Source organism: Dendrobates tinctorius, unplaced genomic scaffold (assembly GCF_039654945.1).
Source record: "Dendrobates tinctorius isolate UK_male_01 unplaced genomic scaffold, ASM3965494v1 ptg000016l, whole genome shotgun sequence".
Lineage (NCBI taxonomy): Eukaryota > Metazoa > Chordata > Amphibia > Anura > Dendrobatidae > Dendrobates > Dendrobates tinctorius.
The window spans coordinates 46,062,501-46,193,458 of record NW_027361684.1 but is presented as its reverse complement, the minus strand read 5'-3'; the positions used below and the strand labels follow the sequence as shown (position 1 = coordinate 46,193,458).

The following is a 130,958-nucleotide window of genomic DNA, read 5'->3' as shown; positions in this document are numbered from 1 at the left end:
GGGTTCTAACTTGTTTTGGGGGAGTTGATCAAGTACGAGTACCCGATCCTCAGCTTGAAAGTCAATGGGTGGGGGCAGTGCTCCCCCTTGGTGTTCTAGATCCTGGAGCTTCGTATGGACGATACGGTGGAGGGTCTGCAGCTGATGTCGGTGGTTTCGGACCCACGAGGATACCCTGGTCCAGGGTTGTGGTTCCTCCGGGTTCAATTCCACCTCCGTAATTCCTTTGCCTTCTCGTCCGAACAGCAATGAGTAGGGGGTGTAACCAGTCACTCGTTGCACCCGATTGTTATATACCCACACTAGCTCGGGGACATATACAGGCCAGCGGGCCTTGTGGTCGCTCTCCAGGGTGCGCAGCATTTGGATTAGTGTACGACTGAATCGCTCGCAGGCTCCATTTCCCTGCGGGTGGTATGGGGTAGTCCGCGATTTATCGATACCGTAAAGATGGTGTAGCTCTTCCATGACTTTTCCTAGGAAGCACGCTCCTTGGTCCGAATGTATTCGTTGTGGACAGCCGTACACTTGAATAAAGTTCTTTCAAATCGCATAAGCGGCCGACTCCGCTGTTTGGTCTCCGGTGGGGGTGACCACGGGGAACTTGAGGAAATGGTCCACCATAACGAGACAATGTTCATACCCCTGATAGGCAGGACCTAAGGTCAGATAATCCACCGTAAGAAGCTGCAGAGGGGCTGATGTTACAATCGTTTGCACCGGGGTTCGCTGCGCAGGGGGTTTATCGAGCTCGCACGGGCGCAGGTTCGACAAGCTTCTTCTACGGCAGCATGCAAGCGTGGGTGGTACAATATCTGCTGCAACCATTGTAAAATCTTTTGAGCACCAAAGTGAGTCCCTTTTTCATGGGCTTCCCGGGCCAGTTGGTTGAGATGTGCTCCTGGCACGATCACCTGCCATATCGTACCTGACGTGGTTCGTGACATGGCCTTTCGATATAAAAGTCCCTTTTTGATGACTAGTTTTTCCCACTGGTGCAGCATCAGCAACATATCTTGGGTCAAAGTCTGTCTCTGCGAGCCCGTGGGCAATTTAACGGGGGCCACCCATCGGCGCAGGAGTCCAATTTCTGTATCTTCTTGTTGCTGCTGGATCCAGTTGTCATGGGGTTGTCCTAGCATCTCTCCTAGGAGTCCCGGATGAGGCACTTCTTGAGTGTTGACTGTAAGCGCGGTGGGTGAGGGCAAACGTCGTCTCATCTGCTTCTAATTCGTCGTCTCGGTTCCTCCCTGGGGTGGTGTATCGGATTCTGGAGAGCGCGTCGGCGTGCACGTTTTCAGCTTCCCGTTTGTAGATGATGTTATATTTGAATTTGGCCATCCGAGCCACCCATCGCTGCTCGAGGGCCCCCAGTTTGGCATTCTCCAAATGGGCTAATGGGTTGTTATCGGTCCACACTACTGCTTCGGAGCCCGCCAGATACTCTGCAAATCGCTCCGTCATTGCCCACACTACCGCGAGGAGCTCAAGCTTAAAGGAGCTGCAATTGTCCGGGTTGCGTTCTGAGTCGTGCAGCGACCGGCTACCATAGGCGACCACCTTCTCCCGGCCATCCTGCACCTGTGACAACACGGCTACTAGTCCCTGGAGGCTCCCGTCGGTATGCAGGATGAACGGTTGCAAAAAATCCGCATATGCCAGTACCGGGGCGTCCGAGAGAGCAGCTTTGAGGTCTTGAAACGCATCCTCTTGCGGTTGCTGCCACTGGATCTTCCGTCCATTCACCCCGGTGGGAGCCCCCTTCAGCAGGTCTTGCAGGGCTCTGAGTGCAAAATTCTTTATGAACCGACGGTAGTAGCCGGCCAACCCGAAGGCCCGCACGTCCTTCACCGTCTCGGGGGTAGGCCACCCCTGGATGGCTGCGACCTTTTCCAGGGATGGTCGAACGCCCTCTGCCGAGACGGTATGCCCCAGGTACTCGATCTGGGTGCCGAACAGGTGGCATTTCTGGGGCTTTACCTTTAACCCGTACTTCTGCAGCAGGCCGAGCACCTGCCCCAACCGCTTCAGGTGGTCCTCGAACATGGCGGAATAGATAATGATATTGTCCAGGTATATCAACGTGGCTTCAAAGTTGATGTCTCCCAGACACCGCTCCATCAACCGCTGAAAAGTTCCGGGGGCGTTGGCCAGCCTAAACGGCATCCGATTGAACTCAAACAGTCCCATGGGAAGGATGAATGCCGTCTTGGCTTTGTCTTCCTCCGACTTCGGCACTTGCCAGTACCCGCTGGCCAGGTCAAGGGTCGAAAAGTACGTTGCGTTCCCCAGGGCGGACAGAGACTCTTCTATGCGGGGCAGTGGATACGAATCCTTGATGGTGCAGGCGTTCAACTTCCGGTAATCCACGTAAAAACGTAGAGTGCCATCTTTCTTCCGAACCAGGACAATAGGGGCCTTGGCTTTCTCGTATGACCCCCTTCCAGAGCATTTGGGCTAATAGAGTTTTCGCTTCCTGATAAAGCTGCGGTGGTATTTGCTCCCGGATGGGGGCTGCTCCTGCCGTGGGGATCCCATGCGTGATGACCGTGGTACATCCGAAGTCGTCCTCGTGGCTGGCGAAGACACTGTAATATTACCCAAGGAGTGTCTCTACTTGGAGAAACTGGGCTGGCGCTAGGCCAGAAAGTTCAGCCCGCATTCTCTCCAGAATGACTCGACCTTTTTCTTGGGCCACGGACGTGGCAGCCTGTTGGGTTCGTACCGTTACTGCCCAGGGATCTTTGGGTTGCACCCGCAACGACTGCGGGGTCCGGCAGCAGCTCCTTCAATGGCATTACTAGTTTGGCCATTTTGGCCCGGGGCTTCAGGATGATATCCTGATCTTCCAGGTTGACACAACGTACCAAGACGGTCCCCTCCCGCACTGTGGCCAGGGAGCGGGCCACCAGGATTCCAGGGTGCAGGCGCTCTGAGTAACATGGTTCCACCTGCACCTCAACGCCCTCCAGTGGTATCGGGGAGTGGATCGGCAGAGCCACTACCATCTGCCCCGGAGGAAGCACGAGCGGGGGGGGCCGCCGGCGCGAAGACCTTGCTCAGCGCCTCACCCTCCTGGAGCATTCGTGCCTCCCGCACCAACCGTTGGAAGACCTGCCCATGGGCCGTGCGAGAACCCCACTGACTTAGGGTCTCGTGCGTGGAATCGTTGAGTAGACTGCTGAACTCCAGCAGTACATTCATACCCAAGATGATCGGATGATTGTCGTTAGTCTCTCCTTGAGTCAGGACCACTCCCCGGCGACCGAGAGATTTACCACACAATGTCATCTGAAGCCACACCACCCCGGCGACAGGTACCGGCAATTGGTTTGCGGCCACTAGTCATATCATGGGTCCACACTGGGGCCTTGCTGCTTCCGGGAAATGCCGGAAGTACGTTGCTGGCATGGACGTCACCTGCGACCCCGTATCCACTAGGCAACGCACAGCACGACCCCCAACTTCGGCCCATACTATTGGGCACTTAGTGACCAGTTCTTCGGGACTTCCACCACCCCTCGTTGTGGCTTCTGGCTCCGAGCGGCGTCCCCCATGCCCGGAGCCCTCTAGTTTAATGCCCGCCGGGGTGGGTATCTCCCACGCTGCGGACACTCCTGTGCGAAGTGGCCCAGTTCTCCACACTCATAGCACCGGGGCGGTGAGGCTCAGCCTCCCCGGGTATTGCGAGGCCCCCAGGGCCCGGAATTGTAGCCAAGTTGGCTGGGCGCGGGCTCCGTTCTTTTCTTCACTTCGGCCAGCTCGCCCCGGATACTCTTCAATTCTTGTCTCATTTCCTCAATCCATTGAGGTTCTTCGACAACGCTTACAGAGGGCTCCATGCTCCGGGCCTTTCCCACAGGAGCTGTCATCCCCTGCTCTTGTTCTCGCACCCGGGCCTGACTCCCCACTTCGGAAAAGGCTAAACGTGGGTTCACTCGGACCTGTTCCCGCAACGCCTGCTTGATTAGCAGGTCCCGGAGTCCAGTCACTAGCAGGTCACGCAGGGTAATGTCGATGGGCCCTACCCCTATTCCGTCCTTTTCTATGGCGGTGTGTAGCTCCTGGAGGGCGTTCATATATTGGGTGATGGTCTCCCCCTCCCCCTGCATCCGACTGAACAACCGGGTCCTCAACTCTCCCACGTCTGTTGGATCCCCGTGGGTCTCTTCCAGGATCTGTAGGACCCTGGCGAAGGTGTTACGACGCCCCGGGGGTCTCAACATTATTGACTTCCGGGCCTTCCCATCTAGCTCCATAAGTGCCACCTCAGTCTCTAAATCGGGGGTCATGGGGTGCATGCGGAAAAGGCCTCGTACACGTTCTGTCCAGCTCCACAACAGCGTATCGGAGCCAGAAAACCGGGGCAGGTTACTCAGCATAGCCCCCAGGGAGATGCTGGAGCGGGGACCCCTGTCATCCACCCTGCTCGCAGCCCCACTCTGATCAGGCGCACCGTCGTCTGCGCTCGGAGACTGCATCCTGCCGACTACGCCAAATGTATTTGCAGGTACGCAGGATGCAGTGACGAGTCGCGAGACAATTTGGTGCTTTCTAAAATAACGTTTATAAGACTAGAGGGAACTTTCCTCAGTCACGGCCTGATCACCAACAGGGGTAACACGGGTTGCCCTCGCAGGGGCTCTAGACAAGCAAACACAAATAGGTAGAACACGACTACTTCCGGCAATAGCCGGTCACTATAGGGCCGCGGTATGGCCGACTACGGGTCCTTAATTGTAAAGTCAACTTAGCTGTCCAGACGTCCCTCGCCTTTTGGGTTGGAGGTCTTTCGGCGTAGTAGTTGCTGGGCCCAGTTGCTGAGGCGTTGATGGAGTCTTCGCGCCCTCCGGCGCGCTGGTGACACTGGAGCCCCACAGGCCCCGGCGGAGTCCTTGGACGGGTGGGTCGCAGGCCCCGGACTGGGGCAAGCGGTAGCAATGGGTGGTGGCGAATGACAAGCCACCTACGCAGCTACCGGCTGTGACGGGGAGTCCTCGGTCAGCAGAGGCCCGGCCCCTGCTGCGGACAGGGGCGGGACAGTGGTGGCCGCCGACGGCACGGTACTTGCCGCGGCCACGGGCGAGAGTGGGGCGGCTGTGGGTGGCGGGAAACAGGCCGCAGGCTGAGGGGAGGCGGCCGCGGGTAGGCTACAGCCACAGGCTGAGAAGAAGCGGCCGCAGGCTGGAGCGGGGCAGCAAGTCTCGGCCGGTCGCCTTGGCACCGTCCCTCTGGAGTCCTTGGTGAGCGTCCTCTCTGGCCCTGGTGGGTCGCTCTAGCTTCCAGTCGCTCCCATGCTCTCCTGCAGTCTCTGTCCCGGTCTGCTCACTCATCGTCCGGGGAATTCCCCGCCTCCTTTATACTGGTCCCTCCCCCAGCCCATCTGTCTGTCAGAACGGTCCATCCCCGAAATCTGTGCCCCGGGGACAATTTCCCCTGGAACCCAGATGACGACTCCTTTGGTTGCGGCCCGGACACTCGACGGGGCCGTTCCTTCCACATATGTACTACCGAAGGTGAAGCCCAGAGGCAATTAGCATTCTTATGATCATGTGCCAACCAATTTCTCTTTTGATTCACTCAATACTCCAAAGCGGAAGAGAAACTAGTAAACCAGTGGTCACGTGATGACTGTCAGGTAAGTGAAACAACTGGAATCCTAAGAGGTTTTATTACACACTGCTAGGATCTCCAAAGTTAACTCCCTGCTAGTGATGAGTGAGTATGCTCATGTCCTAATTGAGTATTTTCAGCGTGCTAATTTACTATTAAAAAATTTTTTTTGCTGAACTGTTCAGTGAACAGTGCATAGAATTGCACAAAATGTCTATATACACTTCGGGTTATTCTCTCCTATTACCTATTGCATTGTTAAAATGCAGTGATTTCAGGTGAAGCGACCTCAGTGCATAGCAGCATGGATCTCTGCAAGCGTGGAGGTGTAGGGATCACTTTCATATCAGTTTTCTTGATTTTCTCATTTTACGCCCCTGGATATTTAGAATAACGACAAGTGTCACCACACATAGTTGTCTATTTTTCTTCATCAGTCACACAACCTGTGTTATGCCTCTTGCACAACAAACCACGTATAAGGTTTTCTGCTGTAATAGGAAGGTCTGGAAATTGACCAGCAAGAGTGAAAAAGCCTGCATGTACATACAGTGGGTACGGAAAGTTTTCAGAGCCCTAAACATTTTTCATTCTTTGTTTCATTTCAGCCATTTGGTAAATTCTAAAAAGTTCATTTTTTCCCATTAATGTACACTCTGCACCCCATTTTGACTGAAGAAACACAAGCCTTTATGTTCTATCAAGAGGGTCACCAGACCTGCATGTATGATGAAGCTGCATGGCACCACAAAGTCTCCACAGGCAAAAAGCAGCACACCTACCTGGTGACTGATGATCAGACGGATCCTGTGCCACCACAGATATGAGGTCAGTTTCTCTGAATGCAAGATTCAACCTATTCACTTATTGAGCGTCCTGCCAACAAATATAGTGTTTTAGCTGCACATGTGATGCTGTTCTGATGATTGACGGATCCAAAGCAGAGAATTCAAGGGAAAATGTATAAAAATATAATAGAACGTACATTATCGTGCAAAAGTTTTAGGCAGGTATGGAAAAAAAATTCTTTCAAAAACCTTAATTGCAATTTCCTATTTGCTAAAAAATAAACAAAGTGAATGAATAAAAGAAAAATATAAAATAAATATCTGGTGTGACTATCCTTTGCCTTCAAAACAACATCAGTTCCTCCAGATAACACTTGCAAACAGTTTAGAAAAGAACTCAGCAGTAAGACACTAGACCTTAAGCAGCTTGGATTGTCTGTCCACTCTTCCTACAGATTCTGGGACCATGATTTTTGAGGTCTAGTGTGAAGTTTCCACAATCAGTGATGGTTTGGGGAGCCATGTCATCTGCTGGTGTAGGTCCACTATGTTTTATCAAGACCAAAATCAAGCGCAGTTATCTACCAGGAAATTTTAGAGCACTTCAGCTTTTGGAGATGGAAATTTCATTCCCCAGCAGGACTTGGCACCTGTCCACACTGCCAAAAGTAACAATACCTGGTGTAAAAACAACAGTATCACTGTGCTTGATTGTCCAGAAAACGAACCTGACTTTAACCCCATAGAGAATCTATGGGGTATTGTCAAGAGGAAGCTGAGAGACACCAGACCCAACAATGCAGACGAGCTGAAGGCTGCAATCAAAGCAACCTGGGCTTCCATAACACCTCAGCAGTGCCACAGGCTGATCGCCTCCATGCCACGCCGCACTGATGCACTAATTGATGCCAAAAGAGCCCCGACCAAGTATTGAGTGCATTTACTGAACATACATTTCAGTAGGCCAACAATTCAGATTTTAAAATCATTTTTTCAAGCTGATGTTATAAAGTATTCTAATTTAGAGATAATGACTTTTGGGTTTTCATTGGCTGTAAGCCATAATCATCAACATTAACAGAAATAAACACGTGAAATAGATCACTCTGTGTGTAATGAATCTATATACGAGTTTCACATTTTGTATTGAAGAACTGAAATAAATTAACTTTTTGATGATATTCTAACTTTGTGAGATGCACCTGTGTGAGGTATCAGTGAAATCTTATAGAAATTGCACAACAAATTGTACATCCGTTTTCTCATGTTACCCATGTGAAAATGAAATATTTGGGGCTAAAGGAACATCGTTGTGAGAAAATTTTTTTTTATTATCATGGCTCAACGTTATAAAATTTTATTTTCATAAATACACTAACAAAGTACAATGTGTGATCAAAAAACAATTTCAGAATCACTGGGATATGTTGTAAGTGTACTGCATAAAGTGACTGTTCAGAAATAAAAATAAATGAAAAAAATTGGCCTTCTGAAGGTGAAAGACTTCGGGATGAAGGGGTTACAGACTGAATATATGGGGTGATTTTTATACTTGAAGTAAATCAAATGCCTCCCAGATGGTATTGCGTGATGGAGAAGTATGAGCCTGCATTGCTCAGCATTGACACCACCATTAAATCTGACCAGATCCCCAACTCCAATTAGCCACAAGCCTTCAAAGAAGCTTCACCATGCAGTGCCATGGCCTTCACCAACGTAACATCAGACTGTTCCTACTTTCGGGATAAGGTGTGGGGTGGCATAATGTATGGTAGCTAGTCCCCTCTAGTCTTCATTTCAGGTACACTAACCAGACAAGTGTCTCAGGAGCAGTCTTTCAGCACAATTAAAAGGCATATGTTGTGGGTGCTACTATGAGAAATCTGCATGGCCTAAATCTGCTACCATGGCCTGCAGATCCTTCAGACTGGGAGATCATTGGTTGGAAGTTGCAAAGGAAACTGCCAGAGGTTGAGGATTTGCCCGCCCAAGTGCATTCATCCTCAACCATTACTAACCTCATTACATAGCATGCCAAGGCGTGCAAGTATCTCTGCTGACTTCATACTGATTAAAGAGGTTTTGAAAATGTTTCCATTTCATCATAATTTGCATATCATTAACAAGTCTAACGATCCTTTGACTCTCGTAGTGCCGTGACTTCTTGGTGATGCAATTTCAATGTTGAGTATGTCTTGCAGGAGGTAAAGTGATAATACGTCTTTATCAAATTGAATAAAAATAAAATGCAGGAATACACTCAAAAGTTTGTGGGTTTTTATAAGTGGCGTGGGAATTCACATTATGTCCCACTTTCTGCCGGTCGGGTTGTTGTACCTTAACATTTATTAGAGTGATGTCTCTCTGCTTTGCTCTGGTGAAGACTACATTTCCCACGAGCCTTCATGTCCCTCAGGGAGAGTCGGTAACAGCAGAGGAAGCTTCTCAAGACTTGTTATGGGAAAGATGCAAATAATCAGAATGCAAAATGACAGTTTGGCAAGAATTGTATCTGGATTACAGCACAGCAAAAAAATATCTTCCCGATACAAATCCTATTAGTACATGACATTTATTGATCATTGACTGGCTTTTAATATTAAGTTCAGACCATCCCTTTCAAATTTTAGGTGCAAAACGAGTTCTTAAAAAGGATTAGTCTTTCTTACTTAAATGCTTGTAATTGGGGCTAAAAGTCATTTTTCCAGTTGTGTTTAATTAAAAATGTTGCACCATTTTCCTCCTATAGCCGCTGTGTGACCCTGTTTATTTCTGGCTGCAGAATAAGGAAATGGGTCGGCCATATTATCTTTATTTTACCAGATGTGTTGCGGACATGATTTTGTGCATACTTAAGGGCCTTTTACACATAGCAATATCGGTAGCGAGCTCGCTATATGTGACACTCCCCTCCGACCCTCTCTCCCCCCCCCTTGCTGGATATCGCTGATCGCGCGAGATCGTCCTGGTACATTTCTCATCGTCGGCTTCCTGCTGGCACCGATGAGCGATGCATGGATGCGGGCAGAAGTCGTCATCATCACTGCGTGTGACAGGTGACAACCGCCGCGCATTGCTGGTGAGATCTGCCTGTGTGGCAGCTCACTAGCGACCATCTAGAGATGCACCAGCGATCCTGACCGGGTCGTATCGTTGTCAGGATCGCTGGTGCTTCGCTAAATGTAACGGGACCTTTAGGCTATGTTCACACGTTGTGGTTTTCTTTATGCAAATTCTCAGCTGCGTTTCACAGTATCAGCAATGTCAAGGACGTTTCAGAAATTTCAAGGACACACCTTGTTTTTTTTTTCCCCCTCTTTTGTGATAAAACCTTGGTTTTTGCAAAATGCCACTTGTTTCAGCGTTTTTCACCCACTGAAATTAGCGAGTAGTGCAAAAACGCTGCAAAGAAAGCAGACAGCAGGTTTTGCTGCATTTTTGGTGCCAAAACCTGATGGTGTTGAATCAGAAAGTTTAGTGCATAAAAAAAAATAAAAATCAGCATGCACAAGAGACTAGTGTACCTGACAAAAACGCAGCAATAAAAACGCAGCAAAACCTGCTTTTTGTAGGCAGCTTAAACATATATATTTATTAATAAACAAAAAAATGCAGCAAAAATACATGTGAACATCGCAATTCCTGTTATATGACCAATACTTCTCCTGCGTTTGTTAGTACAGCTTTCCGAACAGGCTGCACGGCTCTCCAAGGTTTTGTCTGTTTAGTGGCCAGTGTAAACATGCATGTACATGCTGCATGCATGCCAACTTATATTCCAGTTCATCTCTTTAGGTTTTTCGCATGCTGTGCAAATAAGGGTGTGGTCTTAGTTTTCCTTGAGCTGGACATTACATTCATGCAGTTCCCCATGACTGGGTGTCCTTTTCATCCCTTATATGGTAAGGTTTAATATTAGAGGATAGGACCATCTCGAATAGGGTCACCTTGATGTAGTGGGATGGCTTGCACTTTTTTTTATAATCAAAACGGTGTTAAATAAAGTACCCCTTCTTATTTTCATTCACTATTGCCATTTATTTACTGCAGGGTATTTGCTTATTTTGTTTTCATCTTCAGTTTTGCACAACTCTCCAGTCTGTAGCATAGATATAATAGTAAGTGTACACAAAATTATATCCTAAAACCATCTGTTAAAGTAAGGATAAAGTGGCCATCCCTTATGATATATTAGGGTTTTTTTTTTTATTTTAGAATATGAACCCACAATATATCTATATCAAATGACCAAGAAAGTTATCAGTTACACTAAAGTTATCTCTTACACTAGGGATGGTCCAAACAATAAAAGCAATTGTTACCATATACCTTTCGTGTCTACATCTTTCCTCATAGACTGTAAGCTTGTGAGCAGGGCCCTCATTCCTCTTGATATCTGTTTTCATCTGTGTTGATTGTTATGCTGTAATATCTATTGTTTGTAGAAGTCCCCTCTATAATGTAAAGTGCTGCAGAATATGTTGGCATTATAGAAATAAAATTATTATATCAGTTTTATCATAGTTGGAGAAGTCTGGTCACATTATGATTGACCAGAAAAATGTATTGAATGTTAAATATGTCACAGGATTAGGATGAAGAAATGCAAGAACAAGTCAATAACAATCCACTGTCAATAATAGAAGTAGATGACACCCTCTCAGTTAATTGTTGTAACTCTCCCCTTGTGGAAGGACTTTCTGCCTTATAGGAGGATCCCAGTCTTGAGGTAGAATTGTCCATGTCCTCTCTGGTTGGGATTGCTCTTAAGCGTATTCTTGACTCTTTCCACATTCTTTCCTGCTGTAATGGCGATTCATGTGGATCCCTTTCTATGTATCTGGGAGCGGGAGGGTATAAATCTGAATAAGGAGATCCCCCACTATTAAAAGTAATGGATGGAACAGACTCCTTGCATATTGCTGACATGAAGGAAGGAGACCGGTATCTGGGCTAAAAGAACAGGAGAATGTCCTGTTCCTGAATGATGCGCACCTGTGTTGGGGCACCATTTTGAGAGCATGTGGCCCCCCGTGCAGAGTAGGGCAAGTACTCTCCGGGAGCTAAGTCCCGGTATCAGGGATCTCAGACTCTGTGGTAGCAACACCCTCTATGTGATTGATGAGGAAGGCAGTAAGAACCCGGGGACGCTCACCTCAGTGCAAGAGCGCAGGGATGCCGCACTTCAGGTGCTGATGCCATCTTGGAGGCTTCTGGCACTGATTATGAAGGGGCTGCACTTCTAAGGAAACAAGTAATTCTCACTGGAGAGGCCGAAGCGAGGCGAGTATACACTGGCGGGGTGTTGCTCTTCTTCATTGACGGCAGTGAGAGGTATCAAAGGAGGGTTAAGAGCTGTGGTTTGTGCGACTTCACCCCTTCATGACCAGGCCACGCTTCTCCATCATCGATAATACTGATTGTGCAGGTAGGAGAAGGAGGCGAGCTGTAACTGATACATATTCTTTTTCTCTTGGAGGATATAACCTGGGCAGAGATGATTGTCCCTGTTTAGTTTTAATTAGAAAAAACATATTGGAGAATAGGAGAGGTTAAAATAAAAAATTAAAAAAAGGCCCACATTTGTCACACAGATTAGCACAATGAGCCAGTCATTTTCTCAGTTTGAGAACCTAAGATTAGAACCCGGCCACCTAAGCTAGACTTTAAGCAGATTCCCAACATTCAGTGTTTGCAGTAGATTTTCAGTCAGAACACAAAATACGAATAAGCCCATCACCTGTATAATTATTTTATTTGAAGTGTCTTATTGTCACAGCACATATCAGGTTGAACACATATCTTACAGAGATATAGTCAGTATTAACATGTTATTTGCATTACCCATCAGTTTACATTGTTCTAATTCTGGTGCATTCCTGTTGAACTTCTTCCCTTCCCAAACGCTCTGTGTTGTGGGACAGGGGAGACATACATAATGCAGTTTTTTCCGCAGTACACAGATATGGAATATTTTTCCATGAACATTTCCACATCACAATAAAAGATCCTCCTGGGAAGGGAACATGACACGCTCTGAAATGAGGCGGCAAGAACGGAAACTTTTTCATCACATCTTGCATTATTTTGTTTGCAAATGAAAATGGATTTTGTGGCTGCGAAATTAAATCAAGTCTCAAGCCTAAAAGGTGATCCTAGAAGTATAAGGCTGTGTGCACACGCTGCGGAAAAGGTGCGGATTCATCCGCGCGGATTTTGTACAATCCGCAGGTGAAACCGCAGGTCAAAAGACCTGCAGTTTTACCTGCGGATTGCTCTGCGGTTTTTCATCTCCTCAATGGAGGAGATGGCAAACCGCAGGAGAATCCGCAGAAAGAATTGACATGTCAATTCTTTCTGCGGATTGAAAACCGCAGATAATCCGCGCGGAAAATTCCGCACCGTCTGCACTGCGGTTTTTGATTCCCATAGGGAATCATTGTACTGTACACCGCAGCAGAAACTGCTGCGGGTCCGCAGCGGCCAAAACCGCTGCGGAACCGCAGCAAAATCCGCAGCGTGTGCACACAGCCTAAGTGTTTCTTTAGAAGTACCACTCCAGAATTTCTATTTTTTTTTTAATTGTCCCCTCCGTTAGCCATCAGTATTATTTGTACAGTGCCGCTAAGAACTTGTCAATTACAGTGTTCTGCCTTCTCCTACATCATTCTGGCAACATGCGACTGTAGTTGTGACCAGCGTCTTCTGTGTGGACCAGAAGTCACTTTCTCTATGCAAGTCTGTGACTCAGACAGACTCTCATAGGCTGGTTTCACATTAGCGTTTGTGCGCAGCGCATCGTGCGCATGCGTACCTGTTTAACATGGCGTACGCATGGTCTTGCGTTTGCATACGTTCATCCGCATTTTTTTCGAGATGTGCGACTAGACGCGCCGGACGCAACATGTTGCATTTTTGGGTCAGTCCAAAGTCGGCAAAAAAATGCATGTGTACGGTTGCGCACGGCATGCGTTAAAACAACGCATTACAGTCTATGGGAACGCAGGCGTGCGCATGGACATGCGTGCGCACGCGTTTTAAGAGTAAACATGTCTAGACACTGGTTTAAACCATCCCCTTTCCATGACACACGCCCACTGGTGTCCCATTGGTGGAGTCTGTTTTTCAAGGATTTTCCTCCTGTGAAATGTGACACCTAGAGAACGCATGCGCATAAAAAAGCTAACGCATGCAAAAACGCATGTATGTTTTTGCATGCGTTTTTACTTGCGCACGATGCGCTGCGCACAAAGATGCAAATGTGAAACTAGCCATAGACTAATAGTCTATTGTGTGACGTGTCAAGAGAAAGCCATTTTCACATGGTGCATAAGGGGAAATGAGAGGTGTTGGGAGAGGCAGAAGACCGTGATCAGTATACAATGCATGCACTGTATACACATTACTAATGCATAACAAAAGGGGGCAAATTTTTTTTTTTTTTTTTTTTTTTTTAAACAAAAAGTTCAAAGAAACTAATTTGTCACAGTTTGCATTTGCCTTAGTGTTCTGGTAACGCTCCTGTGCATGCCTTAAACAAATCCACAGGCACTATATAAATCCTTAAGCCCTATTCACTGGCCACTATGTGTTCGATAGTTAGATGTGTATTTTCTTTGCTATATGTATAGTGCAGACTGCACTATTATATATTGAGACATCAATAAAAAAATGTATACTATGCGGTATACGCCTTTACATATGGGAGCCTATGAGTGACTGACGCCACTTCGTGGCATCAGTTAAACTTTCGATCCAAAAAACCTTGTATGTGTATGTATTGCCCCAGCAGTGCGCAGTGTGAAAGACGCTGGGGCAATGAAGCCTTTGAATGATGGTGGTTGGTGAGTTCCTAACAAACTGATCCTATAATCTACTGACTGCCATTTAGAGAGTGAATAATATTAGTAAGCGGTGTCAAGCTTGTGACTTCACGTGGTAGGAATGGTTCAGAATTTACACCGTGCCCCTCATGAGGATGCCGGCTGTGCTACATGCCTACACTTTACTGCATGTATGATAAAACTACACAATTTCTTATATGAAAATAAGAATGTAAAATCTATGTATCTATTCATAGTAAGGCTACATGGATCTAAGTGGATTAAATCCAGGTTAAAGGGAACACTACAGCTGATACATGGTGCCCAATCCGTGTGCAGCATGTATCTGTCACCAGCTGTATTATCACAGCAGGTATGCTTTACCCTGAAATGCTACGGCTTTTCAGAGAAACATATACATACTTATAAAGCCGCCAAGGACTGGGCCGTGCTATAAACTAGTCAGTCAGACAGGCGGGTCTCTGGATGCAGCCCCTCTTCGCTGACCTGGATTGACAAGTCTCTGCTTATACACTCAAGTAGGCAGTGACCTGTCAATCAGGGGCATTGGGTGGAGAGATGCCACCAGGGACCGACTGTCCAATAAGTCTACAAGGCCGCTGTGTTTCAGAGTCAAACATATCAGGCTGAGATCATGCACCAGTGTCGGATTCATGTTGGCCATTGAATGTGCAGCATGTATCAGTTGTCAGGTTTTCGAAGGAAGCTTGTCACGTTGAACATCCTGTCCGATTTAGGAATAGTAGGTTTAAGAGCAGAAGGAGAGTACATTGATGTATTGTTTTGTGGGAAACAAGTAGAACCTGTCAGATTTTTTCCCAATTTAATTCTAACTCATTTTGGGCTCTGGAGTCCAGTGGGAGGTCTCATCAGAGACTAACTTCCTTTAGCTACATTCAAAAGGCCATGTACAGAGTGGCTGTGGGTCTTCTAACCCGAAACGCCTGATATGAGGCTGTTGAGAAAATTGCCATCATCTTGCATGGACCTTGATTTCAAAACCAAACATGTGACTGCAGCCTTACTTGTGAATACAGAGATTGCACTTCATCTTTAGTTAAGATGACCATTTTCTCGTTTCCGCAAAAACCCGTGGACCACATGTTCAACGTGACCAGTTGCCTATAAAAATGGAATACCTCTTTCAATACGTGATCATAGCAACATTCATCGCTCTCCTCCCAGGAAGCAGACATGCAAGTCGGGTGAGACAATATTGTCTAACAAGTTTTCTACTACACTGAACCATAGTGTACCAAGGTTGTAAAGCAGATTGGTAAAATAGGCGCTGCATAGAAATTATTGTACAAGTTGATTCTGGAACAACCTCATGACTGGTGTCACCAAAAGACAGCAAAGTGCATTGTTCATATCTAAACTACTTTCATAAAAAAAAAAAAGGACTCCAAAGCCAGCAAATCTTTCTGCTACATCTTTGTCTGGCTTTTTCAAAAGTGGAGAATGGTTTCAAACCTTGACCAAGCCCACGACATCAAAAGTGGCAATGGCTTTTTACGACTGCTGGGGAAAAAAAAATAAAAAAAATCCCAAAAGCTCGCAAGAACCAAGTATCTACACGACAACGCTGAAGCAACATGACACCTCATGGCTGATTTATGTAACAAAGTGGCACTTCACAGATTAATAGAACAAAGAAAATATCGATAATATCCATTTCTGTCATCACAAAGCCTTTTGGTATCAGTTCATCCCTTGTCTGGGTTACATTGGTTAAGTGCACAAAAACTCAAATAGCAGCATTTAACGTGAAGCCCCTCGAACGGAAAACCAGAGAACAGCCAAGACTTAAAGGAGACGCTTCAACCACTCAGGAATCAAGTTTTTAAGGAGTCTAACAAAAGGTAGAGTTAATTTGAGACAAAGACAAGAAAGACAAAAGTAAAGGTCTACAGACACAGATGAAAATACAAGTATAGGATATAAGTGCCATGAAGCTGATACATACAAGTGGAGAAACTCCAATTAAACCCTTAGCAGCAAGAGGCAAACTACCATTTGCAGCAAACCATTTGCACCAAGAAAAGGGTTAATATTCACAGTTTTGAGCACTCGGAACCTAGTATTTACATGTAAACCCTGCATAAAATGATCCAGATCATTCTAACCAGGTTTTAGTTTCCGCCAGATTTAAAGGCAGCAGGGGCAAATCTCCACTGGACAATACGGCACACACAGACCTTAAAATAATAAAATAAAAAGTAAAAAAATAAAAACAAATATACAGAAAAATGCAGCTTGAATTCTTGTCACTTTCTCTTTTTTATACCTCTGAGCTCTTCGCAGCCAGATTGTCTATCCACATTCCCAAAAGAATTCCTCAACAAAATGAGTTTCCCCAGAACCATGCCAAGAGTAATCGGATACCAGAATCTTCTAACTGAGAACCCGAAAAGACCATCACAAATCCTACACTTTTACAAGGGAAACAACCCTGGTCTGGTGCAGAAGTGTAATGCTAAGGTAGGCCGGTGTGTTGCTTACAACCGAAGGAGGTGTTCACCGGCATGCTGACATATCACGCCGTTCTCTTAAATCTTCATCTTGGCTGCAAGGAGCTATAGAAGGATCTTAAAGCCAGACACTCAGCTTGATGCTGCGGTGAGCGGTTTCTTTAGCTGCTGGGACATAAGTTCCCTAGCCCGACTGACTTGGATGTGGTCGTAACAAGTATTGCAAACTAAAACCGGATCATAGAGCTGTTGGTCAGGAATTGGAAGCTTCAAGTGACAGCAGCCAGCGCAAAAAACATTCCCGCAGTTCCTAGAGAAATCAAAAAGAATTATTTGTCCACAGTGTGGAAAAAAAGCTTGGGCTTTAAAATATACAATATTGATTATTAAATTTTAATAGTACATTTATTTTTTGTTTTTAATGTAAAGATTCATTGAAAAATCCTGAAATATTGCAGTAACCACTGAGGCACATAATTTCAGGTGTTTTGCTGTACAGATTGGGACAGAATGAGCAAAGTCATTCTTGGGGGCAATTTAATGGCAACAGCTAAAAGCTTGGTACACATCTCTTTTGCAACTGCCTGGTTTCTACGGGAGAGGACTGCCGCAATGCACGCAAAAATCACAATGGCATGGTTTAGTAGATGACAGCACATTTTCCTGCAATCATTTGCAATCCATGCCGCTGCTCAGCACTTCTGCGTGTTTTTTTATTTTTTTGCCAGCATAGCAGGTGGACCTAGCCTAAAACTATGAGCAGTACTTAAAGGGGATTTCTGAGACTACTTTATTCTTTTTTTTACTATGGGCCTAAGAACTACCAGGCAGGTTGCTACTAAGAACCTGCCTGTTCTAGCTGGCGCCAGCTTCGAGCAGTCAATGACCGCTTCTACTGGCGAATCACGTCAACAGAGCAGCTCTTACTCTTCTGGGCTGCTCGTCATCGGGGCTGTGACGGCCAACATCATGCTGATTGACAGCCGGCTTCCCGCAGTTAGGCAACATAGAGGCGGCAGTAAGTCAGCATGACATCAGCAGTTATGCCCTGGCAACAGAGCAGAAGAGAATCAGATTGTCTGCCGACGCGACGTCTGTGGCAGAATCGCGGGCAGGAGCGGTCTGTGACTGTTCTGAGCCAGCAGAGATGGGCAGAATAAGCAGGTAGCAAATACCTGCCCGTTAGTTCTTAAGCGCATAGTAAAATAAAATCGTCCTGAATTGCCCCCTTTAAAGACCAAAGATGACAGATTGCTGTAAATAATGCTAGGGATTATAAATGGCTCCAGAGGGGAGATCAGAGCCTTATATAGTTCTTTCTTTTCTCAGGTCAGATGATTTTATGTCTCAGGCAGAGATCAGTCTAAATTAATTTGTTGCGTACAGAGATTCAATAAAATATGCATTTTTTTTTTTTTAAATCAAGAATGGTTGAAAGAATGGTCTTCTGTAAAGATCAGACTTCTCTACATGCAATGAATAACTGTGCTTTGGGAGATAGATGAATAAATTGACAGAAGATATATTACTAAGTTCCTCCTATCGGAGTCTGGCATTCAGAGCAGATTAAGTAGGGATTGGAGATGAGCAGATCACTTTGGTTCAATCCAGGCCCATTCTTCAGGTCAGTGCTCTTTGGCCGTGGACAGTATGAGTTTCCTGAACTTTCCAGCACAGTGTGGGATTTGCCGGCTTGGTGTGACGTTCTCTGTACAGCGAGAGACGAACAGGTGACATATCTCCAGCCTGGGTAATCATAAGTTGAGAGGATATGGTAGTTCATGCAGCTCCCCTCTACGGCCAGAGAGCTCCGACGAGAGCCATGGACCTGGCGTGTACAAGGCAACACACTCATCTCTATGATTTATGCTTTCAGCCTCCGTGGATCAGCAAATATGGATAGAACGCCATGTGGGCACAACAATTTACCTGCAGTGATGTCTCCGTTTGGCCAACCAGAATTCAGTGTCACAGTTGAAACAATGTGAAGCCATATGATCAGGGACCCACCTTGTGACCTTTTAGTGAAAAGAAAAAACACCCAGATTGTTAAAGCTAGTTCAACTGAAAGGTATCCATATACATGAGCTGTTGGCCGAAGAAGCGTTCAGCCAACAGCTCGTTTTTCCATACACAAATGCTTGTCTCGGCTGAGTTTTCATATGTTTGTTATGGAGAAAGGGGAAAAAGCAGCAGCTTTCCTCCACAGAGAACCAAAGGACGAAGCGTTTAAATTCAAAATGGCCGCTGTATCTCTCCAAAGAGTGAGGAGACCCCCATACACACCAGATGACTCGCCAGACTAGTGGGCTTTGATCTCTTCCTCATTGGCAATTTTTAGTTTTTCGTCTTTCTTAACAGACCCATGACCTTTTTTTTCTTCTCTCTATTGACATAGCCGCTTCTTTTATTTTGGAGGGATGAGTTTAGTTTCACTTCACTTTACCATACAGTGTACTGATAAATAGGAAAAAAAATTCTGCTTTGTTGAGTTTCATTTCTACATCATTGTGAAGTAAAAAAAAGGAGATTTTTGTGTACTCACCGTAAAATCTCTTTCTCTTAGCCTTTAATTGGGGGACACAGAACCGTGGGTGTTATGCTGCTGTCCACTAGGAGGCGACACTATGCATAATCTGAAAAAGATTAACTTTGGCTCCTCCTCTGCAGTATACACCCCTGGATGGCGTCAGCCTTCTCCAGTTTTGTGCAAAAGCATTAGGAGGAATATACCAAAAACATAACCATGCCTGTAAAAAAAAGGCTACTATAAACAGGCTCAAACAACAATATGAGAACCCAACCGTAACAACGGCCCGCAAGGGCAACAGGGTGGGAGCTGTGTCCCCCAATTAAAGGCTAAGAGAAAGAGATTTTACGGTGAGTACACAAAAATCTCCTTTACTCTGTCGCCTTATTGGGGGACACAGAACCGTGGGACGTCCCAAAGCAGTCCCTGGGTGGGAAGCAGTGGACGAATATTGTGCCGACAGTCCCCTAGACTTGGGGTACTGCCACCTGCAGGACCCGTCTACCCAGACTCGCATCCGCTGAGGACTGGGTATGCACTCTGTAGTGTTTTGTAAATGTGTGCAGGCTAGTCCAAGTGGCTGCCTTACACACTTGATGTGTCGAGGCTTGATGCCGAATGGCCCAAGAGGCCCCTTCCGCCCGCGTAGAGTGTGCCGTGATACCGGCCGGAAGGGGAGAACTGTTGAGGCGGTAAGCCTCTTGAATGGTGGACTTGATCCACCAAGCAAGGGTGGCTTTGGAAGCCGGTAGGCCCTTGCGAACGCCTTCTGGAAGAAGGAAAAGTGAATCAGACTTCCGGAAGGGAGCAGTCCTAGACACTTAAATACGCAATGCCCTGACAAGGTCAAGCGTATGCAGAGCCTTCTCTACCCTATGAACGGGAGCCGGGCAAAGAGACGGTAGTGATATTTCCTCATTGAGGTGGAAGCTGGACACGACCTTCGGAAGGAAGGATGGTACTGTATGGAGAACCACCTTGTCCTGATGAAAAACCAGGAAGGGTTGTCTGCAGGACAGAGCTGAAAGTTCAGACACCCTGCGTAGCGAGGTGATTGCCACCAGGAAAACCACTTTCTGTGATAGAAAGCGGAGTGAGACCTCCATAAGGGGTTCAAAAGGAGGTGACTGTAGTGCTGTCAAGACCAGGTTGAGGTCCCACGTCTCCAACGGACGTTTGTAGGGGGGAACCAATCGGGAAACCCCTTGGAAAAAAGTCTTCACTTGCGGCTTGTTAGCAATAAGCCTCTGAAAGAGCACTGAAAGTGCCGACACCTGGCTCTTCAGCGAGCCCAGGGATAGCCCGGCGTCCAGGCCTGACTGAAGGAAACCGAGGACCTTTGGAAGAGAATAGGGAAGTGGAATCTGCCCACGAAAGTCGCACCATGTGAAGAAAACCTTCCAGGTACGATAGTAAATCCTGGCTGAAGTTGGCTTTCGAGCCCTGATCATGGTTTTAACAACGTCCGGTGAAAAACCTGCTTGGGTCAAAACCCAGGTCTCAATGGCCACGCCGTCGAATTGAGAGCCCCCGAGTTCTGGTGGAAGAATGGGCCTTGTGACAGGAGGTCGGGACGTGTGGGGAGACGCCAGGGAGCGTCTGCTGTGAGTTGCACGTCGGCGTACCATGTACGCCTGGGCCAGTCTGGAGCGATCAGAATGGTGGGAACACCCTCTTGTTTGATCTTCCTCAGGACTCTGGAGATCAGGGGGAGGGGTGGAAAAATGTACAGAAGCTGGAACTGGGTCCAGTCCTGAACCAGGGCATCTGCTCCGAGCGACCGCGGATCGCGCGTCCTGGCCATGAAATTGGGAACCTTGGCATTGAGATGGGATGCCATCAGATCCACGTCCGGGGTCCCCCAACGATGACAGATCTGACAGGAGACTTCGGGATGGAGAGACCATTCCCCTGAGTCCATTCCTTGTCGGCTGAGATAGTCGGCTTCCCAGTTGTCCACACCCGGAATGTGGACCGCGGAGAGTACAGACCTTGAAGCCTCCGCCCATTGTAGGATACGGGTTACTTCGGTCATCGCCTGGATGCTGCGGGTGCCGCCTTGATGGTTCACGTATGCCACTGCCGTGGCACTGTCAGACTGTACTCTGATATGAGAGTCTGCCAGCAAGTGATGGAAGGCTTTCAACGCCAGGAAGATGGCCCGAATTTCCAGGATGTTGATGGGCATGGTCGATTCCCTTGGTGACCACCTGCCTTGCGCTCTGTGATGTAGGTGCACCGCGCCCTAAACCATAAGGCTTGCGTCGGTGGTCAAAACCTTCCATTGACTGGAGAGAAAGGATTTTCCCCTTGCAAGCGAGGTTGGCTTGAGCCACCAGTGCAGGGACCTCCTGGTGTTTGCTGATAACTGGAACTCCCTGTTGAGGGAGAACGGATTCCTGTCCCAGGACTTGAGGATGGCCAGTTGAAGGGGTCTGAGGTGAAACTGGGCAAATGGTACCGCCTCCATTGCTGCTGCCATCCTGCCACGTACTCTCATGGCATACCGGAGAGATCTGGGGGACTTGCGGAGGAGTGTGTGAACTCCCAGACGGAGAGCCAGTGCCTTGTCCCTGGGGAGGATCACCAGACCCTTGGAGGTGTCAAATAGCATCCCCAGGAAGGTCAGAGACTGACTCGGGGTAGTCGAGGACTTCTGTAAATTGACTAACCATCCCAGGCGCGTCAGAGTGTCGATCGTGATCGAGATGTTGACCTCGCAGTCCTTGAGGGTGGGGGCCTTGATGAGAAGGTCGTCCAGGTATGGAACAACTACTATGCCTCTGGAGTGCAGAACGTCCATGATAGCTGCCATGACCTTTGTAAATGTTCTGATGGGCAGGAGCAATCGGTATATGCAGGTATGCGTCCTGTATGTCTATGGAGGCAAGATATTCTCCTTTTTCCATAGACGCAACGATTGACCGGAGGGATTCCATGCGGAAGTGACGAACTCGAACGTACTTGTTGAGTTGCTTGAGGTCTAGTATGGGTCGGACGCTGCCTCCCTTCTTGGGCACCACGAACAGGTTGGAATAGAACCCTTGGAAGCGCTCTTCTGCTGAGACTGGCACTATGACTCCTGCTCGCAGGAGGGAAGAAACCGCTTGACGGAAGGCCTGAGCTTGGAGCGTGGATTTTGGAGGGACAGAGGGAAAGAACCTGTGCGGTGGGCTGGTAGTAAACTCGATTTTGTATCCTGAAGACACTATTTCCTTGACCCACTTGTCTTCTGTAATAGGCAGCCAGACCTGCTGAAAGAGTAGCAGTCGTCCGCCTACAAGTGGGGTGTCTTCCAGAGGGCATGAGTCAGGATGAGGGAAAAGTCTGAGGTTTTCCTCCTTTAGGTTTTGCCTGGCTTGCCTTTGATTGCCAGTTCCTGTCCGGCCTCTGTGCCGCACGTGTGTTGTCCCTGCGGGGGGAACGATTACGGTTTTGTGCTGGGCGTGAGACGGACCAGCCTGAAGAATTCTGAAAGGATTGGAAACGAGATTGATTACGCCTTTTAAATGTGTGTTTTGGTCTTAGTTGAGGGAGGGAAGTACTTTTGCCCCCGGTAGCATTGGATATCATTGTATCCAGCTTTTCACCGAAAAGACGGCCACTGAAGTACGGGAGATTTGTTAGGGACTTTGAGGCCGCATCCGATTTCCATTCTCTTAGCCAGAGAATACGCCGGATTGTGATGGCGTTTGATGCTATTCCCGCTATTCCTCTTGCAGAGTCCAACGCTGCATGGACCATGTAATCTGCCACCACTGCAATTTGCACCGCCTGGTCTGCCAGCTGAGGATTTGAAGCTTGAAGGCCCTTTTGCAATAGATCAGCCCAAGCCATGATGGCCTTGGCTGCCCAAACTGAAGCAAATGCAGGAGCCAAAGAGGCACCTGCCGCTTCAAAGATTGAACGAGCCATGCGTTCGACTTGTCTGTCTGCTGTGTCCTTGAGGGTTGAACTGTCCGGCAGCGAGAGGAGCGTTTGTGCCGCCAGCCTAGAGACTGGAGGGTCCACTTCAGGCGGATCTGTCCAATCCTTGGTGTCTTTCTGTGGAAAGGGGTATTTTGCTTCCAAATACTTGCGATTCGCAAATTTTTTCTCAGGCTGCGAAAAATGCTTAGAAAGGATTTTTTGAAATTCCGGGTGATTAGGGAAGACCTTCGATGGTTTCTGAACACTTTCAAAGGAAATCTTGTGTTCTGGTGCTTCCGGGGTTGGATCTGAAATGTCCAGCACCCGAAGGATGGAAGAGACGATATCCTCAACTATCGCAGTATTGCTAGGGGGACAAGGGAGCAAAGCGTTCTCTGTTTCGTTATCTGAATTGGAGTCACATATGCCCTCTGAGTCCTGCGCATCGCTAAGGAGCTCCCTAGCGGGCGAACTAGAGCGGAGGTTTCCCGTGGTCTGGGATCGTTGTGGAGATCCGCATTGTCCTTCTCTATCAGGGGACGGCCTCGGTGACCTGAGGCCACTATGTCTTTCCCTGGAGGGGGAAGGCCTATTGCTATGTGAGGACGCAGATGAACGCGACCTGTGGGTCCGCTTACGCCTTGAACTGTCGGAAGCGCCCTGATCATGAGACCGGACGTCCCTTTGCTGGGTAACGTTCATAGCCGAGACATGACCCTGCAGAGCCTGCAGTAATGTGGAGGTCAGGTTATCTATAGACTGTCATAGACTGCGACATCTGAGTCGCCCATTCCGGCGCAGTAGCGGTCGCAGAAGCGTTGGTAGGGACTTCTTGAGGTTCTGATCCTGTTTTTGGGTACAATCCCGGCAGTGCGGGTACGTGCTGCCGCTGTGGAGAGTGGCCTTGCAGGCTGTGCAGACTGCATAAAAGCAGTCTTGCCTGGTTCTTTTCCTTGAGCCCGACATAGTACCTAGGCTGATTACTGGAGGCCCTACAGGGGTATCTACGCAGAGGAAAGGAGTAGGAGAGCGCTATATGGTATAGGAATTCACAGCTGAGTACCAAGGACTCAGCTGTGATCTTACCCCACCGGTGCTCCCCCTTAGGTCCAGCGCTGATAAGTCCCACGTCCTGTGCCCCCCGGAGACTCTGTGCTGCCTTCCTCCAGGTGCAACAAGATGGCCACCGGATTCTGAGGTGGAGAGGGAAGGGGGCGGAGAGCTGGAAAAGGGCGCGCTGGGCCATGTAAAAGCGCGCCCCTCCTGCCTCGATCCGCCCCTTCTATGACACTGCAGTGTCATTTTCATCATCCGGGGGGCGGGAATGGGGCGGCAACTTTGGCTAGGCCGAAGCCGCGGCCTAAGTTTGAGGTCTCCTGCCCAGCAGGGCTCCAGGACGGCGCGGTCGTCCGAGGGGGGGGGGGGGGCGGATTTAAACCAGACCCCCCCCAGAATGAAAGGAGGGCTGGCGGTGGGGCCATATATGTGACTGGGGCCCTGTGGAGGGTCCCTTGGGGCGCCACTGCTGCAGAGACCGGGGCGCAGGGAGCCCGGTCTCTGATAAGTGCCGTGCCTCGCTGCACCTCCCCTGGTCCCAAAAGGAGCCCACAGGTGGACTGGGGTCCCTGGTGCCTGGTACAGGCCCTACCTGCGGTGTCTCAACCTAATACCCCCAGAGGGGGATTAGGGAGGGTGCTGCTATCACCGTCAGGGGGCTTTCTTCGTCGCCTCAACCTCGACCCAGAGCCGGACGGAACTGAGGAAGGAGGGGGGTCTCGACCTCGAACCAGTACCCGAGGGACTGGTGAGGGAGCGACATGGGGAATAGCCACCTCGACCTCAACCGGGTACCCCTAATAGGGGACCGAGGAGGGAGCCATGCCGGGAGTCTCGCTGGAGACCCTCTTTTCTTCATCTGTAGTCCTTTGGGAAAAAAATCCAGGAAAAAAGATGGAGTAAAAAAAAAAAATCTTAGGTGTGCCTCCTGCGACACTAAGCAAAAACTGGAGAAGGCTGACGCCGTCCAGGGGTGTGTACTGCAGAGGAGGAACCAAAGTTAATCTTTTTCAGATTATGCATAGTGTCGCCTCCTAGTGGACAGCAGCATAACACCCACGGTTCTGTGTCCCCCAATAAGGCGACAGAGTAATAAAAATAATGGTGTGGCAACACGATTCTCGAGGTCTGTATAATTACAGCAGTGCCAAACTTGTAATTTCTTATTACAACAGTTAAAAAACAAAAGAACAAAAAACTTTTACTTTATTTTTCATTCCCACAGGGAACTTAAACTTGTAATCGTTTGATCCACACACTGCAAGAACTCTGCATTTTCGTAGTTATACTGCAATGCTATCTATAAAATCTAGCACGGACAAGCTTCAAGGAAATACAAAAAAGGTGCTGGGGGGGGCCATCGGTATGCTTCCGGCTGGCCATGGCTCCTGAGCTCACTTCATGCACCGGCAACCTTACATATGTAAGTCACAGAGGAGTTGAAATCCGCATAAGCGTTTTGATGGAGTTGAAGCCTAATTGCAGATTTGATTGAACTTTTGCTCCCCCCCAGCAGTGATGACAGGCAGAGTTAAAAGGTATTGCCAATACCAAGATCCTATCCAAATATCTAGTAGGTTTAATAACATTAAGAAATACCTCCAATTAGAAATGTAGAAAAGTTATTCTGATTCACTATGTCGCTTATCCCATGTGCAGGGCATTGCATTAGCCTTAGGTATTCATGGTTATGCCCACTCATACAAAGAAAGTTAGTCGTTAGTGGACGTAACTGTGAATACCCAAGCTGCTTCAATGACCTGAATATTGGGTAAGTGACACTGAATCAGAAGAACTATCTACATTACTAATCGGAAGTATTTGTCTTGCATCCACTACATATTGGGATAGGATCTTGGAGATGGAAATACCCCAGTGTTTATGGGGGTATATTAGTTTTCATACTAAATTTTATTGTGTACACATCGTTAATAACACAAAACCGTTACCTCAGTATCTTTCTTATCTACTGGTTCCCAACTGGTCTCCGATAGTCGGTCTTCACTTTTATCAGAATACAGGTCATCCATGTCGCTGCTGTCTGATTCTTTCACGCAAGTCTGTTACCAAAAACGTTTATAGTTAAAGGATATATAACAAAGTCATGGAAATGTAGGAAAGGAAATCTTGGCTAAAAACGGTACACAGAGTCATAAGATTTTCTCCACATCCCACCTTCCCCTCAATGAATGATTATGTTTTTTGGTAGATATATTTTTAAAGTGGATTGCACTCAGGAGATGGGAAATAGGACCCATTAAGCTAAATTCTGCACAAATATTTCAGACATAGAACACAAAAACCACCGGGTGAAAAAGGACATTGGCTGTGTAGAATTTACATGGCATTTACATAAATCCACAATTTACACAACTCTGCGCCCATCAAGCAACATCCTGATTTTGCTGCAGAAATACTGTGAATCTGCAGATACAAATAAAAAATCTAAGTGTGAACTTGGCATATCTACACCAGAAAGTACTTACAAAATCATCTTCATAATCGGCCTCAGGCTCCGGAGGTGGAGCACAATACTGTCGTATTTCCAGCTGGAGCTGCAATTCCCACACCTGCCTCCGCAGCAGCTCAACCTCCTGCTTATAGCTGGCTTCCATCTGTCTCAGGCGCTGCTGCACAACATCACTGGGAATTGGTAAACCATCATCATCTTGGTATATAAGAGGTGCGGGAGAAGGACACACCAAAGGAAAGAATCGAGGCCTGTTATGAGACGCTATGGACCCTCTAAAGCTTCTCATTGAGGGGCCAGAACAGTGCATTGAGGCAGGGAAGTTGTATGGGATCTTTGCTGCGTCTCTAGATCCAGCCGGATGTCTTCCATGCTTGCTATGAAGGCTTCTTGTAGAGTACTCGTATGACAAATGACGGCGGAGTCCACTTTCTCCAACAGGTACAGATTTCATCATTCCTTGTAAGCTCTCCCAGTTAGACGCAAGAAAAGAAATCTCATTTCTGGGTAATTGTGGGACGGCTCTCCTATCAGTCCTACAGGTTTCCTTTACCATCTTGATAGATTTAGTCAAGTCTCTATATGAGGTATTCACATACAGGTCACCCGCTAAGTTTGGACACGGAGGTTTTGTCAAGGTAGGACCCTCCTGTTGATCCTGGTCAGAGATAGATATCGTAACAGTCTGCTCTTGGATATCTATACCATTCTCCAAATCAGGATTTTCACCATCATATTTCAAGTCTGGAGAGTCAGTAACTGAAGAATTACCATGAAGCATCACATTATTGTCATTGGCTTCAGTGACTTCGGGCATATTTCCTTTGACACCTCCGTCGATATTTTGATCATCAGGTGCCTCCTGTTGCTTGATGTCTGCGGCTTGCTGCAGAGGACCCTGACAATCGGAATCACTACCCTCATCATTGCTGCATCGCGGGTCCAAGCTAACTTGATGATTATTTAAGTTAGGATCACTAGACGTGCGTGTCAGCATTCCCCCATTATCACAAGCAGTGATAAGATTGTCCATCGAGCGCGTTTTGGGTAACCTATTGAGAAAAAAAAAATTCTATAAGTGCTTCAGAGACCTAAACAACAAAAAAAGGCCCATATAATTATTATAACAGATCTGTTACTTGCTAGTGCTTCCCAAACTACACAAGTGACCACAGCAGCCAAGCCCTGGCCTCAGGGGGTCTCATGCTGTATGGCCGGGGGGGGGGGTGGGGGACCAAGAATAAATCTAAAGGCCCCGTCACACTAAGCGACTTACCAGCGATCCCGACGATAACAACATGTCAGGATCGCTGGTGAATCGCTATGTGATCGCTGGTGAGCTGTCAGACAGCTTCACCAGCGATTAGCACAGCGACGCCACGCGTGCGGCATCGCTGTGTTCAGCGCTGATTCATGTCAAAAATAGAATTAAGATGTTATTCTCACCTTCCGACGTCCCGCGCAGCATCCCCGCCTCTCTCCACGCTCCGGTCCCAGTAATCCTTTGCGAGAATTACCGCGATAACGTCCGTTCTCGCTGGATCGCGAAGTCTCGCGGTCATTCTTGCAAAGGATTACTGGGACCGGAGCGTGGAGAGAGGGAGGAATGCTGCGCGGGACGTCGGAAGGTGAGAATAGTAATATTTTTTATTTTTTTTTTATTATTTTATCACTGATCGCTGGTCTCCCGCCTGTCACACACAGCGATGCGTGCTGGCCAGCGGGAGATCAGCGACGAAAGAAATGTCTAGAGGTTTCCAAGAGCGATCAGCGATACCGGCAGGGGGGCCCGGTCGCTGATCGCTGTCACTGTGACTCAGCAGCGATCTCGCTAGCGAGATCGCTATGTGTGACGGGGCCTTTACAGTTTTGAGTATACAGTTCCTGTGGGGTAAAAATTCTGTGATTACAAGATTTTTCTCTGCTATATGCCCTCTCTGCAATTTAGTGGGTAGCACAGGTGGTGTGTAACAGAGAAGGCTTAAATAGCAATTTAAAACACATTTTATTTTTTTTTTTAATTGAAAGCAAAGGGAAGTAGTAAAATCTTAACAGTTTATACCTATCTAGAGACCGAGAATTAAAGTCTTGTCCTTGAGAAGCCGGAGAAAGGTAGAGCTCCATTCCATCATCAATAGGCATACAAGGTGAAGATGCAGGAATGTATAGCGCTGTCCAGAGCTGAAGAGCCCGGACATGACAAACTGGGTGTAGAACCTACGGAACAAGAAGGTTTAAAATTTGGGTCATATCCAAACTGCCTTTGGAAATGTTCATTACATCAAGACACCTAACAAGGCCACAATCCAATAGCCGACAGTGCTGGAAAAGTAGTTAGCACTCCTCCATGGTAATGCATTTAATTTTGGGGAAAAAAAACCCACAGAAGTGAAATGAGAGTGTGAACTCAGCCATATTTGTTCAACAAGAAAAAATGGTTTGTTAGGCAGTGAAGACATGAAAACAGAGGTGTAGAATTATCTATATATTTCTCCTTCGCTTCTGAATGTCAATAGTTTTGTAAAGTTAAAGCCGACTTCTTTGATCCACACTCAACGTCCAACCCACCCAAGAGCTTTGGAACAGGACTTTAGAATGAAAGTCTGGTTTGGCTATAATATAGACCATTAGGCCAGGATCACACATGCGAGGGATACGGCCGAGTCTTGCATGTTAATACCCGGTACTGCTGCCGGCAGGCACTCAGGAGCGGAGCGTGCGGCTCCATGTATTGCTAAGCAGCCGCACGCTCCAATCCAAGTGCCGGCGGCAGTGCGGGGTATTAACGTGAGCCACAGCTGGATTCCTGGCATGTGTGATCCCAGCCTTAGTCATGTTTTAAGCCTCTTATGGGGCAGATACTGACTTACAGGACACACAAATAATTTTCCTTCTGGAGGAGAGCCAATCTGCAGTCCATTAAACTGTTGTAGTTTTGTGAGTCAAGTCATTTTCTACCCTAGAATTCTTTTTTTGAGGGGGAAAGAAAAAAAAAGAAATAAAAAGATGTTAGTCATCTGCATAGCAGATGATGTCCACACAAATGGAATGCACATTGCTGATCTACTGGGTAAAGCCGTGGCCAGGTAGTAGACCCAAAAGATCCTAGCGCTCCCTTCAATACAGTGGGCGCGGTGACGTAGTTAGTGCACACCGCGCCCTCTGCCTGAACAGTCACTGACAGGGAACCTGGAAGACAGAGAAGCACGGCGGTGGACCGGGGACAGGTGAATATCTGAGGTGCCGGGGCCCTGAGCCAGCGGTGATACCGTCACCTGTCTCCGCCTGCTCAGGACACCAGCACCTGGCCCCCAGCGACGAGAGGTATGTCTTTTTTCTTTTTTTATTTGCAGCAGCAGCATATGGGGCATAATCTATGGAGCATCTTATGGGGCCATTATTAACCTTTGTGCAGCATTATATGGGGTGTATTTTGCATGGAGCATCTTATGGGGCCCATCATGAACTGTATGGAACATTATATGGGGCTCCTGATTCAATATGGATATTCAAAAACATTTAACCTACTGATGTCTCAATTAATTTTACTTTTATTGGTATCTATTTTTATTTTTTCAATTTACCACTAGCGGCTGCATTTTCCACCCTAGGCTTATATGCGAGTCAATAAGTTTTCCCAGTTTTTTGTGGCAAAATTAGGGGGGGGTCGGCTTATACTCGGGTCGGCTTACACACGAGTATATACGGTACTTTTGGGGTAATCATACCAGTCCAGGCCAGGGAAACAAAGGCAGGACGGGTGCATGGCAACACCCACACATTTAATTCCTGACCAGACATGGCGTACCTTACATCAGAAAACTTAGACCAGTTCTTGACTAATAAGATGCACCCGATTCATTAAATGGTGTGAGTTTCTTAATGAATCAGGCATCTTACTCCACAATTAAAACTCAAGAACATCGCCAGTCTTAATGAATCGGGTTTCTTCTGAAAACCATTTTTGGACAGAACTTCTAACCAAAGCACCGAGTATGGGTGCCTAGACTTACATAACCGGATAACTAGTACTGTCTAAATTATTAAAAGCTATTATAACTAATATCAGTGTACGACTTATGCGACTATAGAACTGCATCAGCATTGTGTGAAACATGAACGGCTTAGCTACACAAGCGTTATAGGATCACGTGCAAAAAGGCTACAATACATCAGACAGACTGCACAGAACCACGTATGACACACTTAGGTACACCAGCTAAGCTGCAGAGTATCACACAGGTTAGACTTGGATACACCTGGCTAAACGGAAAAATAGCATTATTTAAATCATAGCATTAGATACATCGGCAAAGCCATAAGAGACCAAGCCGTGACGCCGCTTGTGATCCCAGATTCTGGGGAACTTCTGTAACTTTTGAATAAAATGTATTTTTTTTTTTATTTCAGCATGTGTACCTGCAAGTAGACTTACCATCTCACCGCCAGGCATGTAAAGTAGATTGTGAAAGTTCTTGTTGCCAGTTCTCAACAGGGACCAAACGGAGCAGGTTCTTTTGTAAATGTTCCGCGTCTCTCGCTCACATGGATTGTTGGAGAGGAAAGTTCCGTAGAGACATGAGTAAGTGTGCTGCACCAACTTCACCTGGGATCAGATAAGATATTTCTCAAGAATTTACCTAAACATTTTAAATTGACCTAAAATGCACCTACTGCAAATCACAACATTCTATAGTACTTTTTTCTTCAGTTTACTTACTGAACACTATAAAAAAAAAAAAAAAAAAAAAAAAAGCTAATTACAGAAAAGAAAAATGAATGCAAACTTATTACCAAGAAGGTATGGTTGAATTCAAAGTGACAAGGAAACTGGTGGAGAAGCTGGTGGACGCAGTCTAGCCACTGTAAGAAGACTGGACATTGCTCGTTCTGATCTTCAGCATTTTCCTGATGGCCGCAACGATCCCCAAACTTATGGCCATAATCTAGCCAGTCTGTTTCAACCAAAACCTGGAATCCCTAAAACCAAAAAAAACAGGCAAAAAAATATGATTAACGCTGCAAAATGCAGACGAATATTTTACTGTTGGCAAAACTGTTCACCTCCAATGTTCGGTAATATGGATCCAGTAGAAGCTTTGCCAAGGATACAATCTGTGGGGTTCTGTCCCAGCCATCGGAGCAGTGAACCAACACCGGACGCTCTTCTCGATCCACTGCGTTGGCCACAACAGTGGCAGCTTTCAGCATGACAGAGAGGTGCTGCAGCCACTTTGTGCTTTCCAATGCCGATAGCCAGCTACAAAACACACAGTTTCTCAATCAGACAGGTAAGTGGCATCTTAAGACGTAAAGCTCATGACGGTGGCATTATTTGATAGAAATGAAGAAATGATCAGTCCAAGGATCATAACGGAAAAAAAATTCCAAATGTAGGTTAAAGTCTGATTTAAAGAGGTTGTCCTATACTTTTAAATTGATTACCTATCCTTAGGTGATCAATATCTGGTAGGTGGGGGTGTGACACCCGGCACCCCTGTAGTTTAGCTGTTCTCAGTGCCAGCTGGAAGTGCCTTGGTACAGAGCTGCTCTGCCTACTGATAGTGCTGCCACAGTTGGGTACTGCACATTTGCCACCTAATCAAATCAATGGGGGGCATAATGTGTAGTACCTGGCTGCGGCCGCTATCAGTAGATGGAGCACCTCTGTAACTGAGCACTTCTGGTCGCCGTCGGTGACCAGAACAGCTGATCGGTGGGGTTGCCGGGTGTCACCCCCCCCCACCAATCAGACATTGAAGATCTATCCTAAGGTTAGGATATAAATGTTCAAGTGGTGGACAACTTAATTTAACCCCTTTACCCCCAAGGGTGGTTTGCACGTTCATGACCGGGCCAATTTTTACAGTTCTGACCACTGTCCCTTTATGAGGTAATAACTCTGGAACGCTTCCATGGATCCCACTGATTTTGACATTGTTTTCTTGTGACATATTGTACTTCATGTTAGTGGTAAAATTTCATTCAAATAATTAGCGTTTATTTGTGAAAAAACGGAAATTTGGCAAAAATTTTGAAAATTTCGCAATTTTCCAACTTTGAATTTTTATGCCCTTAAATCACAGAGATATGGAACATAAAAAACCTAATAAATAACATTTCACACATGTTTACTTTACATCAGCACCATTTTGGAACCAAAATTTTTTTTTGTTAAGTTATAAGTGTTAAAAGTTGACCAGCGATTTCTCATTTTTGCAACACCATTTTATTTTTACAGACCACATCACATTTGAAGTCACTTTGAGGGGTCTACATGATAGAAAATACCCAAAATGACACCATTCTAAAAACTGCACCCCTCAAGGTGCTCAAAACCATATTCAAGAAGTGTATTAACCCTTCAGGTGCTTCACAGGAATTGTTTTAATGTTTAAAAAAATGAACATTTAACTTTTCTTTCACAAAAAAATTAATTCAGGTCCAATTTTTTTTTATTTTACCAAGGGTAACAGGAGAAATTGGACTGCAAAAGCTATTGTGCCATTTCTCCTGAGTACGCTGATACCTGATATGTAGGGGGGGGGGGGGGGGAACCACTATTTCGGCGCATGGCAGAGCTAAGAAGGGAAGGAGTGACTTTTTCAATGCAAAATTGGCTGGAATTCAGTTTGGACGCCATGTCACGTTTGGAGAGCCCCTGATGTACCTAACCAGTGGAAACCCCCCACAAATGACCCCATTCTGGAAACTAGACCCACCAAGGAACTTATCTAGATATGTAGTGAGAACTTTGAACCCACAAGGGTTTCACAGAAGTTTATAACGTACAGCCGTACAATTAAAAAATCATTTTTTCCATAAAAATGATCTTTTCACCCCCAATTTTTATTTTCCCAAGGGTAACAGGACCCTAAAAGTTATTGTGTAATTTGTACTGAGTACGCTGATAGCCCACATGTGGGGGTAAATGACTATTTGGGCACATGGCAGAGCTCAAAAGGGAAGCAGCGCCATTTGACTTTTTTGGCTGGAATTGGGATTGGACGTCATGCCGTGTTTGGAAAGCCCCTGATGTACCTAAACTGTTGAAACTCCCCACAATTGACACCATTTTGGAAACTAGACCCCCCACGGAACTTATCTAGATATGTGGTGAGCACTTTGAATCCCCAAGTGCTTCACAGAAGTTTATAACGCCCGGGCGTGAAAATAGAAAAAAATCTTTTTTTCCACAAAAATGATAATTTTGCCCCCAATTTTTTATTTTCTAAGGGTAACAGGAGAAATTGGACCCCAAAAGTTGTTTTGCAATTTGTCCTGAGTAGGCTGATATCCCATATGTGGGGGTAAAACACTGTTTGGGCGCATGGCAGAGCTTGGAAGAGAAGGAGCAACATTTGACTTTTTCAAAGCAGAATTGGCTGGAATTGAGATCAGACGCCATGTTGCGTTTGGAGAGCTCCTGATGTGCCCAAACAGTGGAAACCCCGCAATTCTAACTCCAACCCTAACCCCAACACACTCCTAACCCTAATCTCAGCCCTAACCCTAGCCCTAACCCTAACGGGAAAATGGAAATGAATACTTTTAATTTTATTATTTTTCCCTAACTGAGGGGGTGATAAAGGGGGGTTTGATGTACTATTTATGGCGGTTTTTATATTTGGCAGCTGTCATACGCTAAAAGACGCTTTTTATAGTAAAAATAGTTTTTGCATCACCACATATTGAGAGCTATAATTTTTCCATATTTTGACCCACCGAGTTATGTGTGGTCTTATTTTTTGCGGGACGAGTTGACTTTTTTATTGGTACCATTTTCGGGCACGTGACTATCGCTTTTTATTCCAATTTTTGGGACGCAGAATGAACAAAAACCAGTATTTCAAGAATTTCTTTTGGGGGGGCCGTTTACACTGTTCCGCGTGCGGTAAAATTGATAAGGCGGTTTTAGTCTTCGGGTCAGTACGGTTACAGCGATACCTCATTTAATGTCATTTTTTAATGTTTTGGCGCTTTTATGCAATGAAAACAATTTTATATAAAAAAAATAATTGTAGTTACTTACCAATAACGGTATTTCTCTGATCCCATGACGGCATCACGGAGAGAGAGGGATCCGCCATCAGGGACAGGAAACCTACAGATAAAAAAGGCGGTACCTCTCTCCCACATCATTTGGTTTACAGAGCATTACACAGAACTCTCAGCTGCAACTCAAACGGTTATAAAAAATCCAACATTAATCAAATTAAGCTTAACAAAGGCACCGCGTGGCTAAGTACTAAAGCTAACTAACTCGCTCTTATGTGCACATGTGTGTGTGAAAGGGGGATGTACGGGTGCCGTCATGGGATCAGAGAAATACTGTTATCAGTAAGTAACTACGATTTTCTCTTTCCCCATGACGGCACCACGGAGAGAATTACAAAGATTGTACATCTAGGGAGGGACCACCGCCTCCAGAACCCTTTTCCCAAAGGTGATATCTGAAGAGGAGGTCAAGACTAGACGGTAATGTTTGAAAAAATGTAGAGGGGGAAAACCAAGTGGCAGCTCTACATATCTTATCTATTGAAGCGCTGGCTTTCTCTGCCCAGGATGATGCCACTGCCCTGGTTGAGTGGGCCCTTACGTCCTCCGATATGGCCGCCCCGCAAGAGGAGTAGGATAGGGTGATGGCTTCTCTTATCCACCTCGCCAGTGTGGCCTTCGATGCTTTTCGACCCTTCAAGCAAGCAGAGCCCTATCCTTCCTAAACTCCCTCGTAGTTGTTAAATATTGGACCAGGCATCTTTTTACATCTAAAGTGTGCAACACTTCTTCTGTTTTGTTTTTGGGATTGGGGCAGAAAGAGGGTAGGGAGATTTCCCGGGTCTTATCCAGATTTTGCGTGAAGGGTGCGTGGGCAGACAGAGCTTGCATGTCACTAATGCGGCGGGCAGAAGTTAAGGCTAGGAGGAGGGAAGTCTTAAGTGACAATATTTTTAAGGGAGCCTCCGCTAGGGGTTCAAAGGGAGATTTGGTTAGTGCGTTTAGCACTAGGTTTAGATCCCAGGGGGAGGGTGATGGGTAGAGAGATCGGCCTGGACCTACTTGAGGCTCTAATGAATCTCATAAACCATCTATTTTTGGCTAGGTCATGGTTATACAGAGCTCCCAAGGTCGCCACCTGTACTTTTAAGGTGCTGGTAGCCAACCCCTTTTCCAACCCCCTCTGTAGGAGTTCCAGAATCTTGGCTACAGGGATTTCGCCCGTTGGGTAAGAGCCTGACACTGACATGAACTTCTTCCACACTTTGCCATATGCTTTAGTGGTTACTGGCTTTCTACTTTGTAGTAGTGTGGATACCAAGTTTGACGAGAAGCCCTTGTTACTTAGGAGTTCCCTCTCAAAAGCCAAGCTGTCATGTGTAGGTTTTTTATGTGGGGGTGATACACTGGTCCCTGGGATAGCAGGTCAGGAGTTTCTGGTAGAACCTAGGGATCCATTACGGACATTCTTCTCAGCCAGGAGAACCATATTCTCTGTGGCCAGAAGGGCGCTATTACCACTACCGTTGCCTTGTCTTCCCGTATTTTCCTCAATACTAAGGGGATGAGAGATATTGGTGGGAAGGCGTAGGCCAGATGATAACCCCAGGGTATCGTGAAAGCGTCTAGCGCTACTGGCCCCCCCCCCCCCCCCCGGGATCGATCGAGCAGAAGGTTTCCATCTTCCGGTTCTGACTGTTCGCAAATAAGTATTTGTGGCCGGCCCCAGAGTTTTACGATCTGGTTGAAGATTAATTGGCTTAGTTCCCACTCCCCCTGTTTTAGACGTGTCCTGCTTAAAAAGTCCGCCATTCGATTTTCTGCACCTTTTATGTGAAGGGCTGTCAGGGTTTCTAGATTGTGCTCTGCCAGGTGGAAGATGGATTTTGTTACCTCCATCAGTGGTCGAGATCTGGTGCCCCCCTGGTGGTTTAGGTATGCCACCACTACCTGGTTGTCTGAGAAGACCCTTGTGTGATGGGAACGAAGGGAGTCCAGAAAATGATTGAGAGCTAGTTTTACTGCCAGCAGCTCCCTCATATTTGAGGAAGCGGACTTTATTCCCTGGTCCCAGGCCCCCTGTGCCATTTGGTTGTCTAGATGTGCACCCCACCCCCAGGGGCTTGCGTCTGTAGTTAGGATCTTTGTCGCAGGCAATGTCCAAGGAACCCCCTTGACTAGGTTGGCTGGAATTGTCCACCACGTTAAGGAATGTTTTGTTTCTGGTGAGATGTTTAACTGCATGTCTAAATTCCCGTGTAGGGAAGTGTTTGCATCTAATATTTCCCATTGTAAGTCTCGAGTATGGCTCTGAGCCCACTGAACTGCTGGCATGCAGGCTGTCATGGATCCTAACAGTGACATCGCTTTTCTAAGGGTAGTGTTTGGGGAGGCTATCATTTGTGATGCCATTTGTGTCATTTTTTGAACCTTTGCCTGCGGCAGACATTTCTGTTCGATTGAATCCAGTGTTCTCCCCAAATACTCCTGCACCTGACTTGGTACGAGTTTGGACTTGGGCAAGTTCAGCATCCACCCTAGACTCAGTAGGGACCTCATGACTATGTCCAATTGTTGTTTGCAGTGGTGAGAGGTGACGCCTATTAAGAGATCGCCCAGGTATGGGACTATCAGAATGTTTTGCTCTCTTATGTGGGCCATTACCTCTGACATTACCTTTGTAAATACCCTTGGAGCAATGGCTAGCCCGAAGGGGAGGGCTCTAAACTGATAATGCTTTAACTCCCCCTGAATCGTCACCGCCACTCTGAGGTATTTCCTGTGGTCTCTGTGGATAGGCACATGATAATATGCGTCTCTCAAGTCTAATACGGCCATGAAGGAAGCTGGGGAAGCATTTTTATACAAGATTTTATCGTCTCCATTTTGAAGTGCTGAATTTCTAGAAATTTGTTCAGCCTTTTCAGATTTATGATCACCCTGTACGAACCGTCTGGTTTCTTGCGAAGGAAAAAGAGGGGAGTAGAAGCCTTTGCCCCTGTCTTGGTAGGGGACTTCTTGTAATACATTTTTCTCCCTTAGGTTCGCTATTTCTTGTTGTAGAGCCAGCTGCTCTTGTGATGTCCTTTGAGGGGTTATCACGAAAGAGTTGTTTGGGAGGGAAATAAATTTTAGCCTCAAACCTTCCTTTATTATGTCCAGTATCCAAGAACTCGCAGATATTTTCTCCCAGGCCTGGAGAAAGTATGATAATCTTCCCCCGACCCGGGGAATTACCTTCATTGTGGTTTCTTGTTGTCGGGGTTTTTGTTAAACATAAAGCCTTGACTCTTGTTCCTTCTGTACTCCCAACCTTCTTTGTTCCCTTTTGGGGGCTTCCGCCGCATAAACCTTCTGTTCCGAAAGGGTCGTTTGTATGACTGGCTGGGGAACCCGGGAAAGGATTTCTTCTTGTCCCCGGCCTTGTCTAAGATGTCGTCCAGTATTGGGCCAAACAAGAATTCCCCCTCGCTTGGGATTACGCACAATTTGGCTTTTGTCTGCAATTCTCCCGGCCAGCATTTCAGCCATAAGGCGCGTCTTGCGCCATTTGAACAGGCCGCTGTCCTGGCTGCCAGTCTGGTTGAGTCTACCGACGCATCCGCCAGAAACGCTGCTGCTCCCTTCATTTCGGAAACTGACCTCTGTATCGTTTCCCTCGGGACCTTCTTTATTTGAGAATCTAAATGGTCCAGCCATACCATCAGGGCCCGTGCCGTACATGTGGCTGCTATGGCTGGCTTTAGCCCCCTCCTGCTGCTTCCCAAGCAATTTTTAAAAAAGTTTCAGCTTTCTTATCCATTGGTTCCTTCAGGGTGCCCATGTCTTCGAAGGGCAGGGCAAACTTTTTAGAGGCTTTTGCGACCGCTACATCTAATTTAGGAGCTTTGCTCCAAAAGGAGCAGGCCGGGTCGTCAAAGAGGTATTTCCTCTTTGGTGTTAGGAGAACTTTTTTGTCTGTCTTTTTCCACTGTTGCTTGATGAGGGAGTGGATTTTCTCATTAATCGGGAAAGCCCTCAGTTTCTTTTGCTCTAGCCCTCTGAACATTATATCTTGGGTCGTTTTCTTGGGGCGTTAGTCTACCAGCCCCATAGTTGTCCTCACAGCCTTTACCAGGGCGTCCGTCTCCTCAATGGGAAAGCAGCTGCGTCCCCCTTCTGATGATGATTGGGAGGATGATGAATCACATGAGTCGGATAGTTCGCTTCCCGACTCACTGATGCTTAACTCTAGGGATCTATGCCTGGACCGGCGTTTCTTCTTTGAGGTCCTGGCGCCCTCAAGGGCGTCTTCGATCTGAGTTTTTATTAACGTTTTGAGGTCTAAGGCAAACCCCGGGGATTCCTCTTGTATTGTCTGCCCTATGCAAGCCGCACAGAGCTTTTTCTCCCATCCTACCCATGGGGGTAGTTCCTCCGTGCATATAGCACATACCATGTGTTTAGATTTGGTAGTGCATTTACGCCCCTGAAAAAGAAAAATTAATAGTCTCAAATTAGCAGACAGGCATTCACGGAGATCACTCACCCTCCAGTGGAACGAACGATACCGTCTCGGGCGTAGGGATTATCTCCACTGCTGAATCCACTTCTGGCTGTGCCGCCATGGTGGAGCTTTGGCTGCGACGCGATCTCGTGTGACCGCTGCGGCTGCTGGGAAGAGTCGCGTTGGCGCTGTTCCTGCGTTTGCTGTGGTCCCTGCTTCGGGGACCGCCGTCATGTCTCCTTCTCCGGTTTCCCACTCATGGTGACCACTTTCTTTTTCTCCTTTGCTCTTTTTAAACTTTCCAACTTTTTGCCTTTTTTTTTTTTTTTTTTTAATTTGAATTTCCCGCCGCCGCCCCCTTCCCAGGGATCCCTGCGCCCAGCCGGAAGTACCGCGGCCCGCCGGAAGTCTCGCGCATGCGTACCACGAGATCATCCAGCGGGTGCACCGCGCCTCCCTTTCCCTTAAGGGAGCGGACATGACACACGCGCCCCCATCCTCCGGTGTACCGCGCATCCGGCACCGGTTTCCTGCGGCCTCCCGGCGCTGCACACCTGGCTCCGGTGGCCGCCGCCACCCCCGCTGGGCGCTTGCAGAGGCCTGCCCGCTTCCCGGCTCTCGGTGGCCCCACCTCCGTCCCAGGTATGGCAGGCTCTGCTGTATGGCCCTTGGTGACTGCCGCAACCTGCCCTTCCCCTTATCAGATCGGCTGGGCTCTCCTGTAGTGACCGCCGCCACTATACTGCAGGAGGCCCCTTTTTTTTTCCCCCCTTTTTTCCTGGGATCGGCAGACTTCCTCGATTCTTCACTGCCTCTCCCCACTCACCCTCAAGGCCCGCCGACCCCGATGGTGGTGCTTCGGGGGGGGGGGGGGGGGGGGGGGGGGGGGAGGAGCCTGTTCAAGGCCTTGACCCAGCCGAGGCAGTGAGCCCCGCTGCCTATTGCGCCGGTCTGGATCGGTCCCCGGAATCCTGCGACGACTTCCAGGTACGTGCTGTAGGTTCCCAGTCAGGGACAGGAAACCAACTGATGTGGGAGAGAGGTACCGCCTTTATCTGTAGGTTTCCTGTCCCTGAGGGCGGATCCCTCTCTCTCCATGGTGCTGTCATGGGGGAAAGAGAAAATTATTTTGCATCGCTTTATTCTGCAAGCTATAACTATTTTTTCGCTGATGACGGCTCGTATTTTTTGCGGGACAAGATGACGTTTTCAGCGGTACCATGGTTATTTATATCCGTCTTTTTGTTCGCACGTTATTGCACTTTTTGTTCGGCGGTATGATAATAAAGCATTAATTTTTGTTTTTTATTTTTATTTTTTAAAGGGGTTCGCTAAAGGGGTTAACTAATGGGACAGTTTTATAAGGTGGGTCGTTACGGATGCGGCGATACTAAATGTGTACTTTTATTGTTTTTTTTTTTGTTGTTTTTTTTTAATTTCCAAAAAATGAATTAGGGAATTTTTTTTTAATTTAGCGATTTTTTATGAATTATTTTTACACTTTTTTTTTTAAACTTTATTATACTGTCCCAGGGGACAGCGATCTGTCACAGGCACTTTACAAGGCTTCCTCATGCCTGCGCTTTGCAGGCAGTGAGGAAGCTGGCTCCCTGCAGGCCCCCGCCGCCATATTAGATTTGGGGACCTGCAGGGAAGGAGGCCCTTCACATTGCGCTGCTGTGGGGGTCTCCGGGAAGCACAGAGGGAGCCCCCTCCCTTCCTATGCTTCCCTAAACCACCGGTACAATGCGATCGTGTTTGATCGCAGTGTGCCAGGGGTTAACGTGCCGGGGGAGGTTCGTGACCGCCCCTGACACAGTGCCGGGTGTCAGCTGTGATAATCAGCTGACACCCGGCCGCGATCAGCGGCGCTCCCCACAGGGGGCCCTCTGATCGCTATGAGGTACTATCACGTCCCCGGTCATAAGGGCCCGGGCACCGTGGACGGGATAGTACGGCAAATGTCGGGAAGGGGTTAAGGCTTAAATTTACACTTTTTGCACACCAGCTATATTTTCTTATCACATTTACTGTCACATGTCCTGGCCCGACCATAGATCTTTCAACATAAGCCAACAACCTTATAGACTAACTTAGGTCAAGAGATCTGGTCACCACTAGAGGCCCAGAAGAAAGAAAAGAAGTCAGTATGCAATCATGTCCATTAGCCTTGGTTACATTTTACTGTCTGAATAGAAATAAGACTTCATATTATGTCCATCCTCTGCATGCATTTTGTCATGATGTTTCCCCCTAAAAACTGCATCTGCCTTTGCCGATCAGTTGAAGGAACTGTTGATTTGAGCCAAATGGAGCCTTTTTACAAAGAGGATTAGGAAATGATTCACAAAGATTAAGGTCTTAAATTTAATGACTACTGGGTAACATGTAGTCGAAAAAAGTGGCCATAGTCCTCACATACAGTAAAAGATTAATGTAATCGTATACGTTTACCCCAACAAAGCAGAAGACCCTTATGCATTTATACTGGATGATTATTGTGAATGAGCGTTATTAGGATTGCTGGATTCCTGATCATCAGCCCGTCAGTCACCCAATGAACAAGCAGTATACTTGTTCCCTGGGTAAAAACGATTTTTATGATTGCAATTAACCACAGCTGCTACAACAATGACAGTGTGTGCACACAAAATGATCTACTGCTGATCTGATGTACAAGGGAAGTGCAGACGCCTGTCTAAACAGGCAATTAAACCCACCAACTATTAGCGCCACCTTTGCCAATCAGTGATCATTTACCAGCCGACCTATCGACTAGAGTGAAAAAAAAAAATAGAAAACAAACAGTTCTACTAATATTACAACCAAATTCCAATTAAAAAAAAAAAAAAAACTTACTTTCCTGGATCAGGCACTTGGTTACACACTGCTCGTAAATACTGAAAGCTATTCCGGATGGAGTGAATATTTGCCATTCCCATAAATGCAACTTCACAATTAGGATAGTACTCTACATGCAAAAGAACAAGACAATAAATTATTTTAATTCACTTTCAATTATGTAAAAATGCAGAAAATTTCAAAAATAAAAGATCTTTAAGGCATTATCCAGTGTCTTTCACGTCTTCATTGGCAGTCAGCAGTGCCAAGACTGTTATAACCCAACACGGTTGACCCCCATTCTTGACATTTCCTGAGAATATGTCACTCATGTCTGAATATCCACTTTATCACAACACATCCCAGTTCTAATAGGGGTTTCAGCTGCATCCAATTTGTTGGACATTAACCTGTATTGTTCCTTCAATACTGGTATAATATAATAAGATTACATTAGCTAATCAGACTAGTGTTGTACGGAGAGTTTACCCATCATGGAGCTTTAAAGAATATGTGCACCTCTGATAGGCTGGTTTCACATTAGCATACTGGGGCTCTGCGGACGGCTGCGTAGTTCCTCCCTGAAGCTCCGCCCAGTTCTGCACTTGTTTAGGTCCGCCTACTTCTGCATGCGTCCTGCGTACCCATCTTTAACATTTGGTACGCAGGACATGCAGATGTATGCGGATGTGTCGTTTTGACGCGCCACCCATCTGCACAAAACGTAACTTTACATTTCTCTGTCTGAAATCCTGCAGGGAGCACCTGGTCATGGCCGGTTTATGGTGACAATGCTCTTTCCACTTCTGGATTATGGCCCCCAACAGTGCTCACCGGAACCTTCAGTAGTTGAGATTTTCCTCTGTAACCAATGCCATCAGTATGCTTTGCAAAAATAAGGTTGCAAGGGTCTTGAGACACTTCACCGCTTTTATTCATCATGAGTTGTTTCTTGTGTGGTACCTTTGTAATGAGAGACCTTTTTGTAGCTGTTAAACCAGCTATTTTTACGCCAGGTGGCAGGATTGCTGTCTAATTACTGAGATTTCAAATGGTATGACTTTCCCAGGCTTTTTGCACCTTTTACTCCATGTGTTCAATACTTTTTCCCTGTGTCATTTCTCATTATTACACAAAACTTAAATTTATGGACATCTATAGTTTGACTTCTTTGCCTGTGCGGATTGGATGGGTTTTTACAGACATATGGCGAGAATTTCACGTCAATAGTATGCTTAGAAATAAATTTACTTCAAAAATTGGTGACGTGTTTAATACTTATTTCAACTGCTGCATATAAAATGTGTATGGGTGTGCAATCCAGATTCAACACATTTTCCTCTACTTCTCTCTCTTGAGAAAATATATATATATATATATACATATATATATATATATATATATATATATATATATATATATATATATATATATATATATATATACACACACACACACATACATACATATACACATATATACACATACATTCTCTCACATAACTGCATGTGAAACCTTAAGCTCTGTGCTCAGTGAGTGTTCCCTGTGTAGCATGGCATTTCCCTCCCTTCTCTGAGCTTAGGCTAGTTTCACATTAGCGTTTACGGCTGCAGCGTCGGGCTGCGCACGGCTGCCGCTAAGCCCCGCCCCCTGCCGCGCCTCCACCGGTAGCTCCGCCTACGGGCGCATGACGCTGCATGCGTCCCCTATCTTTAGCACTGGGGACGCAGGCATGCGTTTGGCGGCGCATGCGTCCTTTTGACGCGGCGCCGACCGCACCAAATTGCTACAGGTTGCGTTTGGCGCTGGTCGGCGCAGCGTCAAAAGGACGCATGCGCCGCCAAAAGCATACCTGCACTCGGCCTGCGTCCCCAGTGCTAAATATAGGGTACGCAGGACGCATGCAGCGTCATGCGCCCGTAGACGGAGCTACCGGCGGAGGCACGGCAGGGGGCGGGGCTTAGCGGCGGCCGTGCGCAGCCCGACGCTGCGGCCATTAACGCTAATGTGAAACTAGCCTTAGAAGTCTTCTCCTGCTGTTGCGGTGTCTGAATGACACCATGGAGAGTGACTGTACATGGCCACTTGTCTGCAAGGAATGGATGCCAGACACCAAGCTCGCAATCAGAAATGGCTCCAATAAGTCAACCTTTGTTACGGCTTGTTTAGACAGACCTATTAGAGTACTATGTGCAAAGAACCATTATTACTTAGATCGTTCTATGTGCATAGAATATCCTCGTTATCGGCAGTATATAGACAGCACACTGTGCTGCTAGGAAAGTTTATTTCATTGCTGGCAAGAATGATCCAAATCAACGAAGAACAAGCATTTTCTTTGTCGGACGTTTGCTTCCACGATTACACAAGCAGATAATCTAACGTTCTAGCGAATGCTCATACCTAATTATCATCTCTTCAATGAGAAGCCTTTACACATCCATCTAAACCTATCCAGTGCGGAGATTTATTTCAGGCTAAACCTTCAGTTACCTTCACATTCGCAGCCTCCACCCTTGGCTCTGTTCGCAACAGCAGCAGTGTAAGATCTTGCATCAAGGATTAAGAGTTTCTGAGGTGCTCCGCTCCCTTCAATACCAGGACAGGCAGTAAGAGAAGAGTCTGTAAGGAGCAATCAAAATGGTCAACCACTAGCAAAAAAAAAAAACCACAGAAGAATTAAATGTTAATGTATAACTTAATTCAGTTTCTTACCAAAGTCTGTGTCTCCATTTTCATTCCCATCATTGCTACTGTTGCTGAAATTTGCAGTAGCAGCACGTCCTCCTGGATTTAGGGCACAGGCCTTTGCTATGGAAGTCACCAGATACTCGTCATCAGCATTGCGCCAGCCCCACCAGCTGATCTCTGGTTGACTACACCGTGCAATCACTGCACCTGTCCTTATATGTCTACAAGACAAAGAAACAACGTATGAAGAATAGATCTGGTCAAACACTTATAAAGGACATTCCCTTCACTCACATGACATAGTAGAGAAATAAGGTGAAAAGGTCTGAAGGGAGCTTTCATAGCAAATTGGCTAAATATTACAGGTTTGGCTACGAAGGCGACCACCCAAGAGCCAGTTTTGTTAGGGAAAGTCATGGCCAACTAGACATTTAAGTCTCTAGAACTGGAGAAACCAGGTAGCAACTTGAGCATCTACCTACTTTAAATAGGTCTCTCTTTGCTTGTAAGCCAAATAGTAAGACACACGTCATTACATAATCAACATTTACACAATGACTGTTAGATAGAGCACTGCAGAAAATAGAACAGTAAAGAAAAGATGACGAAGCCTTTGGTTTTTACCTGTATACCACGACAGGAATCCTTTTCCACGATCTGAAAGAAGAAACATTCTCAAGCTCCTTGTCGGTGATCCATACGGGAACCAGCAGTTTCTGCGGATAACTTGGACACAGTCTAAAGAACAAGCAATACAAATGTATCACTATTAGTCCCAGTTATATACACTACAGACAAAACAATGCTATTCTGCACTACATTGACACGTCACAAAAGAGGGAAAATTCTAAGGGGACATCTAACCAATTCTGAGGGTTTCATTGAAAGCATCTATAACAGCAGGCGGCCATGATCACATGGAGAGTACATTGCATTTTTTTCTGCGGGTGTCCACACCAAAATACATAATCTTCTGATTGCTATTTTGAGATGCATTTTCCACTTTATTTCATGCGTTCAGATTTGAAGCATCGTTTTTTAATACTGAAAAGCTTTCAGCCCTTAATGACTGGAGCTTTTTTCGGTATTGCGTTTTCGTTTTTCGCTCCCCTTCTTCTCAGAGTCATAGCTTTTTTATTATTCCGTCAATATGGCCATGTGAGGGCTTATTTTTTGCAGGGCGAGTTGTACTTTTGAACGACATCATTGGTTTTAGCAAATTCCAAATGCGGTGAAATTGCAAAAAAAGTGCAATCTCACACTAGTTTTTTGTTTGGCTTTTTTGATAGCTTCACTAAACGCTAAAACTGACCTGCCATTATGATTCTCCAGGTCATTACGAGTTCATAGACACCAAACATGTCTAGGTTCTTTTTAATGTAAGTGGTGAAAAAAAAAATTCCAAATTTTGCTACAAAAAAAAAAAAAAAAGTTTGCGCCATTTTCCGATACCCGTAGCGTCTCCATTTTTCATGATCTGGGGTTAGGTGGGAGCTTATTTTTTGTGTGTCGTACTGACGTTTTTCAAGATACCATTTATGTGCAAATACGATCCTTTGATCGCCTGTTATTGCATTTTAATGCAATGTCGTGGCGACAAAAAAACGTAATTCTGGCATTTCGATTTTTTTTCCGGCTACACAGTTTAGCGATCAGGTTAATCCTTTTTTTTTTTTTTTTTATTGATAGAGCGGGCGATTCTGAACTCGGTGATACCCAATATGTATGTGTGAATTTTTTTATTTTATTTTGAATGGGGCGAAACAGGGATTTTTGTGTGTACTCACAGTCAAATCCTTTTCTCCGAGCTAATCATTGGGGGACACAGGACCATGGGACATCCTAAAGCATTCCCTGGGTGGGAAACAGCGTAACAGCTGAAACCCTTGTGTAGCAAACGATTATATCTGGCCTACAGATGAGATACTGCCGATTGCAGAATCCTTCTGCGAAGGGCCACGTCTGAAGAGGCTTGAGAATGAATGTTGTAATGCTTAACAAACGTGTGGAGGCTGAACCAAGTAGCAGCCTTGCAAACTTGCTGTGCTGACGCCTGGTGCCGAATGGCCCAGGAAGCTCCCACTGACCGAGAGGAGTGTGCCTTGATCCCCGCCAGGATAGGCTGACCTCTGACACGGTAAGCTTCTTGGATCGCCGAGCGAATCCATCTGGCTATTGTAGCTTTAGAAGCAGGTAGACCCCTTCTGTGTCCCTCCGGAAGCACGAAAGTATGGGGAGCTTTGTCAGTGCGATGGACTGGAGCTAGGCAGAATGAGGGCAAAATTATGCACTCATTCAAATGAAAAGAAGAAACGACCTTAGGCAAGAAGGACGGAGGCGTCCTTAACACCACCTTGTCCTGGTGAAAGACCAGAAATGGAGGTTTGCAAGACAAAGCCGCCAATTCCGAGACCCGCCTGATGGATGTTACTGCCACAAGAAAGGCAACCTTCCAAGAAATAAGGGCGAGTGATGCATCCTACAGGGGTTCGAAGGGGGCCTCCTGCAAGGCACCTGGACCAAATTAAGGTCCCAAGGTTCCAGTGGCATCTTGCAGGGAGGGACAAGATGCGACACTCCCTGTATGAAGGTCTTGACCTGCGATATTGAAGCTAACCTTCGCTGGAACAGGACGGATAGGGCAGAGATTTGGCGTTTGAGAGAAGACAGTGCCAGGCCTGAGTCTAATCTTGCTTGGAGAAACTCCAAAATGGAAGGGATAGGAAACACAAGTGGGGAACATCCACAGGTTTTACACCAAGAGAAAAAGGCTTTCCAGATACAATGGTAAATGTGCATGGAAGTAGGTTTCCGGGCGTTGATCATGGTGGACCACTACTTGTTTTGAGAAACCGGCCTGGGCTAGAACCCAGGATTCAATGGCCAGGCCGTTAAACTCCGCACTCTCGAAATCTGGTGGTAAATGGGCCCCTGAGAGAGACGGTCTGGGTGGTCCGGTAACCGCCAGGGGATGTCAGCGACTAGTTGTACCAGTTCCACATACCACGCTTGGCGTGGCCAGTCTGGTGTGATGAGAATCACTGGGATACCCTCCGCCTTGATCTTTCAGATAACTCTTGGGATCAGCAGGAGCAGCGGAGAAAATGTAAGGAAGATGAAATTGATGCCACAGAAGCACCAGGGCATCCGACCCAATGGCTAATGGATTGCGGGACCGCGCATCGAATGCTGGAACTTTAGCATTTAGCCTGGAGGCCATGAGGTCCACATCTGGAGTTCCCCAGCGCTGACAAATCTGTTGAAAAACGTCTGGGTGGAGGGACCACGCTCCCGAGGCCAGACCCTGACAGCTGAGAAAATCTGCCGCCCAATTCTCTACTCCCGGAATATGAACTGCCGAGATGACTGAATGGTTTGTCTCGTCCCATTGTAGAATGCGGCGTGCTACATCAAGCATCGCTGTTCTGCTCCATGTGATCCCTTGACAATTGATTACGCCACTGCCGTCGCATTGTCCGACTGGATCCGAATGGGATGGCCGGCCAAGAGATGATGGAATCGAAGGGCTAGCCCAATTTCCTAAATCTTGAGGATATTGATCGGGAAGCGCGATTCCAGCGTGGACCAGCGTCCCTGAGCTGTGTGGTGGCGGAAGACAGCTCCCCAACCTAGAAGACTGGCATCTGTGGTCACCACCAGCCAGTGAACTGGAAGAAAGGACCTTCCTTGACCCAAAGAGGACGCTGACGTCCACTCCACAACCGAGAGACCGCCTTATCCTGGCGGACAGGCGGAAATGGCGGTCCAGGGAGGCCGGATTTTTGTCCAAAGCTGACAGCAATGCTTGTTGCAGAGGACGGAGATGAAACTTGGCAAACTGTACCGCCTCGATTGACGCTACCATTTTCCCCAGGACCTGCATGCTGAACCGCAGGGAGTGAGGATGGGCAAGAGAAAGCTTCCGGACTCCCCGGATCAGCGCTGCAATCTTTTCTGGAGGGAGAATTACCAACCCTCGGGAAGTGTCCATGATCATCCCCAAAAAGGAAATTTGCTGGGATGGGGCTGGAGAGGACTTATCTAGGGTCACCAGTCAACCTAAACAAGAAAGTGTCCACAGTGATGCTGACTGCACAGGCCTGCATTGACGATCCCTTGATGAGGTCGTCCAGGTATGGCAGAATCACCATGCCCCGAGAGTGTAGAATAGACATGATGGCTGACATGACCTTGGTGAATACTCTGGGGGCAGTGGCGAGACCGAAAGGTAAGGCTGTGAACTGAAAGTGCTCGTCTCCGATGGCAAAGCACAGAAATCTTTGGTGACCTGAGAAGATTGGAATGTGAAGATATGCATCCTTGATGTCGACAGACGCGAGGTATTCCTTTTTTCTGGCGAGGTGATAAGGGAACGGAGAGATTCCATTCTGAAGTGACGGCTGCAAGTGCGGCACAGTTAACCACATCTAAGGAGGCATGTACCACGTAATCCCCGGCCAGGGCAATTTGGTAAGCGAGACTGACCGTCTCGGGAGATAGGTTACCGTCTCGACCAGACTTAACTAGGGCCTCTACCCAGGCCACCCAGGTGGCGGCGAAAGAAGGGAAGAGTGCTGCTCCGGCAGCTTCAAAGACTGACTGAGCAAGATTGTCAATCTGTCCATCAGTGGGGTTTTTAATGGACGAGCCATCAGACAGGGACAGGAGAGTTTTGGAAGCGAGCCGTGATATGGGTGGATCTACTGAAGGGGACTCAGTCCACTCTTTCCTTAAAGTAGATGCAAAAGGGTACCGTGCTTCCAGCGGCTTTTGTCCTGTAAATTGCTTGTCCGGGCGAGTTCTATGCCTCTGAACAATGTCCGTAAACTCAGGGTGGTTAGCAAAGACCCTGTGAGGACGTTTGGTCCTTTTGAAGGACACAGTGTGATCCGGACTACTCCCGGGTTCTTCATCTACTCTCAGAGCTTTATTAACCGCTTTGATGAGGGAATCTAGAGACTCCTGGTACTCTAGCGAGTCCAGGTCCACGGCGACATCCGACTCGTATCCTCAGTCGTGTTCGCTGCCAACCTCTGGTGAGGGGGAGCAGGAAGCAGAGCTTGCGGACGCCGAGGCCCCGGAGTGTCTGGGGGACGAGTCATGGGGACGCTTTCTAGAAGAGTGTATATTTTCTGCCGCAGTTCGGCCCCTGTCTGAGGAAGACTCTCGTGTAGCTGATGAAGGGTCTTCTAAAGGGGGTAAAGAGATGCCCTTGCTTGAGGAGGGATCACGGAAGGATTCTATAGCTTTAGCCAGGGATGCCATGGACTGAGCCAAGGATATGGCCCACTCGGGGGGGGACCAGGTCCACTAGGGTCGGCATTGGCAGGGGGCTCCTGTGCGCAGAAGGGGGGGGGGGGGTCGCAGACTGCACAGATTGCAGTACGGTGTATGCGTGGTAGTGGGGCATTACATGAGGTACATGAAGCATACACCACCCTGTGCATCTTATCAGCCTTCTTGGATGCCTTTGATTGAGACATATTGCATAAAAAACTGCTGCACAGAGGCTGCGGCAGGGAAGGGGTTAAGAGGTGTACTACCTTAACCAGGTCCTGTGTCCGTGCCCCCAGAGAGGAAGTGAACACTGCGGTTAAAATGCCAGAAGTCACACCAGGGTGAGATGGCGTCCCTCAGTCTGAATATTTAATGTGCTACACATGCACCAGGAAAAAGAGCCCGAAAAACACGTCGGCGCTTCTCGTGGGGAACGAGACGTGCCAGAGAAAATGGGCAGAGTCAGTGGCAGAGCGCTGGGATGCCACTGCAGTGCTTCTAGCTCAGCGAGAGAAGCACCAGAGAAGTGGGCGGAGTCGGTTGGGTGCGCAGAGCTGGGCCTCTCTCGGCCAGAAGACGGGGGCTAAATTTGTGGAGGCCGGCGGCGGAGACGGCGTGGCAGCGACAGTACGAGACTCAGAGGACCGCCTATCCCCCTGGGGGCCCGGACACTACACAGGACTACGAAAAGGGAGTTCCTCCTCCTGCCGGCCAGAAACGCTGCCATACTCCCAGTGCAGGTGAGGCAGTTTTGGTGCGCTGGGCCACAGATGGAGAGTTTTTGGCCGCACTATTCATCCTCAATCCACCATCCCTTTGATAGGGAGGCGGAGAGGGGCCGTTTGCCTCCTGACACCAGCCGCATTCAGACTGGGGGTGCAGCGGGGCCACACGGACGCCGCATGGGGTTCTCTGCCAGGGTACCTTGGATAACTTGAGGAAGGCAAGGTAAGTGTCCGTCTGCAGGCCTGGCTCTGGAAGGGGGTACTTGAGGGTGACACCCCATGTTCCCTTTCGTAGTTGGTGTGGGGAGAGCAGGCCCGTTGTTGGTGTGGGGAGAGCAGGCCCATTGAAGGGATCCGTCTCCCCTAAGGTGAGCCCAGGCATGGCATGAAGATGGTGCAGGAGAGGGTACGGGGAGACGAGACTCCGCGTTCTTGCCTGTTGGTGATTTTGGGAGATCGAGACCTTGAAAGGCCCCGTCGCCCCTTCAATCCATAGAACAAAAAGTAAAAATGTAAAAAATTAAAAGTAAAAATAAAATAACGTTGGGGTCTGAAGCCAGACCCTAGTGCCTCCTACAGACACTAAGCAAGAACTGGTTCAGGGTAGAGCCAGCAGAGGGTGTATACTACAGAGGACAAGTTAATTTCTTTATGTATTTGCTTAGTGTTCTCCTAGTGGCAGCAACATAACACCCAAGGTCCTGTGTCCCCCCAACGAGGCGAAGGAGAAAGGGGGGCGATTTACATTTTTTTTTTTTTTTTTTTTTTTCATATTATTTAAAAACTTTTTTTTAATTTTGGCATGCTTCAATACCTCCATGGGAGGCTAGAAGCATCCACAACTCGATCGGCTCTGCTACATATAGGCGATGAGCAGATCGCCTATATGTAGCTGAATTACAGGATTGCTATGAGCGCCGACCACCAGGTGGCGCTCATAGCAATGCCTCAACAACCATAGAGGTCTCAAGGAGACCTCTGGTTGTGATGGCAACGCATCGCTGAACCCCGATCACGTGACTGGGGTCGACGATGCACGTATTTCCGGCCCGGCGGCCGGAAGCACTGGTTAAATCCTGCCGTCAGCGTTTGACAGCAACATTTAACTAGTTAATAGGCACGGACGGATCGCGATTCACCTGCGCCTATTGTGGGCACATGTTAGCTGTTGAAAACAGCTGACATGTCCCGGCTTTGATGCAGGCTCACCGCCGGAGCCCTCATCAAAGTGGGGGTACTGCCATTGGACGTACTATTCCGTCCAATAGCAGTAAGGGGTTAATTATGCACTTAAAAAACAAATTGCGTTTATTATGCTTTTTTTGTTCATTAGGGCTCCCCATAGAAGCCTATACTATAGAAAAAAAACAAAACAAAAACGCTGTTTAACACAGTCTTTAGATGCACAGTAGGTAGGAGTTGTCAGGAAATCACATTATTATTATTTATTTATTTATTTATATAGCACCATTGATTCCATGGTGCTGTACATGAGAAGGGGGTTACATACAAATACATCCACTTTGCTTGAACAGTTAAACACTTTAGACTTTCTTCACACACAAAAAACAAACAAACCTGCAGCCTTTAGGGTATGTGCACATGTTCAGTACTTGCAGCAGATATTTCAGTTGCAAAAAAAATAACAGTGTATTGGCAGGAAAACCACTGAGTACAAAAAACATGCATTTTTTTTTTCCCCCTATGCATTTGCATGGGTGAAAAATGCTGCTGAAAGACGTGACCTGCTGCAGCTTTGAAAAAAAAAAAAAAAAGGCTATGGGCCCACGTTGCGTTTTAAAACGCACACTAAAAACCGGATTCCTTCCCAGAAATCGCGCGATTTCACCTCGATTTTACCGCAAGCATCGCTTGGAAAGTGATTGACAGGTTGGTCACACTCAAACATAGTGTTTGACAAGTGTGAGCAGCTTTTTACTATTGAGGCCGCCTATGCGGCATCAATAGTAAAAGATAAAATGTTAAAAATGATAAAAAAATAAAAAAAATCGGGGTATATTTACCTTCCGACGTCCCGCGCTGCCATCCGGGCCACAGCGTTCCCAGTAATGCCTTGCGAGACCTGTGATGACGTTGGTCTCGCGTTACTATAGCGATCTCGCGAGACCGCTAGAGTCACACGAGACTAAGTCATCACAGGACCGTGCCGCAAGGCATTACTGGGAACGCTTAGGCCGGGAATGCAGCGCGTGACGCCGGAAGGTAAATATACCCCGATTTTTTAGTCTTTTTTTTTTTACAGGGGTATGGTACCCAGGATATGGGGGAAGAAAAACCGGCAAGGTGGCAGGTGAAAATAAATAAAATATATGCAACAAAGTGTGGTTATAATTAAAATACCCTTTATTAAAATATGGGTATACACATAAAACAATTAAAAGAAAGACATACCAGGCATGTACACGGTGTCATAATATAATATGTTGTAGCATGAGGCTTGATATATAACCATGTAAAAATATAGAAACAAGCTCAATAATAAACAGGTAATAGTTGTATATTTTTATATGGACCCCAAAGATAAAATGGTGAAAAAAATGCAAAGAAAAAATATATATAGTGAAGTATAAAATATATATGAATGTTGTGTAAATAATAATATACAAATGAAGTGACACAACAATAGTCAATATAAAATAAAAATGGTGAAGACGCACATAATCTAACGAAGGTAATTCATTCCGAAACGCGCGTTGGGGCGCGTCACCAGGCACATTATACAGCTCACCAGGTAGTTGTTCATCCCCTGATTTTTATTTTGTGGTTTCCACACATTCAGTGTGGTTTCTTCTGCACACTTTTGGTTAGATTATGTGCGTCTTCACCATTTTTATTTTATATTGACTATTGTTGTGTCACTTCATTTGTATATTATTATTTACACAACATTCATATATATTTTATACTTCACTATATATATTTTTTCTTTGCATTTTTTTCACCATTTTATCTTTGGGGTCCATATAAAAATATACAACTATTACCTGTTTATTATTGAGCTTGTTTCTATATTTTTACATGGTTATATATCAAGCCTCATGCTACAACATATTATATTATGACACCGTGTACATGCCTGGTATGTCTTTCTTTTAATTGTTTTATGTGTATACCCATATTTTAATAAAGGGTATTTTAATTATAACCACACTTTGTTGCATATATTTTATTTATTTTCACCTGCCACCTTGCCGGTTTTTCTTCCCCCATATTCAGTGTGTATAGTCACTCTCTACCAGATGGTCTGCCATCCATAGTTTCTGAGGGGTGTTCCAACTCGGATTTTATTTTATTATATTTCATTATAGTGCTCTATTAAGTATTGAATTTATTAAGTTTATCACCCTTTTTGTTTTAATGTATGGTACCCAGGGCCTGGAGGACAGTCTCCTCTCCTCCACACCGTGGGTACCAACCGCACATGAGACGCTTAACTTCCCGCATGGTGGGCATAGCCACTTGCGGGAAGTAAGCGATTCTCATGCATTCCTATGGGTGCGGAATCGCGGCAATTCTTTGCGATTCCGCACAAAAGAATGAGCATGCTGCGCTTTTTTTTCCCGCGATGCGTTTCAGCCGCGGAAAAAAGCACAGCATGTGCGGAATGCCATAGGAATGCATGGGGGGCGTTTTGTACACGATTTTTAAACGTTTTCGCTGCGTTTTCGTGCCGAAAATCGCGGCAAAAACGCTTAAAAATCGCATCGTGGGCACATAGCCTGATGGGTCAAATAGGCAAAAAAAAGCAGCATGTGCTTGAGGTTTCAGAAATCTCATCCACTATGCTGGTACTGTAAAACTTTTTTTTTTCGTGGCAAAAATGATGCAATGTGTGATTATTCCAAAGACATACTGGATGCAGGGATTATAATATCTGTAAAGCGCAGTGGAATATGATGGCGCTATATAAGCAAAGCATAATAAATTAAGCCCTTATGCTGTGTGGTAATATGGCTGCACAATTCACCAATTTCTTGAAGGTATGTGGGGGTCTGTAGATTACATGATGTATATAGCATGTCTGTCTATTAGTGTGGAGGACACAAATATATAAGCTTCCAATGTAAACAAACTGTAGGGAAAAATCAGCAACAATCAGATTCTGATTTTTATACAGACGTTTAAATGAAATGTCACACTGCAAATTGATCTTTTGCCAAAATCCACAGCATTTCTTTTCCTCCTAAATGTCCTCTTTATGTGCGAGTCTGAGCCTGCAGCACATTCCTTCCCCTCAGTGGTGCCAATGATAATTACAAGGGGTTAGCACGCTAAATGAAATTGGTGTAACGTGTGCCAAAACAGAGGGAGAAAAAAAAAGTGTTAACATTTAACTAAGCATGATGTATGGGTTTAATTCCTCACTTGTAGTTGTGGTTGATGTCAGACACTCGCCAGGCATTCTGCATATCAAAACCCATCCGCAACAGCTCCATCTGGAAGCGATCCTTCACATGGTCACCTGAAAATAAGCCAATCACAAAATTGCACATGAGGGACTCCCCAGACAGATAATGGACCCTACACAGTGGTAGCGATTTCAGATTTTATTGTGACTCCAACCACTACAGCAGATGTGATAAAAGAATGAAATCTAGTGCTCTCTTCTCTCCCCTGTCATCCAGTGAAAAAGCTGCAGCAATCACTGGTTTTACTTTACAAGTAGCTGGCACTTGACCACTACAACTTGCCAGAGGCTTTAGTAGTCATGTGCCATATAACTGGCACGATGGCTCCCACTGCCAAGCAGTGATGCTGGGAATATAGTACGTAACTTGTAAAGTCACAGATTAGCTTCAGCCTTCACGTGCCAGCAGCTTGTAAACAAAACCGGTAGCCCCGCAGCTAGACCGCCGAGGAAGATAGGAAAGCAGGTTGTTTGTTTTGTATTTTTTTGCTACATCATCATAACATGCAGTTTTTTTTCCATAAAGCAGGACAACCACTATAATGAATTCTATGACCAGGAAAGATCCTTGCCTGAATGCCGTGAACTGGGGCACTAAATTCTTGAGCGTTTTACAGGGGTGCTAACTACAGCAATGTCCCCTAACTTGTAATAGCAGAGATGCAGCTCACCTGGACGACAGAGGTGGACATGGTGGTCTTCATCATCGGTGCAGATCCCCTGACACCAGGCATGGTACGCAAATGCAAACAGATCTTCTTGTTTGGTTGGCCGAGCCGAGGCTCTGCTCAGTCTCTTCAGCCACTCCTGACATTGCTTGAAGGTGGAAAAGTGACATCTAAAAACATGAGAAAATCTTCGTTATTGTAACTGTTGCTGAATGATGTAGAATGGATGGGAATAGGGAGAGGAGTTCTACGGAGGGGTGGCCAAGCATGTGCATGGCGGGCCCACACAGTTCTAAAGGCGGTAATGACACAGGCAAGAGAAAAGTTGCTGATGAAGGATGATGGATGGAAGGCCCCTTTAAAGGGAATCCGTCACCCTATTTCTCGAGTATCAGCTGCCGGCACCGACATCAGGGGCTTATCTACAGCATTCTGTAATGCTGTAGATAAGGCCCCGATGTAACCTGAAAGATAAGAAAAATGAGTTAGATTATACTCACCCAGGGGCGGTCCGGTCTTGGTCCGATGGGTGTTGCGGTCCGGCGCCTCCCATCTTCCAACGGTGACGTCCTCCTCTTTGCTGCCTGTCGTGGCTCCAGCGCAGGCACACTGCTCTGCCCTGTTGAGGGCAGTGCAGAATACTGCAGTGCGCAGGCGCCAGACCTCTCCCGGCGCCTGCGCACTGCAGGACTTAGCTCTGCCCTCAACAGAGCAGAGCAGTGCACCTGCGCAGGAGCCACGACAGGCAGCAAAGAAGAGGACATCACCGTTAGAAGATGGGAGGTGCCAGACGGGACGGCGACACCCATCGGACCGGACCGAACGCCAGGGTGAGTATAATCTAACTCATTTTTCTTATCTCTCAGGTTACATCTGGGGCTTATCTACAGCATTACAGAATGCTGTAGATAAGCCCCTGATGGCGGTGCCGGCAGCTGATAGGCGACAAATAGGTGACAGATTCCCTTTAAATTAGGATATCAGTTCGGCTGCCTGCAGAAATCAGTGGGTGGATATTGACTGCTGAAGATGCATGTACTGAATTCCACATAAATGGGTTTGCACTATTAAAAGGTGGGGCAATCTTCATGGTAAGGAAAGCTAGTTGTCAGCATAAAACTTCACTGATTTGTTGGAAGCAGGAGAACGCCGCTAAAAATATCCGCAAGCTCAACATCTGAACATGCAGGACAATAAACCATGAGTGTCTAGACGTAAAGAAGCAGATAAGAGCAGAAGTGTAGACTTCACGCAGTTCCAAAGGCTAGAGAATACATACCGTATACAAGCCGAGATTTTCAGCCCATTTTTTGTGCAGCAGAATATGGGGGTTATTTATGGAGCATCTTATAGGGCAGCATTAACCCTTGGGCAGCAGCATATTAAGGGGGGCATTTATGGAGCATCTTATGGGGCAGCATTAACCCTTGTGCAACAGCATATGGGGGGTATTTATGGAGCATCTTCTTGGGCCAGCATTAACCCTTGTGCAGCAGTATCTGGGGTTTTTTTTTTTTATCTATGGAGCATCTTCTTGGACCACCATTAACCCTAGGCTTATACGTGAGTCAATAAGTTTTCCCACTTTTTTGTGGCAACATTAGGGGGGGGGCGGGGGGGTCGGCTTATACATGGGTCGGCGTATACACGGTAACTACTAGCCTTACCTGACGACTTTAGAGTCCTTGCATATAATCTGCAGCTGGAACATATCACGACTCTCCACAGTCTCAATCATCCTTAAAGGCACCTGAAAAAAAAAATATAATCAGAAATGGAATATTGTGTCATATATATGGTCTATCCTGATCAACAGTGTTTCCAAGACTCCAGTCCTCACAGTCCCCAACAGATCACGGTTTTAGGATTTCCTAAGGTGACCGAACCTCTGGCAATTCCTGATGCCTAGATAATTCCATCACAGGGGCAATACTACGGAAATTCTGAACATGTGATCTGTTGGGGGCTGTGAGGATACCTGATCCTGTATAGCAGCCCACCCTCCACTTATTGTCAGCTTCCCCTTTATTTACTGTGTATGAGCAGACCACCGAGCCTTGTATATAGCAATACAAAGCTAGAGAGACTGGTACAAAGAAGGAACTACATAGATAGCTTGGTTTTATACAAGATACACTCCAAATAAAGTCGCAGAAGATTAAACCCCGTTCATAATGGATCTAATCACAACTGGGAGGCCAGCCAAGTATTTTCCCTGCAGCGCCCCCTACTGAGGAAATGTAGCGTTATATGGACATCTGAATAGTTATCAAGTCACCATTGATCAGCTTTCAATTCTGACTCATTAAGGAGGGTGTCCTGAGTAGAGACCTCCCTTTATGAGGTCTATAGGACTTTTCAAGTGCACTGGGGTCTTCATAAGAAAAACACCTTAATTAAAGGGTCAAGACAAGTATACTAAAATCAGTGAAAGCTACGTCCTTATATTGTGGCTGCAGAAAAACACAAGCAGCCCTTTTTCAGAGGCAACGGAAAAAACCCTTACCATATAATATTTAGTCATTAGAGGGGTGGTCTAAAACATATACCACCTATCCACAAGATAGACAACCGCATGATTGCTGGGAGTACAAACTTTGGGATTCCCAAAGTCCCCTGTGTGAACAGACCAGTGCTGAGCATGTATGACCACCACACCTATAGACAGTAAATGTAGCAGTGGTCGCACATGCTCACTACTGCTCCATTCATACACAGCACTTCGGAAACTGATCTCGTGATCGGTGGGAAAGGGAGGCGACGGTGGGTGAGGGGTGGAATGTATAATCCTTTGGAAAGTTGATATTTGTTGTTCTTGGGATTACCTCATTAAATATTCATTAATCCAGATGTCAAGCAAGGGTCAGAACAAAACTATGGCACCGATTTACAAAGGATTTTGAGAAACAAGATTCCATAGAAAATATCTGAATCAAAGAGCACTTACAGAATAGTCTGAGAACCTTTTGTTGCAAAGTCCACTTTACTTGGACTATTACATTCAAGAGCAGCAGATTTGCTGCAGAAGTGTCAGCGATTGTCCTATAAATCAATATGAGGGCTGCAGAAATCTAGAAATTTTGGCCACAAATTGGAAGCATCTGAACTAACCCTTATAGGCATTCTTTGCCCAGACAATAACTTACATTGATGACAGAGTCCTTGAACTTGATGTGCAGCCTGTAGTTGGAGACAGCTATGACCGCATCGTTCGCGCTTCCTAAATACTCCACGCTCTCGCCCGGCAGCACTTGGAAAGGTACCTGGGTGGTGGAAGACAAAAAAAAAAAAATGTTGGATGACAAAGACAGATTTTCTCTAAAGGAACCATAATTACATGCAAAAGAGAAATGATTTGAGCTGATTAATAATGTACTGCCGCGCTCTGCACAGGCCATCTTTAATTCAAGCTGCTCCTGTTTCATGGCGTTCTTATTTGCATGAACCATATACCATCCTGATGTTTTGCTCAGACGACACATCCAGTAACTGCAGCGGATTTATTTTCATCTCTGACAAAGAGCTTTATTCAGAACTAGCCTTAATCATAACGGGAGTAGATTGCTACCAATTTCTGTCTTGCGTTGCAATAAATTTGGTGGCCTCAGTAACCATTAACATTTCTCTAGACACTTTCCAAAGGAAAAGTAAAATGCTGCAATATATTGTTTGGTCACTTACTTTTGGGCGGGGCTAGGCGGATGGATTCTCATTATAACGTACTTAACAGGACTGCTTTATTGCTGAATTTTTGTATAGCTGTATAAATCCTACCACGAAAATAAATCCTACCTTGTCTTATTAGTACAACGTGTCGCACTATGTCTTAATGAAAATTAGGTGTGGGAATGCATGGAGAGTACAAACCACACCCCTAATGCACTTTCAAGCTAATTTGCATATTTCTCCAAAGCGGTAATTTCTCAGCGCTTTAATCTCAGATCAAACTACTACAAAACAGGTATTATTCTTTTTGCTGTACTAGGACTGATCACTAGTTTCCCTATGAGGAGACCAGTCAGGTATGGAGTATTAATAATGCGCAATGGGGAAAACATGCAGATTAGCACTTGCCAGAAGAAAAACTCTCATAAGATCTACTACTGTTTACCCCATGCCTTCCCTACCCAATCTATGTCTGAATAAGACTCCATAATCCAAGGTTCCCTTTAAAGTGGATATCCACAACTTAGATATTGATGACAGTATCAGGGGGTTGAAAACCTCCGCCAATCAGCTTTCTGCAGTGGCTGTGATGGCCTGATGATTGGCTGCAGCGGTCACGTGACCGCTGAGGCCAAACAATACATTTTTCTTTTAGTTATGCAGCACAGTGGAACAATGAATGAATGGTTGTGCAGTACTAGAGAACCCATCTGTCCAAACATTATCAAACACTATACTGTTGAGAAATCTCAACCAGCGGAGAACCCTGACCACTGGGATGGGATAGATCACTAGATAAATATGGGAACGTTCTAAAGGTTCAATATCACTGTGGAAGTCTTGGGACTTCTGTGACCCAACTGAGTCAGTCCTGGCAAAGAAAAAGGTCATTGCCAATGGACGGTGAGGGGCAAGGAAGGAATAATTCACACAACTAAATGTCTTCCCTGCGATTATGATGGGATCTAGCCTTCTTGCAGGAAGCTGTACGCAAAATGCGTCTCGGGGGGGGGGGGGGGGGGTGTTCTTTGCGGCGGCTACACAGGTTTATTCTGCCTTATAGTACTCTATTCTTTTGGCATATTAATATTTACCCCTTGTCTTTAATCTTTCATGTACTAGGATCAACTTCATGCATCATTTTGGCTGTATCCTCCCATAATCATGGGCATGACCACTTATTAATCCTGGGTTATTTTGGCTATTTTATGTCAATTGAAAGGACATTGTTCCACCATTCTTACTCCTTGTCTATGAATATAGAATTTTTTAAGATTTAAGTAGCACATTTTTGCACTTTATAGGACTTTGTTCCATTGTGTTTTTGTATGATACTGGGAAAATACGATCTCTCTTTGATGTACCAATGAATTATGAACTCTTGATCATGAAGGAAGGGTCTACCTGCTGTGGCTTGCTTATGTCTGATACTCATAGAAAATTTAATTTGTCTGATAACTGTTTAATAAAGATAATTTTATAATTTGGCTTGTACTCCTGTATGTCTATATGATTTTGTAGTTGAATTCTTGGGCTAGCCTTTACTATTGATGGTTAGTTTGGTAACTTATTGACTAACACATACGTAAAACCATAATATACATGATACAGATGATCCAGTGACAATCCAGCGCTGCATCCTCTTAGATTTCCTTGTACTGCACGGATAATGCACCAACTTCAAAAAGTGTTGCCCAATACCTGGCTCCCTCTATGATGGCGCTGCAGTCTGGGGTCGGGAGGGAGTAAATTCAGCACTCTTGCTGTCAGATTCGTGCACAAAACGTCAGCTAATCACTAAGGGTCCCAGAGGGCTATTCTTACTATCTAGGGACTGTCCAAAGTAGAAGACTCCCCCCTTCAGTTTGGTTTCTTTCACCCACTGTTCATGTGCCCAATTTCCATACCACAGAAAGCTGTGACGGTGTCAGCGAGAATCTTTATGTTGGTAATTACTCCATAAATGTACGGGCACAGCAGAAAACATTTGTGTTAATGAATAATTAACAATATAAACCGGCCTGGAATAAAAATACACTGTAGAAAATTGGATCAGGATGTCGAGCATAACGGCGTAAAGGGCCAGTAACCCTGAAAGTCCAAATAAATAAGATATTGCACACAGGAGAGCATTTTTTTTAATTAAAGGGGCTGTCCAAAGACCTAATGTCACTCGTCCACCTACTCTTACACATAGTATACTCTGTCAGCACAAAAACAATTTTGTGTGTCATGTGTGACTTTCCAGACCCCATTACAACACTAGAACCCCTCTTTTATGCTTTCAGGGATGAGGGAAAACTTGCAGTTTCAACACTAACAAGCAAACTGTCTCTTCAGAGAGGAAGAGGACTAGAAATCTAGCGCCACCTATAGGAAGTAGCAATCTTGAAAGCCAATGTCGACCCTTTAAGGAGGCTTGTCACATGACTTAGGATAAAAGTCCAAACCAGAATCTCAATTTGCAGACACTTTCAGGGTACTGCCCCTCATCAGTACCAAGTGTGAGAGGCGTCTGACTGGGATCCACCCCTTAGATCCCAACACACTAACAACAAAGTCTGCTCATACCCTCACCTCCCCGTACCCACCTCCTGCACCCCTCACTCATCACTCTCATGAGGTCTGTGGCCAAGCACACCAGGAAATGCAATCAATGGAAAGCTGCAGTGCCACCCCCATAGCAGTCGCATACTTGGATGACAAGCCAACAATGCAAGCCACGTGGGTCAGTATCATTAAGTAAACAAAAACAGACTTCCAGAGACATGCACCAGTCCCAAAAACAGGGAATCTGCATCCTATTGGACCAACATATACATGTAGAGGTCACACTATTTTATTTAAAAAGATCATTGGCATATAATTAAAATTTTCCTGAATAAGCCTTTTAAGAAATACTGGCATAAAAGCACACAAATACCTCACTGCTTCAATGCCATTTTCTCCATCACATTGTTATAAGCCATTCCAATATTCAGTCTACTACATTAATTTACTACACTTTAACATAAAATGCCACAGCACCTCTCTACTCAATGAGCATCCTTGCTACCCAGCATCCTGAATTTTCAAGGGAACCTGTCACCACATTTTATGCATATAAGCTGCAGCCACCGCCATCAGGGGCTTATATACAGCATTCTTTAATGCTGTAGGTAAACCCCCAATGTAACCTGAAAGAAAAGAAAAACAAGTTAGATTATACTCACTGGGGGGTGGTCCGATGGGTGTCGCGGTCGAGGGTCTGGCGCCTCCCATCTTCATGCAATGACGTGCTCATCCTTGCTTCTATCGTGGCTCCTGCGCAGGCGCACTGATTTGCCCTGTTAAGGGCAGAGTAAAGCACTGCAGTGCGCAGGCGCTGGGAGAGGGAGAGGTCCGGCGCCTGCGCACTGCAGTGCTTTATTCTGCCCTTAACAGGGCAAATCAGTGCGCCTGCGCAGGAGCCACAATAGAAGCAAGGATGAGCACGTCATCACATGAAGATGGGAGGCGCCAGACCCTCGACCGCGACACCCATCGGACCGCAGTATAATCTAACTTGGTTTTCTTATCTTTTAGGTTACATCGGTGGCTTAGCTACAGCATTACAGAATGCTGTATATAAGCCCCTAATGGGGGTGGCCGCAAATTATATGCGAAAAATGAGGTGACAGGTTCCCTAAAAGCATTCATTTTTCTAAAACCCTCAAGTTTTGCTCTCTACAGGCAGTTAGTGGTACTGCAGATCAGCTTCACAAGCGAATACTGCACTGGTTAAGAGGTGACTTATGAAATGCAAGATGCCAGTCTCAATTCTTAAAAAGGTGATTTCTAAAACTAAGAAAAAAAAAAAAAACAGTAAGGCTTCCCGATCTTAGAGACAATAGAATCAGCAAGCCAAGTTTAGAAGTCAATGGGACGGAGCTTCCAACATAAGGCCAAGCTCAGATGCTGGCACGGCCGATTCTGGCTGCTGGCACGAGAGTGCAACTGCAGCACATGTTGCAGCAGCGCAAGCATTGACCGCCAGGCAGACAGGATGAGCTCAGAGATGACAAGCTGAGCAAGTGGTTACACTATAGAAGTATATGGCGGTATACATGTGGGAGAGAGACCATAAACTGCTCTTATGTGTTGCCCGTCCATTTCTTGCCACCTATAATTAGCAATAGTTATGCCAATCTAGGATAGCGCAACGCACAGTTTTTTTGCAGTCGTCCCGTCTATAGGGAGAGGTGCAGTCTGCAGGACATTACTATTTTGTTAAAGAGATCTGTACGCCATAAAAGGGAAGGTGAAAAGGACACTTCAGGTGGCTCTGGATGGGTGAATGGAGGATCAAACAGAACGCTGTGTGCACAGAGCCTTACCTTGCCATAAGTTAACCGATTTGAAAACTGTCTATAAAGATGGAGCACAGACCTCTCCATCCAGGTTATAGCTATGAAATCCAGTCAAATTCTAACAGGCAACAACAAAAATAGAATTTTCTTTCTTTATTGACAAAATAATAACTGCAACATCCTATTGGTGTATAAGCGCAGCATTTCTTTTCTTGCCTCGTTCCTCTGTGCTGTGCATGTGTAGAGACAGGAGAAGTGCAAACCCTGCTCGTCTCTAGCTGGGAAGCAGGTGCTGCAGCATAAGTCTCCCACTATCCTGTCTGCCAAGGAGATATGAGCCACCTCACTTATCATCTGAAGAAGTGGATGACAAAGGGGAAATTAAACCCAGATTCCTGCAGATCGTCATCCTGGAATCAGAGGTGTTTCTCATTCCCTCTAATTTGCAGACACGTGTAGCCAGAAATGACCAGATCCAGTAAGAGAAATAACACTAGAAAAAAAAATGCACAGAACGTGTATGTGTGATAAAGTGCGGCATAACATAATAAAGGCGTACGACTAGGTGTGTATATGGCAATACAGAGCAATCGAGCTTCCCGTGTGGGCACTTTGGCCAGGCTGCAGTGACAGCGGCCCTGACAATGCTGGGCATCTGCAACGTACAGTTAGGAGGCAACAGGCTTCTTGGTGCTTACAGCGGTCAGTGTGATATGTTGGGGGACTAAGATCCTAAAATCTCACCTGTAACTTATCCTCCTCTTTCACTAGTTCCCTGGGTGGGAACAGATCCTTGGCTTGGATATATTCCAGACTGGGGGGTTCTTCACCCTGAAAAAAGCAAGGTAAGAAAAGTGATTTATGTAGGGCACCAATTCTATCATACGCTTCTAGGTTTCGTGTTCCTCTTAGAGTCAATGGGAGATAAACTGTTGAAGAGTGACTCGCAGTCTATAGGATTTAATATAAAGTTTTGGAACAGTTTAGAAATCCTGCATAAAAAAAATAAAAACATTTCTGTCCCCTACTTTCTGCTGGGGAAAGGCAGAGTACATGAAGCCTATGGTGCATTTGGATTTGTAGATACTCAATCAAGTGATCACCTGACAAGTGATCAAAGTGTAACATTTTAAATTGACAGCACCTCACCACAGGTAAGCAGGCAATGTGCTGCCGAGAACACGGTGACCCTGTAAGCAACTGTATTGCTCCCATTATTGCTCGACCTTTCTAAACAAGCAGGTAAACGAGTGCCGAGCGCTTCATAGGCCACGTTCATACGTTCAGGATTTTACATCAGTATTTGTAAGACAATATCAGGAGAGAACAAAGCATTGAATAAGCTGCAATGTAACCTGTCCAACAGTCTTTATCCTGGTATCTGCCATCAGAGGAGTCAGAACCCAATTATGCATCAGCTGGACCCGTAACATTTATCTAATGCGTATGAGCACTACACCGGGAGCAGATGGAACCAGGACATATGGCACAGCTGCATGGACAAGTCAAAGAGGGAGTCATAATTTTCCAAGTTAAAATTGCAATGAGAGAAATAGAGCAAAAGGGCGAGATATAGGCTTGGATTTATAATTTCCTTTTGAGTGAAGGGGGTGGGGGGTGTTTCAGTAAGGTTTATGTTCCTTTAAGACCAATATTAGCTTGTAATGTTACAGAAATTATATATAAATACACACATCTACATACAATGCGAAAAACAAGTATTTGATACACTGCTGATTTTGAACGTTTACAAAGAGTCGAGAGGTCTGTAATTTTTATCATAGGTACAGTACACTTCAACTGTGAGAGACGGAATCTGAACATAAAAAAAACAGAAAAATCACATTTTATGATTAATTAAAATTGCATTTTGTTGCATTAAATAAGTATTTGATCACCTAACAACCAGCAAGAATTTTGGTTCTCACAGACCTTTCAGTTTTTCCTCCTACTCTGCACTCACTATCTGTATAAGGCCGGGGTCACACTTGCAACTGAATTGCAAGAAACTCGCGCGAGACTCTCGTATCAATACTTGGGACCGAGAAATACAAGCAGCCGCACACTCCGGTCCTGAGTGCTGGCGGCAGTTCCAGGAGGTATTGATGCATTCGATTCTCGCATTGCAGTTGCAAGTGTGACCCCGGCCTTACAGTTGTGCTCAAAAGTTTACATACCCTGGGGCAGAATTTTTGCTTTCTTGGCCTTTTTTCAGAGAGTATGTAAGATAACACCAAAACTTTTTCTCCACTCATGGTTATTGGTTGGGTGAAGCCATTTATTGTCTAACTACTGTGTTTTCTCTTTTTAGATTATGACAACCCAAAACATCTGGATCCCAGAAACTCTCAGCTTTTATGCACACACTGATTACAAGCAAACAGGTCACAGGTGAGGATGTTACCTTTAGTAGCTATTCCAACCCATTTGTGTCAACCTCTGTGCATGTTATCAGGCCAAAATCACCAGGGTATGTGAACTTTTGATCAGGGTCATAGGATGTTTTGGGTTGTTATTATGATTTAAAAAGAGAAAACACAGTAGTATGACAATAAATTGCTTCATCCAATCACTAGCCATGAGCGGAGAAAAAGTTTTGTTGTCATCATTCATATTCTCTGAAAAAAGGCCAAGATAGCAAAAATTTTGCCGGGGTATGTAAACTTTTGAGCACAACTGTAATTGCCCGTTTGACCTCGTTACCTGTATAAAAGACATCTGTCCACACACAATCACAATCCATCCTCTCCACAATGGCCAAGACCAAAGAGCTGATTAAAGAACACCAGGGACAAAATTGTAGACCTGCACAAGGCTAGGATGGGTTACAGAACAATAGGCAAGCAGTTTGGGGAGAAGGCAACAACTGTTAGCACAATTATTAGAAAATGGAAGAAGCACAAGATGACCGCCAATCTTCCTCATTCTGGGGCTCCACGCAAGATCTCGCCTTGTTGGGTAAGTATGATTCTGAGAAAGGTCAGGAATTAGTCCAGAACTACACGGGAGGACCTAGTCAATGACCTGAAGAGAGCTGGAACCACCGTCTCAAACATTACCGTTAGTAGCACTACGCCATCGTGGATTAAAATCCTGCAGGGCACACAAGGTCCCCCTGCTCAGGCCAGCATATGTCCAAGCCTGTTTGAAGTTCACCATCGGTGATCTGGATAACCCAGAGGAGACATGGGAGAAGGTCATGTAGTCAGATGAGACCAAAATTTCACTCGCCGTGAGTGGAGGAAGAAGGATGAGTACAACCCCAAAACATAGTCCCAACCGTGAAGCATGGTGGGAGGGAAACATCATACTTTGGAGGGGTACTGTTCTGCAAAAGAAACAGGATGACGGCAAATTTTTGAAGGGAGGGATGGAAGGGTCTTGTATCGTAAGATTTTGGCCAACAACCTACTTTCTTCAGCAAGAGCATTGAAGATCGGTCGTGGCTGGGCCTTTCAGCATGACAATGACCCAAAACACAGCCAGGACAACTAAGGAATGGCTCCATAAGAAGCATTTCAAGATCCTGGAGTGACATAGCCAGTCTTCAGATGTGAACACAATAGAAAATCTTTGGAAGGAGCTGAAACTCAATGTTGCCCAGCAACAGCCCCGAAACCAGAAATATCTGAAGATATGTATGGTGGAGTGGGCCATAATCCCTGCTGCAGTGTGTGCAAACTTGGTCAAGTAACATCTGACCTCTGAAAATGTAAACAAAGGAAGACAAAAGAAGAAAAAAAAAAAAAAAAAAAAAGACAGGGTTGGACTTCTTGCACCTTGTTTGTCACAGTACCCTAAAGGTTGAAATTCAAGGCTATTCACGTATCTTATTGCACTGCGACGCAACAGCGGCACTGAGCAAACTTGGTTGTGCAACAGGAGTAGCGGCCAAAGTCACAGCGTTACCCCAGCAAGAATACTTCACCAACAGGTCTCATGTCTATTACAGTTCAAGATATCTACAGAGAATAGGTCATCAAGACGATGCGGCATGAGAGAATGTGTCAGTCAATTCATGGTGCCCAAATCACAGGCAGCATGAATCCGATCCTGGCTGTATAATTGCAGACAAGTATATTTTAGGCAGAGAGGAGATGGGTCTGATGTGGTCCCGAACTTGACGCTCCTCATACCTCTCCAGGTGATTGACAGGTCTCTCCTTATGGACATGCAAGAAAGACCTGTCAATCATTTAAAGCGGGGCGAGAGAGAATCTGTCAAGGACCACATTACTCTCCCCCAATGGTCCCAGACTGGCGTCAAAGTACGAGGGGCGCCTGAAACTTCGAGGCCCACCCATTTTTTTTGTTTCCGTTACAGCATATTAAAGTTGGGTCGCAAGGCTGAAATATGGAAATGGAGAAGTTGGCAAAGTTCACACAACGGCTGTTGCAATGGCTGCAATTCCATCTTCTACCAAGGTACTTTTTCATCTGTGGGAATAGGTGATAGTATGAGGAAGCCAAATCAGGGGAATAGGGTGGGTGCTGAAGCAGTTGGAAACCACAGGAGTGAATTGCAAGCAGCCGATGTGTGAACTTTGCCAACTTCTCCATTTCCATATTTCAGCCTTGCGACCCAACTTTAAAATGCTGTAACGGAAACAAAAAAAAAAAAAAATCAAAATAAATCCAGATTGCTAATGAGACCATTCAACTTACTAAATAACATATTGCATTGCAAAACAAGACCATGCAAAAAAGATTTCATGGGTGGGCCTCGAAGTTTTCAGGCGCCCCTCGTAAAACCTACCTGTCTGCAATCGTGCAGCCAGACTGATTCATGCTGACCACAGTTTGGGGAGCATGAATACAGTCGCTAGTTCCCTTTAACAAGTAAAAACTATCTGTTCAGTCATATGTGAAACACAATATGGTTAGGTTATATCTAATGCACAAGTGCTGCCGCTTCCCTTTTCATCTATGAATAATACCAACAGGTCAGAAGGAATAAATCCCAGATCCGCAGAGAAGATCTATGCAAACCACAAATCACACTAAGAGGGCTTTTCCTTTCATCGACTTTCAATCAATAGCAACGTACATAAATTCAATGGGAAGAAATCCCAGGAGTCCCTTTTCCATTCCTCTACGCTCTGGTGTCATACCCATTTTATTTAAAAAATTGTGATGGAAGAAGCAATGGGGGAAAAGGACATTGCTTGGGTGCCATAACTACTCATGAAATGAATAACGTGATCATAGACGAGTTTACCAAGTAAAAAAATATTTTGATATGCTTGATAATTTTGGCATTTCATCATCCTGCACTACCCCCTAGTATTCACTTTATTAATATATTAAGGCAGGTTTAGGATATTCACAGCATTTACATGGCTATGGCAATAGATTCCCAATAAGCAGACTTGCAGAATTAGGCGAGAAAGGATGGAAACCGGTTCCATCGGCTCTTAAGAACGTGAGCGTAATGAAGTTTTCCTGATGTTTATTAGCCTCCTCACTACAACAAAGCAGGACATTTCTCCGTATACCACGGAAGGTTAAATATCCTGGTGAATTAGTGGGAATGTGACGGGTTTGCAGAGCAATCATTTCCATCCGGACCACGTCCAAACAGCACGACCTGCCAAGTGACGATGTAGTTGGCTGACAGATGGTTTGCTGTCACTGGGCCTAGACAGGTAGGACCTCTGCACCACAAACGATACGTACTTTCTCCAGCTCAATCATGAACACGCAGAACACAATATGCCTGGGAATAGATGCGAGAGGCGAATAAGATATTTACCTACATGAAAGCCTCCATTGTCACACACGCCACGGTGCCCACCAGTGACTATGGACAATCACATCTACACACCCTTTTACTGGGCATGATGGGGATCCCCAGCGCATACAATAGCAGGCACACAAACAAAGGGCACGTCTAAAAGCAGGGTTTTTCCCTGGAAGGGAGTGGTTAAAACTATTCACTACAGAACGCAGCGGAGGCCTGGTCGCTATGAGATGCCAAGTCTAAGGGATCTTTGTGGGTGTGTGCAAGCAGAAAATGCCATGTCCCAGTGTCAGCTCAGGTGTATAGGAGTCCAGAAGCACCCTACCAACCCCTCTCCCAGAACATTGCCACCATGTAGCAGCATAGCAGACTCACAAAGCAGCTGAGCACCGAACAGTGGGGACGCAGAGAAGGCTCAGTCATGCTGGCAGGGGCTGCACGGTCCGGCCGCAGCTCGCACACAAGGGCTGGGCCGGTGTAACCATCGCGTCTCCTCTTCTGCTTCTGCACCCACAGCCAGCTCACTGCAGCCTCTCCATCGCACAGAAAAAGGGAGGAGGTGGAGGGAGGAGCAGGTGCTTCAGCTGTCTGTGCTGCCCAATGCCTCCTCCTCTGGCATGGAGTCAGGGACACACACCCCCTCCCATCTGCCGGGGAACCAGGCCTGAACACTGACAACTACAGACGGTAACACAGAGCGAAGATGTAGACGGTGGTGTTCAGGAATACTGGAAATGCTTGCTCATTTTACCTAAACCCAGAGGTTTATAATTGGAGGCCAGCAAATACTGCACTGTACCATACCATCTGCCACCTCCACAAGGTGAACACATACATGGCATGGGGAAGGTCCAAGCCTACAGAGACATGGTGACCACAGATCCAGGAGTACCCCACAGAGACATGGTGACCACAGATCCAGGAGTACCCCACACAGACATGGTGACCACAGATCCAGGAGTACCCCACACAGACATGGTGACCACAGATCCAGGAGTACCCCACAGAGACATGGTGACCACAGATCCAGGAGTACCCCACAGAGACATGGTGACCACAGATCCAGGAGTACCCCACAGAGACATGGTGACCACAGATCCAGCAGTACCCCACAGAGACATGGTGACCACAGATCCAGCAGTACCCCACAGAGACATGGTGACCACAGATCCAGGAGTACCCCACAGAGACATGGTGACCACAGATCCAGGAGTACCCCACAGAGACATGGTGACCACAGATCCAGGAGTACCCCACAGAGACATGGTGACCACAGATCCAGCAGTACCCCACAGAGACATGGTGACCACAGATCCAGCAGTACCCCACAGAGACATGGTGACCACAGATCCAGGAGTACCCCACAGAGACATGGTGACCACAGATCCAGGAGTACCCCACAGAGACATGGTGACCACAGATCCAGGAGTACCCCACAGAGACATGGTGACCACAGATCCAGGAGTACCCCACAGAGACATGGTGACCACAGATCCAGCAGTACCCCACAGAGACATGGTGACCACAGATCCAGGAGTACCCCACAGAGACATGGTGACCACAGATCCAGCAGTACCCCACAGAGACATGGTGACCACAGATCCAGCAGTACCCCACAGAGACATGGTGACCACAGATCCAGGAGTACCCCACAGAGACATGGTGACCACAGATCCAGGAGTACCCCACAGAGACATGGTGACCACAGATCCAGCAGTACCCCACAGAGACATGGTGACCACAGATCCAGCAGTACCCCACAGAGACATGGTGACCACAGATCCAGGTGTACCCCACAACACTACTCTACAGGTCCACTAAGCCAATGATGAGTCACCTTCCACAATCGCGCGGATTTCCCAACCTCCATGCAGCAGATAAATTTTGCCTCTTTTTTCAGGTTATAATACAATTCAGTTTGATACATTTTATTTGATGTAACCGCACCACGGTCAGTGAACACAAATCTCAATACATAGAAACAACTTTCATTTGGGTGTCGCAATTTCAACGTTGAGGAGTGTATGTGAGATATATCACACATCACTCCTCGACATTGAAATTGCAACACGAAGAAAAAAAGCTGTGGTGTTCTAAAAAAAAAAAAAAAATTACAGAATCAACAGAAATTCTAATATGCAAAAGACAAAAAAAAAAATTTTATTTTGTCAAAACATCTTGATATATTCATAATCAAATATATGAGATCCACACACTGAAATCCCTGCACTTACACGCTTTGACTGACATCAGTGAGGTCATTAATGGTTGTCTGATGAATGTTCAACCCCGATAAATGCAATAAGGCAAATCATTAACATCCACTGCTGGCAGCTTCCTTTACAATTGCCAAACAGGTGCTTAATTGGAGACAAGTCCGGAGATGCTGCTGGCTCTGGTAGCATATTCAGGCCACATAGGCTGTTCACAGTAGCACAAGCAACAGGCAGCCTAGTGTTGTTGTGCTGAAGAAAAGGCTGAATCACTGGTTCCACACCCAACTCAATTTAACACCGATCTGATATGTGCATCTTCAATAAAAAAATAAAAATAGAGGAATCTAGCCACTGTACATAATGCCACTCCCATAACATAACCCCAGGAGTAGAACCAGTATGATGTTCCCTTGTTAAGGACTCCTCATGAAATTGCCCACGTAGTCTAATCAGAATTGATGAATGGCAGCCCTCATGGCATAAAGCATCTCTAGACTAGTCTGCCATGGAGCACATCTTGGAAGTCTTTGGTCAGCAAAGGCGCTGCCAACTGCGGATCTTGATTTGCCAAGTGCATGTTGCGTGGCAGAACATTCCTCAGACAACCATTAATAAAATCTGACAGTATGCCAAAACGTGCAAGTGCGTATGTGTGTGGTGCTAATATTCTATACTAATATAAAAATAATGTTGATGTTTTGAAAATGTTGTTTCATTTTTTTTTTTATTATTTGCATATCTTTAACATGTCTATCAATCCTGTGATTACCATAATTCCACAACTTTCCTTCAAGATAGTCTATATAATATATTCTATAAACAACTTTTCATGTATGTGGTATAGAATTTACTTACCATAAATGGCACAGTATAGGTGACTAGTGAGTCGTACTGCATACATTTCCATTTTGTGTGATATTTTACAGTATTTTTATTGCTTTATTACTGCAGCCGAGCTGCCTACAAAAAGATGTAAATTAACTGTAAAGAGAACCCCTGGCATTCAGAAATAACACGAGAGAGAGACGGAGAGAATATATAATATATACAGTACAGAGCAAAAGTTTGGACACACCTTCTCAAAGAGTTTTCTTTATTTTCATGACTATGAAAATTGTAGATTCACTCTGAAGGCATCAAAACTATGAATTAACACATGTGGAATTATAAAATTAACAAAAAAAAGTGTGAAACAACTGAAAATATGTCTTATATTCTAGGTTCTTCAAAGTAGCCACCTTTTGCTTTGATTACTGCTTTGCACACTCTTGGCATTCTCTTGATGAGCTTCAAGAGGTAGTCACCAGAAATAGTCTTTCAACAGTCTTGAAGGAGTTCCCAGAGATGCTTAGCACTTGTGGGCCCTTTTGCCTTCACTCTGCGGTCCAGCTCACCCCAAACCATCTCGATTGGGTTCAGGTCTGGTGACAGTGGAGGCCAGGTCATCTGGCGTAGCACCCCATTACTCTCCTTCTTGGTCAAATAGCCCTTACACAGCCTGGAGTTGTGTTTGGGGTCATTGTCCTGTTGAAAAATAAATGATGGTCCAACTAAACGCAAACCGGATGGAATAGCATTCCGCTACAAGATGCTGTGGTAGCCATGCTGGTTCAGTACGCCTTCAATTTTGAATAAATCCCCAACAGTGTCATCAGCAAAGCACCCCCACACCATCACACCTCCTCCATGCTTCACGGTGGGAACCAGGCATATAGAGTCCATCCGTTCACCTTTTCTGCGAAGCACAAAGACACGGTGGTTGGAACCAAAGATCTCAAATTTGGACTCATCAGACCAAAGCACAGATTTCCACTGGTCTAATGTCCATTCCTTGTGTTCTTTAGCCCAAACAAGTCTCTTCTGCTTGTTGCCTGTCCTTAGCAGTGGTTTCCTAGCAGCTATTTTACCATGAAGGCCTGCTGCACAAAGTCTCCTCTTAACAGTGGTTGTAGAGATGTGTCTGCTGCTAGAACTCTGTGTGGCATTGACCTGGTCTCTAATCTGAGCTGCTGTTGACCTGCGATTTCTGAGGCTGGTGACTCGGATGAACTTATCCTCCGCAGCAGAGGTGACTCTTGGTCTTCCTTTCCTGGGGCGGTCCTCATGTGAGCCAGTTTCTTTGTAGCACTTGGTGGTTTTATGCCACTGCACTTGGGGACACTTTCAAAGTTTTCCAAATTTTTCAGACTGACTGACCTTCATTTCTTCAAGTAATGAGGGCCACTTGTTTTTCTTTACTTAGAATTTGTATTATGGCAAGAAAAAAGCAGCTAACAGTCTATTCAGTAGGACTACCAGCTGTGTATCCACCAGACTTCTGCACAACACAACTCATGGTCCCAACCCCATTTATAAGGCAAGAAATCCCACTTATTAAACCTGACAGGGCACACCTGTGAAGTGAAAACCATTTCCGGTGACTACCTCTTGAAGCTCATCAAGAGAATGCCAAGAGTGTGCAAAGCAGTAATCAAAGTAAAAGGTGGCTACTTTGAAGAACCTAGAATATAAGACATATTTTCAGTTGTTTCACACTTTTTTGTTAATTATATAATTCCACATGTGTTAATTCATAGTTTTGATGCCTTCAGAGTGAATCTACAATTTTCATAGTCATGAAAATAAAGAAAACTCTTTGAATAAGAAGATGTGTCCAAACTTTTGGTCTGTACTGTATACAGACTAACGGCCAAAACAGAACAGCAGAACAGTCCTTTAGCTTAATGGTCTTCTGGTAGATTAAATACTGTATATATTGGATGTAAATGGCACTGAGTGATCGTTTACTTTGGTCTGTCTGTACCGGTAGCTAAATGGCATCTGATAGGTAGAAATTTACAGATCTGTGGTCATATCGTGCAGCTGGTCAGTTGATGTAGACACTCCCTTATAAGCAACCAAAACCAGCTTATCCAGTTACTTTATTAAAAAAAAAAAAAAAAATCTCTACAATAAAGTTTAAAAGAGTCAAACCTCAGTCATTGTACGGTCTCCCTGCTTGAAATCAAACATGTTAAAAGGAAGTTACCCATTATACGTCTGAAACGTACAAGCAATGATATGTACTACGCAGCGTTAACCCATTAAAGTTAACACCATTAATAATCTTTGGAGTCAGAGTGGCACACAAGACCCTCCAAAACGCGTCTGACAGCAAGCTCCAAGATTCTTTATCTGTGCACCAAGTTATCTTCTTGATTCTACCTGCATGACAGCGAGCTGATCTCACACCTGGTGTGGTTCATTTCTCTATAGGAGTTTGACAAACTGTTATAGGTTCTATAACACTGAAAAGGTACTGCTTATAAGATGCCCCAAACCATTAACACTATATCAAGCTACCACACAGAACCTGGGTGGAATGATATTCCCTCTGGTTAGATCTCTGGAATAGAGTACATTGGTTCAGAATAACTATATTAACTGCTAGGTTAAAATAGGAAGAATTAAAGGACCACATTTATATACAGGCCAGGCACAGGACACCGTTACAATTCATGATATACTGTAAGTATATGCAATGCTGTGGATAAGCCCCCGATGTATCCTGAAAGATAAGAAAAACGAGTTAGATTATACTTACCCGGGGTTCGGTCCGATGGGTGTCGCCGTCCGGTCCAGCTCCTCCCATCTTCTAGCGATGACGTCCTCCTCCTCCTTACTTCTGCCGCAGCTCCTGCGCAGGTGTACTATATCTGCCCTATTGAGGGCAGAGCAGAGTACTGCAGTGCACAGGCACCGGGAATGGTCAGAGAGGCCCAGGCCCTGCGCACTGCAGTATTTTACTCTGCCCTCAATAGGGCAGATATAGTACGCCTGCTCAGGAGCTGCGGCAGAAGTAAGAAGGAGCACATCATTGCTAGAAGATGGGAGGCGCCGGACTGGACCGCGACACCCATCGGACCGAACCCCGGGTGAGTATAACCTCTCTCGTTTTTCTTATCTTTCAGGTTACATTGGGGCCTTATCTACAGAATTGCAGAATGCTGTAGATAAGCCCCTAATGGCTGTGGCTGCATCTTATAGGCCAAAAATGGGGTCACAGATTCCCTTTAAGGATTTCCTTAGTATCGCCCAGGTGGTGGAATTATTGCCTGTTCAGGTGAGCAGATCTAAGGGAAACCCTGACAATATGACCTGTTGGTATCTCTTGAGGACTGGAGTTGGGGAACACTGCGATAGATCATGATAGGGTGTTCTCGGAGTATGCTCGGATAACATGTTCGAGTCCCTGCAGCCGCATGTTTAATGGCTGTTAGAAAATCTCCCACGTGTCGCGGCTGTCTAACAGGCATTAAACATGCAGCCACAAAGACGCGAACACATTATCCGAGCACCCCCAGATACTCTGATAACACCTTAGCCGTGCATGTTCGCTCATCACTAGTGAGGACTTAAGTCATTTGCTTTTCTACGATATACCACATATATCAGTATGCAGGGACAATCTTTCAGGTCAATTAAACGAGCAAAGAAAGAATATATTTCAGGAGTCTGGAACATGATGTTCTAGCTATGGGTCAGAACTCATCTAGGATTCTGTAGCTATAGAGGCAAACATTAAAATTTCTTTCGAACCACATGTTCTCTTTAAAAAGAACACAATATACATTTAGTAAGGCCTAAGAGTTATGCTAGGGATAGAGAAAATCTTCCATGCAATGTCGACACAGCAAAACATGGTATTCTGCAGTAGAATATATCCAAAACATCCCAAAGCAATGGGGCATGAATCGCCTGAGGTTTAACCCATCCACCCATTGTCTAGCCATCTGGGGGAGTTAGCAGAGCATTGTGCTTCATTTGAGATGCAGCTCTGCACAGCCCTGATCTCCAAATCACTTGGGGTTCCTGAGGTTGAACCCCCAGTGCTCAGCAAGTTATCCCCTATCATAATAGATGACAACTTGCAAAAAAAAAATAAAAAAAAAATAATGTAATTCTCTCCGATGTTTGTATGTGCACAGTGATTACAACTAGTTTTTCAAAATCCATCTACAAGCTCAGAAAGACATCCATTTCAAGAGATCACTACTTTTTTCCTACACAGAGAACCTCCACAACATACAGGTGCTTCTCCCAAAATTAGAATATCATCAAAAAGGTAATTTCAGTTCTTCAATGCAAAAAGTGAAACTCGTAGATTATATAGAGTCATTACACACAGAGTGATCTATTCCAAGTGTTTATTTCTGTTATGTTGATGATTATGGCTTACAGCCAATGAAAACCCAAAGGTCATTATCTCAGTAAATTCGAGTACTTTATAACGCCAGCTGGAAAAATGAATTTAAAATCCAAAATGTTGGCCTACTGAAATGTATGTTTAGTAAATGCACTCAATACTTGGTCGGGGCTCCTTTTGCATCAACATTGGGTACGAAGGCCATGCGGATGTATGCAGATGCCTCCGCATGCGTCATTTTGAAGCTGCGTCAACAATAACAAAATGCAACATGTTGCGTACGACGCAGCGTCAAAACGACGCATGCGGAGGCATTCGCATACATCCACATGGCCTGCGTACCCAATGTTAAAGATAGGATACGCAGGACGCATGCAGACGTAGGCGGAGCTGAAGGAAGAGGTGCAGTAGTGGGCGGGCTTAACAGAGGAACTACGCAGCTCTGCCGAACGCTAGTGCGAGACAAGCCTTACTTTCATCTGAAAACACCTTGGACACTGAGCAACAGTCCAGTTCTTTTTATCCTTGGCCCCACAGGGAAGACGCTTCTGGCATGGTCTATTGGTCATGAGTGGCTTGACACAAGGAATGTGACACTTGTAGCCCATGTCCTATATACGTCTGTGTGCGGTGGCTCTTGAGGCAATGACTCTAGCAGCAGTCCACTCCTTGTGAATCTCCCCCCACATTTTTGAATGGCCTTTTCTTAATCCTTTCAAGGCTGCCGTTATCCAGGTTGCTTGTGCACCTTTTTCTACCACACTTTTTCCTTCCTCTCAACTTTTCATTAATATGCTTGGATGCAGCACTCTGAACAGCCAGCTTCTTTATCAATGACCTTTTGTGACTTACCCTCCTTGTGGAGTGTGTCAGTGACTGCCTTCTGGACATCTGTCAAGTCAGCAGTCTTCCCCATGATTGTGGAACCTACTGAAACAGACTAAGGGACCTTTTAAATGCGTAGGAAGCCTTTCAGGTGATTTTGTTAATTTTTCTAATTTACCGAGATAATGACTTCTGGGTTTTCATTGACTGTAAGCCATAGTCATCAACATTAACAGAAATAAACACTTGAAATCGGTCACTATGTTTGTAATGACTATATAATATACGAGTTTCACTTTTTGTATTGAAGAACTGAAATAACTGACGATATTCTAATTTTGTGAGAAGTACTTGTATACAGTGGGTACAGAAAGTATTCAGACCCCTTTAAATTTTTCACTGTTTCATTGCAGCCATTTGTTAAATGAAAAAAAAAAAGTTCATTTTTCTCATTAATGTACACTCTGCACCCTATTTTGAGTGGAAAAAAAAAAAAAAAAAAACAATTGTAGAAATTTTTGCAAATTTATTAAAAAAAAAAAAAAAAAAAAAAAGAAAAACCGAAATATCACATGGTTTATAAGTATTCAGACCCTTTGCTCAGACACTCATATTTAAGTCCCATGCTGTCCATTTCCTTGTGATCCTCCTTGAGATGCTTCTACTTCTTCATTGGAGTCCAGCTGTGTTTAATTAAACTGATGGGACTTGATTTGGAAAGGCACACACTTGTCTATATAAGACCTCACAGCTCTCAGTGCATGTCAGACCAAATGAGAATCATGAGGTCAAAGGAACTGGGCAAAAGAGCTCAGAAACAGAATTGTGGCAAGGCACAGATCTGACCAAGGTTACAAAAGAATTTCTGCAGTACTCAAGGTTCCTAAGAGCACAGTGGCCTCCATAACCCATAAATGGAAGAAGTTTGGGACCACCAGAAGTCTTCCTAGATCTGGCTGTCCAGCCAAACTGAGCAGTCGTGGGAGAAGAGCCTTGGTTAGAGAGGTAAAGAAGAACCCCAAGATCACTGTGGCTGAGCTCCACAGATGTAGTAGGGAGATGGGAGAAAGTTCCACAAAGTCAACTATCACTGCAGCCCTCCACCAGTCAGACCTTTATGGCAGAAAGGCACAACGGAAGCCTCTCCTCAGTGCAAGACATATGAAAGCCTGCACAGAGTTTGCGAAAAAACACATGAAGGACTCCCAGACTATGAGAAATAAGATTTTTCAGTTGTTCCTTTTTAATAAACTTGCAAAAATTTCTACATTTATGGCTTTTTTTCCAGTCAAGATGCGGTGCAGAGTGTACATTAATGAGAAAAAAATGAACTTTTTTGAATTTACCAAATGACAGCAATGAAACAGAGTGAAAAATGTAAAGAGGTCTGAATACTTTCCGTACCCACTATATATGAAGAGTGGCAAATCTTCAATTTCCTAAGCTGCGGATTGCAGAGAAGTTTTGTATAAAGAAGTCCTACATGGTTACAGAACAAACTCCCACATACACACTTGCGTTGGCCTCGATGGATGGAATTCCCTAAAGTAATTTCACCCGATTTCCTCAAATTATTTAAAAATTCCCCTTTTTCTTGTAATTGTTCATGTAAGTACAAAATACACAGAAGCTACCTAACATTAGCAAAGGCTTCATAACGCTCACAAACAGCTTAAAAAAGTGTGGCAGGTAGATGCTTCTTGGAACTCTAAGCTGGCCACAGACCATTAATATTGGTCAACAGAAGGCTTGTTAATTGGATCGTTATATCCCCAGACTCAAGCATACACACACAGGAATGCTCTGTTCAGCTGAGCCTACATGTGTTCTCTTTAGGAAAAGGGGAATTTGCAGTTTCTAGACACATTAGGCGGTGGCTTGTCTCCCTTGATGACAACGAATCAAGAGAATGTTAAACTGGTGGACAACTTCCAAGTCTCCTCCAATGAATGTTGATAACAGGACACTCAAGCAAAAAAGGAAGCACACTGTAGCACCACAACATGCAAATATGAAAAATGAATTGCATTACTGCATTAGAAATATTAAAAATTGAGAAAGTTTAGCGCATAAAATGGCCAAGTTATGTGTACCTGGAAGCCACGTTAAGGCATTTCTCGTTTTCCAGGTCCCTGTCTATGCCAATCCTCAGTCTTATGGCCAAGGTACACATAACTTGGCCATTTTATGAGCTAAACTTTCACAATTTTTCATATTTCTAATGCAGTAATGCAATTCATTTTTCATATTTGCATGTTATGGCGCTACAGTGTGCTTCCTTTTTTGCTTGAATGTATATGAGTTGTTGACTCTAGGTTAAGCACCTGTTCACACTATGCTTGGATGTGACGGTCAGTTTTTGAAATTTGTATTCATTTACTTTCTGACTGAGCACTCCACCTGTTAGCCACAGGCGCTTTTAATCAAAGCAGGGCCGCTTCCCCTCCACAGAGATATAGACTTCAGTATAAACAGAGGATTTTTCATAGGTTCCCATTCAGATGGAGACTTCAGTCTTAGTGAGGATTTGCATAAAATAGGGACCTAGAAAACGAGAAATGCCTTAACGTGGCTTCCAGGTACACATAACTTGGCCATTTTATGCGCCAAACGTTATCAATTTTTCATATTTCTAATGCAGTAATGCAATTCATTTTTCATATTTGCATGTTATGGCGCTACAGTGTGCTTCCTTTTTTGCTTAAATGTATATGAGTTGGTGACTCTAGGTTAAGCACCTGTTCACACTATGCTTGGATGTGACGGTCAGTTATTGATAACAGGACACTGGCAGGGGACACAGTACCAAACTTCTTGTTCTGGGAGGAAATTGTAGGTTTTCATTGTTTCTTAAAATTAATGAGCCCAGGGTGGTGTAACTTTCAAAGTAGTGAATAGCCCCTTTAAAAACAAATGATATTAGTTGCAGAATTTGTGCTACACTTGAACAACGTGTGTCCATATACATTAGATATAGTCAAGTCAGCAAATTGTGTGTGACTGGTCCACTGGACCACACAAACATACCCTCATGCCAGACTTAGACCCCCAAGTATTTAGTCCGTATGCTGCCCGTGTACTCCACCGACAACAGACTGATCCAATTACCAATGTGCACACCAATGATTTTTCGCCTTATGCAATTTCTCGATAAACAGCACATTCTTTAGATATAATTACTCATGTGGGTAAAGTTTAATAACCATATAAAGCCAATCTTTGTCTACAGTCATAAAATACCGGAGGTCAAGGATACATGGGAGGACACAGGCGTGCCAGGCACGTTAGGACTCCTTTACTGGAAATCCCTTATTTTTTTGTTTAATAGAAAGTGAAATTTTTTGCCAAACTAAGGTACACACAATTTTAAAGCAAGATGTTACATGACCTGATGGTATAGTTCTACAGGGGTGATAATATGTTTGTAAAACAGGTTATTTGGTAAGATTTTAGCCTGGCCCAAGCCTAAGCAATGGAGCCCAGACAAGGCCAAGTATGAGAAGATACCAAGATATGTTACTATGTAGCCACTAGCCAGGAACAGCAAAAAGGAGTTTTAAAGGCATCTATTGTTGAGCCGCTAACCTTTAAAAGAACATCTTTATTTGGAGGTCAGATCGCCTTTTTTCACACAAGAATAGAGAAGCATTTACAGCGACATTCACTTTACTATCCTGCAAAATAATCATGTGCAGCCACACTACTTCTGCAGACAATCACTGGTTTTACAGTACTAGGACAAACATGATAGCATCACTGCTGAGGCTTGTGATTGGCTGCACAGTCACATGGATGCATCTGATGTCATCACTGCTGAGGCGTGTGATTGGCTGGGCAGTCACATGGATGCATCTGATGTAATCACTGCTGAGGCGTGTGATTGGCTGAGCAGTCACATGGATGCATCTGATGTCATCACTGATGAGGGTTGTGATTGGCTGAGCAGTCACATGGATGCATCTGATGTCATCACTGCTGAGGCTTGTGATTGGCTGAGCAGTCACATGGATGCATCTGATGTCATCACTGCTGAGGCTTGTGATTGGCTGAGCAGTCACATGGATGCATCTGATGTCATCACTGCTGAGGCTTGTGATTGGCTGAGCAGTCACATGGATGCATCTGATGTCATCACTGCTGAGGCTTGTGATTGGCTGCACAGTCACATGGATGCATCTGATGTCATCACTGCTGAGGCTTGTGATTGGCTGAGCAGTCACATGGATGCATCTGATGTCATCACTGCTGAGGCTTGTGATTGGCTGCATAGTCACATGGATGCATCTGATGTCATCACTGCTGAGGCTTGTGATTGGCTGCAGTCACATGGATGCATCTGATGTCATCACTGCTGAGGCTTGTGATTGGCTGAGCAGTCACATGGATGCATCTGATGTCATCACTGCTGAGGCTTGTGATTGGCTGCATAGTCACATGGTTGAATCTGATATCATCACTGCTGAGGAGGCAGGAGCCATCGCAGTAAAGGGGGTGTTGGGGCTGATTTGGTGAGCACTTATCTTTTTTGTTATTCTAACACATTCTGCTGTTAGCCATTTTTTTTTAAACCCCCACAAACCTCTGATTTTGTCTGACAGCCAGTGTTGGGAAGGGGGGTAAGGCATAACAACGCACGTGATCATCAAGATTACATAACCAGTGCAGACAGATAAGCAGCGTGGAGAAACGCCTGCCTGCAATGGCTGCTCATGTCAACCGAGGTCGATACACACCCAGTAACATTAGACAGACAGACCTGTAGTACATTCCTGCAATAGTCGGAGCTGCCCAGGGTCCTGCCAGCTGGGACCCAGAGTGGATACTCTCATAACTATCAATTAATAGCTGGGTGCCTAAGTATACGTGAAACCTCAGCGCTCACATACTCATGTCATTGTGCGCAAGGAGAAGCTCATGATAGCCTTCTTGTGTCAGAGCAGGCAGAAATGCAGGGGGTTAATAATGAGGCACACTTCTCACGTTGGGTCATGTGCAGGAATGCTTACATACTGTACATTCAATTCTAGGAGGGAGATTAGTTTACTGTTTATGTACAGCAACCAGCCCAGCAAGTTTACAGGGATGGGGGGCGGCCACACAATTCACAATACTACGGCTCGGCTTACCCGTTCAGATCATGCTCACTCCAAAAAAAGACAGGAGTACAGAAAATTAAAAAGAACACCCATAAAACAAAATTAAAAAAAATAAAAAAATAAAAAGTTACTCTATCCTGGAGTGTACCAAATTTAATGAGAAGCAGGTAGTGTGCGATGAGTCACATCCGACAACGCCACCTGCATATATACTGCTCTGCATGAAGGGGCTACTGTCCTTGCATCAGATTGCTTCTTTAGATCTAAGAGCACAAGGAGCTTTTCTCATAAATGCGGTGCCCTAACCTTCACAGCACAACCCACAGAGGCTTTATAAAGATAAGAGCAAGTTCACACAGTCAGTGTTTGGTCAGTATATACGGCACAGGATTGGGGATTGGCTTTTTTAATAAGGAGACCCAGGACAGGGAGTAAGATAGGGGTCATAGCAGATCTCTTCCTGAGTTTTAGGCCTCACTGAGACGTCCATGTTATTCAGAAATACAACACAGATATTACCATCTATGCCGCTATTCACATGTCAGTTTATTTTTTCCGTTAGCACGGATGAAAAGGGCACATACAAGTCTATGAAAACCACGTACCGCACATGGATGGCATCAATAGAAGAAGCACACGTTGCGGATTCGTGTGCGGATTTTTCTGGAGACAATCTGCATCTCTTGGCAGAAAACACATGCTGCTTTCCTGTGGATTTGATGGACAGAGAGACAGAGACAGCGAGACAGATAGCAGATTTGGTTTTCCATAGGTTTACATGGTACTGTAAACCGCCTGGAAAACTGCTGCGGATCAGCCAAATCCGAAACGTGTGTTCAGGAAACTGATCCCCTTCCCAGAAAATGCGCGATTTCTCTTGCGCAAAAGACGTGCGTTTGACGCTTTTTTTTTTCCGCGTGGTTTCTGAGAACATTGGAAAAGGCCAAAAACGCTCAGCAATGCGGAAATTAATGAGCATGCTGCGTTTTTAGCCGCTAAGCGATTCCTAAGCGTTTAAAAAAGCGTGCATTGGCACAAAAAGCCAAAAACGCATGCAAATTAATGTGAAGCTTCTTAAGCATTTCTGCAGCGTCTGGGCCGGCACAAACGCTGCGGAAACGCTTAAAAACACGCAACGTGGGCACACAGCCTTAAAGAGGACCTGTCACCAGGTGAGAATTTGCCAGTTTGTAGTCTCATCTGATCCCTGCTGATCTGGAGAGGTCTCTTTTTAATGTTGCCATACAGTTCCATAAAGATTTGGATCTTTATACTTGGAATATGCTAGGTTTTATAGTCTTTACCAAAGGGGTGTTAGTACATGGTAATAGTGGTAATGATAATAGCAAACTGTGCCACCTTAGTAACCCACCAAACAAAAAAAGCCAATCTGTCACAATACTGCAGATTTATAAAAAAAAAAAAAAAAAAAAAAAAAGGAATACTCCGGATAGCAGCAGGAATAAAATAATTGGAAATAATGTCCACTTTTGACTTTATGACAGCGCCTCGGATTTATTTTTCAGTTTCAGAGGGGATCTGCCATAACCCCCCTCATACTCCACCGTCCTGGACCTAAATATTATAGTTATTAGAAAACTGGGTGCAAAAGCAAATCCCCCATCCCTACGCCCAGTCTGATGTAGGGCACAAAGATTGATATCCCCTTCGTCTGAGACTGTAACCTGTACTTTTATGCTGCATCTGTAGCTTCGGTGTTGTGAGTGTTTGGAGCAGCGCTCCCGGGGTGTACTTCAGACTCTGTACAGACATAGAATGCATTAACCTTAGGCCAGCTGTGTGACTCACAGCTGTAATGTGAGGTCTTGCTACATCCCAGGAACGCTTTAGAGGGTCTTTCTAATATATTGGCGGGCACATGTATCTACGATGTCAAAAAACAAGGGAGATGGAACCAGTTAAAATGCAATAGCCAATGCAATGCACAATGAGGCTCCCATCTCACAGTATATATCACCGTGCAATAGTTTCTCTCTGTATCAGCACGGTCATTATAAATAGTGCACCGACTGGGGCAGATGAGAGGAGCCGCTTGTTAATGACTGACAAATCAAGGCTGCAGCGTGATTAATAGGTTACTGTACTTGTCTCCTTTGGGTGCTTGCCCTTTGTTACAAAGGTGGAAAACATTTGCTTACGCTCAATTATGTCTCCTAACCTTGTACAGTGTCTGGTTTATGTATATTTTCCTCATGTTATGTAATGTCTCGCCCGGGGAGATTACCGTATGTGAAATGCCATCTTCAAGGCATTTTCAATGAGACGCACATTCATGTTATTTTATTAGCAATCTACAGGTGTTAAAGGCAAATTTGCTCCACAATCCACAGACTGGCTAAAAAAAACAAAAAGTTGTCAAAATTTTGCAGCAATTAGTGGAATAATTTTGGAATTTATTGACTACTTACATTTCCATATCTCCCATTTACTTTATAGATAGTAACCTGGTACACGTGATTAAAAAAAATAAAAAGGAGTGAATAGTTCATCCTTCTTAAGGCCGGTTTCACATTTGCGCTTCAGGGCGCAGCGACGGCCTGCGCACGGCCGCCGCTAAGCCCCACCCCCACCGGTAGCTCCGCCTCCGGGCGCATAACGCTGCATGCGTCATGCATCCCCTATCTTTATCACTGAGGACGCAGGCCCTGCGCAGTATGCGTTTGGCGGCGCCTGTGTCCTTTTGACGGTGCGCCGAGCGCAACCAAATTGCAACAGGTTGCGTTTGGCGCTGGTCGGCGCACCGTCAAAAGGACACAGGCGCCGCAAAAACGCATACTGCGCACGGCCTGCGTCCTCAGTGATAAAGATAGGGGACACATGAAGCGTCATGCGCCCTGAGGCGCGGCAGGGGGTGGGGCTTAGCAGCGGCCGTGCGCATGCCGTCGCTGCGCCCTGAAGCGCAAATGTGAAACTGGCCTAAGAACTTGTGAAGGACGCGGGACCTGGAAACTCACCAGACTGATTAAATATATCTAAATATATATGCAAAGATTGTTATGTACATGTAATATTAATGCTTATACTCTGCAACAATAACAAACTACTACTGGTGCCTGCCTATATAGCAGAGTTGTGTGTGTCTATACATGCCTGGCTATATAGCAGCATTGTGTAGGGCTATACAGTGGGGAAAATAAGTATTTGATACACTGCCGATTTTACAAGTTTTCCCACCTACAAAGAACACAGAGGTCTGTAATTTTTATCGCAGGTACACTACAACTGTGAGAAACAGAATATAAAAATTAAAACAGAAAATCACATTCTATGATTTTCACTTAATTTGCGTTTTATTGCATGAAATAAGTATTCATCACCTACCAACCAGCAAGAATTCCGGCTCAGACTTGCTAGTTCTTTAACCCCTTTCCGACAATGGGTGTAATAGTACGCCAATGTCGGACTCCGCCTCTTTGATGTGGGCTCCGGCAGTGAGCCCACATCTTTCCCGGAACATGTCAGCTGTTTTGATCAGCTGACATATGCCCGCAATAGCCACGGGTGGAATCGTGATCCACCCGCAGCTAATAACCAGTTTAATGCTGCTGTCAAACGTTGACATAACAAGCTCTTCTGGCAATTGCGCCGGAAATACACACACTGGTGACCCCCCCCCCCGTCACGTTATCGTGGGTCACCGGTGTGTGATATGATAACTGGAGGTCTCCTGGAGACCTCTATGGTTGTCAGTGCCGGCGATCTGATCATCGCCTCTATGTAGCAGAGCCAGTCGAGCTATGGCAGCTTCTAGCCTCCCATGGAGACTATTGAAGCATGCCAAAAGTTAAAGAAAAATGTTTTTCGAAATATTCAAATATACATACACACATGCATATATACTGTATATATAAAAGTTCAAATCACCCCCCTTTCGCTCCATTCAAAATAAAACAAAAATAAAATCAAAACATACACATATTTGGTATCACGGCGTTCAGAATTGTCCGATAAAAAAAAAAAAAAAAAAAAGGATTAACCTTGAACTCGTTACATGTATGAAAGACACCTTGTCCACACACAATCACACTCCAACCTCTCCACCATTGCCAAGACCAAAGAAATTGTACACCTACACGAGACTGGGATGGGTTACAGGACAATAGGCAAGCAGCTTGGTGAGAAAGCAACAACTGTTAGCACAATACTTAAATAATGGAAGAAAAACAAGACGACTGACAATTAGCGATGAGCGAACGTGCTAGGATAAAGTTTTCTGAGCATGCTCGGGTGCTAACTGAGTAACTTTGGCGTGCTCGAAAAATATGTTCGAGTCCCTGTGGCTGCATGTCTTGTGGCTGTTCGACAGTCGCAACACATGCAGGGATCACCTAACAAACAGTAAATCTCTGCATGCTTTGCGGCTGTCGGACAACAGCGAGACAAGCAGGTGTGGGGGGGACTTGAACATATTATTCGAGAATGTCGAAGTCACTCGGTTAGCACCCGAGCATGCTCAGATAGCACCTTATCCAAGCACGTTCGCTCATCATTACTGTCAACTTCCTCGGGCTTCATGCAAGCTTTCAGCTCATGGGGTAAGGAGGATTCTGAGAAAGGTCAGGAATCAGCCCAGAACTACACGGGAGGACCTAGTCAATGACCTGAAGAGAGCTGGGACCAGTCTCAAACATTATCTTTATAGATTGTAAGCTTGCGAGAAGGGTTCTCATTCCTCTTGGTATCTGTTTTGATCTATGTGCTTATTGCTATGCTGTGCTTGTCTGTAGAAGTCCCCTCTATAATGTAAAGTGCTGCGCAATATGTTGGCGCTATAGAAATAAAATTATTATTATTATTATTATCTTTATTAACAAAGTACACCGTCATGGATTAAAATCCTGTAGGGCATGCAAGGTCCCCCTGCTCACACAAGCACACATCCGGGACCATTTGTAGTTCGTCAATGACCATCTGGATGATCTAGAGGAGGCATGGGAGAAGGTCAGGTTGTCAGATGAGACCAAAATAGAACTTTTTGGGATCAACTCCACTCACTGTGTTTGGAGGAAGAATGATGAATTCAACCTCAAGAACACCATACCAACCATGAAGCATGGTGGGGAAAACAAGATACTTTGGGGTAGCTTTTCTGCAGAGGGGACTGGACAACTGCACCATATTGAAGGATGGATGGGGTTCATGTATTGTGACATTTTGGCCAACAACCTCCTTCCCTTAGTAAGAGCATTGAACTTGGGTCGTGGCCGAGTCTTCCAGAATGAAAATGATGCGAAACACACTGCCAGGGCAATTAAGGAGTGGCTCCGTAAGAAGCAATTCCATGTTCTGGAATGGTCTAGCCAGTCTCCAGTCCTGAACCCACTAGAAAATACTTGGGAGGGAGCTGAAACTCAATGCTGCCCAGTGACAGCCCTGAAACCTGAAAGATCTGGAGATTTGTAGGGAGGAGTGGGCCAAAATCCCTGCTGCAATGTGTGCAAACATGGTCAAGAACTACAGGAAATGTCTGACCTCTGTAATTGCAAACAACGGTTTCTGTACCCAATATTGAGTTCTGCTTTTCCATTGTATCAAATACTTATTTCATGCAATAAAATGCAAATTAATTACGTAAAAAAATCATGCAATGTGAGTTTCTGGATTTTTAAGATTCTGTCTCTCATAGTTGCAGTGTACCTACAATAAAAATTACAGACTTCTCCAATATTTATAGATGGGAAGACTTGCAATATCGGCAGTGTATCGAATACTTATTTTGCCCACTGTAAGTGTGTGTATAATACACTGTGGAGAAACTAGCAATAGATCTATTCCCTCCCTATTTACCCTCGTACATTAAAATTAGCGATAATGACCCCTCCACATTGCATCACCAGGGAAGTTGTAATTAATAGGAACTTCTTTTGTATTTTCTGCTGTCCTTGGGTGGGTCTTATGGTAAGTGGAGTATCCTAGTACAAAAAAATATGGTACATCTAAGAGTAACTCCCATCAAAATCCTTTTTAATGTGGCCAAGCACTGTGCAGGAAACAGGGAATGTAACACACCAGTTCTTGGTGGGGAGTCAAACAAGGGCGCCATAGTAGTCAGATACTATGTATTCTGTGGATAGGCTGTAAGCGTCACCCCTAGAAAAATCTCTTTTAAAAAGATTCTTGCCGCTTGTGGTTTGGGCGGCATGTATCAGTCGTGCAGCCAGGAATGTTTCTCTCTGAAATGCTCCGGTGTTTCAGAGAAATCAAGTTTAAAGATCTGGTCAAGGACTACAGGATGAGAAGAGACAAGGACTTGTCCCCGGTCGGCTTCTCCGGCACTACAGCTGATTGCCAGGACTCCCCCAAGTGTACAAAGAAAGAGACCTGGATCCGGGCATGGAGAAGATGGCTGGATCTTCAAAGCAAATTTCCTCTGAAACGCTGGAGCATTTCGGACAAAAGCATGTATGTCTACAAATGTGCAAGCAGGCTCTGATTCATGACGCCTGTGGTTTGGACAGCATGAATCAAGCAACAGGCATATTTTTATGCTCCCTCACCCTTTTCACACGGTCCAGAGGTGATTTTCTTAGGGCGATATAAAAAGTCTATCACTCCATCTCCTATAAACAGTGCTTGGAAACCCCAGGACTAGCACAAATACTTGGGGAATACCGGGGGGGTTCTGTTCACCAAGGAGTCAATTACTGCATTTTGACAATGCAAGAAAGTGGAAAAGCAACATGGAGAGCGATTAATGTGGAAAGGAAGATGCTTATTTCCCCATACTAGAAAAGACAGACAAGAAGTGTGTAGACATGGGCAAGGATCACCAATCATAAGAAAAAGGTCTAAAATTTATTAAAGGTACAAATATATAAGCAAAACAAAACACCTACATTTAAAAACAATTAAAAAATACGCCAAACAGGCTAAACAAACACAGCTGGAAGGCCAGATAAGGGTCAACCAGAATCCTCCATTATGGCGTGCTGAAATAAAGCACACACCAACCATATTTTGGAAAAATAACTATACAAGATGATAGTAAAGCCCCCGTCACACATAGCGATCTCGCTAGCAAGATCGCTGCTGAGTCACAAGTTTTGTAACGCAACAGCGATCTCACCAGCGAGATCACTGTGTGTGACACTGACCAGCGACCGGCCCCCCTGCCGGTATCGCTGATCGACCTGGAATAGCCAGGACATTTTTTTGATCGCTGGTCTCCCGCTCGCCAGCACGCATTGCTGCGTGTGACAGGCGGGAGACCAGCGATCAACGCCTATATATATATTTTAATATGAAATCACTTTTGCGCAATGCAAAACCTCGCAATATATGGTTCCGTCGAGTGAACTACCCGTAAGTGTACTGCATGCCGCCATCCACTAATAGCATGGTGATCGTGAAAGGGAATCTCCCATTAAAAGGATAAATAATTAAACGGGGGTTATCTGGGACTTTGCTTTCTCTGTAGCGGCTAAGAACTTACTGCCAGGCAGCTGCCAACTACCTGCCTGCTCTGCCCTGCAACAACCTTTTCCAGCTCAGAGCAGTCACAGACCGCTCCCTCCTACTGCTTCCTGTGAATGTCACATCGACAGAGCAGCCAATTCATTTCTGCTCTGCTGTCAACAGGGCGTCACTGCTGACGTCATGCTGATTGACAGCCGACTCCTCACTACATAACTGCTGGGAGACAGCTCTCAATCAGCACGACGTCAGCTGTGACGCCCCGCCAACAGAGCAGAGAAGAGGAGAAGGAGCTGCTCTGTTGACGTGTTGTCAAAGAAAGCAGGAGAATTGCTGTCTGAGCAGAGATCGTCGCAGAAAGAACAGGCAGATTGTTAACTATCTACCAGAAAGATCTTAGCCCCACATGGAAAAATAACCAAAAGTCTCAGCTAACCCCCCTTTAAATGTGGGAAAGCAAAATGTGAGAAAGGCTTACTCACCATAATGTGGTCTTGTGGTCTTAATTCAATCAGACACAAACCTACAAACGGAAAGAAAAAATATTATAAAATGAAAAGGAGACTCTTACTATACACTGTAAACACAAGTACAAGGCAATGGCACCACATAATATATTGACATTACTAAGCCAAGCACAGAAACAGCAGCTGCAAATGCACAACATAGAAAGTGAGGAATATACAAGTACATCGGAAAAATGTGCACGAAGAAGATCCAACAGGTGACCGAATATATAGCGATCTGCCCTGGAGGGGGTCCGCAGCACTCAGACTCCTCAGCAGAGCTAGAACATATGGGAATGTAGAGATGACCGCCTATACTAGTAATCCCCCAACACACTGCACAGACCACAGTACTGGCAGAAAACAGGATAATGGGGCAGATTCAGGAAAAGCAGCTAAGACAAATGTATCTATTTTGCCCATATCTACTGGACTGATTAGATCCTGTGGGTAACAAGAACAGCCCTTTAAAAACCCCTTTAATCTTTCAGAAAACAAAAATCCACCATAGCCACAGCCAGAGTCAGCGACACAGATCACTATGGTGGTGAACAATATGCAAGTGCAAAGTTACAGTCTGATAAAGTAGTGAACATGGGAGCAAACAGCAGAGATAGTCAGTAAATCTGACCACTGACTGCAGATGGCTGAGGAGATTACAGCGATCAAATGATTACTGCCCTCGTTATAACACCTGCAGATTCCACCGATCTTGGCCGGCTGAGACCCTTCTACGGTACAACACAGTCCGTCTAAACCCAGCCCGAATGACTACTCGAGGGGTCCCCAACTCACTTGTCCTGCAGGCTGATGGGATCAGCACAACTGAGTTAGGATACTATTTTTTTATTATTTATTAAAAAAAAAAAGTCTCTGAGGTTTAGTTATCCAATATGATGCAGAGTTCACGAGTATGGTACAAAATAAAAAATACTCTGCCCAACGGTTTTAATTTTTTGTGTAAAATGTTGCAAACTTTATAAAAGGCTGCATGTTTATTTAAAACAATTAAATGCTGGAAATTTAAAAAAAAAAAAAAAGCCACCAAAAACCTTACTTCACGCAGGCAGAGACTGGAGATTTAAACAAAAAAAAAATTTTTTTTGTAGAAGTCACATTTTGCGAATCTGTCAAAAACGCAGGATAAGCAAAGTCGTCGAGGACAAATAAGAAAACTAACAACTTAAAAAATGACAACCATAAAGAATAAGGCACACTAAAAAGGAGCAAGCCACTCCAGAAAACTGGAGAATCAACAATGACCAATTGGGGCCACAGTGCATTTCCACTGTGTGTACAAGGTCTTAAAAATTAGCAAATTCCTCACCTGAATGCGTCATGTACTACTATACCCTCATATGTGTAGTACTGCTCCAAAGCTTCTGCACGGTGCAGTGATATGCCTGCCTATTTATAAGGAACCAGTGGCATGACTAAGGTCATGAAGCCATTATTATTTAGAGTAACAAGGCCAGGGAGTTTTTACTAAAGGGGATTTCACACGTCAGCATCATCTCATTCTATACCTGTGTAAAAAAAAAATTGATAGAAGAAATCAGCCAGCCAGCAGGTTTTTGCTATGTAATCTGGGAGCAGCTTGATGTAGAGGCAGAAACCCTGATTCCAGGATTGCGTCACTTATTAGGCTGCTTGGTGCAGTGTCGATAGCATCCCTATTCTCTGCTGTAGATGTAGCAGCAGCCTGAGGACTCTGCATCATCAAACAACCAATCAGTGGTGGGGGCGGGGTTAACCAGATTAGCTGGACTGTACTGCATGTGACAACTAGTCCAGCACTGATAATCTCCTACTAATAAAACAATGATTGTATTGAAACTAAAGCACACAGCCTAATACGTGCCTGGAATAAGGTTTTGTTGCTAGCAAATTAAATAGCACAAACCAGCTAACAGATTCCCTTTAAGGGGATTGTCCAACATGCCAATATTACAATCTGTGGACACTGAAAAATAAAAAAACCCTCTAAAGACACAGTACTTGCCTATGCTTTGCCCTCATAATCCAGTGATGATCCCAGTCTTTGCTTACATGCAGCCACAGTAATCACATGCTGAACTATCGGCGTTACTCAGCGACGAGAGCCACAATGCCACCAGAGTGGCATATTATTGCTGCAGAGGTCACTTACCCGCAGCATGTGAACACACCAGGTGTACTGGTGAGGGGCAGAGCTGCATCATCAGGATCTTTTTATTTTAATTATTTGGATGAGACCATAAAACTGTTTATAAATACCGGTAGTTAAAGCGAACCTGTCAGCTGTCTTGGCCGATATACAGCCGACGCCTTTCAGGGCTTATCTACAGCATTCTATAATGTGTGATGCCGGGGAGCTTGTGAAGCAATCAGGAGGGCAGTGCCGGACCCAGACACCCATCGGCTGTGTGTAATGGGGCCTTAACTCGTTTTTCTTCTCTTTCAGGTTACATCGGGGGCTTATCTACAGCATTACAGAAATGCTGTAGATAAGCCCCTGATGGCGGTGGCTGCAACTTATATACGAAAAATAGGTGACAGATTCCCTTTACAACATAAGTGCACACAGTGGGTATTTTTCTGCAGGTGTTCATAGGAAAATACGCAGGGGCAATCTGCTGTGTTTACGGCTTTAATCTGACTTTTCCCTTGTTTGCTATGCAGACAGCAAGAATGCAAAAAAAATAAATAAAATTATGGAGCTTTCATCCTCCCACTGTCCAGTGCTGCTGACAACTGCTGCTCCAGGTTTGTTGATCAGCTGCAGCCAGTCACTGAGCTATTGACATTACATGCAGATGACATCACCACTGCAGCCGATCAGAGCTTGGAGCAGGTGGGTGAATAAAAGCTCCATCCCTTAGCATAAGGGTATGTTTTCACGTTCAGGATTACATCCGGATTAGCTGCGGGTTGAACGCTGCATACAGCCGCAGCGTTCAATCCGCAGCATCCAGATGTTACAGCATAGTGGAGGGGATTTTAGGAAACACACCCACGTAACCGGACATGCGGGGTGTCTTTTTAGACCATGCTGGTCTGTTTACCTTGCGGAGACGCTCAGTCTCCGCAAGGAAAATAGCCTACACTATGTATACGCTGCGGCGATTCCGGATGTGTTCAATGAGCATATCCAAAATCACCACACGTACAGAAGGGGGCGGGAAACTCACCCTAACAAGTCTAGCGATGAGCGAGTATACTCGCTGCTCGGGTTTTCCTGAGCATGCTCGGGTGTCCTCTGAGTATTTTGGTGTGCTCGGAGATTTAGTTTGTGTCGACGCAGCTGCATGATTTGTGGCTGCCGGACAGGCTGAATATATGTGAGGAATGCCTGTTTGTTAGGGAATTCCGACATGTATTCAGGCTGTCTAGCAGCTGCCAATCATGCAGCTGTGTCGACAAACTAAATCTCCAAGCACGCCAAAATACTCGGAGGAAACCCGAGCAACGAGTTTACTGGCTCATCACTATTAACAACCCCTTTAATATGGTTTTTGTTGAAAAAGCAACTTAAAATGCAATGGTGGTTTTGTATGTATTTTTTTTTTAGGATCTCCTAAAAAAAGCCTATAGGGAAAAGTTGTTGCTGTTTCACAGCGGACTTGAAGAGCACCTACCACCAATCTCGGGCTGCTCTTTTCATCTAAGAAAAACAGTGGTTAGCTCCTGTCCTTTGCGGTCTAAATATATTCAATTAAAACTTGCAGAAATGTCCATAATGCTCCCCAAAGAGCTCCCGATTTGTTGGATCCCACAACTCTCCATCTCTGCTCTTGCAGTGAGAGCTAGATGTCGCTCACTTTCCCATGACCGAGCTTTGTCGCATGCTTTACAAAGCTGTTACAGAACGGTAACATTATTACAGCGGTTACAATTCTGTAACAGCTTAAGGGAACCTGTCACCAGTTTTGTGACATAGCAGCACCTTATTCAGCGTCTGCGCTGCATTCCCTAAATCCTTATATAACCCCCTGACTCCCCTTGTATACTCCTGAAAACCTTTTTTAATTTCTCCCACGCTGTATGGTAATCTTCTCAGTTCGGTCCGATGGGCGTGATTTCGAGGCTCTGCATCCCTCCCCCCGACTTCTGCTCGCCGTCCTCCTGACATGGATAACGATCCACATCACTATGCGTCATATCGCGCATGCTCAGAAATATTATTATTAACTACTAACCATGAGTGGAGAAAACGTTTTGGTGTTATCATTCATAGTCTCTGGAAAAAAATGCCTAGAAAGCAAAAATTCTGCAGGGGCCTGTAAACTTTTGAGCACAACTGTAAATTTAGGCCATCAGCCCATTTAGGAGTCCCCACAGGATAGGTCCCAGCTATGAGAACCCCCTTATCGCAGCTGCCAGGAACACATGAATTGGCCAATTTATGCACAAAGTATCTAAATTTTTCATGTTTTCTAGAGCAGTAATGCAATTCAATTTTCATATATTTCATGTTTTCATGCTGCAGTGCTACTTTATTTAGTTGGGTTATATATGGAGATCATCTTGACTAAAAGCCGGGATCCTTAGATCAGTTACAGAACAGACAGACATTTTAAAACTTTGCCAATTTTTTATGAAAGAAATTTGGAGCACATCCTTGCACTGGACTACTGAACCCAATTTATTACATATTTTAGGAGTCGTCAACAACTTTTAGTGGACCACCCACTCATAAAATGAATCATATAGAATATCCACATTACACACTATATAAACCTTCTCAAAAAAGTGAATAAACCAAAGCAAAAAAATCAAAAGATTATTTTTAAAAAAATAGCTTTATTACATAATTATTAAAAACAGGGAAGGAATCCAGCAAATAGACAAAAGTATATTACCATAATAAGGATAATATTAACCCCGTTTTTAATAATAATGTAATAAAGCTATTTTAAAAAAAATCTTGATTTTTTTTGCTTTGGTTTATTCACTTTTTTTGAGAAGGTTTATATAGTAACCTTCTCAGTTAAATATGAACAAAAATAAAGTCCAAATTGATAAAGACTTAAAAAAGTTTTTATTTAATTACGCAATAAAAGGAAAACCAAACAAATTGGACATAATACAATACCATAAAATGTCATAGTATAAGGAGATAGTTACATAGTAAACATATGGGCCATTAATAAATATAGTGATCATAAAAAATCCATCAGCAATCTAAAGTGCATATAGTAAGCAGACACAGGGTCTAAAAGCTCAAATAAAGTGCATAGGAAATGTAATAAGATCATAGATACCCGTGATCAGTGGCTCAATGTGTCTCCAGCTCCCTCCAACGTACGGAAAGCCATGGTAGGCAAAACGTACATTGGAGGGAGCTGGAGACACATTGAGCCACTGATCACGGGTGTCTATGATCTTATTACATTTCCAATGCACTTTGAGCTTTTAGCCCCTGTGTCTGCTTACTATATGCACTTTAGATTGCTGATGGATTTTTTATGATCACTATATTTATTCATGGCCCATGTGTTTACTATGTAACTATCTCCTTATACTATGACAATTTATGGTATAGTATTATGTCCAATTTGTTTGGTTTTCCTTTCATTGCGTAATTAAATAAAAACTTTTTAAAGTCTTTATCAATTTGGACTTTATTTTTGTTTATTCATATTTAACCGAGAAGGTTTCTATTGTCTTTTATGAATATTCATATATGCTGTGTATATAGTGAGTGATTCTCACTGACTGTTGGAAGGTTTATATAGTGTGTAATATGGATATTCTATTCATTTTATGAGTGGGTGGTCCACTAAAAGTTGTTGATATCTCTATTACTCCAGGTTTTCTGGGGATAATTGTTTTCTAAGCAGTTTTCTGGTTTTTTTCAAGATGGATCTACGTACTCGAGGCCAATTGGCTGTTACAGGCAGAAAAGGTATTTAAAGGGGAACCAGCTCAAGACAACCCTAACCATAATAATATACGTGAGCTTAAAAGCAAACTCAAGAATTGTTTCCACCATAGAATAAAAATCTGGTGGAATAAGATTTTTTTAGAAAATTATTTAAGTAAACATTTGATTCCTAGAGGCTTATGGGTGCAATTAATTCCCTCATATGGTAGAGATTATGTGAAATTCTCATCAGCACGGGAGAAAATTTGTAATACGTGTTCCCGATCTTTGATTTTTGAGTATAATTCTCAGTCTCTTACTGTACTTGAAAAAGAAATCGAAGATCTTAATAAAGATCTGAGTAAATTAATTACATCAGAGGAGATGGAAAAATTTAAAAAGGAATTGGAGGATTTACATATATCTTGGGAAAAACAAATTAAAGAGGTCAAAACAAAGAAATATACCAGAGATTTATCTGACATGGAAAATAATAGGATGTATAAATGGAAGCTCCCTCCAAGACAAAATAGGATGAGAAGTGCATCAATGACCTCATCTACATCCATGGAATCCTCTAATTCTTACTTTCGGAGAACATATAATACGAGGACTCGCAAACGTAAGAATAATCCAGGACAAGGATCCCCTAGAAGAAAGGACGCTCCGGGCCCCAGTGATTTATCATCTAACAAGGTAATTAATCTATCAGATATTGTTTTAATACCTCAACAAAGGGAGGTCCTTGAATTGGGGCTTAATTTTTCACCGACTACAAAATTTGACTCATTTTCAGCCCTGAAAGATTTGCATCTTTTTGCACGCAAACTTCTCAAAAAATTACATCATCAGACAGACAATAAGGTGGATAATAACTTTGAAACAGAAGAAGAATTGGAGGCATTGGAAACTTTAAATGAGCTACTTTTGGAACAGAGACCACCAGTTAGAAGTTTCCTAAGACATTGGTTCCGAAATCCAAAAAATTTCCACCTCTAACTTTGAATGCCAACATTGACCTATTTGTTAAATTGGTTAGTTCTGATCTAAAAAATATATCAACTGGTATTTCTGATTATAATTGTACTCTGGCTCAGACTAGGGCAATTAAAGAACTCTCTGATAGAACAGATGTGGTGATAAAACCATCTGATAAAGGTGGCAATACAGTGATTTGGCCTTGTACAATGTATGAGGAGGTATATAAATTATTGAAGGATACCAAGTGTTATAGGAGGCTTACTTTTAACCCTCTTACGTCTTTTTGTTCACAGTTTAAAACTATATTGACAGGAGCTGTTGATTCTTTGATTATCAATCAAAAACAGATGGAATATCTGATTGTGGATTGTCCAACTATTGCGACGTTCTACATACTCCCAAAGGTACATAAAAACGTATCTTATCCATCAGGTCGCCCTATTGTGGTGGGTAATAACAGCTTTAGGCTGAGTGCACACGTACTTTTTTGCCCTGCGGATTTTTCCGCGCAAAATTGAAGAAATACGCAGCATTTTTCCTGCGGATTTCTTCCATTTTTAATGCGGTTTTCTTGCGGTTTTTCCACTGGGGATGTGGAAAACCGCACAAAAGAAGTGACATGCTGCGGATTTTGTACCGCAGGAAAACCGTGCGGAAAAATCCGCAGCATCTGCACAGCGTTTTTCTTCATTGATTTACATGCTACTGTAAATCACACTGCGATTCCGCAGCGTTTCTGCGCGGTAAAATCCGCTGTGGATCCGCAGGAATTCTGCATCGTGTGCACACAGCCTAAGTGAACCTATTTGCAAATTGATTATGTTCTTCATCCTTTGGTAGAGACCTTACCATCTTATCTTCAGGATACAAATGATGTTTTACGCAAAATGGATGAGTTACAATTGGAGGACAACATGATCTTTGTGACATGTGACATCGAATCCCTTTGTAAGTCCATAACACATGAGGATGGCCTCTTTGCTGTCAAGCAGTTCTTGATGATGACTAATGAGGATGGTGAGTTTTGTGAGTTCATTATGGATCTCCTCCAGTTTGCGCTCAATTTTTTTATTTTTTCAGATCAGTTTTTCCTACAGCTCCAGGGTACAGCTATGGGGGCAGCCTTTGCGCCCTCATATGCAAATTTGTTCCTGGGGCTGTGGGAGAGAAAGATTTTTACTACTGAATCCACACCGTTTGTTGATAGAGTGCAATACTGGGGGAGATACATTGATGATGTTCTATGTATTTGGCAGGGTTCCTTGGATGAGCTTCGTATTTTTATGAACCATCTGAATGATAATGATCTGAATCTGCGTTTGACATATAAAGTGGGGTGATCAAATATTGAATTTTTGGATATCCTGCTACAAGTTGATGATGCCAGCCTTGTATATAGTGATGTTTTACGCAAGCCAACTTCGACGAATAATCTGCTACATTTTTCATCATTCCGTCAACGAAGTCTTATTCGTGGCATACCTGTGGGACAGTTTTAAGAATGCGACGCATTTTTTCAAATGAAGAACTATTTGAAAAATAGAGTAGAGATTTAAGTGGGAGATTTAGAGAACGTGGATATCCCACCTCATGTATAGAACATGGATATTGGCGTGCGAAACAAAACAGATCGTTTGGAGGCACTACATAAACAAAGATCTGATGTACAATCTCTTGATAAGGTACGATATATTCAAACCTTTAATTGTAAATGTCGTGAGATTAGTACAATTTTGACTAAACATTGGAAGATTCTGCAAATAGATCCAATTCTGTCACAATATCTACCATCTAAGCCTGCTATCACGTATAGGAGATCGAAAAATTTTTGAGATATCTTAGTGCATAGTATTTACAAAAAAAAGAAGGATGTTTTTTGGATCACGGGGCCCTCAATGGGGTTGCCGACCTTGTGGATCGTGTGTGGCATGCCCCAATGTTGAGAGATGTGACAATTTCTCAAATGCTGATGAGACCAGAACATTTAAAATACTCTACCATATAACGTGTACTACTAATTTACTGTGCTAGTTGTCCCTGTAATCTTAAATATGTCAGTCTTACATCAAGGGAGTTTAGACGTAGCGTGAGGGAACACGTTCTTGACATTAGAGCAGCACAGGATATTTCTGATATTGACTCTCTTAAAACATTGCCTAAGCATTTAAAATTATTCCATCAATGCAATGGTTCTCTACTTAAAGTGAGGGGGATTGATCATATTATGCTAAACAACAGGAGGAGGGGGGGGGGGGGATATCAAAAAACGCCTTGCACAAATTGAAGATAAATGGATATTTAGATTAGACACCATGGCGCCTAAGGGTCTCAACGAACAATTGTCTTTTAATGCATTTTTATAATATTTGTCTAATTTTATTATTGTATTTTGTCTTTTTTCTTCCTTTTGCTTTCAGCGTGTACCCGGTCCTTTGAATTTTTTCTGTGAAGGAATACATCATTTATAACGTCAGCACTGGATCATGATGCAACTTATTGTATTTATTATACTTAAATATTCTATATAATGTTATTATTGTTTATGATGCACTTTATTGTGGTTCATGTACTTTAATATCTTTTGGTCATTTAATTTTATTTTTTTCACTCGATCGCACGCGTGTTGCACAGCACTTTTTCACATCCACCATATATATATTTTTAGTGAATACGGGTATATATTTCACAATATATTAAGTATATATTTTTTCACTTTGATGTACTTCCTATTTGTTAAATACATTTTTTTGTCCTGTAAATTATGTGTGTATATATATATATATATATATATATATATATATATATATATATATATATATATATATCTCTGAATTAGGTTTAATGCCTCCGGTTTGGATGCTAGTGGTGCTTTTGCACCGCTTGTATACAATTCTGTGAGGTTATTTATGTGCCTTTTCTGCTTACACATATACCATCTATAATGATTACTGGGGTATGATTTATCCGTTTGTGATATGGTAATTTAATTATTTGTGATTATGAGTTAGGGCACATGAGTAGTTGTACATAAAATCCCTTTTTCGGGGAAACATTTGGTGTCTGCACTCCTTACTGGAGTATATGGATTGCGGAACGTCATTTCCGTATTGCCGCGATACAAACTTTCCTATTTATTATGCTAAGGCTGGTTTCACAATTTTTTTTTGCACTGCGTTTTTGCGCATAAATTCGCATGCGTTTTTTCTCTTAACATGGGTGCGCATAGTCATGCGTTTGTATGTGCATGCATTTGTTTGTAGTGTGCGCCCGGGCGCACAAAATACATCATGTTGCATTTTCTGTGCGCCCGACCTGTCTCATAAAAACGCATGCGCATGCAATGCGCACGAAATTCACCCAAAAACACATTATAGTCTATGGGAGCGCTGACGGGCGGATGGTCATGCGTCCGTCAGCGCAAAAAAAAAAATTGAATGTGTTTCTTTGTAAAAACCATGCGCAAAAAAAACAAGAAAACGCATAGAAACACATGATGCGGTTTTTATGCGCAGTGCAAAAAGACACAAGTGTGAAAGTAGCCTAATTACCTATTAAAACTTTGCCCGTTGGTATTGTTAAGGTATGATATATTTGACACTAATACTATGCTCATGCCATGATTTTGGGCGCTATAGCGGTGATACATGACTTCCGGTTTCGGAGGTACCGCTTGTATGTAATGTAGAAACGTCACTTCCAGTTTCATTTTCACTAACGCGACTTTGGAGCATATGATGCTGTTTCCTGGTCCTGGAATATTGGCGGCGGCGGCGTGCGTTCCAGATCTGATATGTTATTTGTTAAAATATATATTTTTCTCTTTGTTTTTATTCTGTAATCCTTGTTTGGGACATACGATGGTAGATAATGGATCCTTTTATGATTTAGGATGTGCTAATTAATTGATCAGATATATAGGAACCATTATTTTCATTGGTCCGGGTAACATAAAAACTTCCCCTGCTCACCATTACTTCACTCCTTGAGAAAGCCACAACAGGCGAAACGTGCGTTGGAGCTGGAGAATCTAGGGGCCATCTATCACTGGTATTAATTATTTGCTATAACCCTGTTTATATTTGCTATGCACTTTATCTCATTTTTTCTGACTGATATTGGACTTTATATTAACAATAGGATTATGTATGTATGTTTTCTATATAGTATGGCCCCTACAGCCACCATGTTAATATTTTCCTTTTTATGTAATATACTTTTGTCTATTGTTTGCTGGATTCCTTCCCCATTTTTAATAATGACGTAATAAAGCTATTTTTTTTTTTTTATTTTTTTTTAAATCTTTTGATTATTCACTTTTTTGAGAGGGTTTCTATTTTAGGAGTCAGTTCATTTTATACCGACTGCACAAAAATGGACACATTTTCTACAGACCTGATAAAGCAGGGCTGTGGAGTCGGTGCTCATTTTGGTGGAGTCGGAGTTGGTATAAAATGGACCAACTCCGAAAATATATAATAAATTGGGTACAGTAGTTCAATGCAGAATATGCTAAATATTTTTTCATAGGAATTTGGGAAAGTTATGAAATGTCTATAAATGACTGTTCTATTCCTGATCTAAGGCTACATTCACACACAGCGTTTTTCCTGCGTTTTTTGAGGATACGTTTTTCAGTTGCAAAAGCAGATCAGCTTTTTAAAAAACCGCATCACCTGAAAGGTTTTTGAGCTCATAACGTTTTCAATAGCAAAAGAAGATTAGAAATCTGCTCTATATATCCATATCTGTCTATCCATATCATATCTGTACCAAAAAGAATGAAAGCCGGGTAGCACACAGACTAAGGCTATGCGCCCACGTAGCGTTTTATTCCGGACACTAAAAACCGGACTCCTTCCCAGAAATCACGCGTTTTTCCCACGCGATTTCACCGCGATTATGATTGCGATTTTGCCGAGATTTTCATGTGCGATATTCAAGCACTTTCCAAGCGATTTGAAGCATCGCTTGGAAAGTGATTGACAGGTTGGTCACACTCGTCAAACATAGTGTTTGACAAGTGTGAGCAGCTTTTTACTATTGAGGCCGCCTATGCGGCCTCAATAGTAAAAGATAGAATGTTAAAATGCTAAAAAAAAAAATATTAAAAAAAAAATAAAAAAATCGGGGTATATTTACCTTCCGGCGTCACGCGCTGCATTCCCGGCCTCCACGTTTATTTTATTTTCATGACTATAAAAATTGTAGATTCACTCTGAAGGCATCAAAACTATGAATTAACACATGTGGAATTATATCATTAACAAAAAAGTGTGAAACAACTGAAAATACTGTATGTATGTCTTATATTCTAGGTTCTTCAAAGTAGCCACCTTTTGCTTTGATTTCTGCTTTGCACACTCTTGGCATTCTCTTGATGAGCTTCAAAAGGTAGTCACCGGAAATGGTTTTCACTTCACAGGTGTGCCCTGTCAGGTTTAATAAGTGGGATTTCTTGCCTTATAAATGAGGTTGGGACCATCAGTTGTGTTGTGCAGAAGTCTGGTGGATACACAGGTGATAGTCCTACTGAATAGACTGTTAGAATTTGTATTAAGGCAAGAAAAAAGCAGCTGAGTAAAGAAAAACGAGTGGCCATCATTATTTTAAGAAATGAAGGTTAGTCAGTCCAAAAAATTGGGAAAACTTTGAAAGTGTCCCCAAGTGCATTGGCAAAAACCATCAAGCGCTACAAATAAACTGGCTCACATGAGGACCGCCTCAGGAAAGGAAGACCAAGAGTCACCTCTGCTGCGGAGGATAAGTTCATCCGAGTCACCAGCCTCAGAAATCACAGGTTAACAGCAGCTCAGAATAGAGACCAGGTCAATGCCACACAGAGTTCTAGCAGCAGACACATCTCTACAACAACTGTTAAGAGGAGACTTTGTGCAGCAGGCCTTCATGGTAAAATAGCTGCTAGGAAACCACTGCTAAGGACAGGCAACAAGCAGAAGAGACTTGTTTGGGCTAGAGAACACGAATGGACATTAGACCAGTGGAAATCTGTGCTTTGGTCTGATGAGTCCAAATTTGAGATCTTTGGTTCCAACCACCATGTCTTTGTGCGACACAGAGAAGGTGAACGGATGGACTCTACATGCCTGGTTCCAACCGTGAAGCATGGAGGAGGAGGTGTGATGGTGTGGGGGTGCTTTGCTGGTGACACTGTTGGGGATTCATTCAAAATTGAAGGCATACTGAACCAGCATGGCTACCACAGCATCTTGCAGCGGCATGCTATTCCATCCGGTTTGTGTTTAGTTGGACCATCATTTATTTTTCAACAGGACAATGGCCTCAAACACACCTCCAGGCTGTGTAAGGGCTATTTGACCAAGAAAGAGAGTGATGGGGTGCTACGCCAGATGACCTGGCCTCCACAGTCACCAGACCTGAACCCAATCGAGATGGTTTGGGGTGAGCTGGACCGCAGAGTGAAGGCAAAAGGGCCAACAAGTGCTAAGCATCTCTGAGAACTCCTTCAAGACTGTTAGTCACCAGAAATGGTCTTCCACCACTTGAAGCTCATCAAGAGAATGCCAAGAGTGTGCAAAGCAGTAATCAAAGCAAAAGGTGGCTACTTTGAAGAATCTAGAATATAAGACATATTTTCAGTTGTTTCACACTTTAATTATATAATTCAACATGTGTTTATTCATTGTTTTGATGCCTTCAGAATGAATCTACAATTTTCTTAGTCATGAAAATAAAGAAAACTCTTTGAATGAGAAGGTGTGTCCAAACTTTGGTCTGTACCATGTACATGTATACAGTGTACATATTTACAATTTATTACAGTTTTTTGTGTTCTAAAGTTGTATTCCAATAAATATATTATGTTCTAAATATCTTGATTATTGGATCATAGAAATGATTAAATGTCTGATGTTCACATTGTACTACAATAAATTTTTCACTTAAATATAAGCAATATATGTGGGAGTCGTGGTCGTGGAGTCGGTGTAAGGGAAATTGAGGAGTCGGTGTAAGGGAAATTGAGGAGTCGGTGTAAGGGAAATTGAGGAGTCGGAGTCGCAGGTTTGGCTTACCGACTCCACAGCCCTGCTTCATGCTGAGCTGCAACTGGCAGCATCTGGCAGGGAAGAGTGAAACCGCACGTCCTCCAAGAAGACTGAAGAAATGCCCAGCTGGATCAAAGCAGAGATCACATTGTTTTTGTAAAAAAGTTTTTTTGTGAAAAATAATCATTTTTTCACCTCTTTTTGACTTGTGGTTTTTTTCTCTTTTTCCTTTTGTATTTATGATACTATTATATATATAATATATTTTTGTTTTCACTTATGTGAACTATGTATATATTTTTTGGTTGTTTTGTTGATTGCTCAGCAGGTGAGCGGCACCGGTGGGAGGGGTCCCGACTTCTGGTTGTGGGTATTTCCTCCTTGGCTGGCTTCAGCTCACCATGTAATCTGTGGAAGCGCCTTTGCAGCGCGAAACGATCGTCGTTGCTATCTCCTTTTTGCACCCGTTCTCCCGCTGATATGCTTTTATAATAAAGCCTTGACTACACTACCCGGTGAGTGCCGCTCTTTTCTACTATTTTTCACATATTGCATACCAAAAGCACCATGTAAATACACGTCTCACAAAAAGGGATATTCGACTTTCAGGTGAACTTAACGTAAACTTTTGAATGAACATGTCCGACAGTTCAATGTTTCAGTACTTTTTGCACAACTTGCTGTTCTCTAAGGGTAGGTGCACATGGTCAGTAAAAGCTGCGGGTTGGACGTTCGTACTTGCGCAGTGTCCAGATGTTACAGCATAGTGGATGGGATTTCAAGAAATTCCATGTCGACTATGCATGCACAGACCTGTGGCTTACCTGCTGAGATGGACATGCGGTGCGTCTCTCAAGACCGCAGCATGCCTACTTGTCTTGCAGAGACACGAGCCTCTGCAAGATAAATTTTACACGTACAATCTATCGGGTGCGGTGATTCCACACGGTTCACTAAACCTGCGCTCAACAGCCGGCAGAGCTTTGGACGCAGCAGACATGTGCTGCGTCCAAAGCGCTGCCAGTGCACATACCCTTACAAGGAGCTTAATGGCAGACCTCACAACAGGTGTTTGATCCATGAGTCGGCCAATACATTTCAGGCCTCAATTAGAATTGGTATTAATCGGTCCTCCTCATCATGCTGTTCACATTTTGACATCATGAGACCAAGACGACACCCAACAACTGATCAACAGGACCTCGCCATCGCCACGCATCAAGTAGGATGGTCTCAGACGGAAGTGGCCACTGAGCTTAGCATGTCATAGAGTGTAATCAACAGGTTGCAACAGAGATACAGGGAGACTGGAAGAGTCACAAAAAAGCAGAGAAGTGGATGTCCTTTGGCCAAATCCCATAGTAACGACCGCTTCATTGTGAACAATGCCCTTCGGAACCAGATGATGAATGACAATTCCTGGCACGTTTAAGGGAGGTGAGAAGCACCCAAGTGTCACTTCAGACCATTTATATCAGACTAGTTTACGTGCTAGACAAGATGCAAGGCTGCCTGACCGCACCACCACCACCGTCTTGCAAGGCCACATGACAAGTTGAGACATTGATGTTTTGGGGAGTATATCCACCACTGTTGCTGGCTTTTTTTTCAATAATTTGTTTGGGATGAGGAAATCACCATTGCATGCGTCTACTTAAAATGCCTGACTGTCATGATAAAATATTTATGGTAAACGTAAAAGTTTCACCTGAAAATTAAATATCCATGCCTTTTTGTGAGAGGTGTCTCTGCAATGCAGCGACGCAGTGCAAAAAAGGAAAGGTTACAGCAGAATAAGAGTATTTTCCTCTCTAAATGCACAATGGCCAATACTTGTCTTGAAATCACATCCAATTTGATTGAACTTTTAGGGTATGTGATCGCGTTATCTTTTAGATGACGATGTACTCAAGTTCTTCAGGCTGAGATCGCTCCAGGAAAACGCTGCCTGTGATTTTTCTCAAAGCATTTTTATTAGCATCCGTTTTTGTTGGGTTTTTTTTGTTTTTTTTTGTGGTGACTCTGCCGCCGGTATTTTTTTTTTCACCCACTTCTATGTATAATTTGATAAACAACTTTCAAATGGAAGCCACCTGAAGAATGGATCGGTCACTCCATTTAAAAGCTTCACATGTTTGACAGCTTGAAGTGGTAAAAAAAAAAAAAAAACCTGAGAAGACTGGTCACATGTTCAGCAAGTCGATTTAACATTACTATTAATACATTCCATTTTTTTTGCATTTATTTTGTGCTTTTTCAGCACATAGCCTTAGGGTTTGTACACAAAGTTTTTCAGTCTGATCCAATCAAAAATCCACACCAAAAACAGCTCCAAATATGTTGGGGGGGAGGGAGGCGAGGGTATGCTACTATTTTCATGGCAGCAAGTTTTTACATTTCTGCTTTGACGTTTGAAGGACTAAGCATGTAAAGCGCTCAGACACTGCAATATGTGGGCTCCAGAAGGTCTGGGTCTTTGCATACATGACTTTCATACACTTACTATATTGATACAAGTCACCAATTTTCTAAGCAATGGTAAGTTCACACTAGGCATTTTTTTTTTCCAGCGTTTTGCTATGCAAATTTTCAGTTGCGTTTTACAGTACCAGCTATATCGTCACAGTCTCCCCGAAATCACGCTCCTGCGCAGGCGTGCTTCTCTGCCCTGTTGAAAGCAGAGCAAAGGACTGCAGTGCGCAGGCGCTGGGCCTCTCTGGCCTTTTCCAGCACCTACGCACTCAACAGGGCAGGAGCGTGATGCCGTGCAGCCTGGGTGGGTGACATTGGCACACATCATCCACAGGAACCGAGAAGGAGGACGGCGATCTTAAGATAAGAGGCGCCGGAGCAAGAAGAGTGACACCCCTCAGACCAGACCACCCCGCAGGTGAGGGGCCGATATACAGTACAGTAGAATGCTGTATATCAGCTGCGAAAAGCGGTGGCTGTAACTCATATCGGCCAAACCTGGTGACAGGTTTCCTTTAACCCCTTACTGCCAGCTGATGGAATAGTATGTCAGCTGGCAGTATCCCCCACTTTGAGGTGGGCTCCGGCAGTGAGCCCACCTCAAAGCCACGATAAGTCAGCTGACGTGCCCGCAACAGGCTAGAGCGGAATCGCAATCCGCCCACGCCTATTAACTAGTTTAATGCCCACTGTCAAACGCTGACAGCGGGCATTAAACTAGACCTTCTGGCACACGGTCAGAAATATGTGCATCGCCGACCCCCGTCACATGAATGGGGGGGGGGGGGTGTCAGATGTGCTGCCATAACAACCTGAGGTATCCTCGAGACCTCTAAGGCTAATTTCACATTTGCGCTTTTGAGCGCAGTGACGGCCTGCGCACGGCCGCCGCTAAGCCCCGCCCCCCTGACGTGGCTCTGCCGGTAGCTCCACCTACCGGCGCATGATGCTGCATGCGTCCCCTATCTTTATCACTGGGGGCGCAGGCCGTGCGCAGTATGCGTTTGGCGGCGCATGCGTCCTTTTCACGGTGCGCCACCAAACTGCAGCAGGTTGCGTTTGGCGCTGGTCGGCACACCGTGAAAAGGACGCATGCGCCGCCAAACGCATACTGCGCACGGCCTGCGCCCCCAGTGATAAAGATAGGGGACGCAGGACGCATGCAGCGTCATGCACCGGTAGGCGGAGCTACCGGCGGAGGCGCGGCAGGGGCGGGGCTTAGCGGCGGCCATGCGCAGCGCAGGCCGTCGCTGCGCTCAAAAGCGCAAATGTGAAATTAGCCTAAGATTGTTGATAGTAGATCGCTATGAGCGCCACCCTGTGGTCGGTGTTCATAGCAATGCCGTAATTCAACTACATAGAGGGGATCTATGCATCACCTATGTAGCAGAGCTGATCGTGCTATGGCAGCTTCTAGCTTCCTATGGAGGCGGCTATTGAAGCATGCCAAAGGTAAAAAAAAAAAAAAAAAAGTGTTTAAATAAGAAAATAAAACAAAAGTTTAGTCACCCCTTTTCGCCCCAAAAAAAAAAAAAAAAAAAAGGATTAACCTGATCGCTAAACGGCGTAGCAAGAAAAAAAAAATCAAAATTCCTGATTTACGTTTTTTTGGTCGCTGAGACATTGCATTAAAATGCAATAACGGGCGATCAAAAGATCGTATCTGCACAAAAGTGGCATCATTAAAGCTGTGTGCACACGTTGCGGATTCTCCTGCGCAATTTTCCGCGCGGATTTGTCTAAATGAACATGTCCGACTACAGATTTTCTGCGGTATAGCCTGCGGGTTTCCCCTGCGGTTTGACACCTGCCATGGAGAAGGTGCCAAACCGCAGCTGAATCCGTACAAAGAATTGACATGCTGCAGATTTGAAACCGCAGCAAATCCGAGCGGAAAATTCCACACTGTGTGCACAGCGGATTTCATTTCCCATAGACTACGGGTGTGTGCAATGCACACGCTGCGGATTCTGCTGCGGTTTGATCCGCACGGATTTAGCAAAATCCGCCGGTCAAAAGACCTGCGGTTTATCTGCGGATTAGCCTGCAATTTTGCCCTGCGGTTTATCACCGCTACAATGGAGGAGATGGCAAACCGCAGCGGAATCCGCAGAAAGAATTGACGTGTCAATTCTTTCTGTGGATTAGAAACCGCAGCAAATCCGCGCAGAAAAATCCGCACCATCTGCACTGCGGTTTCCATTTTCCATAGGATATTATGGTATTGTACACCGCAGCAGAAACTGCTGTGGATCTGCAGGACCAATTCTGCTGCGGATCCGCAGCAGAATCCGCAACGTGTGCACACACCCTAAAAACGTCAGCTCGGTGCGCAAAAAATAAGCCCTCACACAACCCGAGATCACGAAAAATGGAGACGCTACGGGTCTTGGAAAATAGCGCAATTTTTTTTTTTTTTAAGCAAACTTTGGATTTTTTTTTTCACCACTTCTATCTAGACATGTTTGGTGTCTATGAACTCGTAATGACCTGGAGAATCCTAATGGCGGGTCAGTGTCAGCATTTAGTGAACCTAGCAAAAAAAGCCAAGCAAAAAACAAGTGTGGGATTGCCCTTTTTTTTGCAATTTCACCGCACTTGGAATTTTTTTCCCCCTTTTTTGAGTACACTTACATGGCACAACCAATGGTGTCGTTCAAAAGTACAACTCGTCCCGCAAAAAATAAGCCCTCACACGGCCATGTTGACGGAAAAATTAAAAAAAAAAAAAGTTATGGCTCTGGGAAGAAGGGGAGCGAAAAACGAAAACACGGGAAAAAGCTCCGGTCATGAAGGGGTTAATGGATACAGAATCTGCAATGGAGCCTTACTGGTGTGTGACTTAATTTTTTTGAACAAATAAAAATTGAATTAGTAAAACTTTTTTTTTTTTTTTTTTTCACATTTTTAAATACATGTATTTTTTTTTTTTTTTTAAATGTTACACTAAAATTGACAACCAGGTGTTCTAAGTTATGGAGTGTGATAGAACATTAGCCAATCAAGAAATAAAAGTAGCCACATTTACCAACACACAATATTAATGCACTTACACTTAATAAAGGCAGAACCGGTAGAAAATACTGATGAGATGACAAATCACACATCTAACAATTCAGGAAGCCCAGTATTATAAATCACATACAGATCAGGCTTGTGTAGGGCGCCAGTCACACAGATGTAGGGCACAGCCTCTTAGTGATGGTCAGACTACTAGATTCCAGTTTTGTTTTGTTCTGTTTTTATTTGGTGTCTTTTCGGTGACCTGACATCATCCGAGGAACACATCTTTCACAATAGAATGTTAAAAAACAGTTGTCGATTCATTCATACATTTCTAAGCAGGATAAACAGAGGACTAGCACAATGCAGAGTTGAGCTATGTTCACACATTGAGTTTTTGCTGCGTTTTTTTAACACAAAGTTGAAGCAGGTTTTGCTCACGTGTTGCAGCATTTTTATCAGGGTACATTTGTGCATGCTGAAAAAGGTTTAGTGCATTAAAAAAAAAAAATCTGATTTAATGGCTTTTTTTTTTTTTTACACTTACCGCGTTTTTGCGGCCCCAATAGATTTCTATGGGGCTGCAAAATCGGTCCACAATAATTCCACAGAGCGCCATAGGGCCGTATGTACGGCAGTGAAAAAAGATCGAGCCTGCTCGATCTTTTTCACGGCTTATGGACACAGCCCCCATTGAAAATCAATGGGGCCGCAAAAACAACGGAAGTTTGTTTTTGCGGTACGCCTTTTTTTTGTTCCCAATACTTCTTCCATAGTATTGGAAACCCAAAAAACGGCGTTCCGCAAGTTTTTTGTGGGCCGTTAGTGCGGCAGACCGTGAAAATTGCGGAGATACGGCCCAAAAATAACGGGACGCAAAAAACCCGGTAAAAGAAGCCTTAGGTTGCGACACCTAAACAGCAGCAAAACCTGATACCTGCAGATTTTTCTTTGCACAATCCATTGCCTTCAATGGGTTAAGACAAAACGTGACATGCTGCATTTTTCAGAAACGCATCTCTGACAAAACAGTCAAGAAAAAGAAAACAAGCTGATATCTGAAATCTCAAGACTTTGCAGGTATGGTGAAATGCTGCTGAAAATGTGCATGCAAAAAAAAATGCTGCAAAAAATTCAGTGTGTGAACATCGCCTTAAGGTCTATCCATACGGGAGGAAAGACTCGGGGTGTTGGCAGGGAGAATGCCGAGTGCATTGCAGGCATATTTTATTAATTCAACTGAATGGGTAGAAACAGCCGCAAAAACACAGAAAAATGAACATGGGAATAAACGCTGCAAACAGTGTGAACAAGCCCTTACCAGAGGAGAGGATCCAACAGGACGGCAATATGGGGAAACCCAGCGCATCACATGCTACACCCAGAAAAGCATCTAATGGCAAACATCACGGGCTCATACGTGCATTCATGGCCGTACAGCTCTATACACAGGCGGCGCAGGAGCCGTGCACTACACCGGGACCGGCCAGTATGGCGGCCGCCACCCCCGCACAGCCCACGCCGCCGCTCACCTTCTGCACTCGCCCTACAGCGGCAGCTCAGCTCGGGGTCTCGGGGCGCTGACCACCGGACCGCTCCTCCGCATACTTCTCACTAATCACTTCCTGATGGAGTCGCCCACCAATGACGCAATCCTTCCACTAGAGACCCCGCCTCCTGACCTCTTCGCGACACTCCGCACGTACCTCATGTACCACCAAATACGGAGCGCTCCGTATCCGCTACCAAAAAACTACAAGGCCCACAATCCCACGCAGTGTGAACTGGGCGTGCTGTAAAGGACAAGCATTGTGGGATATGTAGTCCACTGGCGGCTGTAATGTACGCTACAAAATAGCGCGACTCGGGAGGGGAGGCATAGAGCTGCTGATAATAATGAGGATTTCTCTCATGGCTGCGGCTGCACAGTCTGCAGCTGACTGACTATGGGGCCTAAAAATGACATTGCACCCACAGAATGAAAGATTGGGGACAAGTCACATTATTAACAGCTTTTCTGACATCACTTGGTAGCAGGAGAAATTTCCACCAATATTTCACCAAAAAAAGCCTCCCCTTCCTTAGTGAATTTGCCTTGAACCCTTCAAAAGCTGCAGTTTCTGGGAATGTTCTTATACTTGTAGTTGTCGTTGCAGAATAAATCGCCTTAGAACTTTGACTGGAAAATTTGCCATTTTCCTTGTGTCCATTCGACAGTGGACCCGATTCACTGCGTCTTAATGAAGGGAGCGCTGGGAGAAGACGCCACTAGGCTGAGTTCACACGTGGCGTTTTTTTTTTGCGTTTCCGCGGCGGTTTTAACCGCGCGATTTTGCCGCGAAAACGCGAAAAATAAGCATCCCATGCATTCCTATGGGATTCCGCAATGCTGTGCTAATGCTGCGGTTTTTACCGCGGCGGAATCGCTTCGCGGTAAAAACCGCAGCATGCTCATTAATTTGCGGAATCGCGGCGATCCCGCACCCATAGGAATGCATTGTTCCACTTATTTCCCGCATGTGGCTGTGTACACCATGAGAAAAGTAAGCAGAACAATTGCGGATGGTACCCACGGTCCGGAGGAGAGGAGACTGTCCTCCGGGCTTTGGGTACCATATCCCTGTAAAAAATAGAATTTAAAATAAAAAATATTGTTATTCTCACCCTCCGACGTCCCGCGCAGCATTCCTGCTTCTCTCCACGCTCTCGTTCCCAGTAGTCCTTTGCGAAAATGCTCGCGATGACGTCCCTTCTCGCGGGATCGCGAAGTCTCGCGGTCATTCGCGCGACGTCATCGCGAATAACCGCGAGACGTCGCGATCCCGCGAGAACTGACGTCATCGCGGGCATTTTCGCAAAGGATTACTGGGAACGGATGCGCGGGACGTCGGAAGGTAAGAATAACACCGTTTTTTATTTTTTTTTTAAATTCTATCTTTTACTATTGATGCCGCATAGGCGGCCTCAGTAGTAAAAAGTTGGTCACACTCGTCAAACACTGTGTTTGACGAGTGTGACCAACCTGTCAATCAGTTCTCCAAGCGATGCTCCAGATCGCTTGGAAAACGCTAGCATTTTGCAAGCTAATTACGCTTGCAAAATGCTAGTTTTTCCGCGGGAAAATCGCGGGAATTTAAAATGCGATTTTCCCGCGGACTGGAATTCCGGAATTCTCGCGGTAATTTCCGCGAGAGTTCCAGTACGTGTGCACTTAGCTCTAGTGAATGGTGCAGGGGAAATTCTGGTGACCGCGTCTGGAGTCATCCTGCCTGAGAGCTTTCTCCATAGTTGGGAGTAAGAACGGTAATTTGGGCGTGACTACAAGTAGTGTCGTGCGCCTCACCACAAATCTTACTCCAGTCAGGAGGGTTCATGAGTCAGGCACCCCACATCCATGACTAAAGGTACTGTCACACTAAGCGATATCTCTAGCAATATCGCTATAACTTGTGACGTTATAGCGATATTGCTAGCGATATCGCTGCATGTGATACCTCCGACCCGCTCCCCCGCTGGTTATCGCTGATCGCGCGAGAACGTCCAGGACCGCTTCTCGTCAGCTTCCTGCGGCGCTTCCTGTGGAGAGACGAGCAATGCGTGGAGCCAGGCGGGAGGACACAGGATCGCCTAGTGTGACAGGTAAGTAGCGACCCCCGTCCCCAGCGATGTCGCTGGTGAGATCTGCCTTTGTGGCAGCTCACTAGCGACCACCTAGCGATGCACCAGCGATCCTGACCGCGTCATATCGCTGGTCGGGATCGCTGGTACATCGCTAAGTGTGACAGTACCTTTAGAGCCTTAGAGCTAAAAAAAAAAAAAAAAAAAAAGTGTAGGCCTAGTGTGTTTATTTTGTTTTTTATAAATATTTTGATATAGCTACTAATAAATAATGCTTTTACAGTCCTTTCCATAGAGGTTGCTGGATGTCTTCCTGCCGTGTACCTGGTCACCTCGCTCTTCTCCGTACCCCCTCTTCAAGACCAACATGAGAATGATGAATCAGGGCATTAAAGGGAATCTGACATCCCATTTTTGCCCCATAAGGCCTGGATCACACTTCCGTTTTTTTAAATCCGTCCAAATTCGTCGTTTTCCATTAAAAACGGATCCGCCATGTTTTTGGCGGATCCGTTTTTTTTCCCATAGACTTACATTAGCGGCTACCGCGGATCCGTCAAAAAAACGGATCCAAACGGATCCGTTAGCGGCAAAAAACGGAAAAGGATCCGTTTGGTGGACACAAAAAACGGATGTGTGAAACAGGGCTAAGCTGCGGCCACCACCATCAGGGGCTTATCTACGGCATTCTATAATGCTGTAGATAAGCCCCTAATGTAACCTTAAAGATAAGAAAAACAAGTTAGATTATACTCACCCGGGGGTCCGATTGGTGATGCGGTCCGGTCCGGCACCTCCCATCTTCTAGCGATGACGTCCTCCTTCTTACTTCTACTTGCTGATGACCTGAGGTTAGCATCCTCAATAATCAGAACCTCCCACTCCCGTCTCCAAGACTTTACACGTGCTGCGCCAATTCTTTGGACTGCACTTCCCAGGTCAATATGATTAGTCCCCAATCCCCACAATTTTAAGCGTGCCCTGAAAACGCATTTATTCAGACTGGCCTACCGCCTCAACACATTAACCTAATCTATCCCTGGGTGGCACAGTCAAAAGTTTTACCATAACCAGGTTCCCCGCATCTTGTTCCCACATGCTTTATGCATCCATTAGCCCTCTATGTCTGTACTGTTACACACTTAACATTATGGCTGGTCCAAACAATCAGGGCAGTTGTTACCACCCACCTTTCGTGTCTCCCTTTTTTCCTCATAGATTGTAAGCTTGTGAGCAGGGCCCTCATTCCTCTTGGTATCTGTTATAATCTATGTGATTATTGTTATGCTGTAATGTCTATTGTCTGTACAAATCCCCTCCGAAATGTAAAGTGCTGCGGAATATGTCGGCGCTATAGAAATAAAATTTATTATTATTATTGTTACTTCTGCCGCGGCTCCTGCGCAGGCGTACTTTATCTCCCCTGTTGAGGGCAGAGTAATGTACTGCAGTGCACAGGCGCCAGACCTCTCTGACCTTTCCCGGCGCCTGCACACTGCAGTACTTTACTCTGCCCTCAACAGGGCAGATAAAGTACGCCTGCGCAGGAGCCGCGGCAGAAGTAAGTAGGAGGGCATCAGCGCTAGAAGATGGGAGGTGCCGGACGGGACTGGACCCCCGGGTGAGTATAATCTAACTTGTTTTTCTTATCTTTCAGGTTACATCTTTTCTTATCTTTCAGGTTACATCGGGAGCTTATCTACAGCAGTACAGAATGCTGTAGATAAGCCCCTGATGGCGGTGGCCGCATCTCATAGAGCAAAAATGAGGGGACAGATTCCCTTTAAGTTAAAAGGGTTGTCCACTACTAGGACAAACCCCTTCTTAAACCAAATATTAAAATAATAAAGCCTGTACTCACGTCCTGTGTCAGCTCCGTTCCCACGGTGCCAGCATTCACTCCACCTGGGGCTGTGATGCAGTGTTGTGACACGTGACGCCGGCCCCCAATCGGCTCTGGTGTCACTGTCTCCACCTTCAGACAAACATAACATGAAGAGTAAGCCAGGGGGAGCTGCAGCCCAGACTTAATTTTCATATTCAGTTTGTACAAAAGCGGAGACAGTGACGCCAGCATTGATTGGGCGCCACAACACCGCGTGACAGTCCGGGGGTAAGCGAGTGCTAACACGGTGGGAACGGTGCTGGCATAGGAAGTGAGTATAGGCTTTATTATTTTATCAGGGCAGAACATTTACTTTAAGAAGGGGTTGTCCTAGTAGCGACAACCCCTTTAAATATCTTGTAAAATCAATCTCCAAGCTCCCCTTATTTTGCTGCTCTTTTTCCTTATTGTGCTGCATCATTTTACTACAGAGATAATTACACATGATGCTCTTGGAGCGCAGTATGTGAAATCTATGCGTGCAGTCCAACTGGGTGCTTATTCATAGTCTTCTCTGAGGGCGTTGTGCTTTCATCCCTCCCTGCCAGACGCTATAAATCACAGGATTATCAGATAGCTTGAAAATGACATTACAATTTGGGATTTTCATTCATTTGGAGGACAATCAGGTGTGAATGGGCCACCAGTTTTATTTAAAGAACAGGGATCTATCCAATGTTATTCGCACATGATGTTTTTCCAAGGTGGTTAAAACTGATGAAATTTTCATGCTGAAATGGCTGCAAAGAAACGCCATTTTTTTTTTCCTGAGACATTGTTTTTTTCAGGTGTTTCATGCGGTTGCTGTTTTTTAGTCCATTGAGCAATAAGCATTTTCTTTTTAGGAAAAACAGTCACAAAATACTTTAGACGACCTTCTGTCTTCTTCTGGGTATTTGTGTTTTTTTTCCTTCCATTTGACATCTATTGTAATGTATAAAGCATCCTCCAAGCAGAAACTGCCTGAAGAATGGGTCTTTTTGTTTCAGTCAAAATCCGTCGTTTTGTGAAAAAAAACAGATCCAGCAAATTTGCCCGCTGGATCCGTTTTTTTCTCATAGACTTGTATTAGCGACAGATTGTGACAGATGGCCGACCGTTTCATCCGTCATTTGACGGATCCGTCATAAATTCTTTGTCCGTCGGCCAGAGACAACGGACACAGTAACGTTTTTTGTGTACGTCAAAAAGTTGGACAGCGACGGATCCAGCACCGTCCGTCGTTGGCTATAATGGAAGCCTATGGGCGGAGGATCTGTTGCTGTCCGTCAAAAGATGGAATCCGTCGCTGGATTCCGTTTTAAACTGAGCATGCCGGGAACAAATTCCCTTCATTTAATTTAACCCCCACAGCCTTTCTGGCACATAAAATTCTCTCTCTCCCTCCCTCTCCCCCTCCCTCTCCCTTAGGCCTCTTTCACACATCAGGTTTTCGCCGTCAGGCGCGATCCGGCACTTTTAACAAAAACCGGATCCGGCGAAATGTAATGCCGGATCCGGTCCCCCCCCCCCATTGACTTGCATTTGCGCCGGATCGCGCTGGATGGCCATGCGTTTCATCCGGTTTTCGCCGGATCCGGCAATGTGTCGCGATCCGGCGTCTGGAAAAAACGGCTACTGTAACGTTTTTTGTCTCCGGCGAAAAAGTCGGACACGCCGGATCCGGCGCGTCCGGCTTTTTCACACAATGAAAGCCTATGAGCGCCGCAATGCGCCTGATCCGGCGAAAGCCGGATCCGGTGGCCGGATCCGTTTTTTTTGGTCTGAGCATGCTCAGTAGCTCTGCCCACAAGACATATAAAAGCAAGACAGTGGGACCCACAGCCACACCCAACATGCCACCCAAGAAAGCAACCAAGCGCAGGAGAAGGCAGGAGACCACTGCAGCACCATCAGCACCACCACCACCCCAAATGGAGCAGCAAATGGAACATGCTGAGGAGGGGAGGCCAGCAGCAGATGAGAGACGGTAATTATCAAATCCCCCATTCCTCCAAACTAGGGCCATGGAATATCAAGATATTGATTGGCCCTTTGTTTCTCTTTATTCAACAGCCGCCCAAGAGATGCAGCAGCAGCAGAAATGGCAGCACTGGCAGCAGCAACAGCAGCAGCAATACCCACAGCCATGGAGTCTGGCCATGAACAGGACAGCACATCTTCTGGGAGCCCTCCCTCGCATCGTCAGCGTTTGACGGTAAGTTTTTATTTCCAAAATCCATCATCTCTGTAATATATGTCTATTCATTGCCTTTTATTTCAAAACAGGAATCACAAGATGAAGAGGAGCTCCCAGAAGAAGAAGGAAGGGGTGGACAGACACCTGGAGTGGGCTCACAATTGGTAAGTTTTTGGCATCAAACGCAGAAACACAACATCACACTACACACAACACATAGAAATCAATGTTCTGCAGACCACACACAGCAAACAAATGCCAACATCCAAAGACCTAACATTTTTTGTTTTCTTCTCTAGTCTTCCCAATCTGGTGCTCGGCCAAGAGGTCCTCGCAGTGCCTCCCAGGGTCGTCGGCTACAGCAACGCGGCGGTCACCAGCATGTAAGTATAAATAGTTTTGCTTTGTTTTTTTGGCTTTTTTATTTCATTTCTTTTGTGGAGGCTAATTATGTTATTTTTGTCTTTTTCTTTAACAGCCTTCACAGCGTGCTCCCGACTCTGACGGTGAGGATGGAGGACTCGATGTGGACCACCTCATCGATCTCGTCAGAGAAAGGGAGCCGCTCTGGAATATGGCTGACCGCCGCCACGCTGACCTGATCGTTACCCGACGACTCTGGGAGGAAATCTGTTCGCTCCTTGTGGACCGCTGGGAGGACCTCGATGCTCGGGCCCAGATTAAAGAGCGTAAGTATATACAGTACCGGTTGCTTGATGTAAACCAGTGTTTCCCGAACTCCAGTCCTCGTGGTCCCCACGGATCATGTGTTCAGGATTTCTATTTACTATGGAAATCCTGAAAACATGACCCCTGGGGACCATGAGGACTGGAGTTTGGGAAACACTGATGTTGTATACTAACCACTTTGTCCTTTCTCGTTTCAGGGGAGAGAATTGTGAAGCAGTGGCGGTCTGTGAGGGATCGTTTCAAGAAGGAGTTCAATAAAGAGATGCGGGCCCCGAGTGGATCTGGAGGACGCAGGAGCAAGTACAAGTACGCCCAAGCCCTGTCGTTCCTCCGGGATACAATGGTCACCAGAAGGTAAATATTACTCACCACATGTGACAAAAAAAGGTTTAGATGTAAATTTTTTTTTTCAGCCAGGGCCATACCATGTCACTATTTTAATTGTTTTTTTTTCTCTTTATTCCACAGCACGGTGAGCAGCACTCGGGAGCCTGCACGATTGAACCCTTCTGAGGCGATCCCTGAGGAGACCGGCACCGAGGGACACTTCGACCGCCCCGGTACATCTGCACCTTCCCAGCCTTCCCACACATTCGACCCATCTGTCCCATCCACCAGAAACGCTCTCTCCTGCCCAGCAGATGCATGTAATGCATTCATGCCACGCTGCTCTCCAGCAAGTTACCTCCCAACCTCCTCCTCCCACCACAGTAGTTCCTCCACCTGCACCCCCTCCAGCCACTTTCCATCCTCCCCCTCCTATTACATCTACACCCCCTCCAGCCACTTTCCATCCTCCCCCTCCTATTACATACCATCCACCTCCCCAGCACCAGCAACCTCCCCAGCACCAGCAACCTCCCCAGTACCAGCAACCTCCCCAGTACCAGCAACCTCCCCAGTACCAGCAACCTCCCCAGTACCTGCAAACTCCCCAGTACCAGCAACCTCCCCAGTACCAGACATCTCCCCACTTCCAGCAACCTGCCCCGTACCAAACTCCTTCCCCATACAACTTGCCATCAACATCATCTGCTCCTACAGTCCCTGCCCAACCCTCCACTCCACCACCCACCACCTCTTCTGCCTCCCACATGTCCACCCATTCTGTAGTTTTTTCCACACCTTCACCTCTAACTGTTCCTTCCCCACCACGATCCCAGTCCTCTCTCCACACTCCCAGTGTCGAAGTGTCCCGCAGCCCCTCCAGCAGTATTTCCACCCCACACTACACAGATTTATAATGTGTGTATTTAAATAAAAATGACCAGTTTTATGGTTTCAAAGCTTTATTAAAAAAGTTTATTAAAATTTAAAAAAAGTTTACTAAAAAAACATTTTTCAATAAAAGTTAAATTATTTTACACTGGTTGTCTGTCATTTCTTTCTGCGGCGAAAAAGGTTAAATACAGGGTATTTAAAAGGTAAAATGGTATTCAAAACTAGGTATATAACTGTGGGTAAATTTTAGCTTTTTGCCACAGTTGTGTTCCTGGTTGTGTTTGAAGCAAAGTATTTCACCTAAAAAGTTGTGTTTATTGTTGGTGGTTTCCTAACAATGTACACAACTTTTGTTAAAAGGTGAAATACTTTGCATAAAACACAACCAGGTACACACCTGTGGCCTAAAGCTAAAAATAGTAAGACCATGACAAGATAGCCAACTTTGGTTGGCAAAGGTATATACTGTTGGTCCAGAAGGTACACAAGTTTGGTTAAGGGCACAAATCTTTCACACTCTGTCATCCTGCCAGTGTACTCTGCCTTGAGGTGACATAAAGTATATTGCAAAATTGTCCCTCATTACTGAAACCGTCACAGAACTTCTAGTGGTAATGTCATGGTAATCTTGCAAGGTGGTTTCTTCAGAGGTGTCCTCAATGGAAATGGGTTCCTTGCAGATAACAAAATTGTGCAGGACCACGCAAGCTTTGATCACCTCGTCCACAGTTTCTGTCTTGAGGTTGATCGCAGTCAATAGGACCCGCCATTTGGCTGTCAGAATACCAAAGGTACATTCAACCATTCTTCTTGCTCTTGTGAGGCGGTAATTAAAAATGCGTTCTTGACAATCCTCTGCTACCGTACGGTTTCAAAAGGTGTTCTGACAGCTGGAAGGCTTCATCCCCTACACAGACAAATGGCATAGGTGGACCAGATGTTTGCGGCAGCGGTCTAGGGGGTGAGAACTGGAAGGTGTTTCCATACAGTTTACGCCCCATGGCAGACAGTTTGAAAACTTGAGAGTCATTGGAGCGGCCATAGGCCCCAATATCCACAGCAATAAATTTGTATTCCGCGTCAGCGATGGCCATGAGGACAATTGAAAAATATTTCTTGTAATTGAAATATTCCGATCCCTATCCGGCTGGCTTTACAATGCGGATATGTTTCCCGTCCACAGCGCCCAAGCAGTTGGGAAACTGACATATCTGTTGAAACTTTTCTGAAATTTCAATCCACCTCTCTGTTGTGGGCTCTGGTAAAAACTCTTCAGCTAAGGAGTCCCACAGTGCACGGCATGTGTACTTCACTATTCCAGATATGGTGGAAATCCCGAGTCTGTACTGGAAATGCAGTGACGAAAGGGATTCTCCAGTTGCAAGAAATCTGTGGGGAATTAAAAAACGATCAATTAGTTTTAAATCACAGCATTACATACCAAAACTGAGCTATAACACTTGGAGATACAAACTACCACCAACAAGATTGCAGTGAAAGTGTGTTCTGATGCGAGCACATCCAATAATTGTGGCTTACCTTAAAGTCACCATCAGACGCTCTGCGGGTGAAACAGAGAAGCGGCAATAGGTATCCGCTTTTCTTATGAGGTGTGCAATGCGCTCCACCAAGTAATCAAAATTCTCCATTTTCATCCTAACATATCCAAAAAATTTCTCCGGGTTTCGTCGAAGGTCCATGCAGAGTGTAGAATAGACCCCACGCGTCATTCTCTTGGCTGTGATGGGGTGGATCCACAAACGTCGTCTACGATGCCTGATGCGCTGCTGTCTCGCTCTCTCCTCCAGAACAATCACCCTCAAACGATTCGCCTCCGCTGTAAAATCCGCCAAATTCTTCAAAATATTTCCAATCACAACATCCATCTTCGCCAGTAACTTGCTCTTCTCTCCAACCTGCACTTTCTCCTCTCCAACCTGTCAAAGAAGGGCTGTAGGAACACGCTATATATAGTTTTCCAGTAGCCAATCCCGTTCGGAAGGCCACAAGGGGTGTTTTTAAAAACCGGATCCGGCGTAATCCGTCGAAAAACAGATCAAAAACAGATGAACCGGATGAGACGGATCCGGTTTTGTCTGTCAAGAACAAGACGGATCCGGCAGAAAAACGGATCCGTCACATCCGGTTTTATAAAATATTTGCCGGATCCGGCGCTCCGGCACGATGCCGGATCGCGCCTGACGCCGAAAACCTGATGTGTGAAAGTAGCCTTACAATCTGCACAGGATCCGTTTTTTTAACACTTTGACGGATTAGGGCATATTATTTTTTAGTTTTTGCTCAGCACTTTTTCAGGTTGTTTTCGCAGCTGACCCTCTCCAAACCAGCTTGAGAAAAACCTCATGTGAACTTACTCCAAATCTGCATTCAAACATCCATGTCTATATTTACATCCATATAAAATGTATTTTTTTCCTATGTGTCATCCATATTTCCTCCGTGTTGCATCAGTTTTTAAAAACTAAGGGGCCCGTTACACATAGTGATATCGCTAGCAATATCGCTGTAACGTCACCGATTTTGTGACGTAGCAGCAATATTGCTAGCGATATCGCTATGTCTGATACTCACCTCCGACCGGCTCCCCCGCTGCTCATCGCTGGTCGCGCGAGAACGTCCTGGACCATTTCTCGTCGGGAGCTTCCTGTGGCGCCGATGAGCGACGCGTGGACGCGGATGGGAGGACGTCAGGATCGCCGCGTCTGACAGGTAAGTAGCGACCCCCGACCCCTGCTATGTCACTGGTGAGATCTGCCTGTGTGGCAGCTCACTAGCGACGACTTAGCGATGCACCAGCGATCCATATCGTCGGGATCGCTGGTGCATCGCTAAGTGTAACGGTACCCTTACAAAGGTAAGTTGTCTAAACTTCTATTTACCCATTGGCTTTTACCCATGGACCTGTAAAAAAATAGATGAAAACGCTTAAGTACAAAGTATGCCTTTTGCGATTCATCCATTTTATACTAGTGTCAATAGACTTTAATTGCCGACTCTGATCCACAAAACGGATAAGAATAGGACAAGCTCTGAGTCTCACAGACTGGAGACACAGATCCACTGAAGCATGTATAGATCAATAAAATGTTATGGCGCACACATGTTGGCACCTGGACGTCATGTGCGGTAACACCTGAAGCTGCAGAGGAGGAGGCATGAGTGAGGAATAATTTAAGCTGTGTGATCTCAGTTATGAAGTATGTTGTGGGATTGGGTCAGAGGTAAATTTTGAAGTAAGACATGGTCTTCACCCATTAAGCATTAACCCCTTAGTGACGGAGCTAATTTGCAGCTTAATAACCGGGTCAATTTTTACGATTCTGACCACTGTCACTTTATGAGGTTCTAACTCTGGAACGCGTTAACGCAGCCTGCAGATTCTGAGATCGTTTTTTCGTGACATATTGTACTTCATGTTAGTGGTAAAATTTCTTCAATATAACTTGCGTTTAATTCTGAAAAAAAAACGGAAATATGGCGAAAATTTTTAAAATTTTGCAATTTTGAAACTTTTCATTTTTATGCACTTAAATCAGAGAGATATGTCACTAAATACTTAATAAATAACATTTCCAATATGTCTGCTTTACATGAGCACAATCTTGGAACCAAATTTTTTTTTTCGTTAGGAAGTAATAAGGGTTAAAAGTTGACCAGCGGTTTATCATTTTTACAACAAAATTTACAAAACCATTTGTTTAGGGAACACATCACATTTGAAGTCACTTTGATAGATCAATATGACAGAAAATACACAAAAGTGACACCATTCTAAAAATTGCACCCCTCAAGGTGCTCAAAACCACATTCAAGAAGTTTATTAACCCTTTATGTGCTTCACAGGAACGGAAGCAATGTTGAAGTAAAAATTAACATTTAACTTTTTTTTACAACCATTTTACATTAGAAGCAATTTTTTTTATTTTCACAAGTGTAAAAAGAGAAAATGAACCACAAAATTCGTTGTGCAATTTCTCCTGAATGCGCAGATACCCCATATGTGGAGGTAAACCACTGTTTGGGTGCACGGCAGGGCTTGGAACGGAAAGAGCGCCGTTTGACTTTTTCAATGCAGAATTGCCTGGAACTGAGATCGGACACAATGTTGCGTTTGGAGAGCCCCTGATGTGCCTAAACAGTGGAAACCCCCAACAAGTGACCCCATTTTGGAAACTAGACCCTTAAGGAAATTATCTAGATGTGTGGTGAGCACTTTGAACCTCCAAGTGTTTCACAGAAGTTTATAACGTAGAGCCGTGAAAATAAAAAAATCATTTTTTTTCCACAAAAATGATCTTTTCACCCCCAAACTTTTATTTTTACAAGGGTAACAGGAGAAATTAGACCCCCAAAGTTGTTGTTCAATTTGTCCTGAGTACGCCCATACCCCATATGTGGGGGTAAACCACTGTTTGGGTGCACGGCAGAGCTCAGAAGGGAAGGAGAACCATTTGACTTTTTCAATGTAGAATTGGCTGGAATTGAGATTGGACGCCACGTCGCTTTTGGAGAGCCCGCGATGTGCCTAAACAGTGAAAAAAAAACACGTGACAGCATTTTGGAAACTAGACCCCTTAGGGTACATGCACATGCTGCGGAATGCTCTACGGATTTTTCCGCGGGGATTTTGTAAAATCCACAGGTAAATCCACAGGTCAGAAGACCTGCGGTTTATCTGCGGATTAGCCTGCGGGTTTGCCCTGCGGTTTATCACCTCTACAATGGAGCAGATGGTAAACCGCAGCGGAATCTGCAGAAAGAATTGACATGTCAATTCTTTCTGCGGATTTGAAACCGAAGCAAATGCGCGCGGAAAATTCCGCAGCATCTGCACTGCGGTTTTCATTTTCCATTCATTTTAATGATACTGTACAACGCAGCTGATTCTGCTGCGGTTCCGCAGGGCCAGATCCGCAGCAGAATCCGCAGCGTGTGCACACACCCTTAAGGAACTTATCTAGATGTGTGGTGAGCACTTTGAACCCCCAAGTGCTTTACAGAAGTTTATAATGCAGAGCCGTGAAAATAAAAAATATTTTTTTTCCTCAAAAATGATTTTTTTTTAGCCCACTTTTTTATTTTCACAAGGGTAACAGGAGAAATTGGACCACAAAAGTTGTTGTGCAATTTGTCCTGAATACGCTGATACCCTATATGTGGGGAGGAAGTGGAACCACTGTTTGGGCGCATGGGAGAGCTCGGAAGGGAAGGAGCGCCGTTTTGGAATGCAGAATTTGATGGAATGTTCTGCAGGCGTCATTTTGCGCTTGCAGAGCCCCTGATGTGCCTAAACAGTAGAAACCCCTCACAAGTGACCCCATTTTGTAAACTAGATCCCCCAAGGAGCTTATCTAGATTTGTTGTGAGGACTTTGAACCCCCAAGTGCTTCACAGAAGTTTATAACGCAGAGCCATGAAAATAAAAAATCATTTTTTTTCCACAAAAGTGATTTTTTTTTTAGCACGCAATTTTTTTATTTTCCCAAGGGTAACAGGAGAAATTAGACCCCCAAAGTTGGTGTGCAATTTGTCCTGAGTACGCTGATGCCCCATATGTTGGGGTAAACCACTGTTTGGGCACACGTCTGGGCTCAGAAGGGAGGGAGCACCATTTGACTTTTTGAATGCAAAATTGACTGGAAACAATGCTGGCGCCATTTCGATTTTGGAGACCCCCTGATGTGCCTAAATAGTGGAAACCCCTCAATTCTAGCTCCAACCCTAACCCCAACACACCCCTAACCCTAATCCATAATCATAACCCTAATTCCAACCCTAACCCTAATGGAAAAATGAAAATAAATATATTTTCATTATTTCATTATATTTCCCTAACTAAGGGGGTGCCAAAGGGGGGTTATTTACTATTTTTTTTATTTTGATCACTGTGATAGGGTTTATCACAGTGATAAAAATGTACGTTGAATGAATGGAATCTGCCGGCGCAGTGCGCATGCGTCCACCATTTTCTTCTCGGAGGATCCAGGAGGGCCTGAGGACGATCAGGAAGTTCCCTGGGGCATCGGGGACCCTATTTCTCTCTCCTCTGATGTGTGATCACATCAGAAGAGCAAGTAAATGCAAAATCGCGGCTTTTTGTTTTGGTTGCCGTTATACGGTTAATAACGGCGATTGCAAAAGCGGGGTCGGTAAAAACCGACCCAAATCATGTTCTCTGGGGTCTTGGCTACCCCAGAGAAGATCCAACTCTGGGGGCGCTATACACTTTTTCCACAGCGTCATTAATTAACGGCGCTGTGGTTTAAGTACCTTTAACTACCACCGTTAAAAGGCGTATCAGCGTTCGTTAAGGGGTTAAAAGAACCATAGACGTTACCCAGAAATTGATTCACTTTACATCATTATTTATACATGGACAGTGACTGTGTCCATGTACTGGTATAAACTTACATATACAGAATACCATCTTTAAACCACAAAAAAAAGTACACAGACAAAAATAATGGCAGGACCCCATTGGGGCGTTTAGACCAAGGGGGCTCATGGCAACACAGCCGCATTAGGCCTGTGTTTTATTTTCCATCTCTGTTATTAAATTTACGGTCTTTATTCATGCTATTCTCTTTTCTTCTATTATTTCTGTCCTATTCATAATGGCCACTGGCTTAATTTTATTATAAAATGTTTTACTTTACTGGGTTGTGCTGGTAACTGGGAAGATTTCGGAACCCGATTTCATTGGTGGAGGGGTTCGATGTGCAGAAGCACAAGCATGTACTAATTTTAGCCCTTGGTAGCAGGGCAGATGGTTTTCTTACAGATGTTGCTGATTGGACAGTGAGAATTGACAGGAAGGAGTGTTCCCGATAAATTCCTGGTCTTGAAGGTCTTTCCTGTCATCATTCACAGCAGGGAGCCGGCTCTTAGTGTCGGATCGTTCGCGAAAGACACAACACTAGTCTGAAGAAAGAAGAGGAAGATCACTACCTGCCCTCCCTCTCCTAATTTTTTATCACATTGCTTGCTGAAGGGGGTTATGTCTGGGAGGATATGGTGATTGTTCCATGGTTTGGTAATTTTAACTATTTATTGATAAAAGTTTGATTGATTTTTATTCATGTCATTTATTGGTAGCCTCATCAATAAACATTGTGGCCTATTCAATCCAAAATTCCTGTGTCATCTTATTTTTGAAAGGGTTATGGGTATTTGGGCTTATGATACCATGTCATTCTTAACGTTATTACAAATGCAGACACAGTAATATTGTAAGGCGCCAGGATTCTCCCTCTGAGCAGGAGGAATCCCGAGCCATGTCTCCTCCTGCGGTCTCCCATTCAGTCTCAGCGGATCCTGCTCAGCAGAGACATTGGACTCAGCATATTGCTCAGACTCATACTGTGCGAATGATTGCTGCTGCCTCTCCAGGTTCAACTATAGCAAACAGCAGCGAGCAGTCGTTCCTGAGACTAAGTCTGGGTTTTGGCCTACTGAGCAAGCTTGTGAGGTGGCAACCTCTCATTGGTGGGCGGCGGTCAGCTGCCCAGGTCCTCAAGTGAGTCCGAATTGGTCTGCTAGCAAGGTCCCAGAAGACTGGGAGCTATAAAGGGATCTCATGGCCGCACGGCTGAGCGTTAGTTTATAACATATGTTGTGTGTGTTCTATGCACGTATGATTGTCTCTGGTGACTGACTCATTATGAAACCCCTACCCTTGGTGTGCATGAGTTGTTCAGCCCTGCCAGCTAGTGCCTAGGATGATAGTGCAGGAAGGAGGCAGAGTCAGTGCCTAGCGTCAGCGCCAAGTAGTGACATTGCTTGTGCGACGCCATGCGCATTGTGGGTCCGGTCAGACTTGAGTCCCTGCGTTCTAGGGGTTGAGCCTAGAGACCTCACTCGCGCCATACCCGCTGAGCCTGTGACATCTAACAGGGAACATCGTTTTATTACTTAGTTACTGCGGCTCTGTGAAGTAACAGAGTTCACCGCTGTTCACACCGGGTGACATCTAACCCACGTGTTTTCGGCGTTCAACAGTCATCTTGTTCCACCATTGCTTAGCAGCAGGTTCCATCTCTGCACGGTGGACCCCGGGTTGCGAACGCACCTTATTATTATTATATTTCATTTGGTGCGTTCCGCCAACCCAAACAAATATAAACCATAAAACAGATGTCACAGTCCAAGAAAGAATTATGTTCTGTAGTAACTCTATGGAAATACCTGGGGGGCGCTGTGAAGATTATTCTTGAGGGAACTGGAGTGATTTTATGAATTGTCTTCACTGAAGTAATAATAATTTACGACTATGAGCAACATTGGCAGACAAAGTTAAAAATGTTAACTGACATCGCTGTCACAACACTCATGTTAACTCTTTCTTTAAAAAAACACACTAATACTAAAGCCAATAATAATAGTAATAATAATCCTTATTGATATAGCACAAACAGATTTTACAGCACATTGCATTTATAGAAGGAGCTGATAAATACAACCAAAGTTCCCCAAAAGTTGTGATGCTGAGTAAAATATAAACAAGAATGCAAATTAGATCAGTCACATAACTGTGTATTAAAAGAGCATGTTGGAGAGGCAGAGTCTTTCTGAAGCAAAGATGGTCAGAGGTTCACAATCTATGAACTGCGTCTAAATATTGTAAAACAATTTAAAAAAAATGTTCCTCAATGTAAAATGATAAAAACTGAATATCCCTCATCTAGAGTACATAATATCATCACAAGATTCAGAGTCTGGAGACATCCATGTCAGTATTGGATGCTTGTGATCTATGGGCCCTCAGATGGCGCTGCACTTCAAGCAGTTTGGGTGATGAACTGTGGCCGCCCGTGGTCCAGACCTCGCACCAATTGGTGCATGATGAAGTGAAAAATCCTGCAAAGACCCAGGACTAATGAGCGGCTAGAATCCAACATCAGACAAGAATGGCATAACATTCCTCTCCCAAATCCACAGCAATTGCTTTCCTCACTTCCCAGACATTTGCAGACTGCTGTAAAAAGAAGAGGAGATGCTGTGGGAGACATGGCCCTGTCCCTACTTTTTTTTTTTTAAATGTGTTGCTGTCAGCAATTTCTGAATGAGTTGATTTTTTTCAAATGAAATTGAAAATGTGTAACTTTCACCTTGTAATCTATTTCCTATGTTCTGCTGTGAATAAAATCTGGCTGTATGAGATTTCCAAATCATTGCTGCTAAAACACTGAGCAATTGCTGCTGACAAATGTTAATACCCGGGGCACAAGAAAAATTTATTCACAAGGGTGTTCCTTTCCTGCGTTGGCATCTGGATGCCGTTCTTGAAAGAGCGTTGGACCTATGATGAGAAAGAAAAACAAAAGACATCAAAAATACATTTTAACTTTTTAATATATACTTAGTATTGCGGTAGATGGATCTCCCACTTTATATATATATATATTTAATTGTGCCGGGCACATGATTTTGTTGCATTTTCTTATATATAATCATTACAGATTCTCCTCTTTTACAGATGACACAATACTGCTTTCTACAAACTGGATGCTAGTGGTGAAGCTTTCCTATATGAATTATTTCTTAAAAGAAATCTGTCACCATGAAAATGCTTTCCAATCTGCAGGAATCATGTTATAGAGCTGGAGGAGCTGAGCAGACTGATATATAGTTTTGTGAGAAAACATTCAGTATAACCTGTTTTTTTATCATTTAAACCCTTGTTCTGGGATTTTTGGTCCAGTGGGCGGTCCTATCACTGACTGACAGCTATATCTGTATGCATTCTTAGGGTACTGTCACACTTAGAGATGTACCAGCGATCCCGACCAGCGATATGACGCGGTCAGGATCGCTGGTACATCGCTAAGTGGTCGCTAGTGATCTGCCACACAGGCAGATCTCACCAGCGACATCGCTGGGGACGGGGGACGCTACTTACCTGTCACACCAGGCGATCCTGCGTCCTCCCGCCCGGCTCCACGCGTCGCTCGTCTCTCCACAGGAAGCGCCGCAGGAAGATGACGGCGAGAAACAGTCCTGGACCTTCTCGCGCGATCAGCGATAACCAGCGGGGGAGCGGTCGGAGGTAAGTATCACACACAGCGATATCGCTAGCAATATCGCTATAATGTCACAAGTTATAGCGATACTACTAGCGATATCGCTTAGTGTGACAGGCCCTTTATACAAGCAGAGCTGTCAGTCACTGATAGGCCCGGCCACTGGACCGAAAATCCCAGAACAAGGGTTTAAATGATAAAAAAACAGGTTATACTGAATCTTTTCTCACAAAACTATATATCAGTCTGCTCAGCTCCTCCAGCTCTATAACATGAAACATGGAGATTGGACTGCAATTTAATGGTGACAGGTTCCCTTTAACCCCTTCACAACCTTTGATATACTTGTACATCAAAATCATTTCCCTGCCTCTGATGCAGGCTCGCACGCCAAAGTCCTCATCTTTCCCCTCACTTGGTCACTGATTTAATCAGCCATAAGGTGCCTTTAACAGCCACAGGTGGAGTGGTGCTCAATCCCCGACAGCAGCAATTAACACGTGCCAGCATATGTCAGTGTCATTCCACCCACCGGCGCACTGATGACATGTATGCGGGATACTGATGGGTTGACATGATAGCCTGGGGTCTGTTGATGACCCCTGTGCCTGTCATCACAATACTCCTATGAATGTCGGCTCGTGATCGGAGTTCATTACAGATCGTGATTTGTGCAGTGCTATACATAGCAGCAGCGTCGGACTGGAACACCTTGGGCCCACCAGAGAAAATCATTCTTGGGGCCCACTATGTAGCTGTATAGAGTTAAATACCAGACCACCAATTATGCGGTAAAACACGCTAATATCCGGGTATAATATAAGGTTGTACATGTCTTAATTATGTAGCAGGAGTTGGGGTAGCCCCCTCATAGAATATAAAGCAGCCCCCTCACATAGTATAATGCAGCCATCTCATAGAATATAATGCAGCCATCTCATAGAATATAATACTGCCCCCCTCATAGGGTATAATACTGCCCCCCTCATAGGGAATAATGCACCCCCTCATAGGGTATAATGCACCCCCTCATAGGGTATAATGCACCCCCTCATAGGGTATAATACTGCCCCCCTCATAGGGTATAATACTGCCCCCCTCATAGGGTATAATACTGCCCCCCTCATAGGGTATAATGCACCCCCTCATAGGGAATAATGCACCCCCTCATAGGGTATAATGCTGCCCCCTCATAGGGTATAATACTG

At 44.8% G+C, this 130,958-nt stretch overlaps 2 protein-coding genes across 4 annotated transcripts in view; both read right to left on the bottom strand.

Annotated features, from left to right (window-relative positions):
• Nucleotides 1-12,139: 12,139 nt before the first annotated feature.
• MTMR4 (myotubularin related protein 4) lies at nt 12,140-111,798 on the bottom strand. Of its 3 annotated transcripts, none has more exons than XM_073565788.1 (19): nt 111,650-111,798; nt 90,768-90,808; nt 64,535-64,621; nt 58,943-59,059; nt 57,464-57,546; nt 55,800-55,966; nt 55,086-55,182; nt 45,322-45,435; nt 44,722-44,918; nt 44,500-44,628; nt 42,025-42,136; nt 31,746-31,941; nt 31,476-31,661; nt 31,117-31,287; nt 28,744-28,898; nt 26,698-27,733; nt 26,161-26,271; nt 18,646-18,734; nt 12,140-17,026 (listed from the first exon to the last, which is right to left on the bottom strand). In XM_073565788.1, the coding sequence occupies exons 2-19, from the start codon at nt 90,768-90,770 to the stop codon at nt 16,849-16,851; spliced, it is 3,228 nt and encodes a 1,075-aa protein (XP_073421889.1). In that variant the 5' UTR covers nt 90,771-90,808; nt 111,650-111,798; the 3' UTR covers nt 12,140-16,848. The 3 variants fall into 3 exon arrangements, with proteins under 3 accessions (XP_073421889.1, XP_073421890.1, XP_073421888.1); XM_073565789.1 differs by lacking the exon at nt 111,650-111,798 and adding an exon at nt 111,439-111,550; XM_073565787.1 differs by lacking the exons at nt 90,768-90,808; nt 111,650-111,798 and adding an exon at nt 69,905-70,087.
• Nucleotides 111,799-128,106: 16,308 nt separating this feature from the next.
• Nucleotides 128,107-130,958, bottom strand: part of LOC141080528 (caspase-1-A-like) — a 41,264-nt gene continuing 38,412 nt past the window's right edge. The window contains exon 9 of the mRNA XM_073565786.1: nt 128,107-129,029. Coding sequence (XP_073421887.1) covers nt 128,940-129,029 — 90 coding nt within the window. The 3' untranslated portion in view covers nt 128,107-128,939. The remainder of the gene's footprint in view (nt 129,030-130,958) is intronic.

Excerpts from the sequence above, each read along its gene's own strand:
- MTMR4 (XM_073565787.1), bottom strand. The coding sequence starts at position 69,952 with ATGACTGAGCCTTCTCTGCGTCCCCACTGTTCGGTGCTCAGCTGCTTT. Across the intron at positions 59,060-64,534 it reads AAGAGGAGGATAAGTTACAG|GTACCTTTCCAAGTGCTGCC; the intron begins GTGAGATTTTAG and ends TCCACCACCCAG. Across the intron at positions 55,967-57,463 it reads AAGGACTCTAAAGTCGTCAG|ATGTCACTTTTCCACCTTCA; the intron begins GTAAGGCTAGTA and ends TCATGTTTTTAG.